The sequence below is a fragment of the Pleurodeles waltl genome, chromosome 7 (assembly GCF_031143425.1).
Source record: "Pleurodeles waltl isolate 20211129_DDA chromosome 7, aPleWal1.hap1.20221129, whole genome shotgun sequence".
NCBI classification, from domain to species: Eukaryota; Metazoa; Chordata; class Amphibia; order Caudata; family Salamandridae; genus Pleurodeles; species Pleurodeles waltl.
Window position 1 is genome coordinate 1,291,101,047 of NC_090446.1, and position 144,179 is coordinate 1,291,245,225.

General features: G+C 45.2%; 1 protein-coding gene across 2 annotated transcripts; it reads right to left on the minus strand.

Moving 5' to 3' along the window:
* Positions 1-18,316: 18,316 nt before the first annotated feature.
* LOC138246188 (serine/threonine-protein kinase SBK1-like) lies at positions 18,317-80,963 on the minus strand. 2 transcript variants are annotated; one of them, XM_069200516.1, is made up of 4 exons: positions 80,238-80,963; positions 43,544-43,739; positions 30,304-30,506; positions 18,317-26,369 (listed from the first exon to the last, which is right to left on the minus strand). In XM_069200516.1, exons 2-4 carry the CDS (start codon positions 43,707-43,709, stop codon positions 25,563-25,565), a joined length of 1,176 nt encoding a protein of 391 aa, XP_069056617.1. In that variant the 5' UTR covers positions 43,710-43,739; positions 80,238-80,963; the 3' UTR covers positions 18,317-25,562. The 2 variants fall into 2 exon arrangements, with proteins under 2 accessions (XP_069056617.1, XP_069056618.1); XM_069200517.1 differs by lacking the exon at positions 80,238-80,963 and adding an exon at positions 72,804-72,886.
* Between the last annotated feature and the right edge of the window lie 63,216 nt (positions 80,964-144,179).

The following is a 144,179-nucleotide window of genomic DNA, read 5'->3' on the forward strand; positions in this document are numbered from 1 at the left end:
AGCTGCCACCAGATGGTAGAAGCTGTGGATTCTGCAAGAACGAAGAGGACTAGGAACTTCCCCTTTGGAGGATGGATGTCCCACGTCGTGAAGAAGCTTGCAGAGGTGCTCCCAAGCAGAAAGACCACAAACAAGCCTTGCTAGCTGCAAGGGTCGTGGTTAGGGTTTTTGGATGCTGCTGTGGCCCAGGAGGAACCAGGATGTTGCCACTTGGATGAGGAAACAGAGGGTGCACCCAGCAGGACAGGGATTCCTCACAGAAGCAGGCAGCACCCGCAGAAGTACCAGAACAGGCACTTAGAAGATGAGTGAACTGGAGTCCACGCAAAGTCACAAAAGGGAGTCCTACGATGCCAGAGGACAACTCAGAAGGTTGTGCACTGCAGGTTAGAGTGTCAGGGACACAGGCTTGGCTGTGCATGAAGGAAATCCTGGAAGATTGCACAGGAGCCGGAGCAGCTGCAAATCTTATGGTACCCAGCAATGCAGTCTAGCGTGGGGCGGCAAGGACTTACCTCCACCAAACTTGGACTGAAGAGTCACTGGACTGTGTGAGTCACTTGGACAGAGTTGCTGAGTTCCAGGCACCATGCTTGTTGTGCTGAGAGGGGAGCCAGAGGACCGGTGATGCAGTCTTTTGTTGCCTGCGGTTGCAGGGGGAGGATTCCGTCATCCCACTGGAGATTTCTTCAGAGCTCCTGGTGCAGAAAGGAAACAGGCTACTCCCAGAGCATGCACCACCAGGATACAGGCAAGAAAGCAGCAGGATCAGCGATACAAGGTTGCATTAGTCGTCTTTGCTACTTTGTTGCGGCTTTGCAGGCGTCCGGAGCAGTCAGCGGTCGATCATTTGGCAGAAGTTAACGAGAGAGATGCAGAGGAACTCTGGTGAGCTCTTGCATTCGGTATCTGAAGAATTCCCCAAAGCAGAGACCCTAAATAGCCAGAAAAGGAGGTTTGGCTACCTAGGAAGGAGGATAGGCTAGTAACACAGGTAAGAGCCTATCAGAAGGAGTCTCTGACGTCACCTGCTGGCCCTGGACACTCAGAGCAATCCAGTGTGCCAGCACACCTCTGAATCCAAGATGGCAGAGGTCTGGGGCACGCTGGAGGAGCTCTGGGCACCTCCCCTGGGAGGTGCAGGTCAGGGGAGTGGTCACTCCCCTTTCCTTTGTCCAGTTTCGTGCCAGAGCAGGGCTGGGGGATCCCTGAACCGGTGTAGACTGGCTTATGCAGAGATGGGCTCCATCTGTGCCCATCAAAGCATTTTCAGAGGCTGGGGGAGGCTACTCCTCCCCAGCCCTGACACCTTTTTCCAAAGGGAGAGGGTGTAACACCCTCTCTCTGAGGAAGTCCTTTGTTCTGCCTTCCTGGGCCAGGCCTGGCTGGACCCCAGGAGGGCAGAAACCTGTCTGAGGGGTTGGCAGCAGCAGCAGCTGCAGTGAAACCCCGGGAAAGGTAGTTTGGCAGTACCCAGGTCTGTGCTAGAGACTTGGGGGATCATGGAATTGTCTCCCCAATGCCAGAATGGCATTGGGGTGACAATTCCATGATCTTAGACATGTTACATGGCCATGTTCGGAGTTACCATTGTGACACTATACATAGGTAGTGACCTATGTATAGTGCACGCGTGTAATGGTGTCCCCGCACTCACAAAGTCCGGGGAATGTGCCCTGACCAATGTGGGGGCACCTTGGCTAGTGCCAGGGTGCCCACCCACTAAGTAACTTTGCACCCAACCTTCACCAGGTGAAGGTTACACATATAGGTGACTTATAAGTTACTTAAGTGCAGTGGTAAATGGCTGTGAAATAACGTGGATGTTATTTCACTCAGGCTGCAGTGGCAGGCCTGTGTAAGAATTGTCAGAGCTCCCTATGGGTGGCAAAAGAAATGCTGCAGCCCATAGGGATCTCCTGGCACCCCAATACCCTGGGTACCTCAGTACCATATACTAGGGAATTATAAGGGTGTTCCAGTATGCCAATGTGAATTGGTGAAATTGGTCACTAGCCTGTTAGTGACAATTTAGAAAGCAGAGAGAGCATAACCACTGAGATTCTGGTTAGCACAGGGAACACATACAGGGCACACTTATGAGCACTGGGGCCCTGGCTGGCAGGGTCCCAGTGACACATACACTAAAACAACATATATACAGGGAAATATGGGGGTAACATGCAAGGCAAGATGGTACTTTCCTACACAACCCCCCCAAATGAAGGACAATAAGACTAGCCATGACCTGATGAGTCTTCATTGTCTAAGTGGAAATATCTGGAGAGTCCATCTGCATTGGAGTGGGTACTCCCAGGTCTATGTTCCACTGTATAGTCCATTCCCTGTAGAGATATGGACCACCTCAACAATTTAGGGTTTTCACCTTTCATTTGTTTTAGCCAAAGTAGAGGTTTGTGGTCTGTCTGAACAATGAAGTGAGTGCCAAACAGGTATGGCCTCAACTTCTTCAGTGCCCAGACCACAGCAAAGGCCTACCTCTCTATGGCTTTTCTCTAGGGGTCAACCTCCTGCTGATAAAAGCAACAGGTTGACCCTGGCCCTCAGAATTGAGTTGTGATAAGACTGCCCCTACCCCTAATTCAGCTGCATCAGTTTGAACAATGAATTTCTTGGAGTAACATGGGCTTTTTAGGACAGGTGCAGTGCACACGGCCTGTTTCAGCTCCTCATAAGCTTTCTGACAGCTAGCTGTCCACCATACCTTTTTAGGCATTTTCTTGGAGGTGAGGTCATTAAGTGGGGCTGCAATGGAGCCATAGTTCTTAATGAACCTCCTGTAATATCAAGTGAGGCCTAAGAAGGCTCTCACCTGGGTCTGAGTTGTAGGGGGGAACCCAATCTATGATAGTTTGGATTTTCCCCTGAAGTGGTGCAATTTGTTCTCCACGTACCAGGTGACCCAGATAAACCACTTTCCCATACCCTATCTGGCACTTTGAAGCCTTGATAGTGAGGCCTGCCTTTTGCAGGGCCTCCAAAACTTTCCACAGGTGGACCAGGTGATCATCCAAGGTGGAGCTAAAGACAGCTATATCATCTAGATATGCTGCACTAAAAGCTTCCAACCCTTGCAGGACTGTATTCACCAACCTCTGAAAAGTGGCAGGTGTATTTTTCAAACCATAGGGCATTACTTTGAATTGGTAGTGCCCTCCAATAGTCGAAAATGCAGTTTTTGCTTTAGCATCCTCTGATAATTTGATCTGCCAATACCCTGCAGTCAAATCAAAGGTGCTTAGATACTTGTCAGATGCCAGTGTATCTATAAGCTCATCTGCCCTGGGTATAGGGTAAGCATCAGTTTTTGTTACTGGTTGAGACCTCTGTAATCTACACAAAACCTCATCTCTCTTTTCCCATCTTTTGAGTGAGGCTTTGGTACAAGCACCACAGGAGAGGCCCATGGGCTTTCAGAATGTTCAACCTCTCCCAGTTCAAGCATTTTCTGAACTTCTTCTTTTATGCAGTCCCTGACATGGTCAGGCTGCCTATAGATCTTACTTTTGACAGGTATGCTGTCTCCAGTATCTATAGTGTGCTCACACCAAGAAGTGGTGCCTGGCACAGTAGAAAAGAGTTCAGAAAACTGACCCAGGAGATTTATGCAGTTGCCTTTTTGCTCAGCAGTAAGACAGTCTGCCAAAACTACCCCTTCCCCTAGAGCATCCTGTTCTGTGGAAGAGAAGAGATCAGGGAGAGGGTCACTCTCTTCTTCCTGTCCTTCATCTGTTGCCATGAGCAGGGTGAGATCAGCCCTGTCATAGTAGGGTTTAAGGCGATTGACATGGAGCACCCTAAGGGGACTCCTGGCAGTGCCCAGGTCAACTAAATAGGTGACCTCTCCCTTCTTTTCAAAAATGATGTGGGGTCCACTCCATTTATCTTGGAGTGCTCTTGGGGCCACAGGCTCCAATACCTACACCTTCTGTCCTGGTTGGTACTGAATAAGAACAGCCTTCTGCTCATGCCATTGCTTTTGGAGCTCTTGGCTGGCCTGAAGGTTTTTACCGGCCTTTTTCATGTACTCAGCCATTCTGGATCTTAGGCCGAGTACATAGTCCACTATGTATTGCTTAGGAGCTTTCAAAGGTTGTTCCCAACCCTCCTTCACAAGTGTTAGAGGACCTCTTACAGGGTGTCCAAATAGGAGTTCAAAAGGGCTGAAGCCCACTCCTTTCTGGGGTACCTCCCTGTAAGCAAAAAGGAGGCAAGGTAACAGGACATCCCATCTCCTCCTGAGTTTTTCAGGGAGTCCCATTATCATTCCTTTGGTAGTTTTATTAAACCTATCTACCAGTCCATTTGTTTGTGGATGATAAGGTGTGGTGAATCTGTATGTTACACCACATTCCTTCCACATGGCCTTCAAGTATGCAGACATAAAGTTGCTACCCCTGTCTGATACCACCTCTTTTGGGAAACCCACCCTGGAAAAGATTCCCAGGAGGGCTTTTGCCACTGCAGGAGCTGTAGTGGTCCTTAGAGGAATTGCTTCAGGATATCTTGTGGCATGGTCCACTACTACCAAGATAAACCTATTGCCTGAAGCAGTAGGAGGGTCAAGGGGGCCAACTATGTCAACCTCTACCCTTTCAAAGGGAACCCCAAACACAGGCAGTGGAATAAGAGGTGCCTTTGGAGTGCCACCAGTCTTGCCACTGGCTTGGCAGGTCACACAGAACTTACAAAAGTCTTTTGTGTCCTTTGACATCCTAGGCCAGTGAAACAGGGGGACAAGCCATTCCCATGTTTTGATCTGACCCAAATGTCCAGCCAAGGGAATGTCGTGTGCCAGAGTTAGGAGGAACTCTCTGTACTGCAGGGGAATGACCAATCTCCTGGCTGCTCCAGGTTTTGGGTCCTTTGCCTCTGTGTACAAGAGGTTGTCCCCCCAGTAAACTCTATGTGAGTCACTGACATCCCCATTTTGCTGTTTGACAGCTTGCTGTCTTAGACCCTCTAATGTGGGACAGGTTTGCTGTGCCACACTCAGCTCCTCCCTGGCAGGCCCCCCTCCACCCAAAAGCTCAGCAGTGTCTGCTTCCAGCTCCTCTGGTGAAGGTTCTGCACAGGGGGGAAATTCTTCTTCCTCAGAAGTTGAATCATCTGTAGAGGGAGGGATAGTGGGTAGGGATTTACCCTTACTAACCCTAGCTTTAGGGAGCACTTGGTCCATTGTTCTAGGATCCAAGTCACCCTGTCCTTTTTGCTTTTTGGCCTGAGCCCTTGTCAAAGCAAAAATATGCCCAGGAATGCCGAGCATTGCTGCATGAGCCTCCAACTCAACTTCTGCCCAAGCTGATGTCTCTAAATTGTTCCCTAGTAGACAGTCTACAGGTAAATCTGAGGCAACCACAACTTTCTTTGGACCAGTAACGCACCCCCCCCAGTTGAGATTCACAACAACCATGGGGTGGCTAAGAGTGTTGTTATGAGCGTCTGTCACTTGGTACTGGTGACCAAGTAGGTGTTGTTCAGGGTGTACCAGTTTCTCTATTACCATGGTAACACTGGCACCTGTGTCCCTGTGGGCCTGAACCTCAACACCATTGATTAGGGGAAGTTGCTTGTACTTATCCATATTAAGGGGACAAGCAACCAAGGTGGCCAAATCAATGGCACCTTCAGAGACTAGCACAGCCTCTGTGGTCTCCCTAACAAAACCAACCCCAACTAAATTACCAAAAGTGAGCCCAGCTACTCCCTTGGATTGGCTATTAGTAGGTTTGCTCCCACCACCACTGCTATTACTAGGGGCACTAGAGGTTGCCGTAGGGGTTGTGGTAGTAGGAGGCTTGGTGCTTTTCTTTGGACAACTGGCATCAGTTGTCCAATGGCCTTTTACTTTACATAAATAGCACCATGGTTTCTTTACTTGATTAGAAGAGGATTTGGACCCACCACCCCCACCAGAGTGTTTTTGTGGGCCTGATGAAGACTCATTTTTAGATTTGTCCCCACCTTGTCTGAAGACTTACCATCCTTCTTCTTGCCATCCTTGTCACCCCCTGTATGAACTTTTCTGTTCACTCTTGTCCTGACCCATTTGTCTGCCTTCTTTCCCAATTCTTGGGGAGAGGTCAGATCTGAGTCCACTAGATATTGGTGTAACAAATCAGACACACAGTTATTCAGAATATGCTCTCTCAAGATTAGATTGTACAGGCTTTCATAGTCAGAAACTTTACTGCCATGTAACCACCCCTCCAAGGCCTTCACTGAATAGTCAACAAAGTCTACCCAGTCTTGTGAGGACACTTTTCTGGTTTCTCTGAACTTAATCCTGTATTGTTCAGTGGTTAAGCCAAATCCATCCAAGAGTGCATTCTTCAAAACTGTACAATTATTGGCATCACTTTCCTTCACAGTAAGGAGCCTATCCCTACCTTTTCCACTGAAAGATAGCCATAGGATAGCAGCCCACTGCCTTTGAGGGACCCCCTGTACCATACAGGCCCTCTCAAGTGCAGCAAACCACTTGTTAATGTCACCCCCCTCCTTGTAAGGGGGAACTATCTTATGCAGATTCCTAGAATCATGTTCTCTCACAGGATTGCTATCTGGAATACTGCTGCTGCCACCATGGGGTCCAAACCCCAACCTCTGTCTCTCTTTTTCTAAGTCTAGGGATTCCCTGTCTAGAGCCAGCTGTTGCTGTTTAAGCTTCAGCCTGGACTCTTCCACTCTCAACTTATTGAGTTCCCTTTCTAACATCTTGTCATCAGGGTGGGTGGGTTGGGAATGTTATGACACAGAAGAAAGATTTGAATGAGCAGAGGGAGAAATGTCCCTAACAGTCGGCACCCTAGCAACCTGGTCTGCAGGAACAAAAACATCCCTACTGTGATGGGAGCTTCTATTACTACCAGCATTGCTAGGTGGTCTGCTAAGGGGCAGATTAGGAAGGGCACCCTCTAACACTCTTACTGGGGGCTCCCTTGAGTCAGAGTGTGAGCTATCTCCTAACTTCTCAATTGAACTGCCAGCTAAGGCCTTATCATTTTCAATAAGCATGTTAGACAATAATTCTCCAGAAGGGTTCTTTCCTACCACTAAACCTCTATCAATGCAGAGACTCTTTAGGCTCTTAAAGTTAAGGTGGTCATAAGCTGTATTGACCAAATTAAGAGGAGTTCATACATCAGACATGATAGAAAAAGGTTTAGGGACAGATAAAAGAGAGGAACAGTTTTAGGACTTTTTAAAGAACAGGAAAAAAACTTTTTCAACTTTTTAGAAACTTTTTGAAAGTTTAGGAGTACTTTTCAGCACTTAGCAGATAGTGTAAGAGAAGAAAAGCAAAACATTTGGTTAGGTGTACATACACTGAACTTGTTTTGTATATTATTCTCTTATGAAAAGTATACAATGACAAAGTGGTAAGTAGTTGCAAGTACTTATCCCATCGCTGCACAACCAATGTAGGAGGCTGGCCTGGCTTGTAGTGGGTACCAAGGGGTACTTACACTCTGTGCCAGGTCCAGTTATCCCTTATTAGTGTAGAAGAGGTGTTTCTAGCAGCTTAGGCTGATAGAAGGTAGCTATAGCAGAGTAGCTTAGGCTGAACTAGGAGACATGCAAAGCTCCTACTATACCACTGGTGTCATATGCACAATATCGTAAGAAAACACAATACACAGATATACTAAAAATAAAGGTACTTTATTTTTATGACAATATGCCAAAAGTATCTCAGTGAGTACCCTCAGTATGAGGATGCCAAATATACACAAGATATATGTACACAATACCAAAAATATGCAGTAATGGCAAGAGGAAGTAATGCAAGCAATGTAAAGTTACAGTAGATTGCAATAGGGTCACATAGGTATAGGGGCAACACAAACCATATACTCCAAAAGTGGAATGCGAACCACGAATGGACCCCAAACCTATGTGAGCTTTTAGAGGGTCGCTGGGACTGAAAGAAAACAGTGAGGGTTAGAAAAATAGCCCACCCCAAGACCCTGAAAACTAGGTGTAAAGTGCACCTATATTCCCCAGAGAGCACAGAAGTCGTGATAGGGGAATTCTGAAAGGAAGACCAACACTAGCAATGCAACCAAAGTGGATTTCCAGACCTGAGTACCTGTGGAACAAGGGGACCAAGTCCAAGAGTCGCGACAGTGTCGAGAGAGGGCAGATGCCCAGGAAATGCCAGCTGAGGGTGCAAAGAAGCTGCCACCAGATGGTAGAAGCTGTGGATTCTGCAAGAACGAAGAGGACTAGGAACTTCCCCTTTAGAGGATGGATGTCCCACGTCGTGAAGAAGCTTGCAGAGGTGCTCCCACGCAGAAAGACCACAAACAAGCCTTGCTAGCTGCAAGGGTCGTGGTTAGGGTTTTTGGATGCTGCTGTGGCCCAGGAGGGACCAGGATGTCGCCACTTGGACGAGGAGACAGAGGGGGCGCCCAGCAAGTCAGGGAGCCCTCACAGAAGCAGGCAGCATGAGCAGAAGTACCGGAACAGGCACTTAGAAGAGGAGTGAACTGGAGTCCATGCAAAGTCACAAAAGGGAGTCCCACGATGCCGGAGGACAACTCAGAAGGTTGTGCACTGCAGGTTAGAGTGTCAGGGACCCAGGCTTGGCTGTGCACAAAGGAAATCCTGGAAGAGTGCACAGGAGCCGGAGCAGCTGCAAATCACATGGTACCCAGCAATGCAGTCTAACGTGGACAAGGACTTACCTCCACCAAACTTGGACTGAAGAGTCACTGGACTGTGGGAGTCACTTGGACAGAGTTGCTGAGTTCCAGGGACCATGCTCGTCGTGCTGAGAGGGGACCCAGAGGACCGGTGATGCAGTCTTTTGTTGCCTGCGGTTGCAGGGGGAGGATTCCGTCGCCCCACGGGAAATTTCTTCAGAGCTCCTGGTGCAGAAAGGAGGCAGGCTACCCCCAGAGCATGCTCCACCAGGAAACAGGTGAGAAAGCGGCAGGATCAGCGATACAAGGTTGCAGTAGTCGTCTTTGCTACTTTGTTGCGGTTTTGCAGGCGTCCTGAGCAGTCAGCGGTCGATCCTTTGGCAGAAGGTGATGAGAGAGATGCAGAGGAACTCTGGTGAGCTCTTGCATTCGGTATCTGAAGAATTCCCCAAAGCAGAGACCCTAAATAGCCAGAAAAGGAGGTTTGGCTACCTAGGAAAGAGGATAGGCAAGTAACACAGGTGAGAGCCTATCAGAAGGAGTCTCTGATGTCACCTGCTGGCCCTGGCCACTCAGAGCAGTCCAGTGTGCCAGCACACCTCTGAATCCAAGATGGCAGAGGTCTGGGGCACGCTGGAGGAGCTCTGGGCACCTTCCCTGAGAGGTGCCGGTCAGGGGAGTGGTCACTCCCCTTTCCTTTGTCCAGTTTCTCGGCAGAGCAGGGCTGGGGGATCCATGAATCGGTGTAGACTGACTTATGCAGAGATGGGCAGCATCTGTGCCCATCAAAGCAATTCCAGAGGCTGTGGGAGGCTACTCCTCCCCAGCCCTGACACCTTTTTCCAAAGGGAGGGGGTGTAACACCCTCTCTCTGAGGAAGTCCTTTGTTCTACCTTCCTGGGCCAGGCCTGGCTGGACCCCAAGAGGGCAGAAACCTGTCTGAAGGGTTGGCAGCAGCAGCAGCTGCAGTGAAACCCCGGGAAAGGTAGTTTGGCAGTACCCAGGTCTGTGCTAGAGACTCGGGGGATCATGGAATTGTCTCCCCAATGCCAGAATGGCATTGGGGTGACAATTCCATGATCTTAGACATGTTACATGGCCATGTTCGGAGTTTCCATTGTGACGCTATACATAGGTAGTGACCTATGTATAGTGCTTGCGTGTAATGGTGTCCCCGCACTCACAAAGTCCGGGGAATGTGCCCTGAACAATGTGGGGGCACCTTGGCTTGTGCCAGGGTGCCCACACACTAAGTAACTTTGCACCCAACCTTCACCAGGTGAAGGTTAGACATATAGGTGACTTATAAGTTACTTAAGTGCAGTGGTAAATGGCTGTGAAATAACGTGGACGTTATTTCACTCAGGCTGCAGTGGCAGGCCTGTGTAAGAATTGTCAGAGCTCCGTATGTGTGGCAAAAGAAATGCTGCAGCCCATAGGGATCTCCTGGAACCCCAATACCCTGGGTACCTCAGTACCATATACTAGGGAATTATAAGGGTGTTCCAGTATGCCAATGTGAATTGGTGAAATTGGTCACTAGCCTGTTAGTGACAATTTAGAAAGCAGAGAGAGCATAACCACTGAGGTTCTGGTTAGCAGAGCCTCAGAGAGACAGTCATCACACAGGGAACACATACAGGGCACACTTATGAGCACTGGGGCCCTGGCTAGCAGGGTCCCAGTGACACATACACTAAAACAACATATATACAGTGAAATATGGGGGTTACATGCCAGGCAAGATGGTACTTTCCTACACCCTTCACACCTATTTCCAAGGGGAGAGGGTGTAACACCCTCTCTCAGAGGAAATCCTTTGTTCTGCCTTCCTGGGACTGGGCTGCCCAGGCCCCAGGGGGGCGGAAACCTGTCTGAGGGTTGGCACCAGCGGTAGCTGCAGAGAAAACCCTGGAAAGTTGCTTTGGCAGTACCCGGGCTCTATGCCGGAGCCCCGGGGATGCATGGAATTGTCACCCCAATACCATAATGGTATTGGGGTGACAATTCCATGATCCTAGACATTTTACATGACCATGTTTGGAGTTACCATGGTGACGCTACATATAGGTATTGACCTATGTGTAGTGCACGTGTGTAATGGTGTCCCCGCACTCACAAAGTCCGAGGAAATTGCCCTGAACAATGTGGGGGCCCCTTGGCTAGTGCCAGGGTGCCCTCACACTAAGTAACTTTGCACCTTACCTTCACTAAGTGAAGGTTAGACATATAGGTGACTTATAAGTTACTTAAGTGCAGTGTAAAATGGCTGTGAAATAACGTGGACGTTATTTCACTCAGGCTCCAGTGGCAGTCCTGTGTAAGAATTGTCTGAGCTCCCTATGGGTGGTAAAACAAATGCTGCAGCCCATAGGGATCTCCTGGAACCCCAATACCCTGGGTACCTAGGTACCATATACTAGGGAATTATAAGGGTGTTCAAGTGTGCCAATCAGAATTGGTAAAATTAGTTACTAGCCTGCAGTGACAATTTTAAAAGCAGAGAGAGCATAAACACTGAGGTTCTGGTTAGCAGAGCCTCAGTGATACAGTTAGGCACCACAAAGGGAACACATATAGGCCACAAATTTATGAGCACTGGGCTCCTGGCTAGCAGGATCCCAGTGAGACAGTAAAAACACCCAGACATATACTCACAAAGAGGCCAAAAGTGGGGGTAACAAGGCTAGAAAGAGGCTACCTTCCTACAGTGTCTATGTGGACAACAGCTGTGATTCACCTACCCAGAACCCTTTCAAACCATTCACCTTTTCTACTAGAATTGGCACTTCCCACACATTGACTACAAGCCTCATTCCTTCTACTACAGGCCTCATCCCTTCTTGACCCGGTGTTCCGCGATGGGGTGCAGGAGTCGATTATACACTAATTTAATGAGAACAAAGGCCCTGTAGATGGTGCAGACACATTGTGGTAAGCAATTAAAATTACAAGTCGGGTATGCATGGGACTACAGGCGCAGGTCTTACGAGTGCTCTGAACAGAGATACAAACTATAGAGTCTACACTGAAGGGCCTGGAATGGCACACCCCACATACACTAGCAGAAATGAAAGAGCGCAAAACTAAATATAATGACATAGCCCTGCAAGAGGTTCAACATCTGTCTAGACAATGGGTGGCAAGATCATATGGGGAGGATGGGAGACCGGTCCACAGTCTGATTAATACAATTAAAGAGCAGTTGACACAAGCACACATAGTGGGAATAGAAACCTGAGAGGGTCAGATATACCATGATGCCCCTGCCATTCTGACGCAGTTTGTAGACTTCTACTCCAGTCTCTATGGGCCCCGAAAGACTGCAACGACAACTGAAACAACCACATATTTAGACAACCTATTCCTAGCTTGGCTTTCCCCAGGACAGATAGAATTCTTAGTGCAGCCTGTCTGACTGGAGGAGATGTGGGAGGCTATATGCTGTCTGACGAGTGGGAAGGCTTTTGGTAGTGATGGACTCCCTAGCAATTTCTATAAAGAATTTGCAGGCATACTAGTGCCTCACTTACATAAAATGTATTTTGAAGCATACGAAAAACAAATATTTCCCCCAACTCTTCTTAAAGCCGTCATAACTCTATTGAAGCCAGATAAAATGCCAGATCGATGTGAATCATATCCACCGTCATCACTAAGCAACACTGCTACTAATATAGTAGCTCAAATTATTGCTGCTTGACCCCAACCACTTCTCTCGGCATTAGCACTGCCACACCAGTCAGCGTTTGCCCCAGGCAGGTCCACTATGCATAACCTGTGCCCAATGTTTACAGTATTGCACTTATACCCCTCCATCAAGGCGGAAGCTGTACTCTTAGATGCTGCAAAGGCATTTGACTCTATACAATGGGACTACATGCTTACTGTACTACACTGAGTGGGGATCCCTCCAGCATTCACATTTCCTTACCATTTCCCTTTACATAGATGTCATGGTGCTATACGTTCGGAACCCAGATAGACAACTAGAGCCACTCATGCTCAAATATATTCAATACAAAAAATTATCAGGTCTAACCATAAATTGGGACAGGTCAACCATTTTCCCTCTGATGCAGAGCACAGAACCACATGAGGTAGGCTTCCCTCTTGAGTGGTGTATGGAGCCGGTCAGATACTTAAGAGTGTGGATACATAGAGATCCTGAAACAATTGTCCGTCAGAACTATGGAAAAGCGATCCCAAAATTAGAGCATCAGACAGCCCACTGAAAACGACTTCTTTTGTCCATAGGTGACAGAGTAGTGATCATGAAGATGGTTGTACTGCCTCAGTTTTTATATTTATTCATTAATGTCCCTGTCATCTTAACAAAAGCTTTTTTCAGAACACTCTGCTCTTGCTTGATAAAGCTCACCTGAGCAGGATGAAGCTAGGAAACACTTACTCTGCCTTATGAACGGGGGAGATTTGGCGCTCCAGATGTGTACCTCTTTTATTTATGTGCACAAGCACACTTTGCATGCTACTGGTATTTCCCTATTCCATATCTCCCACACTCAGCGATGGAAAGCGATGACGCGCATCCTGTACCCCCTTTGGCCATCTTGCCACGTGTACATACTGATATCCCTAAATTGGAAATAAACACAATGCGTAGCACCACTGGGGCCTGGAGGGAATTAAGCGCAAGAGAGGGCAAAACTCTGATGTATGTAGGTTGAATACTGGGTTAGATCCACAGATGTCTCCAGAAGACTGGAGGTTTTGCTTCACACTTACAGGCCAATTTACAGCTAACTATAATTTACGGATTATACACTTTACGTATCTGCAACAAATATTTTATACTATACTTCAGTTGCACAAATATGATATCCAATGTGTCCACAGTGGAGTAGGGGCGCGGATTTTATACCCTTAGCATGGTCCTGTGTCCACATTAATCATTTTTGGATGGCAGACACCCAAGCACTGCCTGGATCTTGGAGACCGTAGACTCTACTCTACACGTTTGCCTTTTGGGTTTTGTAAAATGACTGCAGCCACCTAACCCAAAACGTGTGGCCAAACTTTATTGGCAAAAGGGAGGGGGGCGCTGTCTTAGGGGGCAAGACCGGCCCCTAACTTTGATCAATGGCTGATTGATATGACTTATTGCAGGGACCAGTTGGACACATATGCAGAGGAGCAACGGGTAGCACCGAGGCCCAAAAATATCTGGGCACTGTTTAAAGCGTATCTGGTCAGCAGCGTCAGTAGACTAATTGGCAATTTACACACAGCTCTGTGTGGAGACTGCAAGCTAAATCTGTATCACGCAGAATTGAAGGTATTGTAGTGATGCATATGTGACCAGCACTAACTGTGTTGATGTGAATATACTTAGATTGCATTGTTTACTGACATGTTTGACAAACTGATAAAAAAAGATGGATTGAGGCACAGTGGAGAAGGTGTAGGTGTGTTTTTTGCGTGAGATGAATTTTAAGAGTGAGTCATAAAGTACACATTGTGTGTATGACAGCCATAAGGGCACGTCTGTGTTTTGGGGGACCATCTGGGGGTCTAGCGTTGTGGTAGTTTAACATCCGCTGGAAACCCTGTCAATGATTTGCCTGCTCTGCCTATGATGTGTGTTTATGTGGCTGTGATGCTAGTGTGTAGAGGGTTGCTGCTGCTCTGAACTGGCACGCTCAACAAGAGGAGATGCACGGTTGGGTGAGAAAGGCCCAGAAGACCTTTGAGTTCTGTAAACTAATTAATGTGCGTTTTAGCATAGAGAATAGACTGCTCAGCCCCTCGGCTGTAACCTACCTGTGTTTGGTGCAGTAATCTTCTGGGTGTCAGTGTGACTGGCTGAAGGGGTCCTCTTGAGCTTGACAGGCACCCTCACCAGAACACAATGAAGAACTATAGAGGGAAGGCCCCGCTGACCAAGACGGGATTAACCACACACACTCTTTTTACGGATTTAAGATACTTTATTGCACAAAAAGGCAACTAGATATCACCTGTGCTGGGACATACAATGAAATATAAACCACCAATAAACAAATACAGATTAGAAATACAGATTTCAAATCAATTATCAGACAGATCACACTAGTGCGAACAAACACTTAAGTTGACAATTTCCAGATTTGAACCTTATTTTTGGGCAGTTGATAAACTCTGCCGGCCTTTATGTAAGAAGTGAACATGTATGCAGATGAACATGGAGGTGACCTGGCCAGAGGCTGAAATGCAGATAAATCTTCAGCAGGTCTTTCAGTTTACACGTGTTCTGGTCTGTCCTGGCGTATGATGCTTTCCCTCCTAGTCTGGTCTGTCTCTATTTGGAGCCTTTAGATGGCTGGTTGACACTTTTCAAAGCAGGTCTTCAGAGATTTGAAAAATAAAGTTTTTCAAAAGTCTGTACCAGTGGTGACTTTGCAAAATTTGAACAATTTGAGCAATCTACTAAAACTACATCTACATATTGATAAACTAAAAAAAAATACAAATCCTGCTGTTCTCTATCGACTTGGATCGATAATTTCGACGATGTTGTGCAGGTTACAGAGACGTAAATAAAAATCGGGCTCCATATTAAATGACAATGCAGGGTTTTCAGAACTGCAGAGAATGAAAGCATATCAGTCGGAAAGAAGTGGAATGAATCTTTCTCTATTACATCTGCTGCTTAGGAAGCATCTTCAGCTGGAAGTCTCACTTGGGGTTTCGGCTGTGTCAAGAGCATGCCAAGAAAAGTGTCTAGCTTGGGCGCAAAAAACTGCAACAATCTTCCTTCTTTGGAAGGAAAATGCAAAATAACTCGTTGTTTTTGCATGCGTTCGTGAAATCATTAAGAATGCAGTGAAGGAAAAAACATGAAAAAGTAGTAATTGAGATGTTGGCTAACACTTCTGCCTCTAAAACAAATTACATTTCCAAGTAAATAAGGCATTTGTTTAAAAAAAAAGTAATAAAGCTTGGAAAATCTTGCAAAATGTTTTAGATAAAAGTATAGGGCAAATTGTTTTAAACCAGCATTGAAAATAAATGTATCTAAAACGCAAAAACACACGTACGAGAAAAAAAAAATTAACTCTATTTTGCCAATTATTAATAGTGATTTGGAGCCAAATATACTGCTAGGAAAAGAAAACATTGGTACCAAATCTGCGTGAATAGCAAAGGTGAAGTTTAAAGAATAAATTGCACACGAATACTGTAATAGGCACTGTTCACAAATACTGTAATAGGTACTGTTGTTGGGAAAATAAACTATAAAACTTGTGAAATACACAGCCTTTGTAGAAAAATATATTCTGAAATATAACATCAAAGTGGAAGTAGAAAGCCACGTGCACAAACATCTAGTTTACAATGTATAGCATTAGAGAGCATATAAACCGAAGAAAATGCAAATCATTAAATCACAAAGAATATAACTAGATAAGTAACAAACGAGCACAAATGAAAAATCATTCAGTTATACCAAGGTACAGTAGCTGAAACGGAAATCAGGGCATTTTTATCCCCATAAAACACTGGCCATAATAAAAATAGCGTAAAGCGTAATAAGGAGCGATGCCTTTCATATTTTGGGGCTCATCCGAATAATGCAAAAGTAGCGAGAACCATGTACGTAGCACTGGTGGGTGGGAGTTGGGGGAGCGCAGTAAAGGGGTGAAAGAGATGACCGGAAAACTATCTTCTCATATTGTCTCCAACTCCCTGTAACTAGGTTACATAGATTATACTGAGTTGTACAACTTTGACATTATGTTCACCTACAGACTGGTGTAGAAGCAACATTGTCTCTTAGGGCCCTAGATATAATTAACTAAACAGAACCAGTGGCACCAGATACCAAGATTTTGAGGGGCCTAGTGCACCACAATTGTATTAGTCTTCTGTTATATTGTTTGCTTTAGAGACATTGCACACTTACTTTTTGTAATGGCCGGCTGGGGAAACATGATTTGCTACCTGTCGGCTGATACGCATGATTCTACAAAAGTGCATAGACACGGGTGCAAAGATTGCTGACGCACGCATAACCTATGTAACTCGGCCCATGCTGGAAGGCATGCTGCCTTTATTTGCCTTCGACGTCAGTCATTTTTTAGCTACTGTACTGCAAAACAACGTCACACTAAGACATTACGGTAAAGTCTGTGTCTGAAAATTGAACACTGAAGACTTTTGCATAGAATATGGTAAGATAACACAATATAGGTGTAAAAATACAAACATTTGTGCATTGTAGAAGCAGCCTAGCTGTGCATAGTAAATGGGATCAATTGATACCGGCAAAATTTAACAGAAGCAAGGCCCGTCACTAGAGGGCGCAGCGCACACTAACTTAGAAGAAGCTCTCAAACAGTATCTCAGAGTAATAAATACAGTACAAAACTGAAGATCGCAGCCTCTCCACTTTTTCAGAGGCTGCCCTGCTTCTGCTCTCATCTTTCTCTGACCATTTCCTCCCTAGGAGCACGAGAACTTCAGAGCTACTTACATTTTAAAAAAGATTACTAGATGACGCCATCAAGGGCACATTTTTTTTTCTTAACAACCGTGTGCCTTCTTGGAATTGTACACTTGGTTCACCTTTAGTGGACTCATTTCTGTATCACGACAGATTGCAGAAAGAAATGCTGAATTGGAATATGGCATGGAACCTCCTGATAACCTCACCTTTAAGTGGCGTCCTCCCCCACACAATCATACACCCAGCTGAACTATAAATCCAATGTAATGACCTGTCAGGATCGGACTGGGCTTTGGGCTTTTTTCCCATCAGGCAGCATTTCAAAGAGAGGGTGGGCGAAGTTACTGAAGACTAGGGGTTAAAGGTCGTTGGTTGCCACCTCTGTCAGTGTCTGTAGTTCCTCAGCTGAGCAGCAGTTGGGAGGAAGAGAAAGAGGGGGAGGGGAGGGAGGAGAGACAGAGAGAGTCAGTCCTAGAGTGTGTGAGTCAGGGGATGTGTCTAGAATGTAAATCAGGGGGTTGTGTGACATGCGGTTGGTGCACAGTTTCCGGTTTTCATTTGCCATGGCACTTTGGGCACGCCGCGCCGTCAGAAGACGTTTCTTTGGGGGACTATATGTTGCTGAGGGTAGTTTGGGGTTATTCTGTAACAGCATTCTTTCAATCAGACCCATTACCCTCACCGATTGTGATTGCTGTGCCAAACTGTGCCGGAGTTACATTCCCTCTACAATCTCCCGGAAGGAGCCTTGGGCCAGATGTAGCAAACGTTTGCGACTCGCAAACGGGCCGATTCGCAATTTGCGACAGTGCAAAATCGGAAATGGGATGCAAAAAGCCCATTTCCGACTCGCAAAAAGCGATGGGACCCGTTTGCGAGTCGCATCCGTTGCGACCCCATTTTGCGACCCGCAAATTGCAAGTCGCAATTTGCGAGTCGCAAACCTTATGCAATTGCAACTCGCAAATTGCGACTAGTCGCAAAAAGCCCAGTTTGCATGTCCCATTTACCACTAACTCAGAGCAGGTGGTAACCATTACCAAAGTATAAAAGGGGACCCAGAAGGCATCTGGGTTACTCAAGATGGCGGAGATATACCTGATAGCAGTGAGGAGGAGAGTCTACGCAGCCCAGCAGAGGAGGAGGAGGGGCCACAGACAGGAGAAGATATATAGAACCAGGCAGACTCTTTTTCAGCAAACTGAAGAGGAGATCTATGACAAATACCGCCTTAGCAGCGCAGCCATTCTAGAATTAATAGATTTACTGAAACCACAGCTAGAACACAAGACTCTGCGTGGCTGCGCCATCCCTGCGCATGTGCAAGTGCTATGCGCACTGCACCTCTTGGCCTCAGGGAGCTATCAGGGGGTCATTGCCGTGGCAGGTGGGGTATCCCAAAGTGCAGTGTCAAGGTTCCTCAGGGCATTCCTAGATGCCTTAGTCACGCACATGTCTCACTTCATATACTTACCAAGGAATGAGGCAGAAATTAACAGCACCAAGCTGGACTTTTACCGCATTGTCCACTTTCCTCATGTCATAGGGTGTGTAGATGGGACACACATTCAAATATGCCCCCCTGCTAATCTGGAACACATTTTCCGCAACAGGAAGTGTACCCACTCACTCAACATACAGGTTGTTTGTGATGCCCATTATGTCATCACGGACATCGTAGCTAAGTTTCCTGGCAGTACCCATGACTCATACATTTTTAGGCATAGTGGGATACATCAACGCCTGGAACGTGGGGAATTTGGAGACGGTTACCTCCTAGGTAGAGCCACAGACACTTGCAGACATTCACACAGGTCACTGTGCACGACAATCTGGACTTCCTGACCGTGTACTTTTGTGCCCAACAGGTGACAGTGCATATGCTCTCAGGCCTTGGATCATGACTCCGTTTTTAACACCCAGAACTGAATCGGAGAGGCAATACAACAGTGCGCATAAGAGGACCAGGAACCTGATCGAGCGCACCTTCGGACTGCTGAAGGCAAGAATCAGATGCCTCCACCGCAGTGGAGGCGCCCTCCAATACACCCCCATTACCGCTTTCAAAATTGTGGTCGCATGCGCCATCCTCCACAACATAGCCACCCGACGTGGGCTACCTCTCACCCCTGCAGACCCAGATCCTGATGATGAAGAGCAAGAACAACCACATCGCCATCATGGGGATAGGAGTCTAGCTAATCAAGGCAGACTGAGACGGGACCACATTGCAACGCAATATTTTGGACGGTACGTGTCAACTCCCACCATACTCACCTATTAACCATTTGTTAAGTGGAACAAAAATAACTGTTTTATTAATGTCATGAAGAAACTATATACAAGTTGAAATTGTCCATGGGCAGGAAAATGCCAACTAGTCATGTGGCACATTAACGCCATGTGCCACATGAATCTGTCCTGGCTGTTATCTATGATCTCCTGCCCCTCCTACCAGCCTGGCTGGTCCCTGCTGCGTCCATGGTGCTGTGCCTACCACTCCTCAGCACCCTACTGTGAGTGGCAGAGACACTGCTCACTGTTGAGCCCTCCTCCCAGGTGTATTTGTTAACTTCCTGGCTGTGATGCCATCATCATGTGCCAGGAAGTGTTTCCAGAGTGTTCTGGTATGCTTTCTGGAGTGTTCTGCTGCATCTGCAAGCAATTTTGAAGGTATTCGCAATTTGCGACACCCACTCGCTAATTGCGAGTTCGTTTTTGCACACTCGCAAACAGCGACCTCGCAAACTGCGGACTCGCACACAGCGTTGCGAGTCCGGCTGCGAGTCGCAAAATCGGATCGCTTTTTTTTCTGGCATTCCAATTTGCGACTCGCATTTTGCGACTCGCATCAACTCGCAAAATGCGAGTCGCAATTTTTATTTTTGCTACATCTGGCCCCTTGACTGCTACTGTTGTTGCAACTGAAAAGTCAAGAACACAAAGGGAGTACCTTGGTTGTTGCTTTTGGATTAAATACAGTCGTACACCCTGGGACACCGGTGATAGGCAGTATTGAAGATGGACACTCCCCTGTAACCACACACTGCCCCATGACACAGAGGCCTCACAATCTCCTAAATACCCTGTCTGCGCACATGGGAAATGCTTTGAAAGAGACTCAGTTCAGGGAGTGTTATATAAAAAAGAACTTGACATGGGCAATAGGTGGGGTGTCATGATGCAGAGAGGCAATAGCCTTGTAACTTATTTTGGACATCCAAAATCGTCTTTTAGGTTGACAGTTTGAATCCATTGCTGCCTCAAGTTACTGGCTTGGTGGATGAACAGTAACCCCAGTTCCCACCTGAGACAATGAGGAGATATATTGCTTTTCGCTGAAAAATTGGATTTATTTACTGCTAACTTGAGAGTTAGAAAATGGCAAGCCTATATTGTTATTTGCATCTTTGGGTACTAAAGTGCAAGTCTTGTGATCTAACTAGTCTGACTGTAGATATTGTTTTACAGTGCGTGAGCCCTTAGCCTTTGCCTCATTTAGTAGCTTCCTATTTAAACTGCGCGATTTTTCAATCACCTTTTTATTACTTTTCAGCACTGTAGTTATCAATAAACATTGGTAAAGGAGATCTATTAATAGTATATGAAAGATGCTGTGTTGTCATTGTGTGTTTATAAAGGATCAAAGGGCATATGAAGGTGATTTTGAAATGACTAGCTCTGACAACTAAGCAGTATAAGTTCCAGTGCAATTATTTCAGAGCCTCAGGCAAAATAACATATTGACATGGTTGCGCTGCCTTTCTCTAGCAATAAACACTTTTTGGGCCGATGTGTTAAAAGGTGGCGCCCCTTGTGGCTGTTGATTGTGATGCTGTAAAGCAGCTGCTTGCAGTGGCCTCAATGCAGCACGATCAGTGAGAAGATACCGTGGGTAGCTGTTCCCACACACCTCCTGTTAGTCCTCACCTTTCATTCTTTGGAGGGAAACAGATAACATAATCCTCTGTATTCTGCGTGTCTTCAGTCTCAAATCTAAGACTGACCCTAGAGACTTTCTACGAGTATACAGAGCTACATAAGCGTTGTCACTTTGTCGCCCACTACCTCTGATTTCTTGGAATTTACATGTAGGTGTACAAAGCAGCCATGAGCTCCTTTTAACTCTTTGACAAATCCCTTGTTGTTTAGTGAAGGAGTGTCTTTAAAAAAAGGAGGTTTGTCATATTTTTGTTCAGTTTGGGTGAGACATCATTTCACGCTCAAGTTGACATTGACAGTGTATGACACCAGTAGCCCCCGGTGTGTTTAAAGTGAATTGGACTTGAACCGGTAATAAATACATCCATCTCTTCCTCTTTGTTCCGAGTACTAAAGGTCTAATACCTTAAAAACAGGTGAAACCGAAAGCTGTTTTGATGTTTTTCCAGCAAGCGAAATTCTACATAAGGGTTAACTCAACTGCCTGCCATGAAGGTTTTCTGAATGTTTGCACATCTTGTCAGAAAACATACAGTAATTAGGAACCTTTCCTTGAGATTGAAAGCATTTCAAGGAATCAAATTTGCTTTACAACCTCCAAAGGTCGGGTGGTCTTGCTAATTTCTTATTTTATAATTTATAATAGCGAGATCAAACTTTTATTAATAAAATACGTTATTTGAATGGTTTAATGGTTGCGACTGGTCATTAAAAATGTTCACGACAGTTTTTGTGACTTGAAAATCAGTTGGTTTGCTTATTACAATATTTAGTATCGTTTTAGGAGTTGTAAAACTCTGCAATTGTCAATTCAAATGTTATTTAGGATCATAATAATTTTCCTGCAAGATTAAAGCCTCACTTTCACGATGGAGCTAAACGGTTTCATGAAAAAGACGGCAATGTCAAACACCTGCGACTATTTTTTCTGTTTTCAGGAATATTTAGTGGAAAATGGATGATGATTTTGTTCATGTCTTGGGCGAGGGAGGGGCATGTTAGAGTGTGACCCGTAGTATACACATCTAAATACTTGGCATGGTATACTGAGTAAACAGGCCTCCTGCGTAAATGGATCAGGGGCTGCCCTGCACAGTGGGCTACTGACATGCCATCCTTGGGGTATTCATTCCATGCTGAGTAAGCTGGGAGCCGACTTGTGCTGAGTGCTAAGGAATTTATAGAACTTGTTAAGTAGAAAGGAGGAGGTGTGGAGAGCAATAGCAGAAGCCCATGTATGGTAAATGTAAACAAAAGCAACAGGTGTGATCTGCATAACCCTCAAGGAAAGCTGAGGGAGACTGAAACTATAAGGGTATAAGTCGACATTGGACCCCACCTGCAAAGAACATTGCACACCTAAATTGAATTCAGTTGTGTAAATTATTCACACCTTCATTTGCGGGTGTACATTCACATTTGCGATTTACGAATCATAAATTTAGACTGGTAAATAGTATTATTTGCACATAAAATTACAGATGTGCTGTGTAAATGTATTTCTGTGCAAATCTGTTCACAAGGACGAACTGGGGGTGTTCTAGTGCATAGGTGAACACCTAAGTACATGAATACCAACAAACCTCACACATTGTAAATATTTCCATCTATCCCACCTTGGATATTGTTGGAGATGTAAGGACTGTTGATAGTCAGTACTATGTCCACTGAAGTGGGCGAGGACATTAGCTCTGCCACCATGATGGAGTACTTTCTGTCAAATTTAGAAATGGCTGCCAGCCCAGTGGCATTCTCTGTCTATTGAAAGGAACCGCCATCATGGCAGTTCATTTCAATGTACAAAAGTTTAGTGGACAGCTGCTGTCCATTTTGCCACCTGTTCACCAAACTTTAATTTTTTTTTTTTTTTTTTTAGAAAAAAGGGAGTTTATTTCAGAAAAAACAAAAAAAATCAATGAATCCCACACCCTAAGAATTTCTTCGTTATTTCCCTTTGGTGATAGAAAAAAACTGAAATTACACCACTCACCCTAAATAGGGCAAGTAGTGTAATGTCCTTCCACTGATGGGTCATCAAATAAAGTTTCCATCAGCAGAGCCAATGGGGGCTGCTTCATCAATAGAAAATCTGAGGTCTTGTGTGCGGACCAAGGGTTTGGTGGGCAGGGTAGTCTGCACGTTTGCAACAGAGTACCCTCTCTGCAAAACTATAAATCAGACAGTTTTTCCTGTCAAGGGCAACATCAAGGTCCTACATACTATTTATTTGTCTGCAGAAGGAGCAAACAAATTGATGGGGGCCCTATGAATGAGTGTTTTCTATATGTTGGCCTAAAACTAGTCACAAAGTACAGGTGAACTTGTTTCTCACTTTTAGCTAGATGAATGTACGCTTACTATATTTATGTAAATTGTTCAGCATGTAACTTAACATGTATTTGAGGCATGCTTGTTTCTTGCCACTATTGTCAGATAACCACGTTTTCAGCAATCTGACAGTCAATCACAATTCATTGCTATTATCAGATGCAAAATTTCCCAGGCTCAAATTAGATTTCCTGCAGGTTCTAGCAGTGCTTTTGTGCTCAATTTAACAACCAGCGCTAATAATGGGAGATAAAATTTGCAAAAAAAAGTATTTACACCCTTTTTTGTAGGTATTATTACTGTCGTTTTACATGTTCCATTCTCACTATCACCAGCAGTGAACAGGCAGTGGTAACAGAGCGTGCCAAACAAGAGCTATCACAAATTGTGTTGAGCTCTAAAGATGTGCCTCAGCAAAACCAAGCAATAATACCATTTGTTTAATTGGCGCATATAATATTAGAGGCACATTTCCATTCACTTGATTACATACCTATATAAAAATGAATATTTAATTTAAAGTAATTCATAAAATCCTTAAGTGGACATTTACACCCTACCGTAAGAGCAAAAAATAGGTGTAACAATATTTGCATTTGCACTTGCACATATTCAAAACTTAGCACAAATTGGTTGATTGTTAAATCTAGTAAAGAACCATGTGAACTCCTGGCACAAATGTAATACGCACCAAAGTATTTTCTGCCTAATAAGTTCGTTGTAGTGCAAATGGACCCTTTCAAAATTATTTAAACACGTGCTACTATTAACATACTAGAAAAATCAGGGAAGGAGGTATGGGAAACATACCTCTGCTTTTTGAGTTTGCTTAATTAACATTTTGAATATAATTCTCCCCAATTAAAATAGCACCATTTAAAGTTGTAAAACACTTTACAGCAGAGCAATGGAGGCACAATGGACCTCAAACGTAGCCTCCCAGATAAAGATATTGATATTATGTGTGTGGATGCTGGGGGATTTCGGATGTAGTGACCAACGCAACCAAGAGTGAAAAAAATCACTGCAAAGTCTTATCTATGCATAGATGTATGATTGAACTTCTGCAAACAGAGTAGTGTATAAAGGCAGATATGTTGGAGACCCTACTTGGGAAATGAACATGGGGACAATATACCCAGAAATTTAATTAGACAGAGAAGGCTTCTGCCATGCCTGGGGTTTTCAAGTTATACCCTGATATGAATGTGGAAACACAGGACTCCACCCGTGAAAAAAATCACACTGGTAAAAAGCTATCCAACTGTTCTTAGAGTACCAAGTCCATACATTGTAGGACCATTTTAGGTTATTGGGTTGGGTGGAGTCAGGATTAGGAGAGGGAAGTGTATCTTTGAGAAGGACAGACGGATGATGAGGCAGCATCTCAGCAAGCTCTACCAGAGCTATACAGAGACATGATGGGACTCTAATCCAGTCCTTCCAGCAACAAAGGCTCTAGCGTCAGAGAGACTAGTTCACTTGTGGCAGGGAAAGCACAGTGTATCCTTAGAAGTGATTGATTCCTCTAATAATGTGACCAGATAGGATTGTGAATAAATGAATGCAGTGCTTATGCCAAGACGACCTATCTCATCATGGTAGAATCATAAGCTCATGGTCTAGGGAGTCTGTTGCATTGAACCTACTTGCACCATGACCACCTCAAAACCTCTCCTCTTAATAAAATTGATTCATCCCTTACCTAGAGGCACGAGTTATGGAAAAGCACTGAAATTTGCTCATTGCAAGTCGTATGAATAGTAGAGTTAGCTGGAAATTCCACATTATCTGCTAATCTGCATGTCTGAGCACCTATAAATATGTGTTTAAGTCAAGCACCATTCAGTTGACCAATGGGCCAGGATGGCCAATTTTCCAGTACAAAATGTGATGATTAGAAAATGGTGACATTGTAGGCATTTACGGATCCCTATTTTATGTACTATGTTAAACAGTGTATTTTCATTTAATTGCGCACCATGTTCAGTTCCTTGCAACTCAACGTATTCGCAATATAGCCTTGACAATGTTGGCCTGTGATCGGTAGCAGCATGACAGGCATGTAAACAACTTTTCCTTTTGTTGAACTGACATTCTGTTCTCAGATTTTTCTTTTCTCACATCTATTTTCAAACTTCTCCCAAAATTGTTCTTCCAGGAAGTGAACATCCCTTTTAGTTGTCCTCCTGCAGAAAGTCAGTAATATATTTGGTCTCATCAGCTAGATCATCTAGACTCGTAGTGCTCTCTGTCCAACTTTCTTCTGGCATTGAAATGCCGCCACTGCTCGGGCATATGGGAGAACATTCAACCGAAATCATCCTGGAGCAAGAGTCAGCAGTAGTTCTGAGGTCTGTGCTGGCTTTCACTTGGAGATATCTAAGGTTATCAACCTTTTCCTCCAGGAACTTGGAGTTGTCAAGTCTTCTGGAGTTATTGTTCAGGTTGCTAGCTCTCCAGGTGGCATTGAGGTACTTCAGTGCTTCAATGGCAGGACTTCTCTTGTCTGGATTGGGAGCAAGAAGTTTATGAAACATCACCATGGCTTCACTCGTGAAGGATTTCCACTGTGAAGGTGAGGCTTGTTTGTCTGGGTTTACTTGCCACTTGGCAAACTCATCATACTGGTTATCAGAATGTAAAGCAGTGTCCCAGGGAAAGAATCCTGTTGAAATACAAAAGAGTAGCACCCCAAATGCCCACACATCAAGACTTGCATCCAGGTCCAAAGTTTCACCGGCCTCAAGGCTGCAAAGTTCTGGGGAGGAGTAGGGAAGAGTCCCAGACATGGGTGATACAGGAAACCCTTCCAGCCGAGTAAGACCAAAATCACCAAGCTTTATATAATGACAGGCCTTGTCAAAAAGAAGGATGTTGTCAAGTTTGACATCTCGATGGACCAGGGCTTTGTTGTGCATGAAGTCCAGGGCTTCGGCAAGCTGTAGGGCACAACGCTTTACAGTCTCTTCAGGAAGTCCAATCTGAGGATAGATAAAAAGACACTACTTTTACAAGCCATTTGAGAAGGTAGACCATCAGAATGAATTTTCAAGGTCTTGCTTGCAGTATATAATTTTCTGATTACTAGTATAAATATTAGGATATAATTGCTGCTGTGTAATGGCCTTTGGTATGTTGAGATATGCTTTGCTGATGCATGTTGGATTGATCCATTTTTCATTGAATCTGCTAAGTTGGGTGATATTGTGTTAAATGATATAGTATGAAGTACCATTAAGTAATTCTGGGAAGATGTATCATGGAGTAATATTGAGTAATTCTGTGTAGATTAACACATGAACCATCTATGCAGACTAAAATTAAGATAATGGTGCACTGAATTAGGTAACATTGAATTACATTTTATGGTATAGCATAGAACTGCAGTATCGTGTAGAAATGTTACACGTTTTATGTCAAGATAGGAGGGACAACACCTCACTTGTGCATTTGCTTGTTTAAAAAACATGATGTCCTAGTTCTGGGTACTCTGAGGAAAGAGCCCATCAAACAAAAAAAAACATGGGTAGTTAAGGAAGTACAGGTCTGGAAAGGACAAATGCAGCCCACATCTTTAAGGGTTTTAGGGACACATGTACGTAGCTTTTTGCACCTTGCAAACAGCGAATTTGGCTGTTTGCGACTTGCAAAAAGCACTTCCCGATGCACAAACTCAGTTTCGTGATTCATTAACATTGTTACCGAATCGCAAAACGGGTTTGCGACTCGCAATTAGGAAGGAGTGTTCCCTTCCTAATTGCGACTCGCAGTGCGATGTAGGATTGCTTTGTGACTGCGAACGCGGTCCCAAAGCAATCGCAGTTACCAACAGTGTCACACTGGTGCTAACACATTCGCAAACGGGAAGGGGTCCCCCTGGGACCCCTTCCCCTTTGCGAATGTCACACAAAACATTTTTTCAGAGCAGGCAGTGGTCCTATGGACCACTGCCTGCTCTGAAAAAATGAAACAAAAACGTTTCATTTTTTGTTTTGTTTTTGTAATGCATCTCGTTTTTGTTTAAGGAAAACAGACTGCATTACAAAAAAAAACTACTTTATTGAAAAGCAGTCACAGACATCGTGGTCTGCTGTCTCCAGCAGGCCACCATCCCTGTGAGGGCTGCCATTCCCAAGGGGGTCGCAATTTGCGACCTACCTCATGAATATTCATGAGGTGGGCATTTGCGACCCCCTTGCGAATCGCAATTAGTGTCAAGGACACTGCCCTACATTCGGATTTGTGACTCACAAATTGCGAGACACTCTGACTTGCAATTTGCGAGTCGCAAATCTGAACTTTGCTACAGGTGGCCCTTAGTGTGGTATTTCTGAATATGCTCTAAATCTCTGATTCATTTTCTCCCTTTAAGGCTATAGTTGACCAACTTCTCAAGAAGTGCCTTTTGAATGGTTTATCCATCAGGTACACACCTCCTCTCTGATACTTTTTGCATCAGCACTTTCTTATCAAAGTAAGTCAGTTTAGCCAATATTGATCAATTTCATGGCAATCTATGACAGACTCTGCTAGGGCTCACAACATGCCACCTCATTTCCACTGCCACATGAAAACTTTTGTGTGAATACAGAAACACATATTTGTACCATATTTGCATTGTATTTTAAATCAGTGCAGTGAAAGCAGTTGGAAGTTAGAGTGTGCACTTTAGAATGGACAAAGCATTGAACATTTCATTCTGATAATGTCCACCCAAATATTGATAGAACTGTCTTCTAGGCAAATGGACATAATTTTAGGAGTAACTACTGACTGGGAACATTAACCCTCTGGTTGCTTCTTGTCTGACCGCTGGCATGCTTTACAGCCTCTTTGATGTAACCTTTGTAATTACAAATCTTTTATTAGTAAGTGTCCATGCGGCTCTTACTAGTTTAATTGTCAGTTGTGCCTGTTATCAGCAATTAAAAAGCTGCAAATTAAATTTCAAGAAAGTCTTTTTAAAAAAATGACAGAATCTCCTTTATCATGGTTAAAGAGTATGTGATGTCGTACCCTACTACGTTGTAAGCAGCCAAGTTATATGTGATGTCACGTCTGATACCCTTAGGACTTCATTCATATTACACCACTGTTAGGTTACCTAAATATATAATTGGGAGTCCTATCATGCACATTCACAATAAAAGGCCCACAATATGAATCCACATGAAACGTAAAGGCTCTAGGAGAAATATGGGGACCCATTCCAAACTTTTAATTTCTTCCATAGAGCCCAGAATGGATAGACTGACGTAAAAAGCAAAATCTTTTCTAAAATAGAATTTAATTATTTAGTTATAGTCAACAGGTAAGTTGTTTCCATATAAGACATATTTGTGAATGGGGAAGTGACCCAAAATGTATGATCAACTGATGAAAGTGTCCTCTGAGATTTATGAAATAAGGATTGATCTCAGAATCTTTGGCATGTAGTTATGAATATTTGCCCGAGTGGGACATTTCAGTACACCTATGATACTATTCAACAACTAAAGAAGTACTGAAGGATGATCAAAACCAGAATGTGTGGTCCATTTATCTATTCACATGCTGTATTGTCCAAGGAGGAGCATAGTCATAAGTAGGTATTGACAGGGGTGGAGTCAGAAAGCCGAGGCAAAGCCGAGCACCATGCTCCACCTGGTCAATAATTATCTCTGTGTGCCCTCTGCCTTAGATAATATTGTTATTATAAATCAGACCCATAAACTTTGGGATAGAATTCACATGGTGTATTTTTTATTTTATTAATATTAGTAATAACAATTTGGTAGATATAGGTTTTGATATTTCTAGGTGTATAAACTATTTACCGGCAGATCACATATTTAAAATTAATATATTTGAAATTCTTTGGGTAGTGAGAACCTCCAGGTGAGTTTCTTTTGCAATATGTCATTCTTTTTTTCACTTCTCCATTTTGTTTTTGTTAATATTTGCCTCTCCCTGTATGAAAATGCCCTGGCTTGAACATAATTTTTATTCTGAGATAAATATAAGAAACACATAAAAACATTATCTATCTATCTATCTATCTATCTATCTATCTATCTATCTATCTATCTATCTATCTATCTATGTATATGGTCTTTAATAAATTGATCTCTATATACCTTATTGATAGTTTACAACATGACATGCATACAGAAGTACTTAACTGAATCACATTTTAACCTAAATAAGTTTATAAATAAGACTGACTACACAATTTTGATAGATTTGGAGCATGTTCAATAAGTAACAAAAAAAAATAGAAATTCATGTTTCGAGGACTCATTTCAGGACCTTGTAGCAAACAAAAGAGATTAGAACCATTTTAATGTACTTAACTAGTCTTCTGCAAATGAAAGTGAATAACTTTAAGGCTGTCTTCTCCTGCATCACGTCTCCAAGTGCAGACACATTCTGTGTGCTACGTAATCACTTTTTATTAGAACTCTGTTATGATTACAGGCATTTCTTTGTGGAAGGAGGCTTAGTGATATATATGTATTAATACTGTAATAAGGCTTGCCTCAGCTACTATCCATGGATCATCTTGGTAGATGTTGACCAGTAGAAGCCAATTAAATTGAAGCGTTTAGTAGCACATAAATTACAAATTTAGAAGCTAGTCTGTCAAACAATTTATATGATGGAATTGAAACTTTTTAGAGTTGAAGAATTGAAAGCACCTACAGCACCTAATTATTATAACTAATATTGTGTTTGAATGATATGAGAGAGAGAAGTGAATGGCAGCTTGCAATACAATTTTCTAAGTAGATTGTAGAACCTAATTGGAGGTTCAACAGCTCTCACCATGGGCATTAGAAGGCTATACAACCAAGCACTATTCAACTTGAAAATTGTACGAAATTCATGAGTAGAACTATCTCTGTGAATGTGAAATATCAAGAATACTTAACCTACCCCGGGTTCCATGATCGAGAAAAGATCTCCAGCTGACGCCAGCTCCTGTACAAAGATGAAGTATTTCTCAGTCTCAAAGGCAATTCCAAATGTACCAATGATTCGTGGGTGAGAGGAGAGGCAGAGTGAAATGCAGTACTCAAGAAGAAAATTTGAACGCCTTGTGGTTTTCTTCTTCATTAGCTTGAGGGCCATGGCCTTGCCTTACCAAAAGATAAATGAAATGTATTATTTATGTTATTTTCTATTATGTTAATGAAGATTTGTATTGTGCAGTATTACACTTGATATGGACTTACGAAGGTGAAACACTGTTCCATTTTTCCTTTTTTGATATATGTTAAATTACATGCCGACATGTAAGAGCTCTCAGGCTGTGGATTTGGAGTATTATAAAGAAAATATTGTAAATACCTTTTACCTTTATTATGCTTTCAACACTTGTCATGACAAATGGTGTTGACAGTTATGAGAAATTGATTTTTTAAATCCATAAAATGTGACCTACGCCTTGAACTCTCCAAAACTAATGATTTGGTTCATTGGCAGTTGATGTGAGTGTTTCTGTAGGATCCCCTTGTAGTTTAGCAGTGAAAGTTAAGCACAACTTGACAAACAGTCCCTACAGCTCATTTTAAATTCATAAATTTCAAAGAACCAATTCATCATTTTCTAACCAAGCAGAATCTCTAATTGCTCTTTCTGAATTCTTCAAGCAAATCCATATTACAAAACACAGAGAATCTTGAAACCTCAGCATCACACATAGCATTTCAGCATGGCACTATTATCTACCACTGACCATCTACATTCTCTGCATTCATCGGTGAATTTATCAATGTAATGACCTCCTAGCTCCTTTCACCCCTTCAACACTAAACTACTTGTAGAGTCTAATATTAGATTGAACAAGACTTCTGAGTCTTCCACATCCAAACATGTACCATTCCTCACAGCCAGCAATCATACACAACATTGTCTCAAATCCATGCATGGCCATGTCTCTATTACTGACCTTGATATGTCAAGCATGACTCTATTCAAACTTCTGATGTCATCAGCTTGTACTGGACTAACCAGTTCCTACTCCCATTTTCATATCTCAGACCACTAATTCTTCTGTTCTAAGCAAAGGAGTATATAAATTGGCTGGAGAATACAGTAACACTTTGCAAAGAAGATTTGAGCTCTCTTATCTCCTCCAAAACCAGTTTTCTCATTCAGACCTTTAAATCCTCTCTCAAAGACATCATTGATGAGTGTGCCACTCTCTCTAAGAAGATCTTAAACAAGAACAGATTTTCTAAATGCTTCTCCTCTATTTTCAGCCTCAAAAGACACTTCATTCGTAATCCTGAAAGAATCTGGAGATTTTAAAAAAATCACTTTTTCCCTACATCTTGTAAAACGAAAACATTAAAAATGATCTTCTCCACTAAAGTCTTCTGTCTAAAAATCTAAACCAACTCAGCTAAAAATAGATTAAAAAAACCTATTTGATATCACAAACCCACAACTCCTCCTTTTTACTACAAGATAATTCTAGTTTCACTGTTTACGGTTCTATTTTTGAATAAGAATCACCAATTTAGTGAAAGAAGAACTCTTTCACTGAAACAAAAGTAGCATATTTAGGGAAAAACTAGGTAGTACAACTGCAAAGGCTTCTGCACCTCAAACCAAGGTTGCCACAACATGGACTTAGACCCAGATTTACTAACAGTTCACACAATGCAGCTCAACAAGGCAAGTTTCTGCGCTGTGTTGCGTGAAGGGTAGATAGATGTATTGTGCCATATTTACGAAGAAGTGGAGTTGTTCAGCTCTGTCTCTGTGCTGGCACACTTGTGGCTGCCTTGTGCCAATGCAGGAACACTTGTACCATGGTTCAGGGATGTCTGTGTTATGGTCAGGATTGGTTTTGTTTAGGAAGGAATGCCTTCCTGCACAATAACAATCCTTAGAGGTGTATTCCTCTTTTTATGTGTGCTGCAGAATGGAACACACATGCAAAGAGGAAGTAACAGGGAGAAATACAAATATTTCTCCTCGTTATGCCAAGGTCAGGTAGGCACACAATTTAGCACAAACCCAGGTTTGCTAACTTTAGTAAATCTGGGTTTGTGTCAAAGTACATGGGTGGGTGTACGGGAATGCCACTGCTCCAACAATGTCTCTTTGTAGGTATGTATTTAGGTATACATGTAAATGATATCAGTTTAGCTCAAAGATGGCAAAGAGGCAGTGGAGCACTGTATGGAGAAAGTGGCAAGAATACGGTCAACAATTGATTGAAGAGAAAGCTAAATTATTTTTCAGAAGGGTTGGACACTTACTGCATCAACATATAGCGTTCTTTAAAGAGATGCATCTTTAGTTCAATCCTAATTTAGAGCATGGTTGGAATGGGCCTTTTGAATACAAGGATGTTGGTCCAAATATTGGGTGCTTGGATGGAGCCTTGCCTTCTCATCCTCCTTGATTTTGAGCGGAATTTGAGAAGGGCTGTAGCTGTGACTTGTGCACCTCTGGTGTGCATCACACACCTCGAGGCTATGGACGCTGTTGAGTATAATACATCTCAATTGTTGTTATCTTTTACTAAGCACATAGTGGATAAGAGGGGACCAATAACCTTCACAGCATTAGGACCCATGGCACCTTTAATAGAGCTCTGCCAAACACCACCAAACCCATTTAGATATCCTGAAAAAACCAGTGTTTATCAGTGGAATGGTAACAAAATGGTTAGAATCATTTATCACTAATCACACCCATCAGATTCAAATTGGCTAACCCTTCTCTGATCATAATCCTATGCCATATATTTCACACTGGTACCGCAATGACAATGTATAATAAATTAGACTCTCCTGTAATCAACTAAATGATTAGACCGGTGCTGCAGACTGTACACTAATGGAAGGAGCACAAATACCCAAACTTAAATTTCTTGAAGACTCATTTCCTATAACCCCTCCCAAAAAGTTATAACTGCAGATGTATCTGGCTCAAAACCATATAACATACTTCCATTAGCTCAAATTGTATCACCACTGCCAAACCACCTGGATTCCTCCTGCATTAATTCTTCTTGTATGAAAACCTTAACATCAAGGAACATAAATAACTCAGGACCTCAAACACAGAAAGCATTTACCTGAAGCACAGGATCTGAAATCAGCAGGTGGAGCATTGTTAATTACTTGCGTTAAGTATAGCTCAGCTCTCCTCAAAATGGACTGACTCTACTTAGAGATGTCTGAGATATCTGACTAACACAAACAACAAATACATATCAACCCCAGTCCTTGTTTTTGTTAGATGGTTTCTGGCTGACACAGGAAGCACTTTGAGAACTGCTTCCCTCACTTACAAATCCTTACACTTCAAAATATCCCAGTTCAGATGATCAAATGTTAACAGTATTAGAAGTCTCTCAAGTTACGTGATGGGAAAACCAAAAATCTCTCCGTACCCCTCAAAGGAGGATGACGTGCACCTTGCGCAGACCTTCCTCAAGAAATGCGTCCATAGCCTGGAACAGTCTGTGAGCATATATGTCCAGAGATCCACGTCTTTCTATGCCTTCAATTACTTTCTAAGAAACATGCTTTGGGAGAAACATTTTCATGTGACTGCATAAGCCCTTTCCTTCCTGCTCACTGTAGTAACTGCCATTAATGTGTTCTACTAACTGTGTCTTAGGAGAGCTCACTCTTTATGAGTTATGCTAAGCATCATGGTGTAATTAATGTATGTATTATTATATACTCTACCCCAGTTATCTCATATCACACAAGCAGCTTGTTTACCTCTTTAGTGCACTTGGCTATAACTTGCTGACATCTTATTGGAGTAGATTGTTAATTTTACTCCAGTCATTGCTCTATTTCAATACTGAAATTGTTCCACTGACTGCTAGTGATACTTTACAAATGATTTTTGCATCACTCTAAAATCTCATGTTGGAGCGGTCTGAAATTGTTTCACCATTTGTTTCTTCTACTCATATTATTGCCTCTTTTCAATGTTCTACTTAAATTATTACTCCTTGTAGCCCAGCGTAATAATATCCCTCTATCTGAGTTAAACTGCTGGTTTTACTCTCCTTACTCTCTGTATTTTTTCATAATATGCCTCTTCTATATGTAAACAGTGTGAAGCACCATGACACCCAGATGGATGGCTATTGATCGTTTTGATGGATTGGAGTAAACAGGAAATGTGATCAATATGTCCAGTTTTTCTTCTCCTTGCACACTGATTCTCCTAACCCTTAATATCATGATTTGGAGGATTATTAAAATGAGCAGATAGTTCACATGTTTATCTCTAAAATGGCTCCTTGTGTATCCCTTTTTAATTCATATTTTATTTCATGAAACATATCTGTGGGCAAGAGGCAGAGCTCTTTCAATGTTTCAATGAATCAAGAGTAAGCATGTATGACAATGATAGGCTTCCCTTGAATGGAATGCAGAAGCAGATTACCCCCTGCCCTTGTTTTGTGACCCCGATATTGTGCCACTTCCTCTGTCTAGGTTGCTAAATCGGTTTCAGCTGGAAGCCGGGAGATATTCCTGGACTGTGCACCTGCCCCTTGTCTAAGTCTTGAACATGACAGGATGGATCAAGTGCAATAGAAATTCAAGAGGCTATTGGAACTCATTAGCAGATACTGGTGTGAGAGCAGACTTAGAGTAATGTCTACCCAGCTACAGCACCCCGGTGCACTGTATATGAGAAAAATCACAAGTCCTCTGCTAATAGGCTGTAGGCCAATGTTGATGCTTGCAAAGACACTGTAGATTACATTTATATAGTTCTAAAACTACTTTACTTGTATTTACACCTGAGTCGTTGTGCTTCTGTATACAGTTAAAGGAGGTGGGTGTCACATCCTCCATCCATAGACACTTGGGCTAGTTCATGTGTGAAGGGATAGTTTAATACCTTTCTAATTGCTTACTCCCCCCTACCTGAGGAGCTTGACTGGCACGTTACATGGTGTTTAATGTTCCCTACCTAGGAATGCATTATCGATTTTCTTCTCTCCTTCCTCTTTGTGATTGGCCACAGGAAGTGGTGTTAGTATCTAGAGTGTCTGTTTGCTTCCAGGCCCTATTTTTTAAATAGATGATCGTTCGCTATGGATGAAAATGCGATAGTCCATGGTCTCACCAATTCAATGTTTGTGTATGTGTGAATGGCTTCCTTACGATATGGTCTCCAAGTTGTTGGACGTCTGAGTGGTTCCTAATAATTAGGTTCTCATTCAACAGTCAAGGTGTTCACAAATACTATTTTTCGCTAGTCTTGCTGTGAATGTATTATGTAGAGAAGCTGGTTAATAACACTAATGAGTCCCTTTGGTTTTCGAAAGGACAGAAGAACCACTGTAAAACTGCTTGAAATGGAGTGCACCACAAACTTGCAATCACAGATTGACAACAGGTGAATCAAGTGCAGCGGCTTGTCCATCTCCCAGGTTACCACCTTGCAAGCACCATATTCCTCCCATTCCTCCAAATGCATTTTTTCTTTGCTGGATCCTATAGAAGACTCAAGCAGGGAAAACAAACACTTGCTCTAAAATACACAGAGTGGTGTTGCCTTCCAGAAAAGATCAACCACTTTGGGGTTGTATTTTTGAAAAACAAAAATGAATGCTATGTGGGCCACATCAACATGGTGACCTACTTGACATCCGATGGTGAAGTACCATCAGTTCTGCCTTCTTGATGCACCATTTGGTAGCAATGGTGCTAGTTCATCTGGCATCTCCTCTCTGTGAGATTTTAAGCAGTTGCCCAGCACAGAAATTTATAAAATTGTCTACAGGGTAGTGTGAGAGAACTGACCATAGGTATGTGGGTCCTGGAATAGGACATCATTTTAGGCAGGGGTGGCTCCTCCGTTAGGGCTTAGGAGCTGCCCCACCAGCAGCAGCATGAGCTGCAACCTTTAGAAACAAAACAACAATAAACGCTGTTAATTGTAATTTTGTTTCTAAAAGGGCGGAGCCATAGGGGGTGACGAGCGTGGAGGGGAGTGCACAGAGCACTCCCCTCAGTGCGCATGTCTGTTTGGCCAGCCTTCTCGGGCCGGCCAAACACACATGAGCACAAGGGCTCTCTCCAACCTGGCACTGTGGTGTTGAGTTGGAGAGAGCCTGAAGAGGCTCCAAGGCTGCTCATGGAGCTCTGAGCAGCGTCATGATTGGGGCCGGGCAAGCTGGAAGCCTGTGCCTGGAGTGCAATGGCGGCGAAGCTCTAGCAGCGTGGCTACGAAGTAAGTAATATATATGTATATATATATATATTTGTTTGGCCTCCCCCGCCATGCCACCATGCCGAGTCGCCATCCGCAACTGATTTTGGGGATTCGTTTCCAGGATGTGCATCTGTCTAGCTGTGGCAAGAGAAGAGGGAGGGTTCAAAGGGAGCTATATAGAGGAGAAGTCGCCTTGGCAGGGTCAATCTGGATACTGTGATGGTATATCCAGGGTATAACCAACCTGGAGTTATCGTCCAAAACATCTCCTGCTATGCGGGTTGCAGCTGTTGTATGGGGAAAAGCAGTACTGCAAAAATGGAGAACACAAAATATGTTAGTGAGGTAGACGCAGCAGCCTGCTACACTGGCATTTTGACATCCAAACTGTTAATCTTTAAATTATATTTTTATTGAAAATATTTGTAGTTAGTCACAATCTTTGCACTGCATGGAGAGCTGTGCCTTCATGTGCCTTTTCAATTTTTCTGGATGACCCTCTACTTTTCCCCCAGTGCACATGGCATCAGATGCTTTTATTTTATTTTATTGAAGTGGAGGGTGGCAACTGTCCCCTTACAAGGGGCGTGGACCTTTTTACTTACTGTACTGAGAGGGTCAGCCTACTTCTCATTGAAAAATATTTTGTTCATCCAAACTTTGGGGTCTTCAACTACTTCTTAAAAGTGCACTCTGTGGTGTCACAATGCTTGTCACACAAGAGGGTGATTCTGTGCATAAGAACCAAATTCTCTTTTGCTGCCATGTTGTTGAAGTCGCCAATGGGCCAATGCCTCACCGTGCATATAAGAGATTCACCCTTTGTTAGCTTCTCAGGATTGAAGCAATCCATAGCTTGAGATGTGAAATGCTACAGTGCACTGGTGGAAACCAGGTTCGCTACCTGTGAGAATGCAGATACGGATAGATGGCCCTAGTTCTGTGAACTGTTTGGTAGAGGACAGGAGCTGTATTGCTCAAGCTACAGAGGAGTATCCTCTGACCTTGAATTTCAGTCCAAGATTCTTTTGACTGAAAGCCGTATGGAGGGTGGTTCTAAAAAGTAACCTCGCCAGGATCCATGACCTGCAATCCAGCTGCCTTGGACTAAACCAAGAGCAGGATATATTGTGATACAGAAGGCATGATGCTGTGGTAGTGGGGATCTCGCCTTAACCCTCTAGACCCATTAAGTGTGATCATTTGTCTGAAAGTGGCTGCCCTAGTCTCAGAATCATCTGACCTGTTATCTTGCTCCAAGTTTGAACACTTTGGTTTCGTTGTCTCCACTGGTGCCAACTAATGCAGTGCATACTTCAGATATGAAGTTGTCCAACCACCAGGAAATTATTACAACACCTAACAATTTTTTCAATACTGTCCACTCAAGTTTGTTGCACCGAGTAACTGCCAGTCGTGAGGTATGAATACATCCATTACTAGATGGCATCCTGAACACTCTGTTCCTCCGTCAGATTATAAAATATTACCAGTTCACTTAAAATTCAGATCATTAACAGGACAAGACACGCTACCTTTCTGGCCCGAAGAAAGTATTTGAATCATTGACAAACTACACTTTCTGACAATCTAGTTTGGATTGATTCATTTAATTATTATATCTTCTTCACTCATTCAAACCGTATTCACACAATAGTATTGCCTGTCGGATATCCTTACACATAGTGGCATATTTAAAATCCCCTAGCGCCACTGAAGCGTCACTTTTTGTGATACTCTGGTGACATTGTGCACTGCGCCGTATTTACAAGGTGGCGTTAAGCCCCTTCACATGCACCACTTTGCGTGGAAGGGGCATGCAATGAGTGTTGCTCTGGGTGTTCCACAGCAACACCCATTGCATTTTGATGCTGCCCCAGATTTACAAGATTTCGTAAACTTAGGCAGCGCCAAAATCAAACATCACCCCAGGGGCTTTCATTTCTCCTCATTTTTGGTTCTGCATTCTGCAGGACACATAAAAAGGGCAAATCACCATTGAAGATTGTTGAAGATATCCCTCCCCGCACAAAACAATCTCCTCTACAATGCAGTCATTCTTGTACCATACACAAGGGTGGTTGCGTTGGTGCCCGGTGCATCCCTTAATTTTAGAAGTGATCCAGCACAGAGCTGGCAATTTTGGCCCAGCGGCTGCACTGCACCACTTCTTGTAAATATGCCCCATAGTTTCTTGCTCTGGATCAGTCACTTCAGATTTGATCCCCCTTCTTGAGCTCCCTGGCCAAACGGATATTTGTGGTACTTTAATCTATTAGAGGGTAGCTATTAGGAGCCAATGCAATTTGTGGTGTTATGTAAGCAAGACACTGTTACCTCACAGTAGCAGTCAGCATTGATCTGACCACACTCCAGTTGGCCTGAAGAGCCCACACACATGTACAAATAGCATTTTTTCTGACAGTGTCATCTAGGTATTACCTGTTGTTCTTTCACTAAGTTGTTTGGCTCGCTAGTACAGCCTCATAAAATGTTTAGCTTTGTCGTAGGGTCCTGTCTCCTCTGGAAACGTAAGCCTCTTGCATTGGATTCAAATATTCTTAAATATAACATTTTTACACAGAGATTCAAATCTGGTTCCCCAGTTTCAAAGTTGGCACCTCTAGCAGTAACTCCTCTTCCTCTTGCATTCAAGTGCATATTTTATGAATCAACAAATGTTTGCATCAGTCAATGCATTTCCCACTTGCCAGGCCCAAACGTTCCCTTTTACTACAGGTAAGGCACCCCTAAGGTAGGCCCTAGGTATCCCCATGGGAAGGGTGAGGTGTATGTTAAATTTAGGACATTTACAGATGTGTTTTCCTGACAGTGAAATACTGTCAAATTAGGTGTTCAATGTTACAAGGCCTATCTCTCTCATAGGTTAACATGGGGCTGCCTTTAAATATCTCTTAAATGCAGTTTCCCATTGGAAGCAGATAGAGATATGGAGTTTGGGGGTCTCTGAACTCACAATTTTAAAATACACTTTGTGGTAAAGTTGGTTTTTAGATTGTCAGTTTGAAAATGGCACTTTTAGAAAGTGGACATTTTCTTACTTAAACCATTCTGTGCCTCTGTCTGCTTGTGTATTCCACGATCGGATCAGAATGACAGTTGGGCTGTTGCAAATTTCTCTAGACAGTGACACAAAGGGAGCTGGGGGTTAGCCTAAGTATCCTGATGAGTCTCCTGGACTAGAGTGGGGAGGGAGGAGCTGACACTTAAACCTGAAAGGGCTCTGCCTGTCCTCACACAATGCAGTCTCCAATCCCCTGGTGTGTGTCTGCGGCCAGGCCTGGGCAAGGCAGGATCTTGTGAACTTTTGCAAACTTCAAAGGCAGAAAGGGGTATAGGTAATGGACCCCAAAACCCTAGACTTTTAGAACACTTCTGGATCAAGAGGAACCTCTGCCAAGGAGAAGAGCTGAAAAGCTGGAAGAGGAGTACTGCCCCTTTGCTGTGTGTGCTTTGCTGGGTTGGCCTGCATTTGCTGCTTCTGCCTTAAAGAGGATAAAGACTAGACTTTGCTGTGAATCCTGCTTGTCTAGGTTCTCCAAGGGCTTGAAGTAGAGCTTGCCTCCTGTTGGAAGTCTCAGGGATATCAACGACTTCAGCTTCATCTGCCTACCGCACTGGGAACAGTGTAATTTGTGCTGCAACAGAAGAAAACCACAGCGATGCCGACAATTACACCATTACCTGCACTATGACCTGACGATGCCTCACGGAACTGTTCCCCACTTCTCACTGCGACCCTGGTCTCACCGCCGCCGCCACCTGATGCGTCACTGAGTCGCTCTTGCACTGTGACCTGTGGGCTCTGCACTCCACATCGCCTTGCTCACACTGCAGCCTTGGCATTTGAGACAATGCAGCTCCGCACTGACAACGATGCCGCTGCCTGCATCATGGCCTGTGGACACAGCTCGTGAGGCACATGAAGCACAGTCCTGTCCCGCAGTGTAGCCCTGGTCCACTGAAACCACTGTCATCGACTCCAGTGTTGTCAACAGACACCCTATCTGCACCGCTACCCGTGGGTGTCTCATGGAGCTCGTCCCACATTGCACCGATGCGTTGGCCTACCGAAGACAGCGCTTCAGCAACTGAAACACCACTGCCTGCACTGTGACCTGGAGACATTGCTCGTTGCACTTCAGGATGCCGTCACTGAGCCGCTGCCTCACTGTGACCTGTGGGTGCCACACTTCGCCACATCCTGCTTCGCACCGCAGCCCTGACGCCAGCGCTCCTGACTTTGTCATCAGCCCGGAGTTCGATCTACAATGCGTGTGACTTCAAGGGCCCGACGACCCCTGCACCGACCTCCAGAACCGACGCGTTCAACACCAGTGATGCCGCACTCTGGATCTCATTGCGAGGATCACAATGCCCTGCATTTCCAAGGTACTGTTTGTGGGCCTTACCGACACCGTAGCTACCCTGCAATGCCCGGCCGGCCTAAACTGTTGGATTTGTTGTTCACGATGCCGTGATATCCCCAGACAGAGCTATTGACTTCTAGGAACTGTATTTTTAAGTTAATTCTTGCAAAATTCATATCTTTATAACTGTATTTTTAAGTTAATTCTTGCAAAATTCATATCTTTATAACTGTATGTTGGATTTTTCTCGTATTGGCCATTTTTCTAAAACTGGTATGGTGTCCTTTTGTAGTGTTTGTACTGTATTACTGTGTGTGATGTGCAAAGGCTTTACACATTGCTTCTGAGATAAACCTCATTGCTCATGTCAAGCCACCAAGGGGGTGAACAGGGGTTATCTGAGCTGGGTATCTCACTTATCCTGACTAAAGTGAGGGCCCTTACTTGGACAGGGTGCAAACTGACCGCCAACTAGAGACCACATTTCTAACAAACATCTCTGTGGAATTTTATGCACCTTGTTAAAATGAGGATGGCCAGTAAATGCTAATGAGGACTTTGAAGAAGGGGAAGCACAGGACAAAAGATAAACTCAGTACCCAGTTAGGACAACCATGAACAGACAGCTTAAGAGCACTGGTACTAAGTGCCCAAAAGATTTTTCAGGAATGGATAAAGGACAGTACTGTATAAAAGCTTCCTATTCTAATTTTGTTTCCTGCCATGCATTGTTATATCAGTCTTTCTTAAGAGATGTAAGCAAAACACTGCTGCAGAAGCAGCGAACTGTGGGAAGGTTTTCAACAGAATGCCACCGGAGAGTTGCGGTGCAAGGGGAGGGAGTCCTACCTGTAGGTGGGTAATTCATAGACTTATGGCCCCAGAAGGCAAAGAGAAAATTATTTTTAGATGTGTATAACTTCATCATTGGACATTCTACCATGCAGAGAAAGGGTGATTGAATAGGACTTTATATACTCATAATTCTACTCATGTGACCCTTACCATGGGTACATCACTTCTCAAAGCGCACTAACACACAGAGCCACTCTGATCAGAAGCTGGGGGTAAACTCCAATTCGCAGGCAAACAGGAGTACACACAGGGGTCAGAATTCCATGTAACGTGTCAATTAGCATACCCATAACATTTTACACTGGCAGATTGTGGAAAGTCGTACCTGCTAAAATTTCCATCCATAAATATGCAATGAATTGCAATACAAGAGAAATTTAATGTAAAATGTACTAATAATGCATGCAATTCACCATTTCCAAAGTGGAAACTTGGAATATGAAGTATTTACTGCAGCCAGCAAAAAAAACAAAAAACAATTGTATTACTTAGTGCCACAAATACCTCACCCTTTACTGATCTTCAGGAAGAGCACTTCAATGGGGGGTCCACCTAGTGGCCAACAGAACCAGGACTACTAACACCAGGAGCCTCTATATTGTCAAAAACAGCAAACTGGTCATGTCCACCCTAATCAACACCATAACCGCGTCATTCTTCCATACCCTGAAGATGCTGGGGAAGATTTTCAAATGGTTTCCAATCAGCACCCAGAAAACCATCATGCGTGCCCTGGTCACAAGCAAGCTGGACAACAGGAACACCCTAAATGCCAAAATCAGCAAAAAAATGATCAGATAGCGGCAGACCATTTGGAACTTGGCAGCAAGAATCACTCTCAACCTAGCAGCAGCACTCACATCACACCACACCTGAAGGGGCTCCACTGGCTTCCTATACTCAAATGAGCACAATGCAAACTCCTCACCCACACTTTCGAATCACTTTGTAACACTGGCCCAACATACCTCAGCAATCGCATCTGCTTTGACAAACCTTCCAGACTCCTCCACGCATCTTGACATCCACTTGCACATATCTTGCGCATACCAAAAACCAGATCTGACAGTCGAGTCTTCAGATACATGTCCCCTAAAGTATGGAACGATCTGCCACTATGCACTAGAGCCTCCCCCTCACTCCTTGAATTCCACAAGAAGCTGAAGATCTGGCTTTTCAAGTAGTCCCACCAGTGCCTAAGCTTGGTTGCACTCAAACTTGCTCAGAGTCAGAATATCCTCCTGAGTGCGATCTACAAATCAACATGACATAGCATAACATAACATAACATGACATAAAACATATAACATAAAATAACCCTTATAATGAGGGTATTAATAAACAAATACATGCAAATTATTTGGTGCTTGGAACAAGATGCCCTTAAGTGGTGGCAAGGTGACATTTTTGCTGTAATCTTAAACAAATTAAACAGAATAAATCAAATAATACAAATTTAAGTTGAGTGTGCCCTGAGGTGATTGTAGAAAGTAAATAAGGAAGGTGCATCCAAAACTGCAGAGGACAATCATGAAGGTCGATATAAAAATGGAGCAAAATGAGCGTCAAGTCAATTTGAATTTGGGCCATATTTTGCTGTGATTAGTCAGCAGAGCCATTCTATGGAAAACTTAATTCATAATTATTCTGAATCTCACGCCATCAAGAATGTCTATGCATGTGAAAAGAACAGTTTAGTGGATTGAAATCCTTCATACCTCGTGATCGATGCTCGACCTGCAGGACATGCCCATAAGATCCACTTCCAAGCTCTTTGATGACACGGTAATGGTGCTTCAGATCCAGTACTGGCATGGTCTGGGACGTCAGTGCCATCATCTCCTGCAGGATCTCCTCATTCTCATCTATCTCGTTAAGATTCATAGCTGACCTCAATCTCTCTTTTACAAACCTCTGGCAGAAAAAGAAGATGAAGATTCATGGTATCAAATACATTTTGCTGTCCTGCTTCCGCTACACAGACAGTACCTTTTTCCTTTACCAATTTCAGGGCTTCCAATTTCCATCACATCAGAAATAAGGGGAATAGTGGGTGGCTTTCTGATTCCCTATCCAAATCAGCATGGCTGAGACACACACAAACCAATACAGCAAGAAGAACACCACCAAAGGGCTCATGTGACAGTCAATTTCTTGGACCCTAACACCGACTGTGGTTCTGTTGCTCTTGTTGGCATCCAAAGATATAAAAGATAAACAACTAGTGCACAGAACAAATATTCAAACTGTCACACAAGGATATCAGAATTGTCTTTAAAACTCTAAATCCTTACCTTTTAATTATGCTTCTCTTGGCTGTAGAAGCTATTTCCTCACTCTTGGGAAGGTTTGAAACTGTTTTTTAAGTGGACCCAATATTTCTATAGTCCAGAGAATATCACTAAAGAAATGTGGCAGGATTGCAACCAGTTACTGTTCCAATGACTGACCATAAATTTGGATTCTCCTGAGATAAAAGATACTGATCTCTTCTCTGTCACTACTCAAGTGTTCCATACTTTAAATCCATTTGGATTAGCAAAGATTTATTGTTGCAGCATTGACAAATCATATGCATCCGGCAGCAAAAGGAGCTCAGCCCTAGGGTTATTTTTGCCTATTGACAATACACTGCACTATCATCGAGTTAGCAATTATAAAGTCAATGAAGACCATGGGTCTTTTTTTAAAGACCGTAATATGGAATCTGAGCAACTCGTTTTATTTCTTAAACCCAATGTACATTTCAACCTCATTGCCAAATTTGTTGTAGATCATCCTGTTCCTTCTCAACAAGGGTTTCCCTGTCCCCATGCATCACAGATCAGTCTGTCTTTCACGTCATCAATGGGTCCATTGCCACTAATCCTATATTTGTCACCTCGCATTACGAACCAGCTTATTCCCTCTCACTATTGAGTAAACTGCCATTCATATTGTGGGTCACCGTGTCTGCCTGTGAGCTGAACTTGCACTTCCACCATCATGGTGCATGTTTCTGTGTGATCATTATGAAGCTTGATAAAACTCAGAAATGGCACAACTAATGGCTTTGACAATGTTTGTTTTCAAGGTAAAGAGCTGACAGTGAAGCTATGTAGGCACTTGGTTCTCTATTCACAGAAAACAGCATCAATATTCACTAATCTGGAGATGATACACAACTCTGCCTGGAAGTCTCCTCTCCCTCAGAACGGGATGTTCAACACCTACCTGAAGCTAAATCCATTCAAGCCAGAATTTCTATTATTTGGTAGGAAAACCAAGAAACAGTACAATGATGGCTTAATGATATGAACCTTGACACCTTTGAATCCCAATTTTCTAATTATGCCAACCCAGTTGCATTCACCCTGGACACTAAACTCACCCTCAAGTAATGCATTGCCAAAAAACAACTGGTGCCAGCTCTATCTCTCTCCTAAAGAACATGATACAATTTCTACCCGGAAGTGACTTCAGAACCGCTGTTCAAGTCCTCATACTCTTGCATCTAGATTGTGGTTACACCCTGCTCCATGGCCTCCAAGCACTCCAAGCCTCAGCACTGGCACTGTTCAGGGAATCCTACATGCCGCAGCACGTCTCATCCAGGTCCTAAAGAAATATGATCACATCGCCCACATCCTGCTTGAACTCCATTGGCTTACCTAGTTATCCTGCAGCATTTTCTAAACCAGCTGCATCATTTACAAAACCATCACGACCAGCACCCCGCTTATCTTGCAGACAAGGTCATCATCTATGGTAACTTCAGCCAGGACACATCAGATTGCAGACTAAGACAAAATGTGCCTTTTCCATTTGTACAACCAGGATCTGGAACAACTCCCCCATATCCACCAGGACCACCTCAAAACTGATCCAATTTAAGAAATAGTTGAATATGTACCTCTTTAAAGAATGCTACATTACAATGCATTAATAGCTAACAAACCAACTACCTCTACTTTCATTCATTTACTTTATATTTGTTGTTGACTCTCTATGGCGCTCCTTTGCTCTTTGGCTAGGTTTGCACTATTGAAACACCGCATACATACATATTTACATAAACCTACCTAGTTGCTTGAAACAAAAGGCACTCTATCAATTTATTTCAGGTACTTGAAATAGTCTTGAACAAAAGCAGGTTGTGATTCATTCTTAATAGGGGCACATTCAACAGCATGGCCTTACTACAAGGGTTGTCTTGTTACCCATGCAAGCTTTCTTTATTTTAAACGTGCACAGCATGATGGATTATGAGAAACAGAAGGAAGGATGAATTGTAGGACTTTCTTATTTAAGAGGAGTGATGAAGTTGAGTAGATCACATTGTGGGGGTCATTCCTACCCTGGCGGTCCGAGACCGCCAGGGTAGGGGACGGAGGAAGCACCGCCAACAGGCTGGCGGTGCTTCTGGGGCTATTCTGACCGCGGCGGTAAAGCCGCGGTCAGAAAAGGGAAGCCGGTGGTTTCCCGCCGGCTTCCCGCTGCCCCTGTGAATCCTCCAAGGCGGCGCTGCAAGCAGCGCCGCCATGGGGATTCCGACCCCCTTCCCGCCAGCCTGGTTCTGGCGGTTTTCATCACCAGAACCTGGCTGGCGGGAACGGGTGTCGTGGGGCCCCTGGGGGCCCCTGCAGTGCCCATGCCACTGGCATGGGCACTGCAGGGGCCCCCTAACAGGGCCCCACATTGATTTTCAGTGTCTGCTTGGCAGACACTGAAAATCGCGACGGGTGCAACTGCACCCGTCGCACACCAGCAACTCCGCCGGCTCCATTCGGAGCCGGCTTCCTCGTTGCTGGTGCTTTCCCGCTGGGCGGGCGGGTGGCCTTTTGGCGGTCGCCCGCCAGCCCAGCGGGAAAGACAGAATGACCGCCGCGGTCTTTTGACCGCGGTACGGTCTTCTGGCGGTTCCCGCCAGGCGGGCGGCGCCCGCCGCCCGCCAAGGTAGGAATGACCGCCAGTATCCTCAATACCGACATTTCAATATAAACGGCTGTACTATAGGAAGCACAGTGTGCCAAATTCAGCTGAGATGAGCCACAGAGACATAGTCAACATTTTGAATATTAGGGAGGAGCTGCTACAGTGAGACATTGCTCATGTAGATATGATAAAAGTTTCTATGGGAGGTCGAAATTGATCCTATTTGCACCTAACCTATTTGATGGAAATTGCCATCTTTTGTGTGGTACAACCCCCAATATTTGCCTTGTCTGTTTTGCTGGCTCTAGAACTCTGTGCACTTTACCCCTGCTAACCAGTTGTAAAGTGCTTGTGCTCCTCTTTTCTGATGGGCCACCCACTGCAGTGACAATCCAAACATGACTGCTGGCCACCTGTCTCCAGTAGCCTGGTAACCTGAAAATCCAACCTTCTAAAACAATCCCTGTTGACAAGTCTAAAACCCTCCTTTTATATTTTTATACGTCACCCCAGGACAGGGACAAAATTCCCTGGGTGTGGGGAGGTTTTTTCTATACCCTTGTCCGGAGGTCTTCTGGTCTTTGCTGAAGGAATTGATTAACTTCAAATAGGGCTACCCTGTCACAAGCAGATGTAGCTAACTCCCAGGCCTGCACCACCCTATCCCCCCCAACCAGACCCACTTCCATTATAGAGGTCCTCTTGTTGGCATAACATTGTCAGATCCTACTGGTGTGGGACAACCTGCGTGACAGGTTTGCTGTATTTTTTCATATGACATGTGGACACACTTCAATGCAAGGAAACAGAATCCCAAAACAATTTGTATTTTGCCATTGTCTGGTTGCTGAAATTTCCCCTTTGTCCTGCCAGACTCTTGTCTCTGAGTTTTTGGGGGGTACAGGGACTGCCTAAAACTGGATTTAGTAGTTAGATGAGGGAGGATACTGGGGATGACCATAGTACACTCCCCCACACACTGTCAGTCCTAAGAGCGCAAGTTTAGTGTGACTGAAGGCTTCTGCCATTTTCAAAATGCCTAAAGTAGGTAGGGTTTGACCCATGAACCTTTATCCCATTGGTTAGGGTGTTCCTAGGGATCATTTCTACACACTAGTTTGTGCGAGGTATTAACAGGCACCTACGTCAGAAAACTCCTGGATCTGTGGAAGATCAGAAGATGACTGAACCTGTTCTCTGGGACCCGAGTAGAGCCTAGTAAACTGGGCCTGCTCCCCATCTTGTACCCAGGACTATGAAGTAGACTCTAAGGCTGATGAGGCTGCCCTCCTTTTAAAGATACAGGAACACAACAAGCTACAAGAGGCCCTTTCCCGCAACTTTCTAGTGGACTTGGAATGGACCCTTCCGTGAGCCTCTGTCTGTGCCCCAGTGAGTATGTAAGCACCTCCTCTGAAGTCCTGGGGGCTTTAGAAGTGTACACCTATGGTGGATGTGGACCTGAAGGGCTAAAATCTTAAGGTAAAATCATTGACCATGACAAACCTGGTTGGTGTACCTCCATTGCACTCAGCTTCAAATTGTGCATAAGGTCTGTTCTACTGTGACCCTTGACTATCATTAGGACTTTGTGCTTTTTGGCACTATTTCTAGATAAAACTTAAAAATTCATATCACTGGGTCCCCCTTTTTGGATGTTTGTCATTTTACTGTAACTGTTTTTATTACATTTTACTCTATTTTTTCAATTCATTTTGGGAGTTTCATTGTTTTGCATTTAGACTGTACTAATGTTTCAGTACTGCATAAGTACTTTGCACATTGTCCCTAGGTTAAGCCTGTCTGTTCTGTGTCTTGGCTACCAGGGAGTAGAGCTCAGGTTAATTTAGTAACTTTAAGGCTTCACCCTGACAAGGACTGATTTTATTGGTTGAGGTGTGTACTAAGTAACTAAAAACGTGAATTCTTATAATAGTCTGAATACAAGCATTTGGTATGTCTATATGATGTAGTGGACTTTCATGAGTAAGAAGGAGTTGACTGATACTGATACTTTGGGGGTGATTCTAACTTCGGCGGGCGGCGGAGGCCGCCGGCCGAAGTTCCCCCACCAAAATACCGCTCCGCGGTCGAAAGACCGCTGAGGGTATTTTGGGATTTGCCCTGGGCTGGCGGGCGGCCGCCAAAAGGCCGCCCGCCAGCCCAGGGCAAATCAGCCTTCCCACAAGGACGCCGGCTCAGAATTGAGCCGGCGTAGTGGGAAGGTGCGACGGGTGCAGTGGCACCCGTCGCGTATTTCAGTGTCTGCATAGCAGACACTGAAATACTTTGTGGGGCCCTCTTACGGGGGCCCCTGCAGTGCCCATGCCATTGGCATGGGCACTGCAGGGGCCCCCAGGGGCCCCGCGGCACCCCCTACCGCCATCCTGTTCCTGGCGGGAGTCCCGCCAGGAACAGGATGGCGGTAGGGGGTGTCAGAATCCCCATGGCGGCGGAGCGCGCTCCGCCGCCATGGAGGATTCTGCAGGGCAGCGGGAAACCGGCGGGAAACCGGCGGGAGACCGCCGGTTTCCCGCATCTGACCGCGGCCGAACCGCCGCGGTCAGAATGCCCTGCGGGGCACCGCCGGTCTGTCGGCGGTGCTCCCGCCGACCCTGGCCCCGGCGGTCTCAGACCGCCGGGGTCAGAATGACCCCCTTTATGTCTTTCTAGGGATAGTTGTCAATGATAATCTCCGTTTTGGTGGGATTAATGTTAGAGTCAAGCTGGTGGTACCATATTTGTCATTTTGAGATACAATTACAGCATCTTGAGGAGAAGCCTACTGGCCCTTGAGCCACGTTATGTCTACTGACGGCTGGCAAGAGAGTTTCCATTTGTGTTTATTTTTCATGCTAGAGGTGCTTGCAAACATTAGTTTGACAGCCAATGGAATATGGATCACCACTAAAAGAATGAATATTGACAGATGAATGATGACAATAAACTTTTGACACTTGTCATTAGGCCTACACTACAGAGGATAGTAGTTAGAATTCGTACTTACAGGATGCAGTGTAATTGTCTGGGGCTGCTTTCCTGTAAAAAAACGTTTCACAAAAACACAAGTGAATCCTTGATACTGGAGGTATGGGCTGTCAGTCTTCTCAAGGCTAGACTAGAACTAGTCCTGAACCCTGTTAAACCTCTGCTATCATGCCCTGCTGTTATCGCACATGCGTGGAATTTTTAAAACTCCCACACATAGACAGCAAAGCACCCAAGAACTCCTTCCGAAACCTCACCAGAGACCAGATGAGAAATTCCCAAGCATCTATTCTATAAATTCAGTGGATGAAATGTAACAATCTGGGAATTATACCCTACTTCACAAACAATCCCACGTTATCAGACCTTTGCATCTCCCAATTTGTGGTACTCACAAGGCTCCAGATATTTGGCCTAGTTGCCCATAATAAGTGCACCCCAGCCTTTATTGGGGCCTCTTGACCCTAACTGGCCCAGGCCAGCGTCTGGTTGTCCTGAATAATATCCTAATGATTAATGAATACTATCCTAATTATTAGCTTAATAATTGTACCTGCCTCATTTCGTTAGGCCTTTGTCCTTGGAAACACCTTCCATTTGTGTCTGATGGTCAGAGCCCAACATGGATTCCCTCCGCCCTGCAATATCCTAGGCTTAGAGCAATTGTCCAAGTGTTACTAGCACCTTATACTTAACCCTAACACTAAATGGAAGACAGATTTAGTCTTCCTGATCGAGCTACAAGTGGTAAACTTAACTGCCAACATCAGGTACCAAAATATCTACATATATTAAGGTGTTAACAGTTAGGTTTTATTAGGCTTTCTTGTACTAATGATAGATCCTGTCTCCTAGAATAACATTAGTCCATTGCTTCCTATAAGAGAGGACTGTGATGCTTACATTCAGTGCTTTGAATTGGCTTTAAATTGTACTCATGCTCAAGTTATGATTTCTTTTGGAAACTCAAGGTGGAGGAGCTCCCACGACTTCTCTTTTTCGAAAGCTCTAGTTGAACCCAGAAGGGAACTAATTATAAGCCGCGAGGTCGACAGAAGGTGGCGACCTTCGACCTTAGAACAGAGAGCACCGCTCGGCCCCAGGAGGACTGCGGGCGGGACACCGGTCCTACGTGCTGATGACCCGCGGGACGAAAGATCTATTGCGGGCCGGCTGGCGCTGCCTGTAACCGGAGAGGCCTGCGCTCTGCTGATAACAGGCCTGGCTGTGTTGCGGACCCCAGAATGTGGCTCTAATGGAGATGTTCATGCCTCTCAGCACACTGTTTGGGCAAGGACGGATATGTGCGAGAGTGACAGACGGGGGAGGCAGACTAGAAAGAATTAATTTATTGAAAGAGCAATTTCTGTATTGTCTGTTTTTTTAATCATTAGCCGGCCTCCATTTCAGATTCATTTTTGTACTTCTTCAACTCTGTATATTGAACTTTCGCGCAAAAGCATGAGCCGACAGCAGAACACTGTAAACTCTTTGGTTGAAGTTCTCTTTATTTTAGGAAATGTGTCCATGTTTCTAATCTTTTGCAATACTCTAATACTCTACACAGCCGAATCCTAAAAATCCCTACTATCCCTGTACACTACCCATCTCTGAACCCTAAAATATCCTCACAGTCCCTATGCACTACCCACCACTGCTGCGAAATCCTGACTAGTCCTATACGGTTTGCATCCATGAACACTAAAAGCATCTTACTACTCATATACACTACCCTTCTCTGAATATTAAAGGCTCCAAACATCTTTAATTTACATATATGTGTGTATATCCCAATGTATTTACCTGCATTGCACTTGAGGAAACTAGGTTTGGGTGAAGAATTCCACTCCACGCCTGGGGCACAGAGTTCAGAAAAACTTCGCGAAGTGACACGGAGGGCAGTTTTATCTCTCGCGCGACGGCTAGCCCGAGTGAAAGACATTGCTAAAGTCAGTGTGGAAAGAGCCGCCTTATTTGAAGGGCTTAGACTGTTGATCCCTTCAGTTCAGACTTTGTTTCGTGAAAATACATGCTTTGAGCATTAACAAACAACATCCTTATACTTATGGTTAAATTAAATAAAACCTTCTGTAACAAACTTTATTTTATACTTCACATCCCTTCAATAAGCCGTCACATTAACGATTCTTGGGAAGTTAGCCTACATAATATCTACATTGACATAGCTTCCTGTTCTCACCACGGGAGCCCACATCCAACAAGCAATGGCACAGCCAAAAGGGCTCAGCGACCTTTCAGTGTCACTATCTTTTAGCCATGCTGAATGGTAGCACGGCTGCTGTTCAGCATGGCTGTAAGACATGTAGAAAAGCACTATGACCCAGCCTTTGCTGTATAACACAAATAGAATGTGATGCGATATTGTGTGGGCTATTCCGTTTTCAGACACTAGAGAGACCCATAACACTGTAAAACAAAGCTCGAATTGAAATGCATAATGCCACTTCATGCACGTATTGCATTTGTGTTTTTGTTTTTTTCAAAACACAGACCAATTTTGTTAAAATAGTGATGATCCTTTTACTTTTCTAGGATATAGCAGAAACTTACATTTAGGGATATTACAGGACTTGAGGTTAAGCATGGTGAGGAGGAGCCTTTTGGCTAAAAGGGGTTTGCAGGAGCATCTGGGAGCTAAGATTGAGGATACAGTTATGAGGCCAGAGCGTAGGCTAGAGCCCTGAGGGCTTACACTGTGCATGGGATTAGCTGGGAACCTCAGAGTGAGCCTGTGGGGTTTAAAGGTCAACAGGAGTTTTGGTCATCTAATGGTGAGTGGGAACATCAAGGCGTTTGTGTGTGTAAAGCACAGGGAGAGCTGGGAGCTAAATGCATCAGGAAATCTCATGATGGGCATGGTCTTCACTGAGCTGAGGGTACACAAGAGTTTCTAGGTAAGAGCGAGGAAGAGATACAAAGCCTAATGGTTAACAGAGATATCTGAGGAACTAGTGCTAAGCAGGATTCCAAGACACAAGGGAGAGAGCAGGATTGCAAGGATACCTAAATGTGAGCAAAAGCCTCTTGGAGTCTTTATGTGAGCAGGAGCCTCAGGGATGAGTCTCTGATCAGAAGCCTCAGAGGACTAGTGGGTGGAGATGAACCTGGGGTCCTGAGGATGAGTGGATAGTTTTAGAACTAATTGACGATGAGCAAGAGCCTCACTGTCATAGGTCCTTCAAAGTGAATAGAGTCCAAACCTAAAGATGAACATCACCCTCAGGGACATTTAGGTCACTTGAAAGCAGGGATTCCCATGAATGAGCAAGAGCTACAGGACCTAAGAACAGAGAGAAGACACAGGGATTATTTGAGGGTGAGCAAGGGCAAAGTGAGATTCATGGTCCCACAGATGAGAGTCAGAAGGCCAGCAGATGAGATTCAGTGTAAAATAGAATGTTCGGTCCTATCCAATATTACTGGTCTACAGGTTTAACAAGACTTTATTTATCACAAAGTTCCCCCAAATGTATCACCTGTTTCTATCCAAGCAATGCTTCACAAAAGGTTGCAATCTGCAAATGTGGGCCACTTTTTAGGGTGCCTACAAAAGGATTGCAAGTGATTGTGGAAATGGAAGAGAGAATGAGAGTGAGGAAATGGAAGTGGAAGTATCGCATATAAGAGTGAGCAACACTGGGAGCTTGGGGAGATGCACACAAGGAGTGAAAAACACAGTACAGGGGTCTGGGAGAGAGAAGAACACAGTATGCAGGAGGAGAAGCAAACAAGAAAGCAGGAAGCACCCACACAAGCAGCCTTGTGTGTGACAGGCATCACACACCGGATCAAGAAGCACTTGAGGGCAAGACTAGCACTGAAGGTGAGGAGGGTGGGTGACAAGTACACAAGAGAGAAACAGAGCACAGCAGTGGGCATTTGAGGTGAGCATACAGAGGTGAGAAGGAGAGAGCTGAAAACACATGCATTTTTATGGAATGCTCAACCCAAAAGGAAAAAAAGCTTCCCTAAAAGTGATCAATGGGTGAGCAGAAGCCAGCTAACGAGAGAAGTAGTTTGCAGGCTATTCTTCAACCAATGGATTGCCAAAAGATGGACAAGATGGGACAAGGAAAGCATTGAATAAGAAGCAAGCAAATGAGACAACCAAAGGTAAGCAATGGCAGGCTGTAATCCCCCTGTAGATTCTTGAACTGTCTGGTAAGCTCTACTTACAAATGTACTTCACACCGTACAAGGCAGGTACCCCAGCAGCTTTTAGTCTGGCTGATTAACCTGTACATTTACATTTTTTCAGGTAACAGGCACCCTCAAGGGAAGGTTTGTTTCTTCTTTAACTGTCTGTCCCTCCTCTCACTTCCCAGCACAGAAGACCCTCTCTTTCCTTTTCAGCTTGAGGCAACTCAAGCTCAGGGTTAACCATTGAGGAGCAGTTGTTTTGTAACCAGGTATGTTTTGGTAAACTTAAGAATGCTTTGAAATGTTGTTCCCAGTAGGTACTTTGACCTCTGTGCAGGGCCCTCAAGCAGAGTTCTGCATATATAACAGCAACATGTGCACTATCCCTCTCTGCTCCCCTAGCAAAGTCTAATATTGGGAGTGAAAGCTCTGACATGTAAGTTACCAAGTGAACAACCACATAATCTCTCTGCTCACTCCCTATTCAACCTCTTTCTTTCTCTTTTCCCTTTTCTCTATCTGTTCCCTCCTCTACCCTAACTTGCCATTGTCTCTGTCTCTTTCTCACCCCACATGGTTTTCTCTGTTGCCTCTACCTTGCCTTTTATATGCCCCTCTACCTTTTTTTCTCTTTTCAGCCTTCTCTCTGTCAACCTCAGCATATTTCTGTGTCTCTTTTTCACTCCTTTCTCTGCCCCATCTTATTATTTTCTCTTTTACCACTTGCTCTTTCGCTCTCTCAGCTGGCCAGCCCTCACTTGCTTTCCCCTTCTCCCACTGTTCACTCTTACTGTTGAAATGCTCTGTCTCTCCATCTCTGTATATATCCTTCTATTTCCTTCTCTCCTCCTTTCTCACCATCATTTCTGTCTCAGTTTTATGCTCTCTAGTAGTGCAACATCGTGTGAACTCTAAGTCTCCATTCAGTTATGCAGCGTTGCTTGTAGAACTATTATTTAGGGTCAGCTGTCAAATTCTGCTTGGAGTGTGTTTGCTAGTTTTTTTCATCATTAAGTATGTCCAGCTATATGTGAATGTTTGCTTAGTACTCCAATGTGTAATACAACTGAAGAACAGAAATCTATTTTTAGTTGTCCTTCTGTAAGCTGACATTTTTATAATCGTGCACCCTCCTCAGATGTGTCTGTAAAACTGACCTTTTGTCCTGAATTTTTGTCCTAACTTTTGATCCTTGATCCTGAATTTTACTATCACTGTCCAGAATTCACCTTGTTGCAAGGAGGTCACCATACTCCTCCTCAACAAATAACATACCCTGTATGACGCATGATCTTTCACCACATTTCTCATGACTTTCTTATGTCCTATATGTACAAACGTGTAAAATGCACAGATCTCTTGTTACAATAGTGGCACAGTGACGTAAGGGACAAGCTCCTACCTACCTTTATTCTACGTCCTTTGTGATCTAAAGGTATAAGTAGCTCCTGCTGCTAGACACCCACATCGCACCAAGTGCATACAGAACATAACGAGTCTTCTTGCCCTGTAGATTTGTAGTACATTTGTGCATCATGTATATTAGTACCCAATGCTGGGAATGACAGACTAGTGTAAACACAGACAGCTGCAGCACGGACTTCTTCAAAGACCCTTCAAGTTCAGTTGCTTCAGAGGTTCCCAACACTGAGAACAAAGCACAAGGACCATTTGCATCATGACATCAGTTGACTACAGTCCGTTGCGTGGATCAGGAGCAAATATTCCCATTACCTAATGTCAGGAACAGATGAGGTCAGCATTCTTGACGCATAAAGCAGATTCTGTGTGAAATATTCATCATATGCTGCAAATCCTTGTGGTCAGCATTCCCTTCCGCGCATGGGCTCTGTCCAAATGTGTGTTTTGATAGTGCGTGATGCTAAATCCGCTTAGCATCGACAAGGACCCTGAAACAGCTGAACCGTCAAGTGCGTTGCTAATTCTGAGGATTCTCTTGGTTGGCATGAGGCAACGTTACAAGCTGTTGCTGGTCGCCTGGCTATTTTATCATTCAAAGTAACGACCTACAAATGTTCGCGGTTTCAATGCTGCAAAACATGATGACATTTACAAGCTGGCAAATTTATTAAATGCCCTCGCTGGGGGATCCTTCTTTATCCTCTATTTCAACTACTTTTTTTTGCAGTACCAAAACCGTATTTGCCGCTCCACTTACTATAACAAGCGACAAATGGTGCGGGTATTGTTGTTTACGGATGAAGTGGAGGCGAGGGCAGAAATAATATTTGAACACTGAATGACAATTGGTAGCCCCTTTTGCAATACCCCTAGGTTCCTCTTAAAAATATGGAGTTTGCTTATAGAACAAGAGAGGTATGTTTGTTACCTCCGGACCACAGCCTTTTGCTACTAGTCCCACTGTAATAAAAATAAACCGTGGTCATCAGTAGGTTCGAAAATCCTGATATGTTTGCATAACCTCTGTAATGTTGCTCATGTCCCGCTTTGCCTGACTCGTGCTTTTCCTCAAATGAACTCAACAAAAGTTTATGGTTTGTGTTCCACCACCATATCTCAAAGCTCTGCCAGGATGTCTAGGTCCCAAACGAGCTTTGTGAGAGCACAGGCCATTTCCCTGCACACGTGGGAAATTATTCTATCCCCCTGTATACATTCAGTCCAATTCCCATATTGGGGCTTTCATTTCACCTTGCATGCATGCAATGAGAAGTACATATGACATGCACGTGGATATATTACATGATTTGATGAACATGTGCTACAAGGCTTCCTACATGAGAAGATGTGATTGTAGCACAACAGATTGCTTATCTTTACTCAGTAGGATTTTTTACTCCTTTGCATTACACAGTCCCTAAATTAGATAGTACCTGGCTCCTGCCCTGTATAAACTAAGGCTGTGAAAATGTGCTCACTTCTGGTCAGACGGAGTAATGCATTTTGAAAGTGGTTGCCCTTTTTATTCACCCTGGCTTTCTGCCAGTGTCCTGAATGACAGGCTTATATAACAAGCATTTGCAATGCAATAGGTCTCGCATTTGTGGGAGTTAGAGCTATTGGCGTTATAAATGACAATGTTTTTTACCTATGTGTTTTGGTTTGGAGTGTAACGGATGTATGAACAGAGGCGAAGGTGCAGCACAGTCTAGAGGACTAAGAATGGTGAATTACTACTGGGCACAGAGAGATAACTGCAGCACTTCCTAGAGGACTTAGAATGGAGGATTTACCAATGGGAACCAAGAAGCAGCTAGATGCACTGTCTAGGGGACTAAGAATGAGTAACATTGGGACCAGAGAAGCAGCTGCAGCATTATCTACAGGACTAAGAATGAGGAATTACAACTGGCACCAGAGAGGCAGCTAGCAGCACTGCCTAAAGGACTTAGAATGAGGAATTACCAATGGGACCAGAGAAGCAGCTTGCAGCATTGTTTAGAGGACTTAGAATGAGGAATTACAGATGGGACCAGAGAAGCAGCTAGCAGCACTTCATAGAGGACTTAGAATGAGGAATTACCACTGGGACCAGAGAAGCAGCTAGGAACACTATCTAGAGGACTTAGAATGATGAATTACCATTGGGACCAGAGAAGCAGCTAGCAGCACTGCCTAAATAACATGGAATGAGCAATTACCGATGGATCCAGAGAAGAAGCTTGCAGCATTGTCTAAAGGACTTAGAATGAGAAATTACAACTGGGACCAGAGAAGCAGTTAGCAGCACTGCCAAGATGATTTCGAATGAGAAATTACCACTGGGGTCAGAGAGGCAGCTGCAGCACAGTGTAGAGGACTTAGAATAAGGAATTGCCACTGGGACCAGAGAAGCAGCTAGCAGCATAGCCAAGAGGACTTAGAATGAGGAATACAGATCGGATCAGAGAAGCAGCTTGCAGCATTGTCTAGAGGACTTAGAATGAGGAATTACTGATGGGACCAGAAAAGCAGCTTCAGCACCTCCTACAGGACTAAGAATGGGGAATTACCACTGGACCAGAGAAGCAGCTAGCAGCACTGTCTATAATTACTTAGAAAGAGTAATTACCGACAGTTACAGAGAAGCTTGCAACATTGTCCAGAGGACAAAGAATGAGGAATTACCCCTTGGACCAGAGAGCAGCTGCAGCATTGTCTAGAGGACTTAAAATTAGGAATTACCACGGGACCAGAGAAGCAGCTAGCAGCACTTTTTAGAGGACTTTAAATGATGAATTACCACTGGGTACAGAGAAGCAGCTAGTAGGCACTGCCTAAAAGACTTAGAATGAGTAATTACCGACAGGTCCAGAGAAGCAGCTTCAGCATTGTCTAGAGGATGTAAAATGAGGAATTACCACTGGGACCAGAGTGCAGCTGCAGCACTGTGTAGAGGACTTAGAATGAGGAATTACCAATGGACCAGAGAAGCAGCTTGCAGCACCACTGGACCAGAGAAGCAGCTTGCTGCATGTCTAGAGGACTTAGAATGAGTATTTACCAACGGGCCAGAGAAGCAGCTGCAGCACTTCCTAAAGGACTAAGAATGAGGAATTACCACTGGGACCAGAGAAGCATCTGCAGCACCATCTAGAGGACTTAGAATGTGGAATCACCACTGGGACCAGAGAAGCAGCTGCAGCACTGTCTAAAGGACCTAGAATGCGGAATTACCACTGGGACCAGAGAAGCAGCTGTAGCATTGTCTGCAGGACTAAATATGAGGAATTACCACTGAGACCAGAAAAGCAGCTGCAGCACTGTCTAGAGGACGTAGAATTAGGAATTACCTCTGGGACCAGAGAAGCTGCTAGCAGAACTGCCTAGAGGACTTAGAACGAGGAATTACAGACAGGACCAGAGAAGCAGCTTGCAGTATTGTCTGGAGGACTTAGAACGAGGAAATACTGACGGAACCAGACAAGCAGCAAGCAGCACTGCTTATAAGATTAAGAATGAGGATTTACCACTGGGACAAGAGAGGCAGCTGCAGCACTGCCTAGGGGACTTAGAATGAGTAATTACCATTGGGACCAGAGACGCAGCTAGCAGCACTGTATGGAGGACTTAAAATGAGGAATTACCACGGGGACCGGAGAAGCAGCTAGCAGCACCACCTACAGGATTTAGGATGAGGAATTACCACTGGGACCAGGGAAGCAGCTAGCAGCACTGTCTAGAGGATGTAGAGTGAGGAATTACCACTGCGACCAGAGAAGCAGCTAGCTGCACTCCCAGAGGTCTCAAATGAGTAATTACCGATGGGTCCAAAGAAGCAGCTTGCAGCATTGTCTAAAGGACTTAGAAGGAGGAATGATCAACTGGACCAGAGAAGCAGCAGGCAGCACTGCCTAGAGGACTGAGAAAGAGGAATTAACACTGGGACCAGAGAAGCAGCTGCAGCACTGTCTAGAGGATTTAGAATGAGGAATTACCACTGGGACTAGAGAAGCAGCTGCAGCATTGTCTACAGGACTAAATATGAGGAGTTACCACCGGACCAAAAAAGCAGCTGCTGCACTGTCTAGAGGACTTAGAATGAGGAATTACAGACGGGACCAGAGAAGCAGCTAGCAGCACTGCATAGAGGACTTAGAATGAAGAATTACGGACGGGACAAGAGAAGCAGCTTGCAGCATTGTCTAGAGGATTTAGAATGAGGAATAATCAATGGGACCAGAGAGGCAGAAGGCAGCACTGCCTAGAGGACTTAAAATGAGGAATTATGGATGGGACAAGATAAGCCGCTTGCAGCATTGTCTAGAGGACTTAGAGTGAGGAATTACAGACGGGACCAGAGAAGCAGCAAGCAGCACTTCCTATAGGATTAAGAATGAGGATTTACCACTGGGACCAGAGGAGCAGCTGTAGCACTGTTTAGAGGACTTAAGAATGAGGAAGACTGAAAGTGGACAGAGAGTGTCTGAAATACACGCACAGAGAGTTCATTTTTCTAAAACAACAGTGGAGGGAAAAGTGGCTTGCAAAACCTCAGTTAAGTATATCTGAGCAGAGGCACAAGAACAAACAAAACCTGAAACCTTTGGTGACTTTGTAAACGTGGTGTTTTCACTGGTGTGGTGTGAACACATTTCTATGGACAACCAAAGGAACATTAGGCTGTAATGCCCAGACAAGAGGAGAGAAGAGTGGCCATCACACTGTAACAGGACAAGTGTGAATGTAGTATGATAACCAACAAAAATGTTCTCTTAGTGAAATCACCTGGAGGGGAACTAAGCACACAAAGGAGGGACATTTTTGAAAAATGCATCAATGAAAAGGAAGCATTTAAGACAAGCACAACAAAGAACAAATGGCAATGGTGGGCGTGGTTAAAGCCCATAGACTGAATACAGCTTGTCTTGCAGATAGTGCATGCACACAGCCTAGGCTCGACCTGAAAACAGGCAGATGCTGTCCAAGCAGCTGCATCATGGACTTCTTCACACTGACCCTTCAAGCCCCAGCAATGTTGCTTCAGAGATTTCCTTGACCACAGTCTGCTGAGTGGGTCAAGAGCAAATATTCCAGTTACCCCTCTTCAGGAACACATGATGTCAGCATTGTTGGCACTTTCCAAATATGTGTTATGATATGTGGATTGCTTGGCCCCTAAGCTGCCTATTCCCTAACCACACTTTCTTTTAACCACATAAGAACTGAGGCAATAGGATCAGTTCAATTTATTGCCCAAACCTCCTTAGATAGACTTCAGCATCAGCTGAGTGTGGTTTCTGAACAGGAAGTTGCTGTTTACTCTCCTAGCACTGAAACATGTTTTGGACGGAGAAATAATGTTGGTTTGGAAGGAGGGAAAGCTGCACTTTCTAGTGCATGGCAAGGAGCTGATTCATGACCAGGACAATAGCAAGGCCTAATTGGCATAAGCCAAGTTTGAGGTAAACTTGAGAACAAGCATTGGCACAACCAAGGCAGTGTAAAGAGCACTGGGAGACATTGGGATTTAACTGTAATACAGTGTAAGTTAAGATCCGGATGGCAGAAGTGGAAGAAACACCACATCCAATCAATCATCATGTCAAAACACAGGGAGAAAGAAATGTTCCTTTGCTCAGGGCAAACACAAGATTAGGGAGGAAAGCCATTGAGTCAGCAGTAGTGTACCAAAAAGGGCAAAAAAGCCTCTGAAAGATGAACAACGGTTGGGGATTGAGCCTACTCTAAATACATCAAACACAACAGATTTGCCTCCAACATCCAGATAAAGCTGTCTACAGACAAGAATTAAACTAGGGGCACAGCTTGGTCAGTAAGATTGGGGGGTAAGCTTCAGATTTCCCAACCACCACACTGGCACATAGAGGTCTATTTACCAAATTCTCCCACTTTGCAAAAGCTAAAAATGATGCACTGCGCTGCCTGAGAAGAAGAGAGCAGGAGAGTGCCACATTTACAGAGATATAGCACTCTCGTCCACACTCCCTAAAGCCAACGCACAATCAGGTAGCCATGCACCACTCACACACCTTTGCACAATAGTGAAAGGGTGGCTGTGTGAGTCTAGCGAGGGTCGGGTTGATAAGGCGTGCACTTGGGCACTGGGTGTTGGCCCAGTATCTTAGTTGCAGCTGTGGCCACTTTTGTGGGCAGCGTGGAGGCCGATTTGGGCTTTATCTGTGCTGTTCAGATGCCACCAGCTGCCCAATGGAGGCCTGAACTGCCTTTCCAAAGGCAAATGTGCCTCCTTTACCTTCCTTTTACCTAGGAGGCAGAGGTGTAATTCCCAGTCTCTCACTGTGCTAGCCCATTAATGTTTGCAGATGGAGGTGGCAGGGAGCCTGAGCAGAAGTGGCCTCATGCATATTCAGGTGTTGTTCACCAGTGTGAACTAATCCATGCACAAACAGTCCTCACAGCATTTGCAATTTTTTTATCTCAGTGAATTTAAGAAAACATGCCTCTTCTAGACAATCATCCCCCTTCTTTTCATAATACTTAAAACACCGAAGCAGTGTTTTGCGAAAAGGCACAAACCCCAAATGTGGGCAACTTTTTTTAGGGTTCCAAAGCCTATTTTGTATCCCAATCTCACCCTAAGTCTAGCATTGATTTTGTATTGGAAGGTTACCCTTCCTGTACAAAATGCAATGCTTAAACTAGCTTTAAAACTATTCCCACTTTGTATGTGCGCTGTACATTGCAGCACACATGAAAGTCGGAAAAGAAAGGAGAAATAAAAGCATTTCTCCTTGTAATGTCTATTTGAAATGGACGTTATTTTTTGACGGAAAACTCTGTCTACTTTTTTGTAGTAAATAAGAGTTTGCATAAAAAACCATGGGTGGTTGCATTGGAATGCCCATGTACCACCACTGATATTCCCTTTTGCCGCAAAGTATTGCAAAGCAGCGCTACAAGCTCTTTTACATTACTTTCAAGTGAATTTTCAGCACAAAACAGGTTTGCACTGGAAAGTAAATTGCGGAAAAAGATTTTGCGTCCATTTGCATCACTTTTGTGACACAAACAGGGAGACTAATCTTAGTAAACATACCCCATAATGTTACAATACATTATACAAGAAGCAGGGGCATGAGAGGCGCTTGAGGGGCAGTGGAAAGGGAGAGTAATGTAGAATGGTAGGGGTACTAAGTGAGAGAAAAAACATTATTTTGTGAAATGAACACCATTTTTCATTCTCTTTCGAAACAGGTAGAGGGAGAGTGTGTGTGCGTTTTCAGTCTGTGTGTAGAAATCCGACAGACATCTCACTATACCCGACTGAAAGCACCTGCACCCTACTATTTATTACACAATACATTTAATAGGGGTGGTGTAACACCCCAAACACCCCAGGAAGCCACGCCCCTGCTTAAAAAGGGTAGACCAGAAAGTACTATTTAATCAGAAATGTCCCTAGAGGACAGCAGCACACCAATCTTTTTTACTAGTCTAGTTTGCATCAGGCATCACAAAGACTAGTTGGGCTGGGATGAAGTCATGCATCATAGTTATGTATGCCTCAACTCAGCAGCAGACTCCCAGGAGTATTTCTGAATGTATTTGCAAAATCTAAGAAAGTCTTCAATGTATTTAAATAATAGACATAAGCTTACAAGCTATATTTTTAACTTTCCAGCTGGGACTTTTGTGAATCAGATCCATAAGAGGAGTTTTCTCTGCACTGCCTTGTAGCAGATATAGGATGCAAGATTTCTCTCTTCATGTTATCTTTTCTTTTTGTTGTTAAGGGTTTTTACATTGGAGGGCTCCACAGTAAGGGATGCTATGAGACTTATTTAATACTATGAGACTTATTTAAGAAGAGCAGTTAATGGGTGAACAACAGTTTGTTGAGAAGGATGTGTGTTTTTAATCACCAAGAAAATAGACCCTGTTTAATTTACCTCAAATATTATGACTGTCTGATTAGAACTTACTTGCTTGGAATGGCTTTAGTTAGCTATGCTTCAGTTATAGGACTCATGATATCTGATATCTAGAAAAATAGGTTCCACTGAAGGAAAAGACAAAATGCACTTGAGCTCTGCATATAATGATGAATGTCACCACTGGGGGAGTGGCCAGTAAGCACATGAAGTAGGTCTGACCCACTTGGTGCAGAAGGGTGCCCCTCGCTGAAGCTAACAGGGACAGACGCCTGCAATGAGCCCGGTGGCGGATCTGGTGCACGGCCGCATGACAGCCCAAGATGACGGCCTGTCCTTCAGTGGAGCCCTAAGAAGAGGAGACCGATTTGCTGAAGCATAGCCAGGTGGAGGTGGCGCACATTGGGTGGAGGGCTGCCTGCTGTGACTGGTGAGTGGATTGATGCTGGGGCACTGCAAAGTACAGCAGGACCTGTTGGGCAGATTGCTGGAGGCCCTGCTCGCGGCACTGATGACACTGGGCTGCGGACCCAGCGGCTGGGCTGGGGGCACTGCAGAGCCCTGCCTGGTGGGGCCAGGGTTCTCCATGAGACCCTGCCCTTATTAGAGAGAGACGTCCTGACGAGGGGAGGAGGATTGGCACCCCGCTCGGCCTCAGGCCACTGGCGAGGCAGCGGGTTTGGAGAAGACGGAGGCAGCGGGTTTGGAGAAGACGGAGGCAGAGCAGCAGGGCCTGGAGACCGAGAGGGGAAGACCGATCTGCAGAGGTGGCAGCGTGGATGAGTATAGACTAATAGATCGGGGTCTCCGCTGGCTCCTCACCGCCTTGCCTGAAGCTGAGGGGACTAAGCCTGTGAGTGGAGCGGTGGCCCTCTGCGGTGAGCATTTGGCGGCTGGGCCTGAGGCACCCCTCCCTGGTATGTACCGGGGCTCCCCATTCGACTGTACCCCTGCATGGAGTAGAGAGTAGCACAGATGAGGAGAGGAGCAATGGGGCCCTGCTTTACCCTCGGGCGCTAGTGCAAGGAGAGGCTGGAGGCGACCTGAGGAGGAAGCGATGAAGCCTTGAGCCTACGAGGAAGGCAGGTCCTTGTAGGTGGCAGTGCAGACATCGGGAGGCGAGCAGGATCAGGACTTGCACTGGCCTACTCGCTGCTGGCCTTGGATGCTGACTGAACCTAGGTGGAGGGTGGTGCAGCGACCTCAAAGGTGAGGCGAAGGGGGCACTGGGTCATGAGCCCCATCTGCGGAACATCTGGGGTGCAGAGAATGTGAGAGGGAGTGCCACCAGCCCACAATTGATGTGTCTGGTGGCCCTTGGAGCCTGCCCAAAGGGGTGGAGCTGGCTGCTGAGGGGTGCCCGACCCCTGATCACCGGTTGCCTGATTAGATCACACTGGGCTGAGAATTGCACCCAGAGACCCTAAATTGTGCTGGTGGATCTTTTCTTGAACTGAAGGGAATCCTATCAATGGACACAAGACCTTGCCTAATCCAGTGAAGTGATATGGGAAAGTATGTGAAGAAGCAAGACACGGATTGATTATCATGAACAGGCTATGCCGCCTCCTAATGTGGCAAAGCCTTCTGTCCCCACACTTCAGGACACGTTGCAGTCTATTGGAGCATCACAGGGAGCCCTGGAAACCAAGATTGACATGCTGTGCACTGCTCGGGACCTATTGCGTGACGACCACAGAAGTTTAGCGGAAAGAGTCACTGTGGCAGAGAGGAAACTTTCCGAAACAACCCCTGTGGTGACAGAGACTAGAGACCGCTTGGGCTCCATTCAATCCCACCTCAAGACACTGGAGAGCAGGGAGTAGGGTGCCGAAAACAGAGCATGCTGCAATAACATCTGAGTAGTGGTGTTGCCTGAAAAAAATCAAATCTGACATAGTGCAATACCTGTAGGGCTGGCTTGGGTGAGAGGTGGCCCCCGAGGGCCTCTCCCCATTTTTTGCCCTGGAGCGCACCCACAGGGTTCCATCCTGGCCATTCCCCCTGAGTTGCCCCCAAGGCCCGTAGTAGCATGTGTGCTCCACTTCACAGACAGTGATCACATTCTGCAGATGTCCCGTCAAAGAGGGAATCTCGTAGTGGAGAATCACAAGATCCCAATATTTCAGGACTTTTCCCAAGATCCAGCACCAGAGAGTGGCATTTACTGCAGTGAAGAAGAAACTCTGTGAGCTGGGTATGGCGTACTCTATGCTGTTCCCCACACGGCTCTGAGTGGTGGCTCCGGAGGGGGTCAAACTGTTGAACGCACCTCAAGATGCCTAGGCCTGGGTGGAGCGACAACTTCGTCCAGGCCTGAGCGGGATGGCTCAGATGCAGAGTGGGTAGCGCTGCCCTCACTTCTGCCAGAGGGGGTCCCCAGCTTTGACTGGGCCTCCCACTGGAAATGAAACATGATGAGAGTGCCAGAGTGTGGTGGAGGCAGTCGCATCTTTGGGCTGATCAACTAGCTGCCCACCATCCCCCTCCCAGGGAGCGAGTGAGGAGAGAACTGACTCTGACAGTGGATCACTCACTTCGGGGCACTCCAGAGTGCTGCTGCCGGTGGTTATCCAAAGAACAGTGGATGATCTCCTCTGAAAATATACACTGGGCCTGCAAAAAAAAAACAAAAAAATCACAGGGGAAGTGAGATTCCTTTCTTAGGCTGGTTAGTGTTATTCCTTTATTTGCCCTCCTCTGCAAATGGGCTGTTTCTGGGGTTTTTGTTCTTTTAATTTCCATAGTTAACATGATAGTTGGATGGTTGCTTGAGATGCCCGGTTCTGGACACTGTGGACTGGCTGGGCTGCTACCCACCTGCTATGTATTGCCTGAGCGATAGAAGGCAGGAACATGCATTACTGATGGTTCTTCGAAAGTTTGGAGGGGCAGGATGCACCACTTGCCCTGGGGAAGGGGAGGTGGGGTATTCTGGTTATTGTTTATCAGGGGATTGTTTGGGGTTGCATCTATTCATCATGCTTCAGGACTGTAATGGGGGGTTTCTGATCAGGGGAGTCCAGTGTGCCCATGGTCACCCACACAGTGCAAGCACTTCTCCGGATGCCTAACAGCATAGACTATAAAGTATTGACATGGAACTTTAGGGGCATGCATTCGATGTCCAAATGCCATAAAGTATTCTCACACCTCACTAGAAGAGGGATTCACATCGCTCTACTTCAGGAGACCCATTTAGACACCAAGGAAGGGGTCACCCTGTAATGCAGACGGAGGGGCCAAACCTATTACACTAAGTACTCAGCTTATGTACGGAGGGCCTTCATATGGATTAAGCCAGGAGTTCCCTTTCAGCACACCGCATTGATCATAGACCCACTGGAGCAACACGTCATTGTGAAGGGGAGGCTGGATGGACAGGAGGTCACAATGGGGAGCATTTATGGGCCTTACACTGATCAACCAGGCTTTTTGGCTACTCTTTCTGACAGATTCGCTCCACACCTTACGTGATCGGACCTGCTTGGAGGAGACTTTAATTGTATTTCTGACACTGTTCTAGATAGGTCTCACCCCCCATTTCTGGATTCCTGGATGACCCACTCGGCTGGGGCTTTTCAGGCTTGACAGCGGGACTGGGGAGTTAGAGACTCTTGGAGAGTGCACCATCCGGAAACAAAAGATTACTCTTTCTACTCATCACTATATGACCTGCATGGGCGCTTAGACACCTCCTTGTACTCCTCAGACATACACAGGTGGGTACACCTGACAGAATACCTCACCTGGACAATCTCAGGACATAACCTGCTGTTGCTGGGCCTTTGCTGGACACTCCTGTGATCCCTGGTCCTCACATAGCTACTTAGACCAGACCTAATGGAGGATCAGATCTTCTGCAACTCCATTGGTTTTGCCATGGTGGCTTATTTTGAAGATAATGAAGGGTCCACAAGCTTGCGAATAGTAGAATAGGATGCGTTTAAGACAGTCATTAGGGGGCGATGAATCTTGGAAACCTCAGGAGTACGTTGCAAGACATTTAGAAAGCAGAGGAAATGCTGAGCTCGGTGAAGCAGAAGCACCCAGATGATCTGGACCTTCAGACCACGGTCCTTGAGGCCAGAAAAAAGTGGCAGTAGAGATCGAGAGGTTGCACTGCTATGACCATAAGGACTACGTAGCCCGCACCCACAAGCAGGAGGAAAAGGCAAGCTCCCTTCTGGCATGGCTAGGGAACCCGGCAAAGAGAGGATCAGTCGCAGTCAAACTGCATCAGAACTCAGACCATGCAGTCTACCAACAGACTGAAATTAATTGGGAATTCTATCATTCATGGGCTACTTTGCATAAAAAGCTCAGTTTAAATTATAAAATATTAATCAAAAGAATATGGAACAAAATACTTTAAAACTTGGACAACTTCATATAACTCACAGCACAACTCTTTGGGCCACTTTTACAAAGCCCTAGTGCCTCCTTGCTCCACAATAGCGTCAATTTTGTTATGCTAATATGGCTCAAGGAGGCATTTTTCACTGTGCCATATTTACAAATGCATTGCATACATTGCGCCACTTTGTAACCCCTTGCGCCACATTATGCCTGTGTCAGGCATAATAAATGCAAGGGTAGCATTCCGGCGCTAGGAGGCCCGCAGTAATAGTGCAGTGAAATCTACAAGATTTCTATGTGCCATTTTTGGAGTCATTGTTAATGCCTGCTCAAAGCAGGCGTTAAAGTGACGCACCCACTATAACCAATGGGCCTCCTTGAACTTTGCTGCACTAGCGTGAAAAGTTTTGACGCTAGTGCAGCAAACTGCAACAATGGATTAATAAAAATTGACACTATTGGCCTAAAGTGAGCCATGGTGTGCTGTATTGTAAATACGGTGCACACATGGTGTCGTTAGGTGGGGCAGGGGCGACACGAGGAAACTGGCGCAAGTTTCTTGTACATATCCCTTTTTGTATGGGTATGGAGCTCCTTTTAATGTATACTGGGAGTAATTCACAAAGGCATTTATGAGTACATGAAGTAGCAATCATGTAGCACTACTTCACTTACTTTTAAATGTCTTCGTGAATTGACCTAAAAACTTCAAAAAATGAAAATATTAGGGGAATATTCATAAAAAGTTGAGACAAATAATACTGTGCCCTCTTTGAATGGTGTGCACCCTGACTATCGCCAGTAGAATGTTGATTGGACACAATATTGAGGACAAAATCTCCATAATAACATATCAACAGGTAAGTATGTCTCGATTTTCTATATCTAACTCCTCATGAATGTAACGTGGTGATATATGTATATCTTCATGCACATAGATGCAGAGTTAGGAACAATAAATCTATACTTCCCTACATGCACTTACCTTTCAATACTCAATTTTCTGTCCTCGATATTCTTGTACCATGACGTTCCGTCGGTTGATATTCAGTAGTACATCCTCTTTGCACTTTTTCTAACAGGGAGCTGGACATTGCAGGGCAAATTCACAATGGCATTTTATGAACACCTGAAGTACTACTCTTACACCAGTTCATATAGTTATAACTGCCTTTTTTGTTTAGCTCCATTGTTTTTAGCTAACAAATGTATCCTTTCTATCTCAACACATGCAGCATGAGGTTCACTGAAGATTCAAGCCTTGGAGTTACATCAGCTGCTGGTGACAATGCAACTGCTACGTGCTGCCTGGCACGTGCAGCCACCACAAACCCTTGAACCAATGAAAGCTTCACAGCAGACCATTCTCAGCCTAATCCACAATACAGAAGAGCTCAGCTTTAAACAAACTGCTGTGCCCTGCTCAGCAGGTCCAAGCCCCGCGACATGTGCCTTGATGGCATTCCTCACAGTGTGCAGCCATGCTCGTGCAGGCACCGCATAGCTGACCATTTTACTCCCAATGGAAAGTAAAGCTATGCTGGCAATTTGTGGGGGTGAGGGGGCGAATCCTGCTCAGGACTTTGGAGCTGTACTGCAGTGCCAATAGGGCAAGACCTCCCTTCTGGTCTGATTGTGCTGGACTTGTCATTACAGCCCTAGACAGAAGAGTGATGAGCTGGGTGTAGAAGAGGAGAAGGCGGTACCAGCATTAATAGCAGTAGAATATTTTTGGTTCAGGACATTTATTATTATATAAGAGATGAGCAGCGCAATTCACAAAGATTTTTTTGTGCGTAATTGTGTTGTACTTTATGTTTTTTTGGTGTAAATTACTTAAATACTTCTAAATGTCCATATCTTATTCATAACGCATATTTTATGAACAGTAGTGTCTTGCTCCCAAGTTGGACGTACTCAAGAATTCATAAAACCTCTTTTCAGTGTGAATAAGCATGTTTTACTCATGAAAATGCACACCAAAGTCTATAGTAAGATAGATCTACTTCCAGAAAATGCTTTGTGATTCAGGCCTGCAAATACAGGAAATTCATAGCCATGGTAGGCTAAAAGTGAAACTACACAAAGAAAGAAACATTGGCAATGGAATGGGTCTTACTTTTGCTCGAGTTAGTGGTATTAGCATTGTAAATTCCTTAGTGGACTTTTCTTGCCACATAAATTGAAAAATAAAAGTAAAACAGTTGACATAAACAAGTCAATTCAAAGAGCTACTGCTGCCATGAGTGTGAGCGCTAGAGTAATTGACTCCCTGAGTGAATATCTAGAAAGGATCGCAGCTGGGATGAAAGGCAAACAGAAACCAGAGGAGGGGCCATCACACACTAACAGGAGGAAGCATGACGTAGTGTGATGGCCAACAAAAATGTTCACTTAGTAAAATCGTCTGGGAGGGAACTCAGAACATTTCACCAAATGCACCAATAAAAATGAAGCATTTAAGACAAGCACAACAAAGAATGAATAGCAGTAGTAGACGTGGTTAAAAGCTCACAAAGAGATTACAACAGGCTAGAGTACTTGTGTGCTCGACCCTAAAAATGTTTTAGAATAAGAGATTAAGCGCTTTTGGTTCAAATTCCACTTGCTCCAGGGTGCAGTACAATATTGTGGACAAAATATTGTCCTACAAATTGTCCTACACACATATTGTGAACTAAGTATCAACTATAAAACATTGTGAATGTTGATATTTAAAGGTAAGTATAGGTTCACTGTATTTAACCCTAATTATATGTACATCTTCAAGGTATTGAGATGCGTAGTTAAGGTTATTGAATTTATACTTAACTATATATAGTTGCTTTTGTGGGACAATATTTCAGTGCTCTATATTTCGATTAGTTCTGAGTGGAATTTCACTTACGCCCAATTAATCATAGTAATTTCAGTAATTGTGCACTACTCTTTGGAGCAGAATTACTGATAATTCTGTGATTACTCCTCCTCACATAATTTGGGGGGAAAAACCTACCACAAGAAGGCATTTAGCAAGCTAGAGTGGCCACTTACTATTTGTATTCTTGCTGCCTTTGTCTCTTCTTATCTTAGCACAAAATGCAGCCTGCGTCCATTCTAGATGCAAGAGTGAATTTGGTGCTAAGAAAATAGCTCTGAATGTTGGGAGTAAGTTGGGGGAAAACCTCTGCCCCTATGTACTCTGCAGGAGTAGCACCAAAATGTTGGTGCTACTCCTGCAGAGTACATTAATAGAGTCAGGAATTCTATTTTAAATACGGTGCACAAATGGTGGAGGCAGGGGGGGTAAAACGGGGTGCATGGTAAGTGGTGCTGCACTTTTCTTAAATCAGCTCCAGTGTTTATTACACTTGGCATGGGCAGTGCATGGGCCCCCGTTTGCACAATGCATGCAATTGTCCCACTTTGTAAATATGGCACATGTATAAAAGCCTCTGTAGTGTCACCTTAGTGTCAAATAAAAGATGTTATGGAGGCACTAAGGTGGTGCTGGGGCCTCTTAAATCAGGCCCACAGTGCTTCTGGATCCTAAGCACATCTATAAAAACAGTTCCTGGGTCAGTCCGTGACTACCTTGCACCAAAATGTTACCCTCCATCATACAACCATTATTTAATATTTGCCTGTTTTCGAATTTTCAATCAGGAATATTATTGTTTTTTTTCAAAACTATTAAAAACCTTTTTAAACTACACTGTTATCCCTTTCTAAAGTATATTTTATTTACTTTCTCCTTTCTACTCTTTCATCCTAGTTTCCTTTATTAGTGCTCCATCATGTCTACCTCTAATCAATTCAATTACTTATTGAATTTAAATTATGGTTTGAATATTCACTGATACGTGTTGGTAGCTATATGGATAGCTAGATATAGAGATATTATTGATGAATATACAGAATTATTTATACTTTTGCCATAAATTTAGAGGTTGCATAAATCTGTACAAGTTTATTATAACAAACAGTCTTCATTTCATTTAGGTATATGAATGAGTATTAGTGGTGATATGTTTCTCTCTCATAGATAAATAGATAGATAGATAGATAGATAGATAGATAGATAGATAGATAGATAGATAGATAGATAGATAGATAGATAGATAGATAATTGATTATACTGAAGAAATCATACAACCCTTAGAGGTCTTCTAAATACTTTATGCAATGCCAGTCACAAAAGAAAACAGGTATGCTGTATGAATCTGGTTAACATAGGGAAGTCATCCCTACAAACTTGACTAAGGTACTGTATTGTACGCCACCTCCTCGTTATTATTATTCTACAGCCCTAAACATCCAAATCTTGTAGGCAGAATAGTAATCGGTGTCATTAAACTCACCTACATCTTTCTATTCTTTCGAGGGATTCATTTACTGCCTGCAAGGGACAGGATAACTTCCAATACTGTGATCTTAATACAAGCAACTCTACAGTCAAGATCTCAGTGTATCTCAGGAACTGACTCCATCAGTATCACCTCTATCATTACCCAATCACCAACTGGCGCACAGAAAAAACACCTACTAATGAATGCATAATCTATTTTTAAAGAATAGCTATTTATTACCCAAGGCACCAACATCTGGAATTATCTTCTATATGAAATTTAATTCAAACACACAAACTGTTACCTCCAGCTATAAACTTAATACACCTATATTTCTGAAAACACAATTCCTAGCTATTAGTCACACGTCTTTACGCTTTCATCTTTCACTGTCCTGGGATTAAATAATTTAACTAGTTTCCGTACTTTATTAGTAAATGCAAAACATAACAACCCATAATTCAACAGCACAACATAATCCAACATAACAACTTAAAAAAACACAAAAAAGGACATAGCCAACATAAAAAATGATATATCAAATCATGGCATAAGTCGCATAACATGACCTGACATAAAATTACATGCATGACAGAAAGTAGGATAACATAGCACAAATCTCCATGAGTAAAAAACATAAAAAGCATAATAGAACTGGGCATTTGTATAACTAACACCAATTCTACCAGCATTCTATAATTTAAGATAACACAATTCAACATATATTTCTACATAACTCAATAGAAATATAATAAGCCATCCATGAAATATTACTGCATTTAACAGGAAGCGCTGGAGCCAGGAGTTAGTAACCAGACTCTGTTCCCTTCGAGCACTTGTCCACTCTAGGATGGGGACAACATGCAATATGCCTCAGTCTTCTCCAAAGGATGTGCATATTCTCCCTGTACCTGTTTTTGATCTTTGGGATTAGGGTTGCACAGGGTACACCCAACTAGCCGATCCTGCCTTGTTGTACCTTGTTGCTGTGTTCTTCCTTCACCTCACTCTGGCATGATCTGATGTGTCTTCCTAATTTTATATCTCTTGAATCACTGACCCCAGGGAAATGAATCATCAAGTCTCTCAATAGCCCATCAGTGTTGACCTTTTAATTCCAAGCCCATCCCCATTGTTGTCAGTTGAGACTGGAACCTCAACAAGATAAAAAAGAAATAGGCGTGTTGGGAAATTTGAGCCATGAAGATTGCACGGTGGGTGGGTGGGGGGGTGGGGGAGCTTATGGCTGCGGTGATTAATAATGGCTTGTCAATAATAAAATACAGCCGGGGGTTTACGACCCCTAATCCCAAAAGCTAGTGTGAGGGGGTGAGTGGTGTTTGGTGGTAAGAGGCTTACCCCACATATGTAAACTTTCTCACATTTACAAAACTATGTATGAAAAATGTTTCTGCCTGGGACTGAGTTACCACCGTTGGCAGGAAGCTTTGGGGTTGTTCTATAGATTTTCATCTATGTCGACTAAAGTCGTAAAACATCAATTTCATTCACAGAGACAGGGGCTCACAACGGGATGACATTTCAAAAAGTGCTCTTTTAGTGAACCCAGAAGCATGATGGGCTCAATCGTCCCTGAAAAACACTCAATTTCCGACCAAATTTTAATCACTGAGCTGACCAGCCATCTCTTCAGCAGGTTTATTTGTTCTGTGAGTTGGAATGTGGCCCAGGGTTCGTGAACTTGGGGCTGAAGGCAAGCTGCCGGTATTCTGCTACATTCTTCTGTGTGTCGGCATCTCTGCTGATTACTACTACAGGCCACACAGAACTACAGGCTGCCTGAGGCCTGATGAACTGAGATCACCAGCATCTATCGACATCAGCAGAGTCTGCTTCGACTTGGAACTTCTGAAAGACCAGGAGGGCTGGGATAAAGTCACTTCTATGGCAAAGTACCCAGTTGACCTGTTTTTCTATTTTACAGGGCATTTGAGTGCAGCCGTTTTCACAATTTCTATCAACATCTCAGATTTCACTTATAAGGCATCCCGTCCATGGAGGTATTAGCCCACAGGATGTGGAGGAGAGCAGACCAGGAAGGAGGGACGCCTTGAGGGAGTATAAGACAAAGGAGGGGGACATTAATAAACAGGGCAAGTTTGCTTTAAAATCTATTACTTAATGTAGCACAATATGAGGACCTAAAGACCAGGGGCCTGGGGAATCATGCTCTCTGTGGCCCTATCTTACGATGCGCTGACTACACCAACTAGGCAGCGACTCTCGATGCAGTGACTTCCATCCTAACAATGTGAGGCTTTTGGGATAACCCGAGGCTACCCGTTAACGGAGCTATGCCACTCTCACAGGACGTGGAGCTGTGAGCGAGAACTCCTCAAATGTGATATTGGATTCTCATTATTGTGTAATAAAATGTTAGAACGCCTCACTTAAAACAAGCATTTTTACAGTCCTCGCTTAAGTTTCATCCCACGCCACCAGCATTCTTGGAGGGGCCATTCTCAAGGGTTAATTTACGTTTCAGAAGGTTGTAGGTGGAGATTCAAAGTGATCGAATACTGGCTAGTTAAATCCTAGCATACTGCAGACCAGATTATTTCTAATGGCACATATTACCTGCGAAGGGCAGATATCATTACATGGCGGTTAGACCACCAGAACTATAATCAGTGGACCAAAACTCCCAGAGACACACCTATAATGCAATAATAGAAAAATTGTTGGAAGAAAATATACCGTAATTCACTTGTTTTGATTCATCTTGCACAGTTCCAGCTTAAGCGACTCTAAAGGTTTTGCTAGTAAGCCTTCTGTGTTGCTTCCCCTCAAGTGTCTGTTATGTTTCTAGTGCCAGATGCCTTTTAGTGAACGTGTGCTTAATAATACAAATATGTATACGTATATGTGTATGTTTGTGTGTGTTTATATATGTACCTAGGTGTGGATATAGAGTTGGGGGTCTAATCGCTCACAGAGAAGGTTAGTGTCTGGTCTGGTGTTTTACTGACAGAAGCCCAGCCATAGAGCCCTTTCTGAAGCGCGGCCCGTATGGAGGCTGTCTGGGTCCAGAGGAGACTGGAGGACAATTGTTTCTACTGCCACAAAAGCAGGTCTGTTGTAAAGGCAATGGTGGATTGTCAGGGCAGATTCTTACCCTCGGACTACCATGCAATTAAAGTAGAGATACCGCATAGACCCATCTCACTGGTGGAAATTACTCTATCCGTTGGCTGGTATTTAACAACCTGATGTATTATGGGTCTTGTAACCATGGGTCAATCGAACCTCTTGGCTTTAAGTTAGTGAAAGTTAACTTAAGCATGTGCCACACATTTTATATGTTTGAGGAGAGATGCCAACACTCAAGCTGCACTTTCTGGTGCAGCCCAATGAGATAGAAACGCAGTGAGGGTTGCTTGTTATTTCATGGAGAGGGGACGCGGCTAGCACTTTTAAGTTGGATCTTACATTTCTGGATGGGTCTGTACCGATTTTCGTAACTTTTGAAATAGATGGAACTGTATACTGTGGGACTTTCAGTGTGTTAGAGGTGTTGACTTTAATCAACTATTGCATTTATTTTAAGAGCTGAAAATCCAAAGCTGCAATATAGTCTCCCCTGTACCTAGGAGGCAACAACTCGTGTCAAAGTTACAGAAATTATAGCTTCAACAAATGGTCTAATTAAGGTTAAGGCACTGGTATTTTCAAGAGTTACTCAATGCATTAGGAAAAAACAATAATTCAGAAACCTGCAAGAGTAGAGGAGGGAGCCATTTTGAGCATCATGGTGGTTAAATAGGTTGACAATAAATAAAATACATTCATGCATAAACATGCCATTCGTAAAGTCAAGAAATTACCAGTCACACCAGATTAACTGAGAAGAAACTGAGCTAGAGCTGTAGTCATTTGGTGGGGTTATCAACTGCTGGTGGTCAGAAAGGTTGTAATAGTTTCTGCCGTTGGAGGAGCAGATCTTTCTGAGAATGTGAGCTCTGTTCTGGAATTAGCTTAGATTTCATATGATACCTGTGAGTCTGGGAGGTCAGAGACCATTGGACAGGCACATCTCTCTGAGTATGTTCCCTGTTCTAGTTTCTTGTAGATCAGATAACCATTACATCCAGCCCTGTGGTGCATGCACTTGCTTTAGAGGGAAGTCTGTGAGAACAGAGTAAACACAATCACTACCACCTCTGCAATAGACTTTACATAGCATGATCTATATGCCCTGAGATGTTTTAGAAATAAACACAAATTTGCTTCTATTTCATTTACATTTCCCTTTTCTCAAATAATGTCTTTTTTTCGAACATCAAAGGTTAGTTTCATGGCATGCAATGTATTACATGCATGAGTCTAGGGCCCAAGCAGAACTTTCTTCCTACCTAACCATGTTTATTGTTAACTCAGGCCTACAAGATGCTCTATTGTACCAATAAATCCAAAACATTGGAGGAACTAAGATATGTTTTGTGCCAATGACACCAAATTAGAGTATTATAGCGTGAGTTGCTGGCTCCAAATAACAAGTGTGATTATTTAATGATTTCCTCCAAAGGAGTCACTAATTTTAAATGGTGCCCCCCACTGCCCTCTGTGAGTATGCATGTATTTAATTTCGGGTTACGAAAACATAAGTACAAATTCATGTAGAAAAGCTTGTAAATTTAAAAATACACTAGTGAATTGAGAGACTTAGTCATTAACAAGCATAGCTGGGTAGACTTTAAATATTTCAACAGCAGTCTTAGAGGGGCACAGCTGTTTTTGGCAAGGAAGGTAATTAAGTGAGTTGGGATTAGGAGTCTGGGAGAAAAGGGGCGTGTGTGGCTGAAATACAGGAATCGGTGCTGGAGAGTAACAGATGCATGAGGTTTTTATCAACTATGGAGGGTGCTCTCACGCTCAGTGCAATGCTATATTAACATTAAATGGGAAGTAAGGACGCAAGACACTTTTTTCCTCGCAAAGTAAAATTTCCTAGATTGGCAAGAATGCATTGAAGGCCCTAGTGAGTGATCCCTAGGTGTTGACAACTGTCTTTATAGTCTTCCTTCGGGCTGATTAATAGGAGAGTTAGATGACCAGCTCCATAAAGTTTTAAAGATTCGCTTAGCACCAGATCCACAATATTTAAATTCAACAATATGACATATTTTTTGTTATATACTATATTTCTGATGCATGTGATCGGCTTATCTCTAGCTACATTTACTTGCACGAACTAATGCCAAGCAACCGTGATGCACCATTTGAGATTGATGGACAATTCCTTCGCTTAGTACAATTTTTTCAAAGGTCAGTTTCCCACCTTCAGGAAAAGTACTTGCCTACTTGGCTGTTACTTCCAAAAAGCGTTTACTGTTTGGAAAGGATACTGTCACCCTTCAGTTCTTAAGGAGGAACAGATTACAATGGCCATTGAGAATCTCAGTGTCAGCTTGGCAGAAGGTGGATGTTTGTGCAAACTGACTTCAAAGAATTAGAAGATGATGTGTGCATTTCCTAGATCACCGCTAGTCTCTGGATTGCTTCCCTTCTTGGGATGTGCTATCAATCCTGCTACAACACTGATATCTGCAAAATGTTCTTGTAATGAGCGAGGTCTTACATGTTTCAGGGACATTATTGCTTTCCACCATAACACCAACTTCTAATGTTAAGAATTGTCTAGTAAATTATTCCGCAGATACAGTGGTAACATCAAATGAAAGTGGCAAAACTGTGTGGGTGGAGGGAGGCAGCTGCTTACAGTACTGAAGCCCATACGAAGTACCACAGGGAGTCATAGTGGCATGCCCAAGATCACACAGAGTGTTAGCAGTGAATTACTTACCCCTTGTTAGTAAACCCAATGACTTAATAACTAAACCAGAATATCTGTGCATCTTTCTTGTAGAGCAAATTTACATTGGAGTTCATCCATTTAGAGGCAGTACTTAAATACAAGTGGTTGAGAGAATGAGCTAAAAAACAAGTGAGATAATGCTTTACCAACTGATTGCAAGTGAGTGAAGCACAGATGAAGAAAGAGCGCGTGAAAAAGAGAGAGAGCGAGAGAGAGGGGGAGAGCAACTTTGGTAAAATGCAGCATTGAAGATGTCTTTGTCCTTTGCTCGGCTTCATGATCGCAGTCATAAAACATGGAGCAGTCTGCCACACACAAGTTATGTTAGAGCCCAATAAACATGAATTGTTCTGTTTGTTTTACTTCCCCTTACAACACATGTATGTTCTGTATTAGTGACCGTACCGGTATGAGAAGCAAGCTGTCAAACGGCAACTTTTACAATTTACATTTTAGGAGTTAATGAGCTGTCCAGTGGTGTCTTTCTATTGAGGGTACCTGGTCTGTACTACACGCACAGGCAGCCTGACAACTTGTGGACCTCAAAACCTTCACTAATTGTTTGGGCTATGTATGTTCCCCGCATGATTTATGAAAAATGATTTATGAAAGATTTCCATAAATTACCCTGATATATTTTTACTGGAAAAGAATTGTAAAGTACTTATGACACAAAAGAGCTCCTAGTATTAACACATGTTTTAGTTCATGAGCCATATTTTCAGAATAGCTGTCACCGTCACAGGTTCGCCGACCTATATGCACTTTTCGGAAGAAATCTGGTTTTAGAGAAATCTGCTTATTTGCAAGGCCTTTTTAAAGAACGGATTTTATATAGCACCGCAGGTCCAAACAGTACTCCCCTATTACTTGTGAAAAGTTCCTGCTGAAGTACATATTCATTTTTGCAGTATCCACACCAACTACAATTATAGTAGTGTGTGCTTATTGCATAATTAGCATCATTTCTGTAGCGTTATGCAATAAGGACTCAGTGCCAACACTTTATATAGCTGCTGGCACACAGTACTGTACAATTGCTACTGATTTAAGATTGTATGGACAGTATTTCAATATGACTTGAACAGTGGATCTTAGCCAACTGTCACGAAATGGCAGCTCTTATTTGAGTGTCAGTAGACAAGACAGTTTTTGCTGGCAGGGGCATGAGTGATACATGTATTATAATGGCACTGATAGCCTCAACACATATCATTCCTCCATATTTTATTTGTATTCGTCTGAGTGGTAAGGAGTCTGTGAATGTTTTAGAAAGACTGATTCTGGGTCTGGTGAAACCGTGTTTCAGTGATACCGCACCCGCAGTGCGTGATGCTGAGGGCTGCGGTTTTTAACGGGTGTGTAGTGAGTGCACCATTACTCATTTCTGTCATCAGAATATGGGATGATGCATTAATTCCGTGCGTTTGCCGTGTTTCAGAGCAGAACAACATCAGTATGCACAGCGTTTGCCAGAGCGATTTGTGTCCGGTTTCCCTACGACAAAGTGTGCAGACAAAAAACTCCAGGGACGGGCAATTTATTCTCCTGATTCAGGAGCAAACTCAAACTTCCTTCAGACGCGGGATTTTTAAGGCGAGCTGAATTCCTCTAAAAAAACTCGGGCATTTCACGCAAAAAGCTTAACACTTCACCCGTCACCCAGCATAAATTTGCATAGACATATTGACTAATTTCTACACTTTCTCTGATCATGATCCGAATAAAAGACCGATCCCCACGAAAGCTGCTAAGTCTCGCATGTTATCTGTGAATGTTAGGACGCCCTTTAAACGAGTTATGTGTTCTAAACGTTGTTGAAAACGTCACCAATATACAGATTGGGTCAAGCTATACAATGAATAGTAAAGGACGGGAGATACTAAAACCGATATACCCGGGGTATGATATAATCAAGAAGCGTTACAGGGCCCTACTTAATATTAGTATCATCGGAAGATGTATTATGAAAACTGTCAAGTCCATAAATCAGGTTACGGCTCATCGACCCACCAAAAGGTGAAAGATTACATCCATTTCTGTAGTGTGGTTTAAGGCACTTCTGAGCCTGTGGCCTGCAGGATACGCACAGATGTCACCAGTGTCTAACTCGAGGTATTTCATGGGCATGCGCTTTGTATGTATCCTTTATATGTGCAGCAGAAAGATGTGCGCATGCATCACACCACTGTTTTTGTTCGTCTCAAGTATTCACATATAAAGATTGCTTTACTTATGTATGTCTCTGAAAGGACCAAGATCCTATGTGGTGCTAGTGGTGAGCTAGGACCACCATGTTATCAAAATTCACAAATTACGTGCGGGCTGTCTTGCTAATAACGAACTGCTCTACGAGTATCCCATTTTATTTGAAACTGGTACTTACATGCATTTAATCATTCCACGTTTCCTCTGTTTACATACCTGCTGGGACGGCCAAATTTCTTATGTTGCCTATAAAAAGAACGTAAACCTGCATGCAGAAGGTAAATAGGGAGCATGCTCTTACCTTGTGCTAAGCTGGCTGTCAAGGCTCTGGAACCCTTAGGCTTGCAGGGGCAGCATGTTGAGCTCCGCCTGAGTATGTGAGCTGAGGGTGTATGGAGGGCTTGACTGTGAGTGGGCTGGTGTGTGTGTTCCTCACTGTGCGTCCTGCTGATGCGGGGTCTTTTCAGTGACGCTGCTGAGTGTGCATTTGAAAGGAACAAGCTCTCTGCAGCAACTGTAGCGCTCAGCCCAGAAGTTCAAAAACTTTCAACACATCTCTTTTCTCCTCTGACACCCCTGCGGCTTTTTCTTCCGTGATACCCTTCCTATTTTTACGTGCACTATCACTCCTGGCTTCCCTTCTCTTCCTCCCTCTGTCCAACGATCACTCGGCGTTTCTATGTATCATTCCCGCACCCCTCCAGTCCCACAGGTTTCTCCACCCTCCGCTCTTTCGGTACCTACGTCTATTGTTTATCTCTTGCTGTCTTCACTCACTCTGCCGTCCATGATTTCTTCTTCATCTGTCCCTATCCTTTTTTATCTGTACCTCTCCTCTTCTCTCTGTAGCCCTCCCTCCCCCTCTCTACTAGATTGTGTATCTCTTTGTTTTCTCACTCACTTTTACCGCCTCCTCTCTCTCCCATCTCTGCACTCTCTCTTTTCCTATTACCTTTTCCATTTGTCCGCCCCCTCCTTCCCTGACTCTGCCTCTTTGCTCTTTCTCTCCCCTCCGCTCTCCAACAGCGTCTCTCTGCCCCTGCTGCAGCCTCCATGTTCTCCCCCTCCCTTCCCTGGCAGCAGGTGTCACTCACAAAGACAATCCCAGCAGCCGTCCAAACATAGCTCCAGGGCAGCGAGCTGCGGCAACCCCTGCAGCCGATGACCAGGGGAGCACGAACAGATGCAAAGATAGGGAGCAGGATCTCTCAAACCACAAAAAGAGGGGTGCGCAAAGTGCTTATTAGCGAGCGAAGTCTTGTACGCGAGCGAAGCCTACTCGTAGTTTGCGGAGTTTCTTACATCTATGCTGTGGCTCTGCAAAAAGACAGAATATCCTCGCCCCTGATAACGGAAGCTAAAAGTGGTTGTGCGGTTTTCTCACAAGCTACAGTAAAACAATTGTCATTGCATTGCAATTTATAACCTGGTTGTATGCAGTGCTTTAAAAGGGAAGGTACTGTCCGGCACTGAGTACCTGCACTTCTTTATCTTAAAAAGGAGAGTACCTGCACTTCTCAGCACTGCGGCATCACATTCAGTTGGAGAGAACTGTCACTCCTGAGGAGCAAACAGGTACTCTCATTAGTGAGTACCTGCACTTTTATATTTCCATATAAGGCGCTGGTTATATGTTAGTGCTCTTTTTAGATCTGACTTTAGCCAATACCAGTGCTTTCAGTGGGAGGAAAAAAGTAGGGGATCTCTAAAGGGGTGTGGCCTAAAAAGCATCTCATGAACAGATAGATGTGAATTAGAATTGAGTGCTTTGGCACTTTGCATATCGTGTATATAGTGTATGCCAGAACGATTTTCCTACCACAAAGCACGCAGACAAAAAAGCCCCAGGTCTGGCAATTTATATTCCTGAATCAGGGGCAAAATTAAACTTCTGCCCTACTTGGGTTTTTAAAGGGGGTTGTAGCCAAAATTGTGGTGACAATCCATTGATACATTTTTTTTGCAGCACACAATTGGAGTGGTCCACCTCTTTCATGCCACCTTATCATTGTGATTCAAGTCAGAAAGTCTTCTGTACCTTGAAAAAATGCCTTTAATTAATTACATCCTTGCATTTTGCAATCTGAAAACATGTCATTTTACATATCTGAAACTTTGTGCTCACAAAGAACAATAATGCTTGGGACTTATAATTCTTCATCATCTTTTGTATGCTGCAGTGATTTCCCCTGGTCATTGGAAATCATCTAAACATACATTAACTGCACTGGGAAAAATGACCCAGTACCCCGTTGCACTCTATTGGACTGTCAAGTGTTTGCGAATTTCTCATTAGTTAAATTAAGGCATTTATTTTTCTTAAAATAAATGTGTTCAAATTATATATTCTTGTATAACATTTAAATAGCCCATTCAATGAGCCATATAATGAATGATGTGTATTTTTGCATCATGGAAATATTTTTGGCATTGGCATCTATAAATGCTATCTCTTGCAATCCGGTTTGGGCCATAAATTCGTTTCCAGGAGATGCATAGGTATATTTATGTACCCAGTACATCTAGAGATAACCACAAGGTATACTAATTTAAGTATTTTGTTCTGAAAGTATTGCCTATATAGGCTATTATCAGGGCAACTTGAATTATGCAATTGTGTGGCATTTTTTGCTCAATTAAAGAATTTTCCACATTTGCCACATAATCCATAATATGCTGCATAACTGTAGATTTTAATGAAAAAATAGATTTTGGGCCAGATTATGAGTCTAGTAGTCCAAGACTGGCTGTCTACCCCGCCAAAAGACCCTCGTCTCTGCCAGGGTCTCTGATCTCAAATGGATGGCGGCGCTGAAGTCAGTGCAGCTGTGCTGATTACAACCATGTGCGCCGCCAGCCTTTTCATGGCAGTTCAACCGCCATGAAAGGGCAAGTAGGGAACATGTGCAGGGGCCCCCCTTCCAGCTGTGTGTGAGCATTTAGAGGGTACTGGGGGATCTTGTGCGAAGGAATTGGACTTTGCTCCATGAGGAGCCGTGTCCAATGGTGCCACTCATTTTCCACTGGGCTGACTGGCGGACACCTTGGCTTCTGTAGGTCAGCCAAGTGGAAAACTTATAACTGGGCCGGTGGGGAGACTGCCAGCTCCGTACCTGTCTCCTCACCATGGGTCTCTGGCCCATTCCGACTGCCAAATTCATAATCAGACCCTTTGTTTTCAGTCCAAACGGTTCAAGCGTTACTAAAAATGAGACAACATGTGTTGCGTGCAGTGGAATGCTGTTTGCAAAGTTTGACTAATATTGCTATATTTGGGTGTAGAACCAGTACTAATAAGGTGCAACCTATGCCCAAAATTGTCACGGTTTTCAATGGGCTTACCGTCGAAGTTGCGAAGCGTAGGGGAACGGCCCTGGTTCCGGCAGGTTCTGCTCTGGCCGAGGTAGGGGCGTCCCCTTCCAGTAGCCACGGTGCTGTTTGGTAAGAGCAAACCACTACAGTCCGTGCCCTCCAGAAGGAGTCCCAGAGGAAAAACCCCAGTAGGCTAAAAAACCTCCACAGGAACTCCCTGAAACGAAAGGAGGACACCAAGACGTTAGGACTGAAGATCAGGAAAACTGGAGAACAAAGACAGGTCAGGAAACACTGGATTCGTAGGAAGAAATCGATCAGAGCGTGACTACCACCAAGGAGTGTTGCAACGCAATGAACAAGCAGCTGAATTCCCCTTATTTACCTCTAAACAGGAAGTAGGAAACAGGAAGTAGAAACACCACCATCTTGGATTGGGGAAGAGAATGTAATAGTGAATCAGGTACATGCGTCTAAACAAAGAGAAACAATGCATGCTGGGAAGAGAGGAAGTGGGCAGCATGCTGGGAAAGGAAAAAGGCAGGCATAAAAACACCACATGTGCAAATGTTCGGCTTTTGCCTTTAAACCTAGGTAAATTGTGAGCAGATTATAACCTCATGTGGGCTGAAATGTAAAGCGCACTAATTGCGCTAAGCGCGGTCAGGCCTGAAACCCACTCGGGGTCTCAAGGCCTACCGCGTCTGCCTTTGCGGCAGAACAGAAAGAAGGGGGCGCGGCGAGTGCCGCGACCCCTGACTCGACCAAGGGTGGTTTCCGCGGCTTGAGCACAAACCGCGGCTTTCCCCGCGGCCTGAGCGCAAACCGCGGCTTCCCCCGCGGCCTGTGTGCAAGCCGCGGCTTCTCCCGCGGCTCTCACACACGCCACGGCACGTAAAGCATGCCGCGCCGCGGCACCCCGAGCCTGCGGCTGGGGCCGCGGCAGTCGCGGTGCAACGGTATGTCCCCCCCCGAGGCCCCAGGTTTGTGAGGGAAGAGTCGAAAAAAGCGACGGACCAAAAGAGGGGCATGAACTGAAGGGGCATCCTCCCAGGAGCACTCACTCATAGGGTAACCTTTCCAATGAATAAGATATTGAAGGCGCCCATGAAAAAACCGAGAGTCACAGATTTCCTGGACCTCGTACTCAGGCACATTATCAACCAACAGAGGAGGGGGACAGGAAAATTGTCTGTGAAAAGGATCAGGAAGGTAAGGTTTGAGTTGAGAGACATGGAATAGAGGGTGGATCTTCCACGTCCGGGGCAGGCGAAGACGCACAGACACTGGGTCAATCTTGTTGAGAATTAGGAATGGACCATAAAAGCGGGGTTTGAATTTGTTCTGAGTGAGTCGGAGAGGAAGGAATCTAGAGGAGAGCCAGACTTTATCATGGACCTGATATTGAGGAGCCGCACAGTGTCTCCTATCTGCTATCCTTTTCATGCGGGATTTAGTGGCCACAAGGTTGGAATGGATAACACGTTGGACACCCCGTAGCTGTCGAACATAGGAGGAGATGGCAGGAAGATTGGAATTATCTCTCAAGGGAGTTGGAAAGGCCTTGGGATGGAAACCGTAGGAGCCATAGAAAGGAGAGACCTTCGAGGCACTGTGTAGGGAGTTGTTATAGGAGAATTCTGCAAGCGGTAAATAGGTAGCCCAATTACTCTGTGTAGCATTGCAGAAGCTACGTAAATACTGTTCGAGACCTTGATTGAGTCGTTCCGTCTGTCCGTTGGTTTGAGGGTGGAACCCGGATGATAAGGCCACCTTGATTCCCAAGGTCTTACAAAATTGATTCCAGAATTGGGAGATATATTGAGGACCCCTATCCGACATAATGACCTGAGGTAACCCATGAAGCCGAAAGATTTCTTGAGTAAAGATTTGACCCAATTCTTTTGCCGTTGGTAACTTTCTTAAGGCCGTGAAGTGAGCCATCTTGGTGAAGGAGTCCACGGTTACCATTATTACGTGGTTTCCCATTGAGGAAGGTAATGCGCACATAAAATTTGCACATTAGTGTGCCATGGGCCTGGGGGAACTGGTAATGGGCGGAGTAATCCTACTGGTCTGGTACGGGGTGTCTTGGCTTGAGCACATATAGGACAAGATGATACATATGCCTCCGTATCAGTCTTGAGAGTTGGCCACCAGAAGGAGCGAAGCAAAAGTTCTTGGGTAGCTTTCATTCCTCGATGACCTGCGATAGGGGAATCATGGCACATATGTAAAGCTTCAGTTTGTACTACTTTAGTGGGTAAAAACAGGGCCTTGTCATGATAATAATAGCCATGATCTGTATGCAGTTGTGGACGCAACTTATTCAGCTCTGTTTCGTCTAGACGGGCATATTCAGACTTGACTTGGTCTAAAAAAGTCTGTGCTACCCCAATGATCTTGTCGTTGTCAAATAAGTTCTGAACAGTAGAATCGTTGCACTCAGGATAACGTCGGGACAAGGCATCCGCCAGGATGTTCTGAGAACCAGGGATGTAAGTGATATAGAAGTCATATTGGCTGAAAAAGAAAGCCCATCGAGCCTGCCGGCTATTTTGACACTGAAAGTTTCTTAAGCACTGTAGATTTCTGTGGTCTGTCCGGGCTTCAAAAGGTTCCTTTGATCCCATCAAAAAGTGTCTCCATTCTGTGCACGCGGTTTTTAAGGCGAGTAATTCACGTTCTAACACGGAATAGTTCCGCTCGGAATCAGATAAAATGTGTGATAGGTAAAATACAGGGTGTTCTAAATCATCATCGTCTTGTCTTTGCAATAAGGCAGCTCCAATGGCCCTTTCTGAGGCGTCTGTGACAACAATGAATTGTTTGCTGGTGTCTGGGTGTCGTAGGATAGGGGCTTGAATAAAGGCGTTCTTTAATTCCTGAAAGGCTAACTCTGCGTCTTGTGTCCAACAAAAACCCTTCTTTAGATGTTCTTTTTTAAGGGTTTGAGTAATATAGCTGGTTCCCTGGGCAAAGTCTGCTATGAACTGTCGATAGAAGTTGGCTAATCCCAAAAAACACTGAGTCTCCTTGATGGAAGAAGGAGATGGCCAATTCAATATAGCCTGCACCTTGTCTGAATCCATGGCGACTCCGGTTTGGTTTATGCAATATCCCAAGTATTTTACTTCCGTCTGATCAAATTCGCATTTTTCAGGTTTGCAGTATAAATGGTGTTGTCGGAGTCTCTCTAAGACTTGGTGAACATGCTTGGAATGTTCCTCTGGATGAACAGAAAAGATTAGAATATCGTCAAGATACACCACCACTGATTGTTGCAAAAGATCAGAAAAGATAGAATCCATGAACCTTTGAAAAATGGAAGGGGCATTAGTGAGCCCGAATGGCATTACTCTATATTCGTAGTGACCAAAAGGTGTTCTAAAGGCGGTCTTCCACTCATCACCTTCTCTTATTCTTAGAAGATGGTAGGCTCCTCGGAGATCCAGCTTGGTGAACCTCTTTGCTCCTCTGACTGCCTCTAAGATGTCCTTTATGAGGGGTAACGGATACCGATCTTTAATAGTGATCTTGTTTAACCCTCTGAAATCGATACAAGGACGCAAGTCTTTAGTTTTCTTTGGTACAAAGAAGAGAGGAGCCCCGGCGGGTGAAGAAGAGGGAGTAATCAACCCGCTTTGTAGGTTCTCATCAAGGTACTCCTTCAGAATCTGTTTCTCCGGTTCTGTGAGAGAGTACATCCGCCCAAAGGGAACCACTGTATCTGGTTCTAAAGGAATGGCACAGTCGTATTCTCTGTGGGGTGGCAGTTCAGGTTTTTCTGGCTTCTGGAATACATCAGCATATTCCTGATAATGTCTGGGAACTCCCTGTAGGACGTAAATGGAGCATCCCACCTTAGGAGGTGCTGCTGAGAGACCTTTTGGGGACCAATAATCCCCGGCGTGATAGCAGTGGTGTTGGCAAAAGTGAGAGGACAAGGAAATGGTTTTTGTTTCCCAGTTGATGTAAGGATTGTGCCGTGTGAGCCATGGAATTCTCAGGATCATGACGTGGTGTGGTGATGAAATTAAATCAAACAAAAGATTTTCTTGGTGTTTTCCAAACTGTAGACAGAAGGTAGGGGTAGTATATTGTACAGGTCCAGAGGCCAAGAGTGACCCATCCACGGTGTGTACCTGTTCTGGTACTTCCTTAGGTATTTGTGCTATATTTCGTTCTTTGGCCCAGGCTTCATCTAAATAGATGCCACTGGCTCCGCAGTCCAATAAGGCCAAGGTTCTTTCTTCCCGGCCATCAGTTAGATGGAGGATAACTGGTAAGAGAAAAAGAGCAGTTCCTTCCTCACTGGAAGAGCAAATAGAAGGTATGTCACGATATCCCGTCCTCACCCTTCTTACTGAGGACGGGAGTTGGCGTTTCCCAAGGGCTTGGTTGGACGAATGGGGCAAGTGCGAATTAGGTGACCAGCTGCACCACAATATAGACAAAGCCCCTTCCTTCGTCTATGTTCTCTTTCACTGGCTGATAAAGGTCCTCGAGCCGTGTCAATCTGCATTGGTTCTTCCTCGGTACTCCCCTTAGGTTCAGGACGGACTTCCTCGGTACGATGAGAGAAGGAGCTAGTCGGTACTGAGTGAGATGGCAAACGACTCTTCTTTTTCTCCATTCTTCGTTCATTCAACCGATATTCTATCGTCAGAGCCTGGTCCATCAATCCTTTAAGGTTCTCTATTCTAGCAGAGTGCACCAGTTCATCTTTAATGTCCTCTTGTCACGGTTTCGGGCGGGTCTGATCAGGACTTTGGTTGGGACACCCCTTGAGGTTACCGAATATCCTAAAGAGGTAGTGTACTGGGGCAGAAGAGCAGCTAAAGGCATACACGGAAAGGACAGCTATGGACAGGCACAGGAAACAGGAAAGTAAAAGCAGAGCAACCCTTGTGTGAACAAACAGGAAACGGATTACCAGTGGACAAACACGCTGGGGTTGTACACAGAGTAAGGCGCAGAACCTCCCCAAGGTGACAGGGAATCTCAATGCCTCTGTGCAGTTTGCTCTTACAGATAGTCACCCTGCCAGCCTCATAGAAAGGAGGCAGCAGAAGTGATTCTGTCTCTGGACCCTAGAGCACAAACAAGGATAGTACTTACATACACAGGACACGCTCTTGTGGGTCCAGCTGGAAACACAGTGGCGATTCCTGAGAAAACAGCAATAGCACACTGTCACTGTTAGGCACGAAATACAACGTATAACACTGGACAAGGATGGGGGCTGGAATTGCCTCCTGGAAACCAGGAGCCAACCCCAGTACACAGGAGGACACGTATACACTGGTGAAGACTGATAGAACACTTACCAGACACAAAGAACCAAGAAGAAACAGGAACAGAAGGGAACAAACAAAGAGGCAGAGGCAAGAACTAGGAACAGGCTCAGACTGAAGCAAAGGCGGGTCTAGGACTTGAAAACAGGGCGCAAACTTCTGGCTGGGACAGACAGAGACAGGACTGGGAAACTGAGAACAGGCTCTGGCTGGAACAGGCAAGGACAGGACTGGAATACAGGGAGTAGGAAATGAGCAGTAAACAGGACTGGGAAACAGAGAGAAGGTTCAGGCTGAAACAAGGCAGGAGCAGGGCAGAGAAACAGGGAGCAGGCTTTGGAAGAAACAAACAGGTACAAGGCTAAGAAGTAGAGAGCAGACTCTGGCTGGAACAATCAGGAGCAGGGCAGAGAAACAGGAAACAGGATCAGGCTGGAATAAAACAGGAACAAAACTGGAACACCATCCGACAAGGGGTCTGTAACACAAAGGAATTGAAGTCCGATGCACGACGGGGAGCTTGAGGAAATGGCTGCTTATAAGCAGTTCCAAGCTGGGCTGCACAGGAGAGGTTTCAGGTGTGTGTGGTTTCGGACACTTGCAAGTCCTGGAGGAGAGGATCCAGTGAAAAGGAGCAACTGGACTTCTCCCATTGAAAACAATGGGAAACAGAATCCGGGTTTTCCTGACTACCAAGCTGTGCATTATGGGATTTGCAGTCCCAAGAAGCAAATGTAGTACTATACAAGTGTACCATAGAGAAAAGAGAAACAAACAGGGGTCAGCAAGGGACTCTAGATAAGTGTTCAAGGTGATTCCCAGGCTTCTGATAGTCCCCTTACAGCGCCCCCTGGAAATGGGACGACCGAGTCGTAACAGTATACCCCCTCCCACCAGTCTGCTCAAGAAGAGAAGGCGATCCTTTGGCTGAAAAAAGTTGAAGAGGAAAAGCCACAGCAAGAAAATCCAACACCAACCTTGGTTGATAAGTTTACAGTCCTGCCATAGGTGAAACTTCCAATGAGCAAAGCATGTATTAATACCCATATGGGCTCCAATGTCTTTCCTCTCTATTGTTCGATTGATATAGGAGGAGTGCATGGAGTTGGTTTCTGGTGAAGTAGATTCAGGAGCAAGGAGATCTGGAATGGCATTACTGGCGGTATTCTTTATGACATTAGTTTCCTGTTCAATGCTTTCCTCTTTGGAGGAGCTGATTGGTGTATTAGTAACTGTAAGGTCTGTAACACCTTCTGACAAGCAGGATTTGTCTGTTTCTGCAGCAGTATTTACATTGATTGTGGTCGGAGGCTTGCAAAGCATAGAGACTTGGGAAACATGGGTAACTGGTGTTCTCAAAGTAAACATGAAAAAGTCTGAATTTTCTTTCGTCTTGGATGACTTCGGAGTATCAAATTCAGGAGCAACAAGAGTTTTCAAGTCTTTAGAAACTGGATTAACATCTGAAAATGTAGAAGTTCCACAAGCTAATTCTTTAGGGTGATTTTCAGACAAGACTGAGATTTCATCATTGCAAGTGCTCTGTGGTGTATTCATGGTATCAGAAATGGTTTCTTTGCAAAGCGTTTCTACTACAGGTAGTTGATCTTCAACTCTGTTAACACTGAAAGGTTGTTCTTTGGAAAGAAATGGAACCGGAGTCTCTTCAGAAATCGCCTTTACATTGGTATCTACATTTTCAGCTCTTGCCTTTGAATTGATGATTGTTTCTTGCAATAAAACACTAAGAACAGTACTTATCATCAGATCTTCAAATACAAGATTCAAATTCAAGTCTTTAGTCTTAGTGGGAAATATTATATCTTTCAGCACTTGAACTTCGGTTTCAGATTGCTGGTTTTCAGGAGTCTTTAGTTTCAGGGACACAGCAGGTGACATTGGTGTGGCTGGTTTCACATCAAGATCAGATACCGGTAGCTCAGAGATCTTATCTTCACTAATCATGGAGCTGGAAACAGGATACACATTGGCAGGGATCAGCAGGTCAGGATCAGTGGTTGAGGCTGCAACTGTGTCCAGTTCTAGGAGAAGGCTCTCATTTCTTATGACAGGCTGTTTAGTTTCAGATTGCTGGCTTTCTTCCTTGTCTAAATTCTCCACGGTTTGCTTTGACACAGAAGAGATTTTTGAACTTTCTGAGGAGTCCATTACATTCTTAGTAATTGCGGGTATTTCTTCATGGTTAGAAAATTCCATTAGTTCACTTGAAACAGGAACTGTCTCTTTATTGTCTGAAAATTCTATGATATTGTTTGAGGCAGGAGTATCCCCACAATCTGAGAATTCTGGTGTGTGCGCCATTTGAACAGCACTATCTGCAAGTTTGTGCACGGCAAGGCAGGAACCACTGTCATCACTAGATTCAGATTCTTCAACACTGTTGCACAACTTGCCATTAATCTCCAGTAAAGTCATATCTTGGTTTCTTAAGGTGCAGCTATTGGAGTCTGCATCAGAACTCTCTTCTTCCTTTGGCTTTATTTGTTCTGATAGAGGGGCTGAGACACTTCCTTCTGAAGACTCTGATCCATCCTTTGAATCAAGAGGTGTCAACTCTCTCAGAGATTTCAGATATTCAGTCAACTGTACTGGGATATTCTCTGGAGAACTACAAGCTGAGAGAGAGTCTGAAAAAGAGGCTGATATATTTATAACTGGAGCTGTCTTTTGACTGTCAATAATAGAAGGGACAATATGCTCTATAGCAGTCTTTGGAGAGGCACATGAAGTAGCATACTGTTCTTTGAGCCAAAGCTGGTGATCATTTTCTTTTTTCAGGTTTTCAAATTGTCTTGCAGTAGTTTCCATCAGCTGCTCTGTTACTTCTTCTGCCTTACAGATAAACAGAATGTCTGGTTCTGGCAACAGTGAAATATGCAGGGATGAAAAGAGCCCACGTGCTCGATTTCTTGTGTATGTTACAACATAATCATCATAGAAGTCCAATATCTGCCTTTTAATCTGCCAAAACTGCTCTTTTAGTGTGTGTATGTCCATATTGTTATCAAACCCACTCAGAATAGAAAAGGGTTTAGCAGAGCTTTTAGGGGTTGAGACTGGTATATTATCATCCAGTTTGGGAAGAGCACAAGCCTTTTGAATTGAACTAAGGAATCCCACAGTCTTTACTGATCCCTTGGATACAGGGTCTAGCCTGCTGACTTGGAAGCTCTGAGGGATTGATAGGTCTTTATAAGAGTCAGCACTGCACTTTGAATTCTGAGAAACTGGCCTAGATGGGCTGAAGCACTCAACAGAAAACAAGGGAATCCCTAGTGTGGCTTTTTGAACAGTGCCAGGGTTCTTTGTTTTGACAGAGTCCTGGAAGTGAATTTGGGATGCGCTAGCATGAGGCAAGGAATTAACCAGTTTTTCTTGAGTGTGAGTGTCTTGTGCAGAGGTAGCAAGAGCACTTTCACTGTTAGGAACATTCTCCCCTGTTTGAGGTAATAGAACCTCCAAAAACTCATTATTACTTTGTAATTCTTCTACAGACAGGGATTGGGGGTCATAATCACAGATGTTATAATAGTTGAACATTGATGGATCAGCAAGCCACGCAATGTAGTACTGCATTTGCAATCTTTGATTTTCTTTAACAAGTCTATCCTTTAAACTAAGGCCTTTTTGAGAGGTCTTCAGAGAATGTCTAGGTTTAGAAAGGGGTGTCTTAACATGATAGGAAAGCCCTTTAGGTTTGTGTGTGCCTTTACTGCCAGGGGAGCTTGAAATGTTTGGGTTGTGCATTCTGTCACGGTTTCGGGCGGGTCTGATCAGGACTTTGGTTGGGACACCCCTTGAGGTTACCGAATATCCTAAAGAGGTAGTGTACTGGGGCAGAAGAGCAGCTAAAGGCATACACGGAAAGGACAGCTATGGACAGGCACAGGAAACAGGAAAGTAAAAGCAGAGCAACCCTTGTGTGAACAAACAGGAAAAGGATTACCAGTGGACAAACACGCTGGGGTTGTACACAGAGTAAGGCGCAGAACCTCCCCAAGGTGACAGGGAATCTCAATGCCTCTGTGCAGTTTGCTCTTACAGATAGTCACCCTGCCAGCCTCATAGAAAGGAGGCAGCAGAAGTGATTCTGTCTCTGGACCCTAGAGCACAAACAAGGATAGTACTTACATACACAGGACACACTCTTGTGGGTCCAGCTGGAAACACAGTGGCGATTCCTGAGAAAACAGCAATAGCACACTGTCACTGTTAGGCACGAAATACAACGTATAACACTGGACAAGGATGGGGGCTGGAATTGCCTCCTGGAAACCAGGAGCCAACCCCAGTACACAGGAGGACACGTATACACTGGTGAAGACTGATAGAACACTTACCAGACACAAAGAACCAAGAAGAAACAGGAACAGAAGGGAACAAACAAAGAGGCAGAGGCAAGAACTAGGAACAGGCTCAGACTGAAGCAAAGGCGGGTCTAGGACTTGAAAACAGGGCGCAAACTTCTGGCTGGGACAGACAGAGACACTGAGAACAGGCTCTGGCTGGAACAGGCAAGGACAGGACTGGAATACAGGGAGTAGGAAATGAGCAGTAAACAGGACTGGGAAACAGAGAGAAGGTTCAGGCTGAAACAAGGCAGGAGCAGGGCAGAGAAACAGGGAGCAGGCTTTGGAAAAAACAAACAGGTACAAGGCTAAGAAGTAGGGAGCAGACTCTGGCTGGAACAATCAGGAGCAGGGCAGAGAAACAGGAAACAGGATCAGACTGGAATAGAACAGGAACAAAACTGGAACACCATCCGACAAGGGGTCTGTAACACAAAGGAATTGAAGTCCGATGCACGACGGGGAGCTTGAGGAAATGGCTGCTTATAAGCAGTTCCAAGCTGGGCTGCACAGGAGAGGTTTCAGGTGTGTGTGGTTTTGGACACTTGCAAGTCCTGGAGGAGAGGATCCAGTGAAAAGGAGCAACTGGACTTCTCCCATTGAAAACAATGGGAAACAGAATCCGGGTTTTCCTGACTACCAAGGTGTGCATTATGGGATTTGCAGTCCCAAGAAGCAAATGTAGTACTATACAAGTGTACCATAGAGAAAAGAGAAACAAACAGGGGTCAGCAAGGGACTCTAGATAGGTGTTCAAGGTGATTCCCAGGCTTCTGATAGTCCCCTTACAGCGCCCCCTGGAAATGGTACGACCGAGTCGTAACACCTCTCTGAGACCTCTACGGAACAGTGTCACCAAGGTACGTTCCACCCAGGTTGTTTCTGCTGCTAATTGTCTGAAACGGGTGATGTATTGTAATACATCTTGATTCCCTTGTTGGACTTCGCAAAGAGCTTCTTCTGCTGACGCCTCGAGTCCAGGGCGTTCAAACATCTGTTTAAAAGTAGTGATAAAGGTGGAATAATTAGATAGGCAGGGATCGTTTCTGGTTACTAGAGGAGTGGCCCAAGCCAAGGCTGGCCCCGATAAGGCACTAATCAAATACCCCACCTTGGTCTTGTCTTGTCCAAATTGCGAGGGGCGAAAGGCAAAGTACACCGTCAAGGCATCCAGGAATTCTTTTAATTTGTTAGGATCCCCGGAAAAACGAGGTGTAGTGGCAGCTACTGAGGGGACATCTGTGGTCCTGGATGCAAAGGCTTGTCGATAGACGGTATTTTCAGTACGTAACTGTTGGAGTTCTTGAGCCTGTTGTTGTATCGTCAAAAGCAAGGTCTGGCTCGTAGGTTCCGTGTTTGCCACTGGATTATCCATGATACCGGACTGCAACTGGAGTTTTGGGCGTTGCAATCTGTCACGGTTTTAAATGGGCTTACCGTCGAAGTTGCAAAGCGTAGGGGAACGGCCCTGGTTCCGGCAGGTTCTGCTCTGGCCGAGGTAGGGGCGACCCCTTCCAGTAGCCACGGTGCTGTTTGGTAAGAGCAAACCACTACAGTCCGTGCCCTCCAGAAGGAGTCCCAGAGGAAAAACCCCAGTAGGCTAAAAAACCTCCACAGGAACTCCCTGAAACGAAAGGAGGACACCAAGACGTTAGGACTGAAGATCAGGAAAACTGGAGAACAAAGACAGGTCAGGAAACACTGGATTCGTAGGAAGAAATCGATCAGAGCGTGACTACCACCAAGGAGTGTTGCAACGCAATGAACAAGCAGCTGAATTCCCCTTATATACCTCTAAACAGGAAGTAGGAAACAGGAAGTAGAAACACCACCATCTTGGATTGGGGAAGAGAATGTAATAGTGAATCAGGTACATGCGTCTAAACAAAGAGAAACAATGCATGCTGGGAAGAGAGGAAGTGGGCAGCATGCTGGGAAAGGAAAAAGGCAGGCATAAAAACACCACATGTGCAAATGTTCGGCTTTTGCCTTTAAACCTAGGTAAGTGGTGAGCAGATTATAACCTCATGTGGGCTGAAATGTAAAGCGCACTAATTGCGCTAAGCGCGGTCAGGTCTGAAACCCACTCGGGGTCTCAAGGCCTGCCGCGTCTGCCTTTGCGGCAGAACAGAAAGAAGGGGGCGCGGCGAGTGCCGCGACCCCTGACTCGACCTAGGGTGGTTTCTGTGGCTTGAGCATAAACCGCGGCTTTCCCCGTGGCCTGAGCGCAAACCGCGGCTTCCCCCGCGGCCTGTGTGCAAGCCGCAGCTTCTCCCGCGGCTCTCACACACGCCGCGGCACGTAAAGCATGCCGCACCGCGGCACCCCGAGCCTGCGGCCGGGGCCGCGGCAGTCGCGGCGCGACAAAAACAGTGTTAACAAATGTTAAAATAAGAAAATAATGATGTAATAATATTACAAAATGTGACGCAATATGCTGCATTATTCAGTCCTTCCCATTCACATAATTCCAGTGGCCCTGGCTATAATGGATCAATAATATAGTTCATGCTGACAAGCAGTCAGTAGGCTCCTAAGATCTGCTGTGTGATGAAGGGAAGAAGTTGTTTCATTGGTCTGTCTTTCTGTTTGGTATAGTTCTGTCTTGCTTTGTCCCTCCAGTCCTTTGTCAGTAGACAGATAGAGAGAAGGATATGAGTAATCCAGAATGAATGCATGGATGTCATCTAGGGGTTGCCTTGGGTCGCAACTGTGACCCCGGTCTTGCCCCTTGTGATCCCTGGCACTGCCTTTGCCACCCATGGTCTCAGAGGTGGCAAAATCAGTGCCAAGAGCACAGGAGTATCTCGAAATTTCCAGCATCTGACTCCAAACTCGTTTTCTGCTAATTTACCTTACACTAATAGTTAATAAAAGTTTATTGTTCACTATTTGTGTAGTAAAAAGTGCAGCAGCAGGATCTGGAACTGATATGTGTGTGTGTGTGCATATGGGTGAGAGTGAATTTGTCTACGAGAACATGTATGAGGGGGTCAGGATAAGAGTGAGTGCAAAAGACAGAGTGAAAATGAAGGAGTGCACGTGGGAACTAAGCAAGACTGAGGGCCTCATTACGAATGTGGCAGTCTAATGACCGTCTCACTTGCAGTGGCAGTCTGGACCGCTGCCTGTGTGGTGGTACGACTGCCACATGACAACCCTGGCAGTCCGACCACCAGCTCCTCCAGGATCTTGGATCCTGGAAGTCTGGCAGAGATCTTAATCCTCCAGGCCAAGCACTGCATGCAGCACTACCCTGAGGATTACTTTCGTGTTCTCTGCCAGCCTTTTGATAGCAGTAACACCGCCATGAAAAGGCTGACAGAGAACAAGTGCAGGGGGCCACAGGGGGTCCCTTGCACTGCACATGCACCTTGCATGGGCAGTGCAGGGGCCCTTCTGCCCAGTACCGGCGCAATGATCCAGACAGTGACCAATACAAGGGTGCTGGTGCACATTGCTGGCTACAGCATTGTCGCAAGCTCGATTACGAGCTGGAGACAATGCTGTATCCTGTTTCCCACTAGGCCAGGGGGCAGAAATTCAGGTTTCCACCCACTGACCTAGCAGGAAACTTGTAATGACTCCTGCAGGGAGGTACACATGTAGGCGGCAGCCATTCTGTTGGGAGTTTGGTGGACAGGCTTTTCCATCCGCAAACTCAAAATTAGGTCGAGCGTTATGCTTGCAAGACTGATTTTGGACTGGGCATTCTCCTTGGCCTATAGAAACACCATAAAATGCTGTCACTGGCTTACTGGAAGCAATACTTGCATATGGGATGCCCAGGGCAAAATGCTAGCACTGGCCACACTATAGCTCAATGTTGGCATTTTGGCACGGGTCACCCATGGAAAAATGTCAGCACTGACATACTGGAGAAAATTCCTGGCATAGCTGACACCTGTGGCAAATTGCTGACACTGGCCCACTGGAGGAAATTCTTGGCATATGGGAGGACAACATGGCATATGTCAGGGGGCTATCCATGATAAAGTGTGATCCTCTCCGTAAGAGACGTAACATTTGTATGGAATGCTTCAGCAAACGGGGCACTCATAGCAAAATGTCAGCCCTAGCAATGGAGGTAATTGTTAACATATTGGGCACATGTAGGACGTTTTAAAAACTTAACTGGGTCAGATCATTGTGGTTGTCACATTTCAATAGCTAGGGACACCATGAAAGGACTTAAAATGCACTATTAGAGCCTGTTTGTTTTCACAATTTTAACAGGGGATAGAAACCGCCACCTTGCAGTCTTCACTAGAATTCATAAGAATCACTTTGCTTGCTTACTACAATTCAGGTAACTGCTCTCTTGACGTATTATTCCGCACCTTTACATGGATGATATCCCAAAATAGAGATTTGTTTGTGTTATATTAATCATGCAATTATTATGGAACTTGAGCAATAGTAATTATTGTGATGTCATCGGGATTAAGTTCATGTGACATCACTGCCTAGGAAGATTTAAAGTCAAAGGTCATATGATGTCACGTCCTCTGACATCATTAAGGTCAAAGGTTATATGATGTCTGTTAGACCTGACAGCCTTAGGGTGATCATTCCACAGCTTTTTGTCTGCCTCTCTCCACCTTTCTGACACAGTTTTTGCTGATTTTAGGACTCTGCACACTTTACCACTGCTAACCAGTGCTAATGTGCATATGCTCTCTCCCGTAAAACATGGTAACATTGGTTTATACCCAATTGGCATATTTGATTTACTTGAAAGTTCCTAGTAAAGTACACTACATGTGCCCAGGGCCTGTAAATTAAATGCTACTAGTGGGCCTGCAGCACTGATTGTGCCACCCATATAAGTAGCCCCTTAACCATGTCTCAGGTCTGTAATTGCAAACACCTGTGGGTGCAGTTTCACTGCCACTTTGACTTGCCATTTAAATTTGCTTTCCAAGCCTTAAACTCCCCTTTTGCTACATATAATTCACCCCATGGTAGGCCCTAGGTAACCCATGCTATGTAGGTAAGAGGCAGGACATGCACTTATGTGTTTTATATGTCCTGGTAGTGAAAAAATCATAAATCAGTTTTCAACTACTGTGAGGCCTGCTCCTTTCATACTAGAAATGGGACTGCCCTCATATACTTTTGAGTGGTAGATTCTGATCTGGAAGGAGTCACCAGGTAATATTTAGTATGGCCAGAATGGTAATAGAAAATCCCGCTTATTGGTGAGGTTGGTTTTAATATTACTATTGTAGAAATGCGACTTTTAGAAAGTGGGCATTTCTCTGCACTCAATACCATCTGTGCCTCACAGCCTGTCTTCATTCCACGTCTGGTCTATGCTGGTTGGCAGCTCCCTTGTGCATTTCACACAGACAACCACAAACACAGGACACTCAGTCACATCTGCATTGATCTGCATACTGAATGGGACTTCTTGGGCTGGAAGGGTGGAGGGCCTCACACTTGCATTTCAAAGGCCAGTGGCCTGCCCTCACACAAAGGGCTAATAACCCCCCACAGAGACCCTGTCAGACAGGAGTGGGCTGAAAGGGGAACTTGTGCAGTACAAAACCACTCTTTAAAGTCTCCCCCATTCAAAATGCAGTTTTGGGTACATAAACCGGGTCTTTGACCCCACCAACTCAGACATTTCTGGACCTACACTTGCACTCTATCAGTGGACCTGCCTGGCTGCCCAAAGGACTCATCTGGACAGCTTTGCTGAGAAGGACTACTGACCTGCTTGTTGCCCTGCTACCCTGCTGGCTTCTCACTCTGCTAGAAGGACTCTGCCTTCCTCCTGAAGTGCTCTCCAAGGCTTGGATTGACCTTTCCTCCTGTTTCTGGAGTCTCATGGCCAACAAAGACTTCATCTCTTCAAGAAACTCCTTGTGCATTGAAAATCGATGCAACACCGGCAGAAATCGATGCAAAGCCTGCATTGCGGCTGAGAAATCACTGAACAGCCAACTAGAATGACGCAGCACTGACTTCCTGACTGGAAATTCAACTTAGCGTCTGCCTTGCTTTGGAAAATTTGATACATCACTTACCAGATGGACACAGAGCCTGCTCCTTCTTCCAGTGCATAAAAGGATTTTCAACTTAACGTTACAGGGTGTCAAAATATCCCTGCATCGCAGTGAGGAACCAAGACTGCGTGCTGAAGAACGACGCACACCCTTGCAGTGTGGAAAGATTTGACGCATCGTCTGTGCTGCACCTGAAAAATCTGAAGAAACACTTTATTTTTCCATGCATCTCCTCCTTTGTGGGCCTCTGTGTGTGGTTATTTTTGACACATCTCAGGTACTGTGTGTAACAAAGAAACAACTGTTAATTTCTAAGGATTGAGACTCTTTTACGTCTTTTAAAAGTGATATTTCAACTTGTGCTTATTGGATCTTTGGCGTTTTAACCTTATCTTATTCAGATAAATATTATCTATTTTTCTAAACTTGTGTGGTGTATTTCTGTGGTGTTTTCACTGTGTTACTGTATGATTTATTGCACAAATACTTTACACATTGCTTGATAAGTTAAGCCTGACCAGAGGGTGGGCACAGGATAATTTGGACTGTGTTGTTACTTACCCTGAGAATGATTGCAGTCCCTATTTGGACAAGGGTGTATACCTCTGCCAACTAGAGAGCCTATTTCTAACAATGTCACTTCCGCTACCCCTAGCCTTTTTGAGAAATAACATCCATGAATGAATTACTTCCTGAAGAGAGTGTTTTTTGTTTTTTTATTGTGAATTGAAAAGTTTGGCTGTATGCAGAGCGGCTGCATACTGAGTGGTTCAGCAATGTTTTTCAAGAGGTGTGTACCATTTTTTTGAGTGACTTTCAACCATGTTCGATCTATCATAGTCATAAGTAAACTGACTTAATGTCATGTATTGGGTAGGGCAATAGAAGCATACCAGTCTCTAAGGGTAGTCAGGAAAGATGTGTGCATTGCACACAAGTGCTTCAACTTGTTATACTGTTATTGTTGCACATGGGATATTCGTACATTCAAGAAAGCACAAGCACAGAAAATATACTATGAAAATGTATTAACAACCACTCTTGTTATGGGAGGGCTACTATTAAAAAGTATGTGGCTATTAATGTCACAGAGCATCATCACTCACCAAATGTGACAGAAATAAAAATGAGAAATGTTCTTCTAGACCTTAAAGAAACAAGCACTAGTTCTCAAGAGCCTATGGGAATAATTTAAAAATATATATCTTACTAAAATTAGCCGTGGATCATAAATTCCATTTAGACGGCGGAGTTGACGGAATTTTGTTTCGAACAAATTCTGCCAATTGCCGTGTGGTGGTGTTTTTATCATATGCACGGCTCGCCAACCGTAAGTTGGCGAGTGCAAGTGAGATTGGCATTTCCTACAGTGATTATCGATCGCTAAGTGGGCACCTGGCAAGATTTTCCCAAAACAGGCGGTTGAGACCATTCACGCTCAGAAAGCTGCCTAGCTGCATTAGAATCAACTCAAGAAGCAGTGCCCTTTGGCTGTCTGCTTGTTGCAGATCATGCAAATTTTTCAGTGCAGAACGAGGTCCTGGCGCTAAAAATCAGCACGAACAAGACAACATGCCTATTTCTGCCTGTTCATGGAGCTCTGCGGAATGTCGCAGAGTTTCATATAAGTCAGCAGAATTCCATGGAGTGAATCTCTGCAAGTTCTACCCTCCCCTAACTAAAATTTCTTACCAAATGTTCCTAACGACACTATAGAACAATTGACAAAAACTGTCAAAAATACTCAAAGCACAAATCAGAAAGGCTACCTAAAATATTCCAAGGCCTATATATGCCTTATAATCTAACTACTGAACATAGGTTCGGAACCCTTCCTCATGTATTTTAACATTAAGAACAACAGGAGAATAATAAGTTATGCTACAGAAAGTAGCATATTAAGACCAACACAAAGCCAGACATGGATGATGAACAGCACATTTAAATTGTGCCCTCCACTATTCACATAAATTTACACCATACATGGTGAAAACCACAATAAAAACATACCTTTAGCATACATTCTTTTTCCTAAGAAGCAAAGTACTACGTGCTATGAAATACTATTCAAATCAAATCCAAAACTAACTACTACTCCCCCGAAAATTATCAATGATTTCGAGCAAGAAATTGTAAGCACAGTATTAATAATCTACCCACACAGAGTCATATAAGATTGTCACTATCATTTCAACCAGAGTATTTGTACACACTTCCATAAATCCATACTATGGGGCTGATCACAAGTTTGACGGTATGACCGTCGGACCTACAAGCCCACAGAGATGAGGCCATCGTAAAGCCGATTGTCAAGACCCCCAAACCTGTCATGCCATAACTTCGAAAGGTGCCAAAAAAGTAACCAGGATGTAGATAAAGAAGTATCCTCAGTGGAGCCAGCGTCGTCCAGGCTGGAGGAAGATCTGTCAAGTTGTGTTGCACCTTTTACAGAACGGAGGTCGAGAACAGGAATCGAAGATGTCCGCCGCTCTAGTGTTGCCTTAGCCCAGTTGCTAGGTTAAGTGCGCGAACCCTGAGCGCCTTGCACTTCAACTGCGCTTTGACAGCAGTCAGGTGTTCCGAGGATGAGCGCGTCTGTGAAGATACATTCTGTGTGGAAAACTCGTCTTTGCCTGTACCGTGATTAAGAAAGAAAACTCAAGCGTCACAGCGAACGAAAACCTAAGAAGCAAATTCTGAAAACAAACTTATTTGAAGGATTTGTGAAAATTCTGTGGTAAAGAGAAAATACAACAATTCAAAGAGCTTTTAGAGAAAATATATAAAAAATAAATATTAACGACTCACATTATATAGCATGCTTGACATAACCAACTAAACCAAGAAAAGCTATAAAGACAATATTTACTATTATTTCCCTTACGAGGAAACAAATAAGAGACAGTTAACTAAGAGGTTATTCCTCATCGCCTGAATACGAGATAATAAGGAACTATATACATATATATATAGCAACATTCTTGAGCGAAGGAAAAGAAAAGTTTGCAGAGGAAAAAGACTAAAAAAAAAAATCTCTCAGTGAAGAAGCGAACAATTCTTCTATTTGAACAGAGAGAGTTTATTTTCTAAAGTACTTATTTTCATTTTAATAACAACAGTAAGATAAACAGTGACGCAATTTCCCAGAGAGCAGCAGGATGAGTGGTTATAGTACTGCTGAATTGAAATGAAAAGTTGTTAAGTTAATTGGTATGTTATATTGTGTCCTTATTAATTGTGACAATAATCTTTCAGGTGCAGTTCACCAGCTAGACTAACAGTGAGGTGGCAGTCCGCACCTTGATGAAGCATCATCTCTGAGGCAGTCTCTCTAAATCCCACTCCCCTTTTCCCTTTTGCGAGTAGTCTGGGTTGGGATAGAGGACCAATCTTCTGCTTCTGAGGAAATCAACTCCAGGTCTCTGACACCGATTGCCTCAGCCTCGTCAGATAATGATGTTTCCACCGGGCTGACTGACAGAAACATTGTATTATGACATTTCCACTGGTCAGCCCGATGGAAACAGTGTGGTGCCATTGGCCCCGGCTCCCTTAAGGACCAATTCAGTCTCACACCAGCACGCCAGCACCTCGGAATGTGCACTGTCTGCTTTGCAGACAGTGCATATTCTGAGGTGCTGGCAGTGGGCCCCTGCACTGCCCATGACATGGCCATGGGCAGTGCAGAGGCCTCCCTGTGGCCCCCAGGACTGGCTTTCCACCAGCCTTTTCATGTCGGGTACCCCGCCATGAAAAGGTTGGCCAAAAGTGGAGCCGAGTTCGGCACCCCCATGGCAGACCACGACTCAGACTGCTGTTAACCTGTCGGGACGAATGATCCTGGTGGTGGCGGTGGTCTCCTGGTGTTCCCTCCGCTGGGATCATAATCTGGTGGTCAGACCGTCAGGAGTGCGGCAGTCCAACCGCCGCCGCGGTTTTGGCGGTCCTCAGACTGCCAAACTCGTAATCAGGCCCTAATTATAGAATCCTCAACAAATGTCTTATCTGCCTAAAAGATCAAAAATAAATAGCCGTAGTATGTGTACCAGTTACAGAAGTAGCTCACCAACCCAACCTCCTCGCAGAGGCCACCACTGCCAAACTCTGAAAAACAAAATAAGTTCCCCAATGGATTATTTTGAAGATACTCGGGTTGGCAGACTGCACAGTTCTGGCCACAGATGCCAACTTAAGTATCAAATACCATTGTGGAACATATAGGACAGTACATGGCTCAACAAGCCAAAACCAAACAATAAAGTAGAAAGATGGCACAACACCTTTCAAGGCACACTAGGCTAAAGCTACTCTACAATATTCAAACAAACATGAGAAGTTTAATAAACTCTACAAAGCGCAAGTAAAACTATTTATTAACTAACAAAGTTCTACCCTTCCTAGAATCCATAGCAAGAACACTACTATAACAAATGTCATATTCCAAATAAAACTAAAAAATAGCTCTAAATACAAAACATACCAAACACATGCAATTATAAATATTATTTACATTATTTTTGCTAATCAGTTCAAGTAATATGTATTACTATAAAGAAAATGCATTACACATATACTTAAAAATAAATTACAGCAACATATTCCATCACTCAAAACTAAACATTCACTACCAATCACCAACACATGCTCAAAATACATATCCCTTAATAAAACATTACAATGAAATAAAATCTATTAAACAAATAAACATTTCACAGCCCTTAACATCAATTAAACTAGATACAAATAAATCCTAAAACAATGAAAAAATGAAACATATACAAACATTTCCACACAGAAAAGCATGGTTCTTGAAAACTATAGAAACCCAAAACATCAAATAAAAAGAGTTTTATAAAAACAGAAAAATGAAAGAAATTAAAAGTTAATGTTGTGTAACAATGTGTCCAAATAATCCATTTACAAAAATAAAACCAAAGTACATATATTAGATATTATTTTAAACTTATACAAACACTCCACTCCACCAAATATGAAAGAATTATACATATTAACTAAACTTAATTTACTATTACCATTCCAATTTATGCGAAATTGTGGAAGGCATTTCACATTGAAGAGGTTAGATTTACTATTCCAAGTCCAATCTAAGCTACACTGGGGAAGGTGTAGGACATGAAAGGGGTTACATTTACTCTTCCCACTACAATCCAATCTACATTGATGAAAGCACTAGATATTAAAGTTATATTTGCTATTCACACTCCAATGTAACCTACATTCAGGAATGGATTTTACAGTAAAGGGATTAGATTTATTATTCCAACTCCAATGTAAGCTACATTTGATTAGGTGTTGAACATTACATGGGTAATATTTATTATTGCCACTCATATCTAAACTACATCACAGAAGTAATTTCACATTAAAGAGGTTATTTATACTAATCCCGCTCGAATCTAAGCTCTTTTAAAGGGGTCACATTTATTATTACCATTCCAATCTAAGCTACATAGGGGAAGGTGTTGGACATTAAGAGGGTAGATTTCATATCTCCACTTCAATCTAAAGTGCAATGGGGAAGGTGTTGGACATTAAAGGGTTTACATGTCCTATTTCCACTCCACTGTAACCTATTTTGGGGAATGAGTTGGAAATTAAAGGGATTATGTTTACAGTTGTCACACAAAAGGAATTTACATTGGATTAGATTTTAGACATTGAAAAGGTTAGATTTACTATTTGTGTCTAATCTAAGCTACATTGAGGAAGGTGTTGGACATTAAAGGGGACATATTTACCATTTCCTCTCAAATCTAAGGTACACAGTGGAAGCTACTGGACATTAAATTGGTTAGATTTTGGACCTCATTACAAAGTTGGTGGTCCGAGGACCGCCAAACCCATGGCGGCGGCCGGAGAGCCACACTTATGGCGGTCTGACTGCCAGATTACAATCCTGGCAGTCGGACCACCAGGAAACCACAGCCACTGGCAGGAACATGAATCCTGATGAGTTGGCAGCATTCAGAGTCGTGGTTAGCCACAGGGGTGCCCATGGTGGCACTGCGATGTTGGTCATGACTACTTTCCACCAGCTTTTCCATGGCAGTTGCACCACAATGGAAAGGCTGGCAGAAAGACAGTGTTGGGGACCTCCGGAGAGCCCCTGCACTGCCCATGACCATGCCAGCACTCTTGGAATGGTCACTGTCTGCTCCACAGGCAGTGCCCATTCTGATGGTGCTGGTGTGCAACAGCATTAATCTCAGCTCTCTAAGGGAGCTGAGGCCATTGCCGCTGACTGCTTCCATCGGGCAGACCGGTAGAAACATTGTAATACCACATTTGCACCAGTCATCCCGTTAGAACCATTGTTATAAAACGGGGGTGAAGCCGCCGGCTTGAAAGCAGCCACATCCCCGCGGCTTTGGTGGTTCGACAGTTTGACTGCCAAAGTCATAATCGGCCCCTTACTGTTCCCACTCCAATACAAAGTACTTTGGGGAAGATGTTGAATAATAAAGACTATAGTTGTACTTTTTCCACTCCAAGCTGACCAACATTGGGAAAGAAGTTTGACCTTAAAGGGGTTATATTTATTTGTTTTGTTCCAATGTAACTTACATTGGGGAAGGTGTTGGATATTAAATGAGTTAGGCTTACTATTCCCACTCCAATATAAGCTACCCCGGGAAAAGATTTGGACATGAGATTGATTAAATTTACTGTTCCTGCTGGAATGTAAACTACATTTGTGAACATATCACACTTTAATGGATATCTATTATGCAAACTTAATTTAAATTTTCAAAATTAAAATGCAAATATTAAAAAATAAACAAAAAGAATCACTTCTTTAAATAAAAATATGACATAGAAACAACTGAACATTTTTGAAATTCTAAAAAATTCAATTTGAAACCATAATGTTTTGACATAAGTTTAGTGTTTTATTTTGGTATTCTATGACATAAAGCATAGAAAAATTGATAAACTGGGAAATACCTACTAATATCTTAATTTCTTACAAACGAAAATAATAAATAAACAAATCTATCATTAAATATATAAAAAATCAAAACATATACTTTTAGTTAATTAAAATATGCAAAATTAAATGGATACAATCACACATATCTATATCTATATCTACCTATATGTATATATATATATATATACACACACCCACAGGAATATATATATATATATGTATATATATAAGTATATATAACATAAATTATATCACAAATGTTAAGATGTTATTCATTTATGCATTATTAAAAAAAATAAGTATTTATATAGAAACAATGTAAACACAAAATTAACAATTATTTAAAAAATGTAAATTTTACTTTGAACCACATATTTTTATTCTTAAATTATATAAAATCTTCTAAATAATTTTGAACTCCCCATCCCTTTCCACTTTAAACCCTAAATACTGCTACTAAAAACAGTCTATTAAATAAAATACAAAATAATTAAAAAATCTTCAAAAATCTTTTTTTAAACTACCCACAAAATCCCCTTAAACAATAAATACCACAATCATAAAACATTGAAATATTTTAAGCAAATGCATTAAAAAACAGAAAACACGTATAATACTAGACAAGAGTTCAAAAAGCAATATAACAGGCAATTATATTAGCTACTAATGATACTAACAACTAAACAAAAAAATTATATTCTTACAGGTGATATTCCTGACAATTATGCTTTTGATGTCACATCGTAAATGTGAATATGTTGCAGTAACACAATATTTACAACTTGATACTTGATCCATTATCAAGCAAATGGCCCTCTACTAATGGGTCAAAATGTGTTTAGTTGCACAATATATGTACTATATACATGTAAACAAGCATCAATGATTTCCAACAGTGTCCATTTATTACAGCACAATAGAAAATATTTATTAAAAGTTCAAATGTGTCACTGAGTTCCCACAGTGCCAAGGTACAAACTGAATTATACATACTGCTTGATAAAAGGTTGATTATCGTAATATCAATGTCTGAGTATCATCTCACAAAAATACTGTTTCTTGAAATTATTGCCAGATTGAATTAATTATTAAAAATCTACCCCCACAATAATGATTTTTTCATGAAACATATTCCCAAATACAACTCGAAGCCTGCCTTGTGTCCCTTTTTATTTTTTTTGTCTATTGATTCATCTTCAGAGTCTTTCTTACTGTGGTACTTGAACAGCCAGCTACAACGTGGAGCCAGAAACATGCAGTAGTCAGGAGTGTACAATGATGTGAGAAGACAGGAGTCTGTGATTATAGACTCCAATGTCCATGTGCAACATCCATGCATGTATTGACTTTGGTAGTAATAATAACTTTTTTTACATAGGGTTTTAAACCACATTCTACCATCTTAAATGCTGTATAAAGAGGTTTGACCATTGCCAAATTAATAGTAATGAATTACCAAACTATGGAAACATGAAATGCTGAATCTTCATTGCAAGGACAGAGTTGTGTAATAGGAAGATCATTGCACGCCACAAGCATTTACCTCGCGGACTCTGAAACAGGACAAAAACATACAAATATGTAGACAGAGGAAAATAGGTGCAAACATCATTTGGGGCAATGAGCAAACAAAGTACTGCTACCCATAGAGGCAGAACACCGCACAGATATCCACAGATCTTCCGGCACCCAAACAAACAGACCATCTGGCATGCAATCCGCAAAACACAAAGCATAACAAATATATGCTCAGTTATGTTGGTTGCTTGTCGAAAACTTTATGCTGCTGGAAGACTGCTTGAATGTGCTAGAATGATGAAATATTAAAAAGGATGGAGTAACAGTAAGGGAATGAGAAAGGATTCTTGTGAATCAAAATATCTGTTAGAAAATGGAGCAGTGATGAGTAGCTGAACTGAGGCTACTGGTCAGCATAGACAAAGATAAGGCAAGATGCTGGGGCAAGCCAGGTAGAGCCAGGTACACAGTCCAAGTCCACAGACCCATGCACATATGGTAACACACACACACACATACACACACACGCACACGCACACACACACACACCCACCCACCCACACAAAAACACACACACGCATACCAATAGCCTCACATAGCTCGTATACGATCAGACAATTTCTAATTGCCTTCAGTTCATGTAGCCTACAAATTATTGTCAATTGTACCTTTAGAGAAAGAGGGTCTCATTATGAGTTTGACAGACAGGAAAACCTGTCCTCCAAACTCCCGACAGTGTGGCTGCCACCTTCATGGTAACCATCACACTGCACCCATTAGGAGTTTCCCTCTAGGCATAGCGGGAAACAGGCTACAACACTGTCTCTGGCTCATAATTGAGCTGGCAGCAATGCTGTAGCCCGCAGAGTGCACCAGCACCCTCGCAATGTTCACTGTCTGCAGTTTAGAAGTCTCAGGTGGTTATGTGGCAGTTTAAGTCTCCTCTTCCGCCCTCAAGGAATCTGCAAGATGTACATGTTTCCATTGCTTAACTTTCTGGAAGAATTCCTGCACAGCCTTGAGGGAGGTAAAAATGTGCTGTTTCCCACAATATTCCACTCAGAGCATAGCTAGATATAGCATGGTGAAGCCCAACTTTGCCTTCTGAAGTTGTTTATTTACTGCTGCAAATTCTCGCCAGGCTGCTTGGACCACAAAGTTGAAGTCAGGGTAAGATAATATCTGGTGGCCTTGATAGGTGACAGTTTGTTTTTCACTGGCCAATCGGAGCACCGTATCTCGGTCCGGATAGTTTAGTAATCTAGCTATTATGGGTCTGGGTGGTGCCCCAGGTGGAGGTCTAGCCATGAGAGACCAATATGCCCGCTCCACCACTAACGGGGGGGGAGAAGCCTCCATTCAAAATACCGAGCTGAGCATTTTCTGTACGTATGTATCCATTTTCCCCACGTTGGTAGACTCAGGCACACCTATAATGTGTAGATTATTACTCCTTGAGCGGACTTCCAAATCTTGTTCTTTGCTTAAATAACCTCCAGTACTTTCTCCATGCTCAGACCTTTAGGGCATATTGTCTGGAGGTTGTCTTCCGTAGTTGATATTCGCTGCTCCGCTTATGTGAGGTATGTAGTTTATTGATTCGTTTTGCTGGCCATTCGGTCCATGTGCTGATTGAGTGAGTCCACTTTTTCATCTATGGACTGCTAGCTGGTCTGCATTGCTAACAGTGTCTTTTCTACAGCAATTCAGTAGCACCCAATGCCTGCTCTCCCACTTAGTTTTCCTCCCGTGTAGTTTTTGAAGGAGTCCTGGGCTCAAAGGGCAGTCTGGTTTGTCCCTTATCTGCTTTCTCCATTCTATATGCATTGTATCAGTTAGATGAAGGGAAGCGGTTTAATGAGTGATCGTATGAGCAGAGAGAACCGCCTACAGCCAGTGTATCTCACTCCCCAGTGAGGAGTGGTCCATCAAGAGGATCTGGGAATCGACCAGACCTGAGAGAGGTCTGCCAAAAGAGCGGATCAAGTCCTACGGACAGGACTCAACCTGCGAGAGGCTGCGACTGAGCAAGATGCACCAGTGGAGGTGCAGTGATATGTCCATGTGATGCAGCATGTGACCTGTGGCACAACGCCACATTGAGGACGAAGAGCAGCATGCACCGGCAGAGGTGCAGCGGAAGGTCCATGTGACGCAACATGCGACCTGTGGCACGACGCCACACCAAGGAGGAAAAGGAGAAGGGAGCATGGCACAATGACACAACAAGAAATGAGAAGAAGAGAGGAGTGTGACAGACCGGTCACACCACAAATCGACTCCATCACAGGTTTGCAAGCGGAAGGAAGTAGAATGATACAACTGAGGACTCTTGTGAGCAGATGAGAAGGTATCCATCAGCACAAGACAGTCACTGGGGTGAGCAGACGTCACTGAAGACAGCTAAGCGGGTAGACTTCCACTCTTCTCAGTGCCACTGTCCTGTCACTTGTCACCGGCTGCTTGGCTGCGACGGTATCCCTGTCAGCAACTGCACAGGCCACACAAGACCCACCAGTGGCCACGACGTCCATCAAGTGATCCTTCAGCCGAAGAAGATGCCGCCACATGTATCATCTGCAGAAGGATGAAAAACAGATCATCAACATGAAGAGGTGCATTGCCCAAACACCTAAGGAGCACAGCACCTCCCGACTGGAGCCAGAGTCAGTAACAAGAACCAATGCTGATAAGGCATGTCTGGCAACGTAGAAACTTACTACCTGAACACCTGCCATGAGCCCAGTGAACCAGACACCTGCCGATGAGAGCAGACCAGATCATTCAGACCATCCACCCCTGGGGTTGCACAAGACTTGGACATGGCCCTGTTGGGAGTTCAGAGCGACTCCTTTGGCGCAGCCTACGTTGGCCAGCACAGCGCACGCAGTCCCATGGCAATCCAGGGGCAAGGGCCTCCAACAAATACCTGTGAGAGAGAATGCATCTGATACAGCTCCACGTCAGGCATCAGGAAGCACGGAGGTCTCATACAGAGACTGGCCACCCGAAGACTTTGCATTATGGCCAGAGCACCTGAATCCTGATGTCTTGAGCAAGCTGACCCTGCATTAACCACCCTTGTGGCTCCATGCGAGATTAGGATGTGGCCCTGTAGGCTGTTCCTCTGTAACATCTTTGCTGGGCCTGCAATAGGCCGGCACAGGCCACACAGTCCAGTGGCAATCCGACAGAGGGCCTCGAGGAGACTCCTGTTTGAGGAGGTCTGGCATGAGAGGGAAGGCTGCCGCTGCTCTGCTGCTGGACTCCCATGTGCACCAGGCCATCATGTCATCTGCAGTCTTAGAAGATAGACAATCTCCAGAGCCGGAATGCCATTCAGAACTGTGTACAGTGGACTCCCCACTGTTCCAGATGCACCTAAATCAGAAGTTGCACATAGACTTTGAGTTGTACATAGACTTTGACAACGTGAGCCCAGGCGAGACAGGACCAACAATATCCAGCAAACTGTGAGGTCGTGCACAAGCGACTGAAGTATCTGGATGTCATCAGCACTGCTGTTCGTGTCCAGCACAGTCTGGTTGAACAATGGAGGTGTGCTGCGAGGCTGAGTGCCCTGCTGCATCTGTTCAGTGCAACAGCTCAGGCGGACCGCCTGAAGAGACTCTGGTCCTCATTACAACCCTGGTGGTAAATGCCACGGACCGCTGTGCTGACGGCCGCCAAGATACCGTGACCGCGGCGGTATACCATTACGGGTATTATGACTCACACAGAGAAATCCGCCACTATACAGACACCCACACAAGTCCGCCAGCCCAAAGGTCAGTGACAAACTGGCGGTACCAAAACCCACACCGTTACGCCAACAGAAATACGCCCGCAGCATCAGGACCCACGAATCACCGCGGCAGTCTTTTAACTGAGGTAAACCATTGGCGGTACACACTGCCATGCTCAAAATACACACACACTAACAAAACTACACCACATTGGACAATTCAAACTACACACACATACCCCACCCACACACCAAATCCAATATAAAATACCCACCCACAATACCCACAATACCTTTCAATGAAAAAAAATATTCCCAACTGAGAGAGAGACAAGCCAGGAGCACCCACTCAATCTGAGCCACAGAACACCATCACCTATACCATCCACGCACCTCACAGCACACATCCCAACACAGCACCCCACACACCCTTACACATACCACTCACACTACACCCATGGCACCCCAAAGACACCCCAGATTTTCAGAGGAGGAGCTAAGGGTCATGGTGGGGGAAATCATCTGGGTAGAGCCACAGCTATTCGGATCACAGGTGCAGCAGACGTCCATTGCAAGGAAGATGGAGCTATGGCGGAGAGTCGTGAATAGGGTCAATTCAGTGGGACAGCACCCAAGAACAAGGGATTATATCTGGAAGAGGTGGAAGAGGTGGAACAACCTATGGGGGAAGGTGCATTCCATGGTTGCAAGACACCTGGTAGCCATACAGAGGACTAGCGGTGGACCCCCACCTCCTCCCCCACAACTAACAACATGGGAGGAGCAAGTCTTGGCGATCATGCATCCTGAGGGCCTTGCAGGAGTAGCAGGAGGACTGGACTCTGGTATGTCAAATATTTACTACTATATCCCCCACCCTCCCTGCATGCCATCATAAACTCCTACCCCCTACCCTCACCCCCATCACTCCACCACCTCACACATACCCCACTATCACAACCCACCCATCCCGATTCCAAGTCCATGCAACACCAATGCATGGACACCCATCACAGACCTGCATGGACACCCATCACCACAGCAAGCACACTAGTGACCATCACTTAGCCAACCGAATCACAACTCACAAAATCCAAAGCTGCCTTGCTAAGAACATCCATAGAGGAAAACATACCCATGCACAAGATGGCACACTCAGATACAATAACACAGCATTTCTTCCCCGCAGGACCCCCACTCAATGTCACCACAGTGTGATGTCACCAACATCTAGTCCCCCCACAGAAGAGGCCCACAGTAATGACAGCAGCTCTGCACGCCTGGATCACGATGACTAACCTGGCCCATCAGGGACTTCTGGACAGTCGGTTACCCTGCCACAGTCCCAACCCTCCACAGAGCCTCCCCCCTCAGGAAACACCAGCAAAGCACCCACCCAGTGGGTCCATCCCTCTGTCCCCAGGACACGTCAATCAGCAATGTGTCCACCACTACAGGGACCCCATGCAACCCCACAAACCCAAGACAATCAGAGACCTGGGGTCAGTGGCAGTGGGCACACGGTTCAGGGGACAGAGGCACAGGACAACAGGGAAGATGGGAGGACTGCTGTTCGACAGGGGGAGGACAGGCCCAGGAAACCCCCTCTCCACGAGGCACTTGCAGGGATCCTGGGAGCATACCACCATTCCCAGGAGACCATGGGCCAGATAATATACAAGTTGCAGGAGACCCAGCGGCTGCAGGAGGGAAAGTACCTGGGAATCAAGGAGGACCTCAAACACATTCACACCACCCTGGTCACCATTGCAGGGGTGCTGGCAGACATGGCCAACACCATGAGGAAGGCTATGGCACACCAACGGGCCCCTGACACTAGCCAAACCGAAGAACAGCCCTCCACCTCCGCCGGCGCTAGTGGACAGGAGGCCCTGCCACAGGAACAACAGGCCACCAGCACCCCTCCCCCTGCAGATGGAGCACCACCACACGAAAGGTCCCTGCGATCCAGGCAGAAGCCAGAGAACGTTGCCAAGACCCCGCCAGGAAATAAGGCTTTCCTGATTGTCACCCTTCTGTCCCACTCTGTTACCCTGTCCATCTTGAACTGCTATTGCTCCCCTTCCTTTGCCCCATTGGACAATGCACCTGTGATACCAATAGACTGGACTCTACCCTGGACTTTCCTCCATCATCAACCCAGCCCATTGCAATATCCCCTCCACTTAATAGCACATAAATAAAAACCCTTGGAACAAATACAAGTATGGAGTCTGTCAATTGATTCAAATATGTATTCATTTAACAAGCTGTAAACATTGCAATTCAATTGTACAGTCATGTATATATAGGTATGACCTTTAGTGAGAGCAGTAAACACAACAGGAGCCAGAGTGGGGTACAGAGATCTGAAAACAGAGATGCCATAGGGTACAGTAAGTGGCCATAGAATATAGAAAATCAGGCTGCCATGTAGAATGTCCAACACAAAACTGCAATGGAAAGTGAAGTTACAGTGTCTTACCTGTGTGTCACTGGAAGTACTCATGAATGAGTAAACTTCTGTTGTCCACATCTTCTTCCTCTGCCTCCTGTTCCTCACTGTCCACAGGCTCCACCGCTGCCACAACACCTCCCCCAGGCTCATCTTCCTGCAGAAAAAGGTAACTGGCGTCTCAAGGCCAGGTTGTGCAACATGCAACGATGATCTGGCACACCTTCTTGGGTGAGTAGTACAGGGATCCACATGTCCGATGGAGGCACCGGAACCTGGCCTTCAGGAGGCCAAAGGTTATTTCAATAATTCTCCTTGTTCGCCCATGTTCCTCATTGTAACGTTCCTCTGCCCTTGTCCTAGCATTCCTCACTGGGGTCAGTAGCCATGAGAGGTTGGGGGAACCAGAGTCACCTGCAAATATTCGAGGCATTCACATGGGAGATGTACTGGTCCGCCAAACACACCATCTCCACATTCAGAGAGTGATAGATTTTTCTATTCCTGAACACTTGTTCATTCCTCACTGGGCACACAGCCCCCTCCAGAACCAGTGGAAAAAGGCATCCACTCACCCTATCCTTGGCAGGATGAAGCACACTGGGCACAATGCCCGCTTCAGAACCAGAGGAGAAGCCATCCACTTGAGAGACTGTTGCTATGCACTCCCCAGGACCAAGCAGTGGGCAAACCACCCACTTGAGAGACTGTGGCTTTGCACTCCCCAGGACCAAGAAGTGGGCAAACCACCCATTTGAGAGACTGTGACTTTTCACTCCCCAGGACCATGCAGTGGGCAAACCACCCACTTGAGAGACTGTGGCTTTGCACTCCCCAGGACCAAGCAGTGGGCAAACCACCCACTTGAGAGACTGTGGCTTTGCACTCCCCAGGACCATGCAGTGGGAAAACCACCCACTTGAGAGACTGTGGCTTTGCACTCCCTAGGACCAAGCAGTGGGCAAACCACCCACTTGAGAGACTGTGGCTTTGCACTCCCCAGGACCAAGCAGTGGGCAACACACCCACTTGAGAGACTGTGGCTTTGCACTCCCCAGGGCCAAGCAGTGGGCAAACCACCCATTTGAGAGACCATGACTTTTCACTCCCCAGGACCATGCAGTGGGCAAACCACCCACTTGAGAGACTGTGGCTTTGCACTCCCCAGGACCAAGCAGTGGGCAACACACTCACTTGAGAGACTGTGGCTTTGCACTCCCCAGGACCAAGCAGTGGGCAACCCACCCATTTGAGAGACTGTGACTTTTCACTCCCCAGGACCATGCAGTGGGCAAACCACCCACTTGAGAGACTGTGGCTTTGCACTCCCCAGGACCAAGCAGTGGGCAAACCACCCATTTGAGAGACTATGGTGGTCATTCCAACTCTGGCGGTAAAAACCGCCAGGGCGAATGACCGCGGTAGCACCGCCAACAGGCTGGCGGTGCACCGCTGGGCATTCTGACCGCGGCGGTTCAGCCGCAGCCAGAAACGGAAAGTCGGCGGTGTACCGCCGACTTCCCGCTGCCCTAGGGAATCCTCCATGGCGGCGGAGCACGCTCCGCCGCCATGGGGATTCTGACACCGCCATCCTGTTCCTGGTGGGTCTCCCGCCAGGAACAGGATGGCGGTAGGGGGTGCCGCGGGGCCCCTGGGGGCCCCTGCAGTGCCCATGCCAATGGCATGGGCACTGCAGGGGCCCCTGTAAGAGGGCCCCAAAAAGAATTTCAGTGTCTGCCTAGCAGACACTGAAATTCGCGATGGGTGCTACTGCACCCGTCGCACTCCAGCAACTCCGCCGGCTCCATTCGGAGCCGGCTTCATCGTTGCTGGGTGTTTCCCACTGTGCTGGCGGGCGGCCTTTTGGCGGTCGCCCGCCAGCACAGCGGGAAAGCCAGAATGGCCGCCGCGGTCTTGTGACCGCGGTGCGGTCATTTGGCGGTAACCGCATGGCGGGCGGCGACCGCCGCCCGCCGCGGTTAGAATCACCGCCTATGACTTTGCACTCCCCAGGACCAAGCAGTGGGCAAACCACCCATTTGAGAGACTGTGACTTTTCACTCCCCAGGACCATGCAGTGGGCAAACCACCCACTTGAGAGACTGTGGCTTTGCACTCCCCAGGACCAAGCAGTGGGCAAACCACCCATTTGAGAGACTATGACTTTTCACTCCCCAGGACCATGCAGTGGGCAAACCACCCACTTGAGAGACTGTGGCTTTGCACTCCCCAGGACCAAGCAGTGGGCAAACCACCCATTTGAGAGACCGTGACTTTTCACTCCCCAGGACCATGTAGTGGGCAAACCACCCACTTGAGAGACTGTGGCTTTGCACTCCCCAGGACCAAGCAGTGGGCAACACACCCACTTGAGAGACTCTGGCCTTGCACTCCCCAGGACCAAGCGGTGGGCATGGAGCCCCCTCCAGAAGCAGTGGCGTAGTACCATCTTCCAGCTAAGGTACCCCCCCTTCCCCATCCCCCTGAGGTGCCTGTGTGTTTTCGACCTAATGCCCCTGCAGTGTTGTCTCCGTATTGAGACAGAAGTCAAGTGTGGCCTTGGCCTAGGTGTTATAGCTCAGTGGGCCACGGACTATTTTTGTATGGACATTGTCCCTCATTTTGTTTGTATTGTATATATTGTACATACTTTCCCCTGCGCTGTGTCTCTGTTTCCGCCTCACCAGCACTCGGCAAACCTCTCACCCGGCCAATTTTTCAGTACAGGTGTAACCTCACTGTTCAATGGGGGCTGCCTAGTAACATAATGAAATTCAGGCTTCAGATGTTCAGATTTTGGGTGAATTTTTGGTCAAGCAGCACTAGTGTGGTGCTGGGATAATATGAGCGATGAAGGAAGCGTAGATGGATAAGGCAGAACCCTGCACTAATTGCCACTTCTTTGAAGGCCCAGTAGTCTCCTCCGATTACCCCTCTTCAAATGCCCCAACATCAGTCTCCCACTTGGATCTTAATGTGGTAAGTGTGTCAGGTGAATTGCTAATAAGCTTTTTGTATATGAGTGAAATTGTCTTTTTTAGTAAGGGTTCTGTGAGAATATGATCTTCTTAGGGAGAGGCATCCGCGTCTAGGGATATGTGAGAGCAGAACATGGCAGAGTTGGATATATTTGAAAGCTTCCTTGAGGGCCAGGGCATATTGGGCTTGTAGTTCAGCCAGACTAAGCATAGACCACCCCCTCTTTCCAAACATCTCCCAGCGCATCTATGCCAATTAGGCACTATTTCACGAACCCCTGTAGTCTCCCCACCTCCTTCAGGACGTCACTTGACCCTAGGAGGGTCATCTCAGTTGTTTTCACATTCCACCCTAAGAAGGTCGTGGCCACCCTCCATACAAGCACCACGGTGAGGGTCTGTGGTAGAAGTATTGTGCAGTAGTGGATGAGTTGTAATGCACTCCCTGTTAACTCACTTTCTCAAATGAGAATCTCTCCGGTCGGAACAGAGGATCGTCCCATGCTGCAAACGCCCAGTCACTGACCACTGCTAGTTGCGTGGCCCAGTAATATGTTTTGATGTCCGGTAGGCCGATGCCTCTGTCATAGACCATCTGTGTGAGTTTTGGAAGGGAAATGCGGCGTGGGCTCGTGTTCCACAGGAACAAGTGGATTAAAGAATCGATCTTACCAAAAATATCTTCAGGCATCCCATATGGAGTACTTTGGAGGGCGTGCAACATCCAGGGCAATGTCATCATTTTGAAGAATGCCACTCTACCCAGTAGGGAGAGTGGCAAGCCCTTCCAATGCTGCACGTCCACTGCAAAGTGATCCAGAATAGGGATGAGATTGTATTGATAAAAGAGGTGGGGGTCCAGTGTGCCATGAATCCCCAAGTATTTGAAGCTCCCTTTGGACATGGTCACTTGGAGGCCCAGAGGCAGAGCAAGCATAGGGCTTGTAATCAAATGTATAAGGGACTTGTCCCAGCTGATGGTGTGACAGGAGTATTGTCCAAAGATCTGGAGGATCTGTCAGCCGATCAATCATTATGGGGGGATCAGTGACATAAAACAGGATATCATCAGTGTATAAAGAGATATGCCCTTCCCAGTGTTCCCCCTGGTGTATGCCTTGTTCCAGTGGGTCTTGTCGAACCCACGCTGCTAAGAGTTCTGGGGCCAAAGCAAAAATCATTGGGGACAAGGGGCATCCCTGCTGCATTCACCTGTGGAGGAGAGAGCTACGGGAGGTCATCCCATTTACCCTAACACAGGCTATGGGGTCTTTGTATAATAGTTGTAGCCAGCCCATGAAACTGTGTACAAATCCCATTTGTTCCAGCACCCTAAACATATAGTTCCACTCCAGTGTGTCAAAGGCCATGGAGGCATCCATGGACATCACCTGGGTGGACACAGTCCTATCTCAGGACCCCGTCATGACCTGGTAGAGTCTTCCAAGATTCAGTCTTGTTTCCCTGTTCGGCATGTAGCCGCACTGGTCTGGATGTACCAGGGATGTTATCACCTGGCATAAGCGATCGGCCAAGAGTTTGCCAGAAGCTTTATCTCCACATTAAGGAAGAAAAAGGGTTGGTAGGAGCTACATTTGTCTGGCAGCTTACCTGTAATATGGAGTAACACTATAGTTGCCTGTCTCTGGTCCTCTGGGAGGCAGCCTGCAGCTCGTGCCTCCATCCAGCCCCACATGGGGTTCTAGGTGGCTGTCTAGGTACTAATAGAGCTCAAGGGGTAAGCCATTGAGGCCTATTGCTTTACCTGCATTAAAACTGCAAAGTGCTTGTCCTTTTTCATGTGGCTGAAGGCCTGCTTCTAAAAGTTGCTTTTGTTCCTCTGTAAGTTGGGGGAGGTCAATGTCCGTTAAAAATGCCCGAATGTCAGGGATATTGCAGTGTGATTTGGAGGAATAAAGGTGTTGATAATAGTCAGCGAATGTGTCAGCTATGTCCACAGGGTCCGACAGGGTGTCCCACTCCACGCTGGTGATCTTTAGAACCCAGTCCTATGCTTGGTCACATTTTTGCAGCTGAGCCAACATTTTGCCCTTTTATTGCCGACGTCATAATGGAATCTTTGGTCCAGTATATCGCATGTCTTTGCTCTTTCCTCCGCTAGGTCCTGGTATTCCTTTTGTTTAACTCTATGGGAGTATGTTCGCTCAGTGTTCGTGTCCCAGAGATTCATTCTGTCTCTAGTCCTAAAAGCTGTCCCTGCTGTTTTTATTCCTTCTTCCCCATAATAAGTGATAAGGCTAGACCCCTAATCTCCATTTTGTACGCCTCCCATCATGTTAATTGGAAGTCGACTGAACCTTCATTGACCTCGAAGTAGGAGATTGTGGCCTTTTCTAATTCCTTCATGAGAGGCTTGTCAGTAAGATGCCAATTATTTATAGGTCAGGGTCTCACAAAGCCAAAGGGCTGTCCCCAGAGCTCCTGTTATACCAGGGAATAGTTGAATATTCCCCTAGCTAAATGACGTACGTCGGCAATATGGGTTCTATGGGCATTTTGTGTGAATATATAGTCCAGTGTAGATAGACTGTGGTATGCCCATGACAGAAATGTATATTATTGTTCCCATGGGTGGCAGAGGCGCCAAATGTCTGTCAGGTCCATCACTATTGCAAAGGTGGCTAGTGTGGGGTCCCAATGAATGAGGTGGGCCTGGGTAAGTCGGTCCAGATCTGCAGAAAGAGTGGCATTGAAGTCCCCCCTTAACTAGTATCACATCCGGCAATTGTAGTAGGAGGTCTCCCAGCCCCCGTAGTGTAAGATGTTGATGGCGTGGAGGGATATATATTGAGCATAGGTTAATGTGGATTCACCCCCACGGTCCTGATTGGACTACTTATTTCACCTGGGGGTTGGTCCAGGTTTTATGACATATGAATGGGACCAGTTCTTAAGTAGGATCCCTACACCTCTAGAATCCGTGGTGTACCCTGCGTGTGCAATCATCGTGTACCCTGTAGGAAGGTAGCCTCTTTCTAGCCTTGTTACCCCCACATTTGGCCTGTTTGTGAGTATATGTCAGGGTGTTTTTACTGTCTCACTGGGATCCTGCTAGCCAGGGCCCAATGCTCATAGTGAAAACTCTATGTTGTCAGTATGTTTGATATGTGTCACTGGGATCCTGCTAGCCAGGACCCCAGTGCTCATAAGTTTGCGGCCTATATGTGTTCCCTGTGTGGTGCCTAACTGTATCACTGAGACTCTGCTAACCAGAACTTCAGTGTTTATGCTCTCTCTGCTTTTAAAATTGTCACTGCAGGCTAGTGACTAATTTTACCAATTCTGATTGGCACACTGGAACACCCTTATAATTCCCTAGTATTTGGTACCTAGGTACCCAGAGTATTGAGGTTCCAGGAGATCCCTATGGGCTGCAGCATTTCTTTTGCCACCCATAGAGAGCTCAGACAATTCTTACACAGGACTGCCACTGCAGCCTGAGTGAAATAACATCCAGGTTATTTCACAGCCATTTTACACTGCACTTAAGAAACTTTTAAGTCGCCTATATGTCTAACCCTCACTTGGTGAAGGTTAGGTGCAAAGTTACTTAGTGTGTGGGCACCCTGGCACCAGGGCAAATTCCCCGGACTTTGTGAGTGTGGGGACACCATTACACGTAGCACTACATATAGGTCACTACCTATTTGTAGTGTCACAATGGTAACTCCGAACATGGCCATGTAACATGTCTAGGATCATAGAATTGTCCCCCCAATACCATTCTGGTATTGGGGGGACAATTTCATGCATCCCCGGGTCTCTAGCACAGAACCCGGGTACTGCCAAACTGCCTTTCCGGGGTCTCCACTGCAGCTGCTGCTGCTGCCAACCCCTCATACAGGTTTCTGCCCCCCTGGGGCCTGGGCAGCATGGTCCCAGGAAGGCAGAACAAAGGATTTCCTCTGAGAGAGGGTGTTACACCCTCTCCCTTTGGAAAAAGGTGTGACGGACTCGGGAGGAGTGGCCTCCCCCAGCCTCTGGAAGTGCTTTGATGGGCACAGATGGTGCCCATCTCTGCATAAGCCAGTCTACACCGGTTCAGGGATCCCCCAGCCCTGCTCTGGTGCGAAACTGGACAAAGGAAAGGGGAGTGACCACTCCCCTGACAAGTACCTCCCAGGGGAGGTGCCCAGAGCTCCTCCAGTGTGTCCCAGACCTCTGCCATCTTGGATTCAGAGGTGTTGGGGCACAATGGACTGCTCTGAGTGGCCAGTGCCAGCAGGTGACGTCAGGGACCCCTCCTATTATGTGCTTACCCTTTTCAGTAGCAAGCCTCTTTTCTTAGTAGCCAACTTCCTTTTTTGGCTATTTAGGGGCTCTCCTCTGGGTTATTCTTCAGATAATGAATGCAAGAGCTCACCAGAGTTCCTCTGCACTTCCCTCTTCGACTTCTGCCAAGGATCGACCGCTGACTGCTCCAGGACGCCTGCAAAACCGCAACAAAGTAGCAAGACGACTACCAGCAACATTGTAGTGCCTCATCCTGCCGGCTTTCTCGACTGTTTCCTGGTGGTGCATGCTCTGAGGGCTGTCTGCCTTCACCCTGCACTGGAAGCCAAGAAGAAATCTCCTGTGGGTCGATGGAATCTTCCCCCTGCCAGCGCAGGCACCAAACTTCTGCATAATCAGTCCTCTGGGTCCCCTCTCATCCTGACGAGCGTGCAGGAGCTGGGTTCAAGTGTCTCCCACAGTCCAGTGGCCCTTCTGTCCAAAGTTGGTGTAGGTAAGTCCTTGCCTCCCCACGCCAGACAGCAAACCTGTGTACTGCGTGATTTGCAGCTGCTCCGGCTTCTGTTCACTTCTCCAAGGATTCCTTCGTGCACAGCCTAGCCTGGGTCCCCAGCACTCCGTCCTGCATTGCCCAACTCGCTGAGTTCAAATACGATGTCGTGGGACCCTCCTTTGTGACTCTGAGTTGACAGCTGTCCCCAGATCTTCTAAATGCCTGTTCCAGTACTTCTGCGGGCGCTGCCTGCTTCTGCAGGGGCTCTCTGAGTGGCTGAGTGCCCCTCTGTCTCCTCCTCCAAGGGGTGACATCCTGGTCCTTCCTGGTCCCCAGCAGCACCCAAAATCCTCAACCATGACTCTTACAGCTAGCAAGGCTTGTTTGCAGTATTTCTGCCTTGAAACACTTCTGCAACCTCCAGCACGCCGTGGGACATCTTCTATCCAAAGGAGAAGTTTCTAGCCCTTTTCGTTGTTGAAGAATCTTCGGCTTCTTCCACCCGGAGGCAGCCCTTTTGTACCTTCATCTGGGGTTTAGTGGGTCCTGCACCCCCGGACATTTTTATGACTCTTGGACTTGGTCCCCTTCCTTTACAGGTCCTGAGGTCCAGGAATCCCTCTTCAGTGTTTTGCTGGTTCTTGTGGTTCTTGCAGAAGCCCCTATCATGACTATTCTGTCATTCTGGGGTAGTAGGGGAACTTTACTCCTACTTTTCAGGGTCTTGGGTTGGGGTATCTTGGACAGCCTTACTGTTTTCTTACAGTCCCAGCGACCCTTTCCAACCTCCCATAGGCCTGGGGTCAATTCGTGATTCGCATTCCACTTTTGGAGTATATGGTTTGTGTTGCCCCTAGCCCTATGTCTACCTATTGCATCCTATTGTGATTCTACATTGTTTGCACTACTTTTCTTACTGTTACTTACCTGTTTTGGGTTTGTGTAGATATAATTTGTGTATATTACTTACCTCCTAAGTGAGGGTATCCTCTGAGGGCATTTTGGCATATTGTCACTAAAATAAAGTACCTTTATTTTTAGTAACTCTGAGTATTGTGTTTTCTTATGATATTGTGCTATATGATATAAGTGGTATAGTAGGAGCTTTGCATGTCTCCTAGTTCAGCCTAAGCTGCTTTGCCATAGCTACTCTAACAGCCTAAGATGCTAGAAACACCTCTATTCTACTAATAAGGGATAACTGGACCTGGCAAAAGGTGTAAGTACCACAAGGTACCCACTATAAACCAGGCCAGCCTCCTACATACCCCCCTCTGGTAATGGCTTTGCAGTTGGCTTCTTCTTTGCAGTTGATGTATTTGAGTACCATTCCCCATTTGATTCTATCCCCTAGCCCATTAACATTCCATGACAGGATTTTTAATTAGGCCCAGCGGGGTGGGACTTAAGGTATTTACCCTGTGTGCTAGGACTCGCGTAAGTTACACAGTTGGTTGAAAATGCCCCAAGTACCGTCCCCATTTTGACTGCTGCTACTATTCTGTAACATAAAGTACAGCATCCCTTCAACAAGAACATTCTTCCCCTTTCCTACCACCCTGCATGGCGGGTCTTCAACTATCCATCTTTCTCCAACTAGCAAGGCCTCTGTCACCACTGAAAACGTGGGTGTTAACTTAGGGTGTAAATCCAGTTATGCTTCCCTCACCTGCCCTCCTCTTTGTTGGAGCAAGACCAAGTAATCTCCATCTGCCGCCCCTTAAGTGCTTTCAGAACATAGGAGCAAATTCACAATATCATACATTTCCAGATGGTGGCATTATGCCGATCAGTGAAGCACAGTTCCTGGCCAAACCATTGCCTTAAGGATCTGTAATTTGTAGAATTTGATTGTTCTGTTTGCCTTGGTCTCGCATATTCCCCTCATCAGTTTGAGTCGAACTGCCATCATTGGTCCCCTCATTCGAGTCTTTCCTCCTTGTTTGGGGGGTGCCTCTCCTTTTCCTGTTCGAGGCCAGGCGCCATCCTTCCAGCCACTCCCAGGTGGCATCCGGTGAGTCAAAATGCCACGTTTTCCCCTCAGAGATCACTCGCAGCGGGGTGGGGAAAAATATCATATATTTGATATTCTGGTTCTGAAGTTCTCTGTTGAGCTCTAGGAAGTTGCAGCACGGCTGCTGGACCCTGAGAGTAAAGTCTGGAAAAAGGTTGATTGTGGCACTTTCAAGTTTGAGGTCCGGCTTTCGTCACGCTGCTTGAACTATGGCATCCCTGTCTCTATGGTTAAAAATACATACAATGATGATGCGGAGAGCTGCACAAGGTCTAGGGGCAGACATGGGCACCCTGTGAGCTTGTTCGACAGATAAAAATTTTGAGAACCCTTTAGGTTGTAAAATGTTAACAGTGAAGTCTTGCACAAAGAGGTCTTCACTGGGCCCCTACCTGCTCAGGTACTCCCACCCGGAGGATGTTGTTTTTTCGGGATCTTCCTTCCATGTCTTCCAGGCATCCCTACATGGTAGAGTTATCTGGTAGGAGCCAAATCATTTGTTTGGAGAGAGCTGTTTTAGTTTTGGTGAAGCTCGCCACGCTTTTTTCTGTCTGCCTTAGGCGATCTTTTTCTTTGTTTACTTCAGCCTGGATCAGCAATATTTCCTCCACCACCTAGCCCAGCTTAGGCTCAAGGGTGCGCTGAATGCTTTGAATGGCAGCCATGATTTCTTGAAGGGTTGGCTCAGGTGGGTCATCACCAGACATGTCTCATTGTAGGATGTTTCTCTCTTCTTCTATATGCTTGTTGGGACTGCATATTTGTCCATCTTGGTTTGTTGTGTCTTTTTGGTGTCTTTGCCACCCGCCATGGTCAATAGGGGGTCACCCGGGTACCCACTTTTCTCGTTGTAGTCCTCATGTACTTTCTCACTTTCTGCCGGTTATAAGCAAAGGTACCTCCAGGGAGGTGATGTCCACCCCTGCCCAAACAGAGGAACTAGCTATCTCCCCAGAGGATGGGCCCCACAGGTCTCCTATGCAGCAAAAATCAATCTTTTCCATAGATGAATATGCCCCAAGGTAATGTTTTACCACTCCGCTGTGGCTTTAGGCCGAACAGACACTCCTCCCCTGTAGGCCGAGACAATGATGTAAGTGGGGAGGGGATACAGAAGGCATGCAAAGAATTCTTGCTGTGCACCCCACCCCTCTGATGTCCACTTCAGGATTAGGTCCTCTTGCACATTCTTTGATTTGGATGGGGGGAAAGAAGTATGGGGACGAGCGCACTCACCCCAGGGGATGACAGATGCCAGCCGCATTCCGTGCGCCCACTGCCTGTGCAGGCCCTGCTGTCCCGGGTTGCTGCCCTATCTGACCTGACCAGGATCTGGCCGGTCGGTGCTGTAACACAGCACCCTGGAGGATGCAGATGGAGCTGCCATTGTTCGTTGGAAGCGGGGCCTTCCGATGATTAAATGGGTGTGCCCTTTGCCACTGTCGTCAGACTGCTCTCGGACAGCTTGCGGTGTGTTGCTAGGCCTCAGATGTGATCGATCAGCAGCCCTCTGTGATCCCCGCAAGCCATGTACCAGGGGTATCCTCGGGGTCGCCCGGGCCATAGTGCAGCTATGCAGGTAAAATTAGGGTGGAACTTTAGCAACACAAAAGGATGATGGACGGAATGTTGAAACTTTTCAAACACTCGTCCCCTGGCACAGATCCGGGTTTAATCCATCGTTCTTTTGCTCACCATGCCACCCCAGTTTGGACCCAGCTATACACAAATCAGTCTTGACCTAGTTCCCATGGGAACAGTCCAGTCCGAACTGCCATTTTTCAGGGTATCACCCTTCATCAGCCAGGCTAGCTTGAATCCAGTGGCAGAGTGAGCAATCCCACAATTAACTGCAGTGGTCATTCAACCACGGTAATCCATTGGCGGTACACACCGCCGCGCTCAAACTACACACATACATACAAAACAGCACCACATTGGACAATTCAAATTATACACACCTGACACACATACACACACCACACCCACACACCCAATCCAATATAAAAGACACACCCACATTACCCACAACCCTTTACAATGAAAAAAATATATTGCCAACTGAGAGAGAGACAATCTGAGCCACATAACACCATCACCCATACACCATCCACGCACCTCGCAACACACACCCCAACACATCGCCCCACACACCCTCACACATACCACTCACACTACACCCATGGCACCTCAAAGATATCCCAGGTTCTCTGAGGAGGAGCTAAGGGTCATGGTGGAGGAAATCATCTGGGTAAAGCCACAGCTATTCGGATCACAGGTGCAGCAGACGTCCATTGCAAGGAAGATGGAGATATGGCGGAGAGTCGTGGACAGGGTCAACGCCTGGATCACGATGACCAACATGGCCCATCAGGGACCTCTAGACAGTTGGTTACCCTGCCATAGTCCCAAACCACCACAGAGCCTCCCCCCTCAGGAAACACCAGCACAACACCCACCCAGCAGGCCCATACCTCTGTCCCAGGACACATCAATCAGCAGTGTGTCCACCACTACAGGGACCCCAGGCAACCCCACAAACCCAAGACAATCGGAGATCTGGGGTCAGTGGTAGTGGGAACACAGTTCAAGGGACAGAGGCACAGGACAACAGGGAAGCTGGGAAGACTGCTGTGCGACGGGGGAGGACAGGCCCAGGGAACCCACTCGCCACGAGGCACTTGCAGGGAACCTGGGAGCATACCCCATTCCCAGGAGACCATGGGCCAGATACTGTACAAGTTGCAGGAGACCTAGCGGCTGCAGGAGGGACAGTACCTGGGGATCTGGTATCACTTGAAAGACATCCACACCACCCTGGTCACCATTGCAGGGGTGCTGGCAGACATGACCAGGACCATGAGGGAGGCAGTGGCACAACAATGGACCTCTGACACTAGCCAAACCAAAGAACAGCCCTCCACCTCCGCTGGTGCTAGTGGACAGGAGGCTCGCCACAGGACCAACAAGCCACCAGCACCCCACCCCCTGCAGAAGGAGAACCACCCCACAAACGGTCCCTGCGATCCAGGCAGAAGTCAGAGAACATTGCCAAGACCCCGCCAGGAAATAGGACTCTCCTGATTGTCCACCTCCTGTCCCACTCTGTCACCCTGTCCACCTTTAACTGCCATTGCTCCCCTTCCTATGCCCCTTTGGACAATGCACCTGAGATACAAATAGACTGGACTCTACCCTGTACATTCCTCCATCAGTAACCCAGCCCATTGCAATACCCCCTCCACTTATTAGCACATAAATAAACACCCTTGGAATAAAAACAAGTATGGAATCTGTCAAATTATTGAAATATGTATAACTTTAACAAACTGTAAACATTGCAATTCAAATGTACAGTTATATATACATAGGTATGACCTGTAGTGGGCAGCGGTAAACACACCAGAAGCCAGTAGAGATGCCAGTAGAGATGCCAAAGGGTACAGTAAGTGGCCATAGTTCAATATCTAACACAAACCTGCAATGGAAAGTGAAGTTACAGTGTCTTACCTGTGTGTCACTGGAAGTACTGTTGAATGAGTGAACTTCTGTTGTCCACATCTTCTTTCTCTGCCTCCTCTTCTTCACTGTCCACAGGCTCCACCGCTGCCGCAAAACCATCTCCAGGCTCATTTTCCTGCAGAAAAGGCACCTGGTGTCTCAAGGCCAGGTTGTGCAACATGCGCCATGCAATGAAGCACACTGGGCACAATGCCCTCTCCAGAACCAGTGGAAGAATGCATCCACTCACCCTATCCTTGGCAGGATGAAGCACACTGGGCACAAAGCCCCCTCCAGAACCAGTGAAAGAAGGCATCCACTATAGAGACTTTTGCCTTGCACTCCCCAGAACCAAGCAGGGGGCAAAGCACCCACTAGAAAGACTGTGGCTTTGCACTCCCCAGGACCAAGCAGTGGGCAACCCACCCACTTGAGAGACTGTGGCTTTGCATTCCCCAGGACCTAGCATTGGACAAACCACCCACTTGAGAGACTGTGGCTTTGCACTCCCCAGGACCAAGCAGTGGGCAAACCACCCACTTGGGAGACTGTGGCTTTGCACTTCCCAGGACCAAGCAGTGGGCATGGAGCACCCTCCAGGACCAGTGGCGTTTTCCATCTTCCGGCTGAGGTGCCCCCCTCCTTCCCCGTCCCCCTGAGGTGCCTGTGTGTTTTCGACCTGATGCCCCTGCAGTGTTCTCTTATATTGAGGCAGGAGTCAAGTGTGGGCTTGGCCTATGTGTTTTGGCCCAGTGGGCCACGGACATTTTGAGTGGTCACTGTCCCACCTTTTGTATATATTTTATATATTGTAAATATTGTTTTTGCTTTCTAAACGTATTTCTAAGTATTTCTATTATTACACTCATTTGACTCCATTCCTTTTGTCCTTGCGTTATTCCAGAGAGTTACAGGGTGTATATGTAATGTTGTTGCATGTGTTTGTGTGCATGGTGTTGGGGGTGTGGGTTGGGGTGTTGCATGTTTCGTGTGTGTGTCACTCTCTTTTTCCTCCCCCCTCCCTTGTGTGCTAGTTGCAGTACTCACCGTGGTTGTTGTCGCCGGCGTTGGTGCTCCTGATATATGAGCAGATACACCAGCATGGGGAAGACCTGCAGCTCTGGCTCCATGGCGTCCTGGTTCTTCCTTGAGTGTCGAAAGGTGAGTCGTTTCCCTTCAGAACACTGTTTCCGCTGTGCTTTTCATGGCGTTGGTATCGCCCCGGAGCTGCCGAGTAGGTCTCTTGTAATACAGTAGGCGGAACCTTGTCTTCCGCCTGGCTGTTGGCCGTTACTGCTGCAGTGTTTGTTGCTACCACCGTGGAGGTCGGACTGTTAAAGTGGCTGTCTGTGTTGGCAGTTTCCGCCGTGGACATGATTCCATTTTTTTTACTGCCGGCCTGTTGGAGGTGTTAGTGCCGCTTTAACACCGACTGCCAGGGTTGTAATGAGGGTCCCAATGTGGGATCACTTTACACCTCCACTATGTGGCGTAATAGGTACCATAACATCCAACTTTTTTCAAACAGAGCTCACACAAAGGCGCCTACATGACGTGTGTCGCCTAGGACACCTGACAGTCAGGGAGTACTCATTCTATTCATCAGTCCATGACATTCACACCAGATTAGATTTGATCCACTGCGCTGACCATTGGGGGCCTCAGATCACCCGTCCTAGCCCGCATTCTGTCAGACCATTGTCCACTACACAAATCACACTGCAACATGCACACATTCCTACTTAGTATCTTCATGTTCATCTTCTACCGGACCCTCCATTCCATGAAAGCTTTACTGCCTGCATACTACAATATTTTCAATTTAACAAACAATCCACTTCCCTACAGGTTACTGAATGGAACACATGTAATGTAGTGATGCACAGTCACTGTGTGACGACCAGTTGGGGTGTTTGTCAGACATTAGAAAAAGAATTGCTCATGATTGAAAGGGAATTACACACACTAGAGAGCAGCAACTATTCGCAAGAACGGAGTTGAAAGTTTCCTTAACCAGTGAGTGAGTCTCAAAAATGCAGAGTCCAGATTAAATCGATATGATTATAAACGACAAATACATACACAACATGCAGAAGGGGACAGATCGAGCTGACTGCTAACATGGTTGGTCAAAAAAGACCAACTTCACGCCCCCATCAGTGTTATATGACATGACAATGGTTCAATGGCCATCATTCAGGCTGACATTAACTAGTTCTTCTATGACTGTTATCACTCCCTTTAGGGTGCTGAGCAAGCTAAATCTACTACCCAAATATCTGGTTTTATGGAAGGGATCCCTCTGCCACACCTATCCCCATTCCACACTGCTGAATAGGACACTCCATTATGCCTCGAAGAGGTGAGAAGTGCAGTGGCCCAAATGGCCTACAATAAATCCCCGGACACATATGGGCTGCTGACAGAAAATTACACCAAATTCCCAGCCCCACTCACTCAACCCCTTTGAGGAAACTAAAACACGTGGCCAGCTCCCAGACACACAATGTGAAGCTTTAATTGTGGTTCTCCCTAAACCGGTCAAGTCCCCCTAGACGTTCGATCATATAGACCACTGTTCCGCCATAATCTCGACTGTAAAATATTTGGGAAGATACTGGCTCACAGACGTCCCCCCAATAATTGGGACACTGGTCCACGATGACCATTTTGGATTTATACCTGGCCGCAGTACCTTTATCAACATAAAACGACTCATGCAGATCATACAAAACACTCCCCTGGGAACACGGAACAGGGTGGCAGTGTCGCTCGATATTGAAAAGGCCTTCAATATCCTGAGTTGGGAGTTGTATTCATGATGTTACAACACATGGGTTTTGGAGCAGGGTTTACGGGCTGGGCACGTACATTTTAATCAAACCCAATGGTTAGAGTCCAGACAGGTCAGATAATCTAGGATAGTTCCTCATATCTAGGGGCACCAGGCAGGGATGTCCACTACCTCTATTGCTTTTTGCGGTTGCCATGAAAACACTCGCATGCCGATAGTGTCAACAAGCGAATGTCTGGGGGAATTCCGGAATCCAGTCTCCACCATATTGTGTCTCTGTATGCAGACGATTCATTGGTTTTCCTGCATGACGTGAGTGCTTCACTGCCGGCACTGATGCGACTCCTCAATTACTTTGGCGCTGTTTTGGGGTTAAAATTGAACTGGCCCAAATCATGTACATACCCCCTAATCCTGATTCCTGAACCCCAGAGGTCCACAGTGTCAGTAAACCAACTCAAATGGAGCTATGACACACTGAAATATCTGGGTGTGCAATTCTATCACATGGACACAACTATCAAAGAGGGAAATATCGACAGAGAGGTGTAATCTGTGTGGGGGTCGCTCTTCTTCTGGGGATCGTTGCAACTATTTCCATGGAACGGGTAGCTGTGGCCATGATGTTGGCGCTCCCTCAACTGTTATAGTTTTTTACCGCTCTGTCGATCATACCCCCAAATGACTTTTTTTGTGAATTGAATGGGCTATTACTGGTTTTGATCAGAAGAGTGGTTCTAACCTTTGCACAGCGATCACTCCTTCAGGGCAGAATGGTGGTGCCTAATTTTGAATTATGCTACATAGTGGCCCAGCTACAATGGGTAATGCGCACCATACCAAACAGTGAACGGTCAGCAGACAGAGCCTTATTCAGAGACATGAGCATGTATACCTGGCTTATGGACTGCACCTGTCCTACCTGAAAGGGCTTGAGCCTGATGACAGTGGCACATGTGTGCTGGCTGTGGTTTGTTCAGAGTCACTAACCCAATATCTTCTACTCCCCATAAATCCGACTGGACAAACTACCAGCAATGAGGGAAGTAGCCACCCAGCATGACTTGACATGATAGAAAGCAGCTGGATTGGACACCATGGGGGCCTTATATCAAGAGGGTAGCCTTTTGTCTTATGCTAATATTCTGGACAAATATGATCTGGGTGCAGGTCACTTTTTGACCTATCCTTCCATTCAACATACAGTGGTAACCACATGGGAGAAGGAGACGATGGAGCCTCCTCAGACACCTGTCCTAACCTCGTTCCTCATAGGTGACAGAATGCGTAGAGCAATAATGACCTTTTATGTTGCATTGTTGAATATGGAACTACCAGAAATGGAGAAAGCTCTAACCAGACGGAACACGGTTTTCCCACAACCCATAACACACAAAAAATTGACATTGGCCTTACAAAATGTATAGGAGGTTTCTAGGAACCCTAGATTCAGTTTCAAATGGTATAACAACACATACCAAATGTACCTCTCGCCTCAACGGATTAAATACATATTCCCACTGACAAAACCAGAATGCCCACGATACAGGCCAACTGAAGCCAGTTTTTACCATATGGTTTGGGGTTATCCACCTCTGAAATCAAAGTGGACGGAGATTAATTCCACCACAGCAGATGCCACCGGTCATGCACTGAACCCCATTCCCAAGTCCTGGGCATTCAACCCAAAACCAAAGGTGATAAACATTTATATAGGTTTATCGATCTGGCGTTTGTCCTGTTTAAGAGACAAATCGCCATGCATTGGAAAATAGCCATGCTCTCTGCCCAGGACAAGTGGTTGGCCACACTGTTACAATGGGCATGAGTGGAGGCCATTGTGCTAAGCAAATTACAACTTAAGGGTATGGCTCAGGCTTGGGATGAAAACTGAAACACCTAAATAGTGAACATTGATGCCAAAAATGGCACTCACGCACCCTGAATAATACACATTGCCCACATTATTTCCTATTAATAGACTTGTATTACTGGGAAGCCTCATAAATAGATGAACTCAAATAACACAAGTTCAGATACTCATTATTGGTTATTGTTCGCAGACGAACAAGACTTCACAAACACTGAGATATATCTGTCAGGGATTCCCACCTTCCCAGCCCCACACCTTCTTCTTTTTCTTATTTCCTAGAATTTCATCTCTGAATAACCAGTACTGCCTAGTCCATTTTAAAATGATTCCAGCCCCTTCTACTGGATCTATTCAATGGTGTTCCACAAAGTACTGGACCTATTCATGAAAGAAGCTCAGTGATGGACTATTCAATTGCAAGTGTGCAAGTGGGGAGCACTCTCGTTTTTAGGTGGTTATTAAGATGTATAAATTGGTAAGTCTTGACTGATTAATTGACTTAAGCTGCCTAAGGAACATGGGGCCAGATGTACGAAAGGATTTTACCCATTCTGTGTCTATGGGAAAAAGCTTTCGTACATATGGCCCATAGGCCCTCATTCTGACTTTGGCGGTAAATGTGCCCACATACTGCTGAGGTGGCAAATATCCATTTGCCATATTATGACATACACACACACACCAAACTGACAGATTACTGCCACATATACAAATCCGCCACCCCAAAGGTCAGTGTTAAAGTGTCAGTATGAGCACCCATACCGTTACGCCAGCAAAACAACACCCACCAAATTATGACCCACGAATCACCACGGCGGACATTCAATGGAAGGTAAACCATTAGCGGTACACACTGGCACACTCGAATGGCCACCCAAATACAAAACAATACAACATTGGCCTAAACGAAAATCACACACCTGACACTGATACACCACACACTCACACCCACAGCACTATGAAACACACACCCACATTACCCACAACCCTTTCCGAACATCAATAATCACCACAAGAGTAACACAAGGACAACTATACACACACACCACAAACACTTATCCATCTGTCACACACCCCACAACCCACACCCCGCCACATCGCTCAACACCCTCTGCACAACACACAGCACACAACACCCATGTCTCCACTAAGGCACCCCCGTTTCACTGATGAGGAGTTGAGGGTCATGGTGGAGGAAATAGTCAGGGTAGAGCCACAGCTGTTTGGAGCACAGGTACAGCAAATATCCATTACCAGGAAGATGGAGCTTTGGTGGAAAATTGTGGACAGTGTGAATGCCGTGGGACAGCATCCAGGAACAAGGGACGACATCAGGAAGAGGTGAAATGACATACAGGGGAAGGTACATTACATAGCAGCAAGGCACCAGCTCGCCATCCAGAGGACTGGCGGTGGACTCCCACCTTCTCCCCCACAGCTCACAGCATGGGAGGAGCAAGTCTTGGCAATACTGCATCCTGAGGGACTCACTGGAGTAGCCGGAGGACTGGACACTGGTGAATCAATATTTACTACTTATCACCCTCCATACCTGTATGCCATCACGCCCCCTCACCCTCACTCCATTCACTCCATCCCATACACTGCACCTACACATCTGACTAACCCCAATTCCAAGCCCTGCATGCTATACCAATGCATGGACAGCCCTCCCTGCCCTGCATGTACTCCCATCACCAAACCATGCACATCATGGAGAACTAACAGTCCCACAATACATCATCATACACAAACAAAGGTGGTAGGGCAACAGCAACAATAGAGTGGAAGCTAGGGATGTACAATATGTCACAGACATGAAGCATAATACATCACTTACATCCCCACAGGTGCCTCAGCCAATGTCAACAGCGAGGAGGTGCCACGACTATCCAGTCCCCAAAGAGAAGATGCATCCAGTAATGACAGTAACTCCGGACTTCAGGATCAGGATCAACTACCTGGCTCATCAGGGACCACAGGTCAGTCAGCCACCCCGGCCCACTCACAGTCCACCAGAGAGGCTCCCCATCAGTATCCAACATCACAGCACCCACACAACATCCCCACACCTCTCTCCCCAGGACACGTCCATCAGCAGTGTGCCCACCTGTACAGGGACCCCAGTCCACACCTCACCCCCAAGACAATCAGGGACCTCGGGTCAGTGACAGTGGGAACACCGTTCAGCTGTACATAGGCCAAGGGGAACAGGGACACTGGGAGGACCGCTGTGTGCCAGGGGAGGACAGGTACAGGGAACTGACTCTCCAGGGGGCTTACCAACAATCCCATGACAAGATGGGCCAAATTGTTACCAACATGCAGGAGAAAAAGCGGCTGTGGGAGGAACACCATCAGGAGATCAGGGAGGATTTGCAGGCCCTCAACACCACCACCACCGCTTCAGTTAGTGGGCAGGAGGCCCTGCCACAGGACCCACAGGTTGCCAGCACCCTTCCTCCAGCAGAAGGGGAAACACCCCGCAAGCATTCCCTGCGACCCAGACAGAAGCCAGAGACACTTGCCAAGATCAAGACCTCCTCCAGGAAATGAGACCCTCCTGAATGTCCCCATTGTTTCCCACCATGTCACCTTGTCCACTTTTAACTGCCTTTGCTCCCTTTCCTCTGACCCCTTGGACACTGGACCTGTGCTACAAACAGACTGGAACAATACCCTGGACTTTCCTCTAGCATCACCCCATTACATTGCACTTTTCTGTCAATTATTTGCACTACAATAAATACCCTTAAAAACAACTTGAGTGATAGTGTTTTATGTGATAAAAATTTGCATTTATGGAAACAGTCACATCTTGTACAAATGATCTGAACACTGTGATAGCATAAAATTAATGGCCTGTAGCTGTCTGTAGTCATCACATCAGAACACCGTTGTTATATCACCAACACCTGCAAAATGAGAAGCCATAGGTGACAGTAAGTTGAGATGCAAAGGAAGTGAATGCCATCCTGCTACTGCCACACAGAAAACATCAATATTCAGAGGAATGATCAGTTCCACTGTCTCACCTGTGTGTCATTGGAATTATTGACGTATAACTGATGTTCTGTTGTCCACATCCTCATCCTCTGCCTCCTCATCCTCACTGTCCTCAGGGTCCACTGCTGCCACGGGGCATTTCCAGTCTCCTCCTCCTGCAGATAAGGCACATGTCGTCTGAGGGCCAGATTGTGCAACATGCAGCATGCTACTACTATCTGGCAGACCTTCTCAGGTGAGTAGCACAGGGATGCACCTGTGAGATGGAGGCATCTGAACGTGGCCTTTAGGAGGCTGAAGGTCCTTTCAATAATTCTCTTGGTTCGCGCATGTGCATCATTATAACATTTCTCAGCCCCTGTCCTGGCATTCCTTACACGGTTCAGGAGCCACGCTAGGTTTGGGTAGCCAGAGTCACCTGCAAATATTGAGGGACACATATTGGCCTTACACAATGGTAGGGGGGTTAACACCAGATAGCATACACTGACATACATTGGGTGGGAGTCAGGCTCACCAATTAACCACACCCTGTGCCTCTGTAGTTATGCCATCACTTTTGGGATACTGCTATTTCTCAGGGTGAAGGTGTCATGCAAGACCCAGGATACTTGGCAGTGACGTGGGAGATGTACTGGTCCGCCAGGCACATCATTTGCACACTGACTGAGTGGAAACTCTTCAGATTCCTGAACACCTGTTCATTCTGGCTGGGGGAGGGGAACAAATTCAGTAGGTGTACCATCAATCACCCCAATAATATTGGGTATATGTCCCATTGCATAAAATCCTACCTTCACAGTGGCCAAATCTTCCACCTGGGTGAAAACAATGCAGCTGCACATGTGTTTGATCAAGGCAGACAAAATCCTTGCCAGCACGATTGAAAACACTGGCTGTGACATTCCTGCTGCCAAGCCCACTGTCACTTGGGAAGAAGCAGTTGCCAGGAAATGGAGCACTGATAGAACCTGCACAAGAGGGGGGCTCTTAGGGGGATGACAGATAACTGATATCAGATCAGGCTCCAATCGGGCACACAGCTCTGTGATTGTGGCCCTTTCCAGTCTATTGGTGAGTATTATGTGACTGTCCTCCAGTGTAGCCAAGTCCACAAGGGGTCTGTACACCGGGGCTTGTTTGCTCCTCCTATTCATCCGCAGTAGTAGGTATCTAAGGGACACAAGAGTGAATAGGCTGTCACAATTTGAACAATGGAACCACCACCTCAGCGTACATTGTGCATTGATGTGATGGGACAATGGGAATGTCAATGTATGTGCAAATTGTATCAATGACGCAGTTATGGATTATCTGAATGTAGTCCACCACCATTAAGTGGCAACCGCCTGTCCTTCCTGTATGTAGGGACAGGTGAAAGTAAGGTAACTCCACTGATGTTAGGCATTATGGCAGAAGGAAGTCTTGCACCACTGTGTAATTCCTCATTGGCTAATATGGGCTCTATTGAGTACAGCAGCCAATGGGGATTAGCGGCGGTGGTGACGATGTACACCGCTGCAGACGTGACCACCATTTTGTATCTAAATCCTCACTTGATTCCTGACTTTCCATAGGACAACACCTACACTGCGTGTGCTGCTGTGACCTGTTTCTGGCTCCTGCCATGGCCGTGTGACCGGGGAAAGGGCCCCTGCCTTCACTTTGGAGGAGTTGGAGTGCTTGGTGGATGGACATCTGTATGTGCCTCCAAACCAACAGGTGAGTACACCTTGGGCACAATGCATGTGACAAGTTTGCATGGAGATGTGTGTGCAAGCATTGTGTCATTTGGGGGCTGGTATGTCTGGTGGTAGTGTACCTGGTGGGTGCTGGGTGATGTGTGTGCCAATGGAGATGGATATGGGATTTGTGGGCCATATGTGTGACAGACTGGATTGTATGTGCAATGGTGTCCTCCTGTCTGTGTTTCCTCTGCAGGTCAGTGCCCATCAGAAGAAGGGATAGTGGTGTGCCATTGCCAAGGACTTGCAGACCCTGGGGGTCTACAGGGGTGGAGCACCCACTGTAGGAAAAGGTGGGAGGATCTGAGATGCTGGGCCAGGAAGACCGCAGAGGCCCAGCTGGGGATGGCCTCCCGATGAGGGTGGGTTGCCTGTCGGAACCTGTCCCCCTCTGAAGGCCTGCATGCTGGTGGTGGCCTACCCAGAGCTGGATGGGCGCTTGGGGGCATCACAGCAGCCACAGGGGGGTGAGCTCAGTGGGCATTACTACTATAATTGTTAGGTGGCATGGGATCCTGGTGGTGGGTATCAGTTAGTGGGTGCCCCTTAATGCCAGCTCAGACATTGCAGCATGATCCAGCTCAAGGGTAATGGGTGTATTGCAAAATCTGGTAACCTAGCTAGGTTGAATTCCATGTCAGACAGGGCTTAATGGGTCCCAGGAGGGGTGCAGTTGGTGGTGACTGGCTCTCACCCTGCTGTGGTACCTAGCCAATGTTGGTAATGTGTATGCCATCAGTGGTGTTGGTGCTGTAATTGACCAGGTGCTCCTTTTCTCTCTCCCCCCCTTTTTTCTTCTGTCATCCTGTCCATGTGTGCATTAGCATCATCTAGCAGAGAAGCAGGGCCACCGATGACAGAGGGAGCTGCATCCCACAGGACCCAGCAGGCAGAGTCCACTGACACTGAGAGAATCAGTGGGTCGGAGGGCGAGGGGAGCACCACGGTGGAGACAGGAGGTGACAACACTGACTCTGATTCCTCCTCTGATGGAAACTCCCTGGTGGTGGCGGACACCTCTGGGACCACCCCAGCTACAAGTACAGCCGCCACTCCTGTACCAGCACCGCCCTCCCAGTAGCCCTTCATTCAGTTGCCTGTGCCCGCTCACCCAGAAGGGTGGGTATCTCCTTTCACCAAGGCACCTCAAGCCCTGCCCCAGTGAGCCCTGTTGCCCTGAGTGAGGAGGCTATTGACCTCCTGAGGTCAATCTCTGTAGGGCAGTCAACCATTGTGAATGTCATCCAGAGGCTGGCATCCCAGATGCAGCAAAGCAATGCATTCCTTGAGGGCATTCAAGGTGGATTGGCGGCCCAACTGAGATGGTTCCATGCTCTGCCCTCCTCGCTGATAGCAGCCTTTGTCCTTGTTCCTACCATCCCCCCTCCAACTGCCACTTCCCAGTTCCAGTCTCCTCAACCCCAACCCCAAACCATCCTATGCACACATACAGACAAGCATGCACACAAAACATCACACAAGAGCGGCACAGACAAACACAGGCAGCACACTTCAGGCCACAAGCACTCACACAAACAACAGACATTTGCACACACAACATCCACTGCCTCCACTGTCTCCCCCTCCTCCTCCTTCCTCACAGTCACATCTGCACTCACACCTTCATGCACTGCATCAACAGCCACCACCACCATCAGCACACCAAGCAGCACACACACCTCACTTGCAGACACCTCCACAACATCCATCCACACGTCCCCTGTGTCCTCTCCCAATCTGTCTGCTCCCCCAAGAGACACAAACGCATGCACTCAGACTCCCAATAGCCATCCACCTCACATCAGCACCTGCACCCAAGTCCAGCAGACATACACCTCCAACAACCACTCCCACAACCTTCACTCCCATCCCTCCTCCCTCATCCTGCCCCACCATGCCTAAGAAGCTTTTCCTTGCCAAACTTGACCTCTTCCCTCCCACTCCACTCTCCCGTCCTGCCTGTAAGAGCAGGGTCACAACGACCCAGCCCAGCACCTCAGCCAAACAGTCCACAGGGACAGTGGACGCACCTCCTAGTCATAGAGGCAAGAAAGGGAAGGATCACACTCCACAACCCAAGAAAGGAAAGGATCCCACTCCACCACCCAATAGAGGGAAGGATCCCACTCCATTGTCCTAGAAAGGAAATGATCCCACTCCATCACCCAAGAATGGAAAGGATCCCACTCCACCACTCTAGAGAGGGAAGGATCCCACTTCACCACCAAAGAGAGGGAAGGATCCCACTCCACCACCCATGAAAGGGAAGGTTCCCACTCCACCACCAAAGAAATGGAAGGTTCCCACTCCACCAACTAAGAGAGGCAAGAGGCCCCCTCCAACAGCAGTGGACAAGGAGCCCTCACCTCCAGCAGAGGCTGGCAGGGGTTCCCCTTCAACAGCAGTGGACAAGGAGTCCTAACCTCCAGCAGAGGCTGGCAGGGGTTCTCCTCCAACAGCAATGAGCAAGGAGCCCTCACCTCCAGCTGGGACACAGCAGCCCTCACCTCCACAGAGGGCATGTAGCCCACCCTCCAGTGACTGTTGTACAAGGAGCCCCCTCCAGAGAAAGTGGGCAAGTTCCCCACCTCAGAGACTGTGACCTTGCACTCCCCAGCAAAGGATAATGGGCATGGAGCCCCCCTCAGAACAATTGTGGGCAAGTTCCCCACTTCAGCTGAGGTGCCCCCAACCCCACTTCCCCCTGAGGTGCCTGGCCATTACCAACATGATGCCTCTGCACAGTGTAGTGTGGATTTTGTCAGGGAACAAGTTGGGGCTTGGACTGTGCCCTGTGGCTGTGTGGACCTTTTGTACTTTGGACTGGCGATTGGCCCTTTCTGAACATTTACTCACATTTCTCTTATCACATGGACAATATGGTGGCTGTTGGCATTAAATTACATTGTCAGTTATAGCTAAATTTTGTACGTGCATTATTATGACGTGGGTCCTGTGAGACTGGTTTTCCTCTACAGCTGGTTGTGTGTATGGTGTGTGTGTGGATGGTGTGTGTTGTGCGTGTGTGTTTGTCACTCTCATTTTCCTCCCTCCCTCTCTTGTGTGCTAGGTGACTGTACTCACCATTGTTGTCTTCATCGGCAGTGGTGTTCCAGTTGGAGCATGGCGTAGAGGAGCATTGTGAAGACTTGAAGTTCTGGTTCCATGGCGGCGTTGACCTTCTTCTGTGTCTCTGATGATGAGTCTTTTGTCTTCTGTGTTCTGCTTCTACCAAGCTGTTGATGATGTTGGTACCGCCCCAGAAATCATGCAGTTTGCTGTGTCATAATATAGTGGGTGGTACCTTGTCTTCCGCCTGGCTTGCTGATGGCTGCCACTGTAGTCAGTGGTGTTAACACTCTGGCGGTTGGTGTGGTACATTGGCTGTCTATGGGAGTTATCACCACCATGGTCATAATTGGGAGGTAATTACCACCAGCCTGTTGGCGGTATTACTGCCACTTTACCAGTCACCACCATTGCCATAATGACCACCATAGTAATAAATGTCTCCTAAATTCCAAAAAAGGGAGAATAGATAAAGCTAAATGCAGAGTTTATCTTTTCCAAATGAATTACCAAGAGCCTATAATTTTGAGTTCATATTTATTCTTTTGAAGGGAGGCTACTGCAGACAGACCTCTCAGGTGTCAGCAACCTTTTGTAATATGCATGACATTTATTTTGAAATGGGGATTAAAATATCCTGCTCCAAAGTTTCATAACTGACACAAATGCAACTAGCGTTGCTGTTCTGCAATTTTAGTGCTACCTTACTTTGGGTTATTTATTTATTATTATGGTGCTATTTTCCATTTTCTGTTTGGGTCCTAGCCAGGTAATCTATACTGTACAGCACAGCAAGAACAAAGTCACGTAAGTTGAGAAGAGTGTATGTGACTAGGCCTGCTTGGAAGCCCTCAATCTACAAGAAATGTCCAAATCCCACCACTCCTAAATGAAAAAATAAACTGGAGGAAAAATACCATGCAATAACAATTTACTAACGTCACTCTAACTTGCTTAAACCTATAAATATTTCAATAGGTCCTTTCGATTGTATCAGAGCATAGGGCCCCGATTGCTGTATAGTGGAGTAAGTTGGAGAAAAAAAGAACATGTTTGACAAAGTATGGCAAACAGATGCCTTATAAAAGTCTGTTCATTCAAAATTATTAGTGTGATGTCCAATCACTGGCTACAAACTGGCACAGGCACACGTCATACATATGGAATGTAGCCATTTCCAAAGATTATTACATTTTGAGTAAAAGATTGGTGGCTATGACAATCCTGTACATAATCAAGAAAACCCTATTCAAACCAGTCAATGTTAACTCTGAAACTATTTGTGATAGATTTGTTTAAGCAGAATTTAATCTGTGCGGGAAAGCCTGGAAGAAATACTACCACTCCTTTCCATAAATTAGTCTATGAAGGCACTAAAGAAGCCCTTGAACTAAAGACTGTGACAAATTCCATAATTCCCAACATGAAAGTACACAACTTTAAGACGTCTCCCTTCCAACCCCATGGGAAGCTCATTGTAGAGAATCACATCTAAGTTTTTAATTGTTATTAGTTAGGAGTGGGGCATGTGATGCTCTCTTTGCAGTGTAACCATTCCTCTTTAAATTGTTGCACATCATATACTGAATTTCATTGTTGAATTGTGTTAATTTCTGGCTTGACGTTCTCTCCAAACTTTACATGACCAAATACCTTGCCATGAGACAGGGTGTCCCAGTGTTTTTGTAGCATGACTGACCCTAAAGGTGTGTGTGGAAATGGCATGTATGAACTACCAAAGGGCAAGGTATTTTAGAACCACTCACTATCACTGTTGCAATGCGTGTCTTTAGAAATCTATTGCATTCTGAATTGTATTTCTCTCCTCAGTCATGTCTTTAGCTGAGTTCCTTTATGTCATGGTTTCTCACAATGACTGAGAGTACATTGTAAGCGAGGTCCAGTAGCTGGAATAGAAATTGAAAATCTTTACATGATTAGGAAAAAATGGTATGAGGTTTCTGGCAATGTGTCTCAATCCTTTCCCTTCTTCCTTTCTTAAATATAAAGTTCCGCACATCAAGACAATGAATCTGAACCAATTGTTAGGTACAGCAATACAAATCAAAGTCTAAAATGGCGTAAATTACCAGGTAGTGCATGCTGAATGAAATATCTTCCCATCACTTGCGCAGATGGTGTTTGCTTGCTCAATGCATCTGTCCTGTAGATATTGAGTCCAGCCCATCTGAAGCAGTCAGTGGTCACTTGAGCTTGCTGTTAACCGAAACCTTAGAAAATTCTTAAAACATATCAAAAGTTAATACAACAACCTCCTTCATGATGGAAATCAGATTTTATGAAATGGACAAGTACAGGAGCGGCAATAACAAATATCCATAAAACCCTCCTTTCAGTGTGAGATGAGAACCAGTTTGCAGCACTTTTACTACTTTTGACTTTCTACTGTATACCACTTAGTTGGTCACCAGATTCAACTACGCCATTTAAAGGATTGAAAAGAACCACACTACAGTTCTGGGCAAGATCAGGGTTGATTGTAGGGGTGAACGAAATTCATGGAATTTAACTCTGTGGAATTCCGTAGAGTTACATAAAAAGTCAGCAAGATTCTGGAATTCTGCCAAGGGGAGGTAAATAGCCACATCATGTTGCTTGCAGTGTGATTTAAGCTGGTAGTGCATTCAGCACTAGAAAACTAGCATGAATGGCACCATGTGGTGTGGCAGAGGATGCTGCCACTTGAATTGATTTTGCTGCCGCTCAAGTAAATTTTCTACTCCAGCCTTCTGACCACGAATGGTTATGTTAGAAAACTTTAGCTAGATGTCCTCCAAAGACCAAAAACTGTGGTGGGGAGGCCAAATCTCAGTCACGCTTGCAAACATAGCCTTCTATAGCCAATCAGGAGACAAAACTGCGATTGTCAGAGTTTAGCCGAAACGCAACGTTACAAGAGTGATGTGGACTCGGCAAAAGTCCTCCAATTCCACTGGTGCAAGAGAATACTCTACCCACACTGAGTAAATTTATCTAAATTCAACTACAAACCAGTCCTCCATGGTTACTAAAAGGGTCATTGCTATCCTGGCTCTATGACAAAGGACAAAATAGTGTTTACAAAAATATAGAGACACAGTAATACTGTGTAACAAATACTGACAAAAATATGGAGTTTACATACTTTGTGGGTAAACTGCACAAATATAAAAACAAATCTCAACAACCAGCATATCATCTCATTTATTTAAAGTTATAAAGTTTAAAATCATAATGTACGGCGCGTGCTCAAGGCGGGGACCAAAGATTGTGCATTTCACATGAGTTCCCGAGCCAGGGCTTCTGATGCCACCTACTACTGCTACTTAGCCCATGCTGTGAGGACTGGGGCGGCCACAGCTGTTCCAGAACATGTGAGGGACCACAAGTAGCTGACAGGAGACACCCAGGTGGGTGAGGAACAGATCTGCCCTGATGAGCACTGGACCATGATATGGTCAAAATAGCAGCCCCTGAAATGGCGTCTAAAACTGTAGCTGCACTCCAGACCTGAGTGAGAGCCTATATCATCTGTGTCAGGAGATTACCCCACCCGACATTTGGGGACCAGTGGTCACAGCCAGGGGTCGTGGAGGAGCATTCCTGCCTGACCCTTAACCTCGGTTTCCCATTTGAGAGTGTATCCTGCAGAGGCAGGGAGAGGTCCATCCAACTGCTGAGTGCTGCGACTTCCGAAGGCAGATGTTCAATGGCGTCCTCCTGCAACAAAGCCTAGAAGGCTTTTAGAGCTAAAGAGTTGCTGAATAGCACTAAGCCCACATAAACTGGTGGCACAATGAAAAGCGTGGGTTAGACGCTGGTAGATGCAACACTACCTGAACAAACCTCACCTCACTTGCCATGAAGGAGGATATCACAGAGCTTGACTAGTCAGTCAGGAGAGTGGAAACTATGTGGATACAGTGGCAGAGGCGATGAAGCAGCAAAATCGAGCACAGGACAAGCTAGCTGAAAGGGTATAGGTGCTGGAAACTCACCAGTGATAGCGCGCCTGGTCCTTAGTAAGTAAACTTACAAGGGGACGCGTATAGGCCGATGAACCTTTTGGATCGCATGGAGTATCCTAGCTATGTAATAATTGATGACCATCAATAATCAATTTATGAATCAATAATCAATACGCAAACACTAATCATCAATCGTTAACGTAAACATTTCATGAATAACCACAACTCGATTATACGTTTTAGCAATTTGATTCCCCTATTAGTTACAATACTAAGTCATAAGGTTATTTCAAACTTTAGGCAATAAGCTCAGAATTAGTTCATTAATGACCACCAATAACATAATCTAATCAGAACTTGAGAAAACATAGGCTCGAATGCTTCAGCATAAACCAACAAAGATGAATATAACAGCATTAATAGCAGAGTTCAGCAAGCAGTTTGTGTGAGAAGGTAGCCTCTTTCTAGCCTTGTTACCCCCACTTTTGGCCTGTTTGTGAGTGTATGTCAGGGTGTTTGTCACTGTTTTCACTGTTTCACTGGGAGCCTGATAGCCAGGCCTCAGTGCTCATAGTGAAAACACTATGTTTTCAGTATGGTTGATATGTGTCACTGGGATCCTGCTGGTCAGGACCCCAGTGCTCATAGGTTTGTGGCCTATATGTATGTGTCACTGGGACCCTGTCACACAGGGCCCCAGTGCTCATAGGTGTGCATGTATAAGTTCCCTGTGTGGTGCCTAACTGTCTCACTGAGGCTCTGCTAACCAGAACCTCAGTGGTTATGCTCTCTCATTACTTTCAAATTGTCACTAACAGGCTAGTGACCAATTTTACCAATTTACATTGGCTTACTGGAACACCCTTATAATTCCCTAGTATATGGTAC

Coding starts and splice junctions, on each gene's coding strand:
- LOC138246188 (XM_069200516.1), bottom strand. CDS start 43,709: ATGAATCTTAACGAGATAGATGAGAATGAGGAGATCCTGCAGGAGATG. Junction 30,507..43,543: donor GGTCGAGCATCGATCACGAG/GTATGAAGGATT, acceptor TCTTTTGGTAAG/GCAAGGCCATGGCCCTCAAG. Junction 26,370..30,303: donor TCTCGATCATGGAACCCGGG/GTAGGTTAAGTA, acceptor ATCTATCCTCAG/ATTGGACTTCCTGAAGAGAC.